The following is a 129,191-nucleotide window of genomic DNA, read 5'->3' on the forward strand; positions in this document are numbered from 1 at the left end:
TTTTTATGTACTACTCTTGATAGTTGACTTCAAATTCTCCTAATCATCCACTTCGTATTGTTACCATCTCAATGGCATATTTTTCTAGCAACTCCTTTGTTTGTTAGCTTGTTCTGCTTTAAAGCGTTGCCATGTTTTTCAGAAGTCCAAAATCAAATCTTTTTCATTGGACATATGTAAGTTTGGCCATTGGTTATTTCTTTATGTGTTTGGTAGTGTAAATTCAGTACATAGTTTTGGAGTTCTTATTGATTGTGAAACCTCTGTTGAAAAGAGCGACATATGACACCTTTGACGAAACTGTCATTCATTTTGCACTTGTTCCCTATTTGCCCACATGAGCACATTGAACTTTCTGAAATGTTTTAGATCAATATGCCCTTCATCTGTTTGGTCCTATACAAGGAAGAAATGTCTAGATAATCTCTACTCGGCCCATCACTCGGTCTTGGGCGCTAATGTCCTCTGAATTATGCCGATCATTTCAAATTACCCAGGCTTATAATGTGATTGATTGACCAGAATGGAGAGCGTGGTTTCTTTGCCTCTTGGTTTGCACATTCAGAGGCTGAAGGTGATGACCCTTTTGGAGAATCAAGGCGAATAGCTTGCAAAAGGTGTGGCAACTTTCATCTCTGGGTGCATACCAAGAAATCAAAATCCCAAGCAAGATGGTGCCAGGTTTTTTATATTTCCTCCGGACATTTCCTTTATTAATCATCATTTGTTTACCAAAGTTAGTATTCAGCTGATTACTGTAGTTCCAGAATTGGTCCTTCCAAATGGGAAGATGATGCTTATTTTAAAATTTTGGGCATTTTGCTTTGAAAGACTGCAAAGATTTTCATCAAGCAAAAGATGGAGATGGATGGGTTGAGCAATCTTCACAACCCTTCCTTTTTGGATTATTGCAGAAGGTATGTGCAATAGTAAGAATGTTGTTTGTGAACAAGCACAATTGAAAATTCACTTGTATCATGTGATATATATAGAAATGATCTGGCTTTCTCACTTAACGTTATATTCTGCAGGTTGATGCTCCCACTGCATATGTTTGCGCAGATAGCAAGATATATGATGCCACTGACTGGTATATTTGTCAGGTAAATTAATTTCGTTTTGGTATCTGATACTGTTACTGTTTTCCCAACGTATCGAACATACTCATATTGCGGTTATTTGACAAGGAAATATAAAACAATGGTTCAACAAAAGTGTACTTGGCTCCAACAGACAAGGGAATAGTTTAGGAAAATATAGTGATTTGGGAGATGACTCAAGTGTTTCAGGTGTCTGTTGATTGTAGTTGGTTGCCATTTAACAAATCAATGGAATGACTTCAAGTAAAGTGGAGTGGCATGGTAGAATTGGTGTGTATAATTTAGCAGGCATCTACATCTTCTTGCCCTCATTCACTAATCCCTTGGTGTTGTGGCTGAGTTTTACTATCAACTTGCAGTGCTGTGCTTGTGTTAAACTGTTTGATATTGTTTCTTCAAATGCTATTTTTTTTTTCATGAGATCATTTGAATTCCACTAAAAGTTTGTCCAAACGCTTGCCATGCCCCATATCTGTGTTCTTTATGGCAAAATATGCAATTGGAAAAAATGCAATATTGGAGAAGGTTTGGGGAAAGATAATCTAGGATGGGTAGCTTTCCATTTGGCGGTCAAGCGATTTTACTTTTAACCCGAAATGCTTGCTAGTATTGTATGTCCTCACTCAAAGGGACTGGGATTGAACGTGTACGATGTTGAATTTGGTGCAGGGAATGAGATGTCCAGCCAACAGTCACAAGCCAAGTTTTCATGTAAACACCAGTATAACCTCCAAACACAATACCAGAAAGGGATCCAGTTCAGGACAAAGAAGCGGTCGGATGCCAACACCTAATATGGAGGAAACCATGACAGAAGAAGAATTATTTGAATGGTTACAGAAGGCAGTGCAAGCAGGCGAGTTTGACAACTACAGTTCTGGCACCTCTAATGAGAGCCCATCAGCCAAGGCCGGAAATGGTCCAAAGAGTGGCGGAGGTGGCAGTAGCAGTGGCAACAAAAGGAAGAAAAAGGGGAAGAAGCAATGGTGAAAGTTATATATTCTTACATCCTCACCCCCCTCAAGTCTTGGAAGCATTTTGTAAAGGGCTTATATGCTTCAACTTGAAGAGAGGTTGTGATCTTTGCTTATTTGAATGAAGGCCTGAGGAAAAAGGGTTGAAGTTCGTTGAGTTGTATGCTAGCATGGGTGAAAATGGTTTTAAGCCTGCATCACAATTTGTATATTGCTGCGATGTTTTGGTAATCAGATGCGGGGAACCCACATCAAACAAATAGAATGCCAGCAAGAATGGCAGTGACACTCAACGCCTCTGTGTAGCCTCTTTCAGATCACCGTGCAGTTGGCTGCTTATCTTACTGATGTTAAAAGGCTTGATGAGCTTGCTTCAAAACCTTCTGCAATTGTGAAAAGGTTTAGGATCTGTATCATCGAGAAAACATGTGAGTTTATAGAGAGAAGGGATCAGAACTCAAAGACTTCATGTCTTCATCCCTCACTTTTTTTTCTTAAAAAAAGAATTACTCAGGCCCATCCCATGTACATACTCAAGATGGGAAGATGAATAAAGGGATAAAAGAAGAAAACCAGAAAAAACGAAAATGTTTAAATTGAAATTACTATATTAACATATTATTAATTACCGAAATTGTTAACCTCAGAAGGAGAAAAAAGAAAGGGAAATGCTTTGAATGTGCTGGGATTATGTTGATTCTTTTGCGTTAAGCTACGCTAACTATCTTTGATTTGATTTTTTTTTCTATTCTTCTTTTCCTTGCGAGAATGCATTGAATTACTGTGATCTTGAAAATGAAAATTCATATGATACTTTAATTGCAAGGAAGATCGTGTTTGTTTTTATATTTTTAAAAAATAAAATATTTATTTTTTATATTTTAAATTAATATTTTTAAATTATTTTATTATATTAATATTAAAAATAAAATTTAAAAAATAAACAAATTACTTTAATATATTTTAATTTTTTTTAAAAAAATAATAACTACTGTATTTCCAAACCTGTACTTGCAATTTATTTATTTGTGATTTCTCAAGTTCTTTGTCCTGGATTATGTTTGTATCCTCCAAATTACAAGTATAACCTTCGAAATCTTCGAAAATCACCGAAACACCTTCCTAAGTATATGTAATAATTTCCTTGAAAGGATTACCTTTCTCCTTCGCCTCAGCCATGGAGACGCTTTTACACAGAACGGCAACTTTTCCAACACCAAAACATAGAGTGTTTTCCCACAGTATCCAAAATAAAAGCTTGTTTATTGCAAGTGGTTGTCACTCTTTTTCTGCAAGGCCATTATTTCTTTCACTGGGACTGAGAAAATCGGTGATAGTTGAAGCCAAAAAGAGCAACAAAAACAATAATAACAAGAAGAATAAACAAGACACTCATAGCTTTGTAGCCAAACCAGATGAAGCCATTGGGCCTTTCCCTGAAGCTATTTTGCTTAAAGAGGTCATTTTCATGCCCCCCCCCCCATTTCTTTATTTGCTTATTTTCTCTTTAATTTGTTGCTTATTTTTTTTTGTAAAGTCATGATTGGTTTTTGTGGGATTTGGCTGTTCTTGTGTTTTAGTTTGTTTGATGTTTTGAAATGTTATTGTTCTCAGTTTTTTTTTTTTAAAAAAAAACGGATGAGATGCATAAGTTGTTAGTTTTGGGTAGATTTTTGGCTTTGGTTTTGAGATGTGGGTATTTATATTTGAATTGCAGAAGAAAGCGCAGGAGGATGGTAGAGTTCTGCCTGAGTTTGCTGATGCTGAAGAAGGTTACTGAATGCAACTCTAATTTCATTTCATGTATTTTGCTTGCTTGTTTTCTTACCTCTTTGTTTAGAGAGAAAGATAGTTTGATTTGTGTAGATTGAAGTGAAATGGTTGCTTGTTAATTTGCAGAGAAGCTCTTTGAATTTTTGAACCTTGAGCTGCAGAGTGAATTGAAAGTGGAGCGATGTAAGTTTACTGCGTTCGGATTGCTTCTTATTCTTCTTTGTTCTTTGTTTGAGGGAAAAAAGAGAGAAGGAAATGATTTCTGATTGTAGTGATTTTTCAATTCCCTTGTTTAACTTTCACGTTACCCTTTAGCTTTTGCACTTCTTTGGGTTAACTAGTTGTGATTCACCTTTGTTGTTGAATCGGACATGTATGCTAATATTTTGATTGAATTGCCTCTGTTGTCTGTGCAGTGCGCCATTATGAAGTGGTTTATCTAATCCATGAGAAGCATGATGAAGAGGTTGGCAGTTTGAATGAGAAAGTTCAAGGTCATCCTCTGTCTTTCTCAACCCTTTGTTGCCTTCGGTGAATCATTTTAATATAATTTCTTTTTTGCTATATCGATCCATACATTTTGAATTCCAATTTGCATACATCTTGGTTTCTCTTTGTTTTTGTTGATAATGGAATCTTTCATGGACCTCTTTCACATAAGAGAACATGAAATTGTCACTTTTGATTCCTATGGCAACAATTCATGAAAAACTAAGGCCTGGAGGACCTTATGGCTTACCATCTTTAGTCAGTGAGCTGCCTAGTTGTGAAACTTGATGCTATACAAGGTCTCAGTGGCCCACCCTCTTTTCTTTGGCATGCTCAAATTCTCTGAACTTTCCAAAGAAGCGTGTTGGAGGATAGAGTTTGTGGCTCGTGGGTCCTCTGACTACCTGGATTCCTGAACTCCAAAGAGTACTGATTGATTTGTACTTAGCAAGAGACCATTCTGTTTTTGTGAGCCATGGTAGGACAATCATTCTACAGATAATGTAATTGCAAGGAAATCTTTTCTAGACACCTTTTTTCCACACTATATATAGCATGCCAAGACACTTGTGATAAAGGGTAAGTACTCATTGATCAATGATGTAGCCTGTAATTGGCTCAGGATTCTTTGGACTTCTCTGAAGTAGACTTAAGAGGAACCTCCCTTGGGATTTTCCATTATCACGAGTATTTTGCTCATCCATTCAAGCAACCATCGATTCTTGAATCACTGCCGTCCACTCCTATTAGCTCTCGTGTTTCCCTGACTTTTCTTTGACCTATTCTTTTATGTAGTTTGTTATACATTTCATATTTAAAGGATCCAATGCTGCATCTGTTGCCGTCTTAAATGAATTTCATTCTGTATTTCCAATATTCTGCGATTTGCACGCCAAGCTCTTCTTCTTAATGGAACACACGTTCACATGCATATTGCTTGACTTTGCTAAAGCTCCTCATCTTCTGCAGTGGATTTAACTGGCAATCTTCTATTGAGGTTTCCCATAAAAGTTGCTCTGCTGATTCTTATACCTTGTAACCACTTGTTGCAGATTTTGTGAGGGAGAAGAAAGGCAGGATATGGAGATTCAATGATTGGGGCATGCGAAGGTTAGCATACAAAATACAGAAAGCCAAAAATGCTCACTACATCTTGATGAACTTTGAGTTGGAAGCCAGATGGATCAATGACTTTAAGAACATGTTAGACAAAGATGAAAGAGTCATCCGGCACCTCGTGATAAAGAGGGATGAAGCAATCACAGAGGATTGTCCACCTCCACCTGAGTTCCACACTTTGCAAGGAGGTATGGATAACAACGATGAAGAGGATGGATTAGATTATGACGACAATGACGAAGCATATGATGAGGATTTGGAGGTTGAGGCGGAGGCAGTCTATGGTGATGGTGATGAAGCGGAAGGTAGTGTTAGTGTTATTTCTTTGCACGGGTACAAAGAAGATGACGATGGAAATAATGAGGTTAGACATAGTAAATTCGCTAGTGCAAGTAACACAAGGAAAAAAGCGGATACCTGAGAAAGGTGGCGGCTAGTTTATTTTACCTTTGATTTTCAGGTTATGAAACATTTAGAACAGTTTAACGTGCTTTTTACTCTATGATTTTAGTGAGCCAATTAAGCGAAAGCAATCCATTTCTTAATGAATGTATGGATCCACTTTATTGCTTTGCATAATCAAATCATGATGATCTATGATGGTGCCACTCTGACTCGTGTATATTCTTTTTATCACCTAATTGCATGCAATCTTCTCCGAAGTTGCTCTCGATATCAATGGCATTGCCGCTCATTTAGTCTTGCAGATCAAGATAGGTTATATCTCGAGTGCAATCATAAGTTTTGAGTAATATGAAATCTGACATGCAGAATGTTTTAATTTCCCCTCAACATTTCAAGTTTGCTGGGCTAAAAGTACCGAAGCTACCTTGTCCTTGGATTGTTCTAAACAATCCACGCAAAAGCATGCCTCGGCATACACTTCGAGCGAGCTAAAGCTATGGTTAGAAAGAGAAACGTACGAGTGCTTCCCTTTTATGAATTTCTTGATCTTGTTCATTAATCATTTGACCATGTACAGAATTTTTTTCATTTTGCAAGGAAGGTTCATAAGGTTATGGGCTTCTTGATAGATGGGCCTTCCTTCTACTCCCGCTTAAACACAATCCATGTCACGGCGGGCTTCTTCCTTTAATTTCCATCTCGGGCCCCAAATCTTAAGTATGACAGCCCCTTACAAGGTAAGAGGTTAGCCGTATTTATTTTCAGCCGTCAAACCCCCGACAATACACGGGTGAACATCAAATTTCTTCTTTATTTTAACGATTAAGGGTATTTTGGACAGTTTCCACGTGGATACTAAGATTCTTTTAATTAGGGCTTAGTCAAATTATTAGTACTTGGATCATTTTATTCCCTTGATTTTTCATATTCGGTCTCTTTAGTGTTTTGTATTTTTATGTTTCATTTCTCAAATTTTATTCTCATCATGTTTTGGTTCTTGAATTCTTAGAAATGAGAGAGAAAGTCTTTAAAAAAGGGAGAGGGGACAAAAACTGTAATATTAAAATAGAATGTGATTACACTGTTTGTTCATTAAACCGTGAAAGACTTTTTTTGGAAAAGAATTATCTTGATCCCTGAATTTTATAATATTTTATACTTGATATCTTTAGTATATAATTTTACTTTTTAATTAGTTCTCAAATTTTATTTTCATCACGTCTCTCAATCACTGTGCTCTAAAAAATAAGAGAGAAAGAAGTCAGAAAAAAAATTAAAATATATAGAAATTGTAAAAAAATTAAAGCTTTTATTGTTATATTTGCAATAACTTTATTAATGATTAACACAACCATAATATGAAAGAAACTATATAAAAAAAAATTACACTTGATTATTTAATGAGAAAAAAATAGATATATTTTTTATGAATTAATTATTCTTTTATTTTCACACGCCATATAAAATTATAAAGTTAAATTCTCAATCAAAACAATGTTAAAATGTGAAATTAAAAAAAAATCAATTAAAAAAACATAATAAATAACTCTAGTCAACCCGGGTTAATCTGCTAAACTTGTGAGCCGAGTCATGAGACTGAAACAACCTCATAAAAAGCAACTCAAAAAAATCATGAAATCTAATTTTCAATCAACTTAATGTTGAAGGATAAAATTAAAAAATAAATCAATTAGAAAAAGGAAAAAAAAACTCGAGTCAACCGAGTTAACTAGTCGAACCCGCGATCCGGGTCGTGAGACCAGGATAAACTCATAAAAAATAAATTGAAAAAAACATTTTTAAATTCAATATGATGAAATTAAATTTGAAAAATCAATTTTAAAAAAAAAAGGACATGAGTTAAGTAGGATTGTTCCTATTGCACAGCTCAAGGCTCAATCAAGGTTCTTCTTAGACTGGGAAAAATACACACACACACATGCATGGAATAGAGCTTGAAAGTCCTGTTATAATGGCCACCTTGGTAAGGTGCTCATCAAAGTACCGGGGATCTTCCATGCTAGCCATGTGGTTTTCAAACAAGCCGAATTCAATTTCCTCTAGCTGCAAGAACTTCAACTCAAATTTGACAAGCTTTTCCAAAAAAAAAAAACCCAGCAAGCTCTTAAGCATTAGATGGCGATAAGTAATTATTCCTCAATTAAAAAAATAATCAATTTAAGACTTCTTTTTTCATATGGCGATTCAATATGGCAACATATTCAGATATATTATATATAAGTACTATAATGGAGAACTAATAGGTTTATTAAAGCAACTTCACTGTTAAAGTATCAAGATATACTCAAGCACACGATAATGGCGAGTTTAACGACTTTTGCCTGCAAATGGCAAAGAGCATTAACTTTAATTCGTCAATAAAAGAAAAGGAAAACAAATTGATGGTTTCATACCAATTGCATTTGCAAGTCTTAAGAAAGAGATCTGAAACATTTGAGCTTAATTAGAAAGAAATGAATTGTACAGCACACATAGACAAGAGAATATAAGAGCAAGCCCATCAGTTGCGTCGCTAGCTAGCGAAGAAAAATTAACTGAACGAAACAAGAACCATGATGCTATCTACTTCCACCACCATATATAGCTACTGTTCTTGCTTCTCTGATCCTCCTCCTAGCTCCAACTTATTATTCTCCACGCATCATAGAGAAATCTAGAGACTCTCCAATCCCACAATCAACTTCTTGAATTTCCTTCTTTTTCTATATGAATATTATTTGGGTCAAGGATTAGACAAGTTTTCTCCAAATTTAACCATGGGAGGACCAACACCCTTAGGTGCTAAGGGATTCCCAAGGCCATTGCTGGATTTGAGTCCAAAATCATTTGAAAAAACCGTGAAAGCTGCTTTTGGGAGAATACTTCGTTGGACTGTATGTAAAATACTTTTGTGCAGTACTTCCAAAAGCCAAATATCGAATAACCCATGAAGGTACATCTTAATTTCAGACTTGTTCTTATTATGTATGTAAGCATGTTTGTATGTCACAGTTGCAGACTGCATGGGCATAATTACATAATGCCTTAGGCGACGCTGTAACCTTTTGCAGAAAGCATCAGATTCGAAAGCACAATACTACAAAAGAAGTACTAGAACAATCATGCGTGGCCTTGGTGGTTTAAGTTAAACCAAAATCAGAAGTTCTTCAATCCAGGACTGTCAGGTGACATTCCTCAATTCCGAGATACCAAACGTGAAGAAAAGGTTATATATCCTATAGTTGGATAATAAACCAAAACAAAGCGCAACCCATTGGAGATCCAAGCTTGAAAACAGCTTCTTTTACCCACAATCCAATTACAGATCCTCCACATAATAAGGCTAATTAAATGCATGCATGTTATAATTAAATATGTTTGGATACTACGTACTCTCCTACAGTAATTCTATGTACAAGGTGGTTTGGCACTTGGCAGTCTTAATTAACCTCGTCTTGCATCGCAATATCTTCTTGAATTATTATATATTCTTCATCGCAATCTCTTGTTAAATTCCAACCGGGATGATGATGACAAGTGACAAGTTTTTTGTAGAGAGAGATCTTTCCACCAACCCCGTATAAGTAGACACCTCGCCATGCAAAGTCAACAGTATGTTGAGCTCCAAAAACGCTATCCCTCTCCTGATCTTCCTCTTTAAGTTGCCATCAAATCCCACGTGTCATGCAATTTTTTGACTGTGTAGATTAGTTTGCCATCTAGCATTACACTTGTACAAAGTCTAAGCCTGTATATGTATGTATATAATAAGACCATGACTTGCATCACTAGCAAAGAAAATCAAGCTAAAAAAAATTAAAAATGGCTGAGCTATTTACTTCTACCACCATAGCCACTATTATTGCTTCTCTAATCCTCCTCCTAGTTCCAATTTCTTGTTCTTCTCCATTCATTACAGATGGATCGAGAGACTCTCCGATTCCACAATCAGATATTGATCTACTTGAATTTCCTTTAAATTTAGAGTACCTTGAGGCTGAGTTCTTTTTGTATGGATCGATGGGTCAAGGACTGGATAATTTTGCTCCAAATTTAACCATGGGAGGGCCGAAACCCTTGGGTGCTAAGAAGGCTAATCTTGACCCTTACACTAGAGATGTCATCAAGCAGTTTGCATGGCAAGAAGTGGGACACTTGAGGTTCGATATCTTTTCACATCTTCGGCATGGTATTTGATCCAAGTCCAATCACTCGAGTCTCTTCTATTTGAGACGTCTAATGTGACTGTATTCTCATGATGCAGAGCAATCAAGGATACTGTGCAGGGATTTCCAAGGCCATTGCTGGATTTGAGCACAAAATCATTTGCAAAAACCATGGATGCCGCTTTTGGGAAACGATTGTCTCCACCTTTTGATCCTTATGCCTCTTCACTTCACTATCTTATCGCATCCTATGTCATCCCTTATGTCGGACTGACAGGATATGTTGGAGCAAACCCAAAACTCCAGGCTGCTGCTTCCAAGAGGGTGATGATACTGCCCTGAGTCCATAACTCAATAGATTCACTCTCTCAAACACCCCACCATAATGTTTTTAGGTTAATAATTGTTAAAGTTTACATGTTTTTGTTTGTGCATGTTCAGCTTGTCGCAGGCCTTTTGGCTGTGGAGTCTGGCCAAGATGCAGTCATCCGAGGATTGTTATATGAGTATGCCTTGATCAGGTTGCACCCATATGGGATAACTGTGGCAGAATTCACAAATCGCATTTCAGATCTGAGGAACAAGCTAGGGCAAGAAGGTATAAAAGATGAAGGCCTTGTAGTTCCCAAAAAGTTTGGTGCTGAGGGGCAAATTAGAGGCAATGTCCTTGCGGGAGATGAGTACTCCATTGGATATGCAAGGACTCCGGAGGAAATACTAAGAGTTGTGTATGGTAGCGGTAATGAAAGTACTCCTGGAGGTTTCTACCCTAAGGGGGCTGATGGTCGAATTGCTAAATCCCATCTGCAACATTCCTAAAGCTTACTAGCTGGCATAAATGCGAGTGGTTTTATATTTTAAGCTGTATTTCAATCAATGTCCGGACCTCAAGTTCTTGCTATCACCACTATAAAATTAGCTTTCGTTGAAAATTTATGTGGATATTCTTCTTTGCTTTCTGTGCGTGGCTTTGCAATATCACAACAACAACAACAAAAAAAGGGGAAAGATAAAAATGAATCCGTTTCTCGTTTTATGCAAAAGCAAACAACATTATGACCTCACAAGGAACAAAAAGATGTATAAACTATTATGATGATGATGATGTCAACTATATTTAAGTGCAATTTCTCTGCGCCACCTAATGAATAACCACTGAATGCGATCAGAGACGGAGTGCAAAATACGAAGCAAAATTACATTAGGCAATGACCTATTAGTCCATGGATATGGATTTTACTAACCAGCACGCAAGATATCTCAAGTTCTATTATATGAGCAGCCCTCGATTATTGGCCTTGATGCCGCCACTATGTCCAGTGTGGTGTGGACTAAATTAAGTTTTATATCCTTTGGTAAAAATGATTGTAACCTATTGCAGCAAGCATCAGATATGTAACAAAGCTATAGCAGAACAAGTACTAACGAGTTCTTGATTGGTTATCTGACAGTACCTGCTCTCAGAAAAATGCAAGCAGTTGTCCTCTTTGCCTACTCCAGAGTGCAAGTGCAAAAGGTTGTCAACAGTTCATACAATATTCAAGTAACATTCAACGCAGCAGATAAACCCAGCCATCATGGGAATGCCATCTTTATTGTTAATTTCAAAGGAGTATCCCAGTTAAGTTATTTGAACCATAAGGTTGAAGGATAAGCACATCCTAAGATGCTCTACCACGGCCATGGGTGTGCAGCTGTGAGCCCAGCATCTTATGTTCTCTTAGCACATATATCCCACCAAGGAATTCACAAAATTTATCATCATCATCAACAACAACAGCAACAAAAAATTGTCAAAAAGGTGCTCGTACCGCCAGAGATAACAATGCCACAGCCGTCTTGATTGATATACTACGTTTGCTCACGTCTCTTATAGTTTCTCCATCCATCCTTAAACCAGTTTTTGGCTTGCTGACTCAAAGAAGCGTACCTATTTCCATCTCACCATTCATCAAAGGCTTACATTAAGATTTCGTGAATGCTATCATTTTATCAAAATTATTCGATGATAACAGCCACAACTCCAAGAGCCCAGATATAATAACCAATGCCCATCTGAAAATGCCACTCATTCCGGGGGGGGGGGGGGGGGGGGTTAATCAATCCCACAACGCTTGAACTTGAAAAATGAACCTTGTACAAAATACAAACCAAGAAGAACTGGATGGCTCTAGCGGGAGATGGGATACATGAAAGATGGAGGCCGTACAGTTCCAGAAAGTTGGTGTTCAGGGATGATTAGGAGGGAGGAGATGTGACTTGTATGTAGCAGTGGCAACGAAAAAGCGTTCTGGTGGTTTCTCAAAGTGAGGATCTGTAATGAGATATCTGAAGATTGCTAACTAGTTACTGAAATAATAGTGAGTGGTTTAGTGTTTTCAATGTTTGGACTTCATGATCTTGCAATAAAATTAATACTTACACGATGAGAAGATATTTGGTTTTCTGCTTTCCTTCAGTGTGTGTGCATGTGCCTTCGCAATAACATCTTTGAGAGAAGAAATTTTTTTGTGAAAAAAATAGTAGCATCATTGTCTCTTCAGGACCATAATAAACATACGAGTAGATGTGATAGTGTTGTCACTATAAGTGTGATTTTTCTCTCCACCTAGTGAATAACCCATGAAGGTGACAATACAGAGAGCAAACTATGCAAAATTACATAAAGCAAAGGATGTCGATTCATAGATATGGCACCATATTGATCGACTTTCAATCAATTTGAAAATCCAACTTATTAACCAGAATCCACGGGATCTCAATTCTAATATATGAAGAAGCCTTGATTATTGACCTTGATGCTTCAACTGCATCTGAAGTATGGTTCAAGTTCAACACCTGCATTGACATGAATGATCATCCATCAGGTGTTGCAATCTATGGCAACAAGCATCAGTTTAATAACGATTATATTGCCAAACAAGTAGTACAGAATCTTTCATGAGTGCAATGACGAGTAAGGGAGCCCAACAAGGAGACCCACACATATTCAGTCAACGTGAGCACCCATTGCATTTCATTGATTGCTGGACGGCATATTTATCTGTTTATTTGAACTTTCCAGGAACATTCAAACTCAAGGAACTTGTCCATTAGCCAGAATATCATCCACATTCCACAATGTTAATTGGCCCCCAATAACCCAATTTGTTAAACAAGCCACTGACTAATGCATTCCACGTGGCATGATTGGGGCATATGCCTTCGTTCATCATCTTATCAAGACAGAAAATGGCTTCATGTACTCCAATCCAATTGCAGAACCCCCCAAAAGACTAGTGCATGTAAATATGTTTGGATACCCCTCTCCTCTGTTAATCTATCTACAAGCTGGACGGCAGTCTTTACCTCGCCTTGCTCACAGTATGCATAAATTACCGTGTTATATGTGATGGCATCAGGCTTGGTTCCCCCAACCAGCATTTTCCCAACAAGCTGCGAAGCATCTTTTAGCATTCCAGCATGACAAAATCCAGACAAAATGGTATTATAAGTCACTAAATTCAACTCGATCTCCATTTCTTCTATCTCTCCAACTATCCGAAGAGCTTCTTGTATTCTGTTTGCATTGAAAAGACCATCCAAAAGTTCATTATATTTTGTGACATTAGGTGAACACCCATATTTCCCCATTTGATCGAGCACTTTCATTGCCCACTCCACCTTTCCACTGCAACATAAACCTTTGATAAATGTATTGGATGTAATTGTATTTGGAGGACAATTTTCATTCGCCATATTCTCTATAAGATGATGAGCATGATTGAACATTAAATTCCTGCAGAGCACATCCACCATACAACAACATTAGGAAGGCAACCGTTGAAGGAATTTGAATTGGCTATTGACTTGAAGTAATCTAAAGCTAATAGAATACTGGTTCTTTCTTTAACTTGTTTAAAACATCAGATTCCTTGAGAAAGTTTTTATCTTTTTGTTCATTGTGAAGTGGACCTTTTTGTATATAGTACGAAAGGGATCGAAGGTTTTTGCTTTTTTAACAATAAAGAACATCCTGCTTTCATATACATAGTAGAAACTTGTCTTAAAAAGAAGTTAACAAATCAAGAAGACAAGTCAGATTATCGATTAAAATCAAGAAAATCTCAAAAACCCATTAAAAAACCTGGACGAGAAAAGCATACCCGGACGAGGGAGCGGTTGTTATTAGCCAGAGCAGCATTTGCTGCTCTGCTTGTATCAAGTGATTCTTAAATTGCTGAAAGCGGCGTCGTTTAGTGAAATAAAACTGAAGAGGGACTGGAAGTTCAACCTTTATAGTATTGGGAAATATTTGAAAATATGGAATGTTTGAAGGATGTAAGTGAATATTGACAAAGCGAAATACACTCGGCTTTGCTGATTTTAAAGAAACAACAAATCGAAGACAAAAAAGAAGAGTTTACTGAAGTAACAGTGCGAGGCCAGGTTTGAACTCTCTCTCTTTTTATTATTTGAGTTTGTTTTATATATATTTCGATTCGCAGATCTATCAATAATGATAAACTCTTTATTCATGTTTGCTTAGTTTTAAATTCGTTCTGTTTTCAGCGAATTCTTCGGTTTCGATTTTCAACAAAGTTTAATGCTGTTACTTTGGTTTTATAAACAATCCAATTCGTATTTCTTTTTTTCTTTTTTTATGTACAAAGTTCTTTTTTTAATTAAACTCGAGGGATCTCTTGATTATCTGAGGACCCTTTTTCCTTTTTAGTGAAGAATTCAGAATGTGTAATTAATGCTAATTCCAAAATCATGTGAGGTTCTTCTCATTATGGTTGCTTTTCTGTTTTCAGATTTATCAGATTAGCTAAAGGTAGAAGCGATGGCGGGGCATAACGAGTCTGAGAAAAAGTCAAGCGATGCCTTGGATGATTTGCAAACATTCAGAGCTGAAAATTTGCAAAGTAACATGAAAGTTATATATTACAGGTTTGTTTCAATAAATTAAGATTTATGGAGCCATTATCAAGAATTTTATGCTAAAGTTTTGTGTGTGAACATGCTCCTAAAGGTTTCAGCTCAAGTTAGAAATTAGGTTTATGATTATTTGGGAGAATTCTGGCCATGTGTATGATTTGCGGTTGGTGTATTATATATGAATTACAGCAAAACCAGTTTATTCTGGTTCAAAGAACCAAGTAGAAAGTAGAGTTGATGTTTCCTAAAGAAAAATGCTTAATCGTAATAAAGTCATTAAGGAACATGATGGCATAACAACAGTTCAATAAGAATGAGGAAGGTGTGTTTCAGGATTAATTTGGGCAAGGTTTAACCGGTTATTTGGGACCCTGGTGAGATTTAGAGATTGAGAAATAGCTGAAAGTTGAAATCTTCGTGGGAAAATCACAGAGCAGTATGCAATTTATTACAAGATATAAACTGTAGTTTGGAGTCTGTTGTGTGTTTATGACAGCATCTAAGCCTTATCTTTTTCCTGTACAGCCGAACATTTTTGTCTATCATTGGTGGGGTAGTTGCTGGAATCTTGGGATTCACTGGCTTGACTGGATTCGTCTTTTATTTTCTTGTGATGGCTATCACTTCAGTTGCGCTCATAGCTAAGGCAAAGTTTTCCATCCATACATACTTTGACTCCTGGAACCGAGTTGTATTTGATGGCTTTTTGGGTGGGCTTATGGTATGTTTCTCTGGTATTTATCAATACATTTTTCTTTCCTATCATTTCTGATTTCACTTTACCCAAGATTCTACTCCTTCGTAGCATTCCTTTTCTCTTGCTTGCAACTAGTACACTTTGAGAAGTAGATTTCTGCTTTTCTTTGTTTACCCTCATTCATGTATGAGATAAGAGGTGGATTGACAGTGTTTTTATGTTTTATGCAGTCGTTCGTGTTGTTCTGGACGTATCCTTTGCATTTTTTAAGATATCTTTCAGTTAATATACTTGAAAACTATAATTGCAATAGTAAGTTGTGTTAGTCATCCTATCAAATCAAGGATTATATGATTTTTCCTCAACATAAGCATTATCAGGGGCTTTTCGTTTCCCCTGGGCTAATTGATTAAGGACCTGTTTCTCCTTGTTGTTGTGTTGTTATGCTGCTTTGGCTGCTGTGTTGTCATACTTAACTGTTTGGCTACGCTGCAAAACAAAACATATCAAAGTAATTGTTATGGAACTGCCATGGTGTTATGTGAATAAACTTGTGCTCTTTGAATTCTAATAACTATAAAGACTTTAAATTATTTCAAGACTTTCAGTAGCTAAATTAGCTAATAAAAATTTAAATTATATTTTGATATTAAACAGTTCTATTAAACTGGTGTAATTTTTTTTGTGCTTGTAAAACCTAAAGCTCCATTGAAAAACTTGTGCACAAATTTCATGTCATGAATAGTATATAACAAGGTAGAGTGTTCAAAATTATTTATATGTGCATAAAAAATAAATACAAGTTACTTTGGATGATCATTATAATATTTATATATGTGGATGCATTATCGAGAATGTGAAAGAATGGTGTTGAAAACATTGCAATCAATGTGAAGGTAAATATGCACTATTGGTAATTTTGTGATCCTGAAAAAAAATTTGAAGTTATTTTTTTCTTTTTCAAAAACAAATAAATTGCATTTTATCTTAAAAGCATGCCCCCATCTGTCTTATAAATGGAGTCACCTCACTCTCCATAAAGTTAAATTCCTTACTGAACACGTAGATGGTACTCGGGGGGTTAAGTAGGCTCCAGACTTGCTTTGGTTGATGATATTGGACTGTATGTGGGTTGCATGCGGGCGGAGGAATATATATATATATATATTCTTTTTCTTAAATAACTGGTCAAATTCTTCTATTTGTTGATTTCAGTGGCAGAACTAGGGTGCTTCTAGACAGTATACCAGAAAGCATCTGGTTTCAAAGAATCAGGCATAAAAAGATTTGCTTTATCTGCTTTTTACTATGGTGCTTTTCTTGACATGAGTAGATTTGCTTATGACATCGTACATATATTCTGATGAAGAGACAAGGTAGCTGCTCTGTCTTGAACGGAAAAGAAGCTCTGCTGCTGCTGCGCATTTACAACACCTTTGAGTTCGAATATGGCTTTAATGCGTTGTATCCATTACAAACAATCACAAATATTATTTGTTTGGTGTTGTCTTTGTTTCAATTGTGTTTTGGTTCAACAAAACCCTTAGTTTAGGCTTTGACTACACTTGGGAAACCTTTGCTCATTCAATTTTGTATGAATACTGCTCTATCTTTGCTGGTTGGATCCAATGACAACAATCTTCTATCTTAGTATGCATTTTAAGCTCGCAGTGTGACTCTTTTTTATTCTTATGAGAAAATTCGCTGGGAAGTGTGCTTTGCTTTTCGTGGATGGGAAATGCCGTAATAATAGATCTCGAGGCTATGTTTACATGAAAATCAAACAATTCGTGAGGTAACTGGGGTCCTAAGCTCAATCCGTGCGGATAGTGAGAACCTGCAATATATAAAAGAATTCTGCAGAAGGTTCGTTCGTCTCATTTGACAATCTTTCACTTCGACGGGCACCCCATGCTGACTAGAGCTGAATAAAGCTTTCAGAAATAGAAGAGGCAAAACCGAGGAGAAGAATATTTACGGCGTGTTTGGCAGTTTTATTTTGTTCAGAAATATATTAAAATTACTTTTTTTTATTTTTACCATCAACATTTTAAACAATTCAAAAGTATTAAAAATATAATATTTTGAAAAACAGTAAAATACGTTTAACTCACCATAAGGGACTAGTATAAAACAAAAACAAGTTTGATGAAAACAAAAATAAACAATGTTAGTGGAACAAGTTTAAAATAAACACATCTCCTCTATCCCAAACATTTCCATCTCTTTTGTCACAAGAAAATAATCAATCATTTTCATCTCTTCTATCACGAGAAACTAATAATCAAACGCTATCTTAGAGCTTAGTTAGTAAAACACATCCAGTTGTTTCGAGCAACCTTAAAATGAGCATCAAGATCCATTAAACCATAGTGTCTTGCTGATATCTAGCTCAAAAATATCATAATCCCACATGCTAATGTAGTGAGATGTCATTCATCCAGCTAAATTGGCAAGCGTTAAGCCAATAAAAGTTCAGTGCAATATGCTTTAGACACTAATCAATACAATGTCAAACTCATGGAAGCGTAGGGAATTGCTTTGATCGGTGAATTTTACATTGCTGCAGTAATTGCTTTACTATTGCTGTGAAAAAATTAATCAAAACATGACAAAAATAACACCTCTGTTGAAGGTCATGTCTTTCACGACCTTCCTATACAATAAAGTAACGAGACCTAAGACCACTGATATTGATCCTTCCATCGTTTCTCCCGGTGACAAATTGAAATGAATCCGTTTCATCGTTCATTTTCTTTCAGAGGCAAAATCTAGTTGTGGAACTATATTCTTCCCGTATGCTCATGGAAAACAGATAGCAATCTTGCAGTTTCCTCTCAAATCTGTAAATTCAAAGAGTATCAGCCACTTGTACATTCAGATGACAAGCTGCACAATAAATTATCATTGTTCTATAGCTGCAATAATATTCAAGTAGTATTCCATGGGAGGCACACAAGCAGCAGCCAATGGATGTGTATTTCCACCATTTTACCACCCAATGGACATCAAAAACTCTCATTATCTTTTGCTGGAAGTGCTCTTCAGTGCTGGAAAGCACAAGAATAGTATTTACTTGTGTCAAAGCAACTCGATACTCGTCAAGAATTTATAAAAGTAACACTTACCAGCATCTGAGGGGCCTTTAAGAATACAAATGACAGTGAATATAGAACAATTGAAACTGCAACTGCTGTGATTATGTTGTTTGTCAGGCGCTTATCGTCTTTACTGGGTACAAATGCTGTTTTCAACGTATTTGTCAGATCAAAGAGCCTGTAAGAAACCTACAAGCAAAAAATTTGACAGTTCTTGAGTGCTTGAATTATACCAATTATCTTTTGAGATTTTAAAATAGTAAGATCGATGCTTACCGCGACATATATGGAGGTAGTAAGCATAAAGTTCAACATTGGGTAGTCTGGAATTAGAGAAAGTAACAATTTTGGTTGGCCATCTGGAATTCCTGATCTGCAAGTTTATAAAAACCAATATGAGGAAACCAGTGTGAGCATCCACAAAATCACCAGCAAAACAATATCATACCTTAACCAGATATGGATCTGAGAAATGTAGGTCTCCAGTGTGATTTTCCCCAGCCATCTAGTAAACAAAGTAATAAAATCACTAAAAGTTCTACAACAATAGATCCAGACTCACAGGAAAAGGAGTTCCCTAAGGTTTCCTCCTATCAGTGCCTCCAGCAAATGATTTAACTTCAATTTAAGGAAGGAGGAGAAAATCAGCAAATACATGAATCAACTTATAGGTCACTTACGCGAAAAGGGTCAAGCTGTAGCAGCGGAAGTGCTGGGTGACATTTCTCAAACAAATGTACACACTGATCAACCAGAAAACAATAATAATAATAAGCAAAATTTCTGAAAAGTTATTACAGGCACATTTAAGGGGGCAATGCGTACGTTATGGGAATCCACGAGGTATAAGGATGGTATTTGTTGTAAGTAACCTTGTCCAGCTTGTATATGTACTCGTACCACATATATCCCACCTAGAAAATTCACAAAATCTGTTATTGACATCATCACCACAGCCATCATAACCAACAGCAACAACAGTCAACAAGGCTGTAATACCGCCAGAGATATTGTTGCAACAGCTGTTTTAATTGATATTCTGCGCTTCGCTTCTGTCTCCTCTAGTTTCTCCATCCATCCTTCCACCTAAAATAACAAACACTAATTATTTGGCCACCGACTCAAAGACTCCCAAATCCATTTCCACCAAAACATTAAAGAACCACAAGCACATACAAAAGTTCCTTGAATGATGTGGTGTCTTCCGAACTTACCATTGGATGATAGTAGGCATATATCATTCCAACTATCCAGATATAACGATCAAGGCCAGAACGGAAATGCCACTCGTGCAAGCGGGGCAAATCTGGTTTCGCAGGATCAGTATAACCTGCAGTACTTTGAGGCATTAGGATCCCCAACCCCCGCCCAATGCTTTAACAATAGAAATGAACATTTGGCAAGATACCAACCAAAAAGGAAAGTAAATGGGCTCCAAACCACTTCAAATACTCCAGGAATTTCCCACATCAGAATGACTACAAGGAAGCAAGCAATAATTTTTGCAGCCATGACTGATCCAATCTCATTGTACTTGTTGAAAATACCAAGTGCCGCATAAACCATAAGAGTGAAAAGAGTGTGCATTGGGCAAATATAGTATAGCATATAACTATTGTTCAGTACAACACAGCAGACTAGCACCAGGAAATTAAGCCGCCACATCATCTGCTCAGAAAAAAGACAAAGGAAACTTAGAACTGGAAGAACATTAATATGCAGAGAGCTAGGGTGAACTATGTTTAAACTTTAGGGTGAAAAGATACCTGTGCAAACCTAGCAAGGCTGAAATCTTTGCGAACATAATAATACGAGAAGTTGCCGAATCCAGTCATCCACACATATGAAGCAATAAAAACACGGATTGCATTGTAAAATTCAGTCGCAGCAAAGTAATGGTACATTAAAAATAATACCTGCAAGACACCAGAAAAATGGGTAAGACCATACATTATGGCATGCACAGAAAGCACATATGAATAAACCCAGCCAACATATAAAAGAAACATCTCAGAACTTCAACATACATTGGTGTTAAAAAAACACATGACATGTAAAAGAAGGAAAGATGATCTCTAAATGGTTGAAGAATGCTTCAACAGATGACTTTGCCAATACTGTTCAACAATTTAAGTCAGGCATAGGATGTCAAAGTCAAATAACCACGAATATTTACAGAGTATCGGTTGCCAAATCTTGTACACATTAAGAAAACTCAATGAACAGTTTGAAAACGTATAGTCATGCTGTCTGAAAGAATGCCAAACCTGCATCCAGCCTTTCCACTCCTCAGTTTGATGCCTATTCAAATAAAGTATAGGTTTCCCAGAGAATGGTGACTTGTCATGATGTATCTTGAAAGAAGTTATTGCCGAAACTATGATGAGGAGGAAGTAGAGAAACAAGAAAAGATCTCGATTGTAACTCTGCAGAGACAGATATTAGCAAAGTTAAAACATAATCACTGGCAGTAAAATAAAAATAACAAATTTTACAAATTTTAATCCTGATAAGCACATAACCCATCTACAAGGTGAGTCAGCTGTTGAATGTTTTTATGTTGCAACAATGATTTTTTGTAAATGATAGCATAGTGTTGCTATTGGTGACCACATGCTTTGCTGAAAACTTACAAACCCCGAAATAAAGATTGCATGACACAAAGGAGTGGCACCTTCTTAGATGAGCCAAGAATATCAGTGCGGTCGCATATGTAAAAATACACCATAAAGAAACCAAATTCCGATCTGCAAAGAAGAAAGAACTTGTATTTAAAATTGCTAAGATACGAGAAACTAAATGTTTCTCCTTAATCTAGATCCAACAAACAAATTACTTACATGGCTCTAAGCGTCAAGCGATTATCAATCAAGAACTGCTCTTCCATTGTAAAGAACCTGAATATAGTAAAAAAAAAAACACGAGCAGTAAATAAATTTAAGCATGAAAAACGAAAGAAAAAAAAAGTTTAACAGCAACTGAGAACTTTCAAAAAGGCAATACCTGAAAATAGGAAATGTGGAAGTTGAACTCCTAGCTTTGGGAGAAGCAGACTGAACTCCTCCCTCTAGTAAAACAGCTCTATCATCTTCTTTAACCGCTTCGTTCCCCAATTCAACCAATCCAACATCAGAATGCCTACTAGCAAACCAACATCCCAAATTAAGAAAAAAATTAACTTAACTTGAATTAAACTTTCGTGGCAGCAACCGTTAACTTACGCTTTGGCTAAGGTGTTGTTTTTTTTGTACTCCAAATACTCGGTGTAGATCCAAGCAGCAAATACAGGTACGATTCCAAGCAAGAAAGAAAACTGCACCAAAATTTAACAAACATCGTTCCTAGTAATTATACAATCAAAATTAACTGCTAAATCAAGCATCGCACCAAGATCCAAAGCAAAATGAGCTCAGAGAACCACTCACCTGGCCGGGAGTAACAGGAGATAACATCTGCATTTTTTGGATTCTGGGTTAAGTAAGTTCAATTCAAGCACGACTGAGTTTAGCAAAATGAAGGATATGCATGTTAATGCGATGCCAGATCTGGTAGTTTACGTATTAAACGGAACCCTAAATTTGCTCCAAAATCTAGCTCTGTCTCTCCCTCTGTGTTGTTGTAATATGTGATTTGCTGCAGATGATTTGTTGGTGTGAAAATGGGAGAGACGGTAAAAGGAAGCGTGTAGAGACTGGAGAGACGAAGCAACAGCGGTTAGTTGAGAGAGATGTGTTTTTTATGAAACCGCCATGTAGGCTACCTTCTTATTTTTAACTTGTGAACACCTTTTCCGATTTACTGAGATTTTTAAAAATATTTTTTATTTAAAAATATATTAAAATAATATTTTATATTTTTTAAATTTTATTTTTAATATTAATATGTTAAAATAATTTATAACCATTATTTAAAATAAAAAATTATTTTTTTATAAAAGACAGGTTAAATCACAGCCGATACAAGCACTTCTTTGTGGTCTGATCTTGATCCAAGGGTGTGGATTTTTTAGGGATAAATGTGAAGAATGCTGTGTTGTTTATTAGCTGATAATAATATATATGAGTAATTAATATGTTGATTAGATTTGCAGGCTTACTGGCATTGACGCGTCAACCCAGTGCTCTTTTGGTCCACCAATTCCTTCCTCTTCCTCTTTCCCCGTCAACATTGCAAACATTTCTTATACTAATATCTTTCCTCTTTTTTTAATTGAATTTTATTTTAGGGGTAAACTATTATTTGAACTTGAATACTATTTTAAGAGCTTATGGTTCGAGTTGTGCAAGGACAAACTAAACTTGTGAATGGACAGACCAAATCCAGATGGGCTTCTTATGTACTCTAATATGTGTTTGATATTATAGTGTAATATATTTAAAATATATATTTTTAACATTAAAACCATAAAAAAACATCAATTTAATATTTTTTTAATAAAATATACTTTCAAAACCGACAAATAAACAAAACTACAGCACTCCTCAGCACTAAATATTGAACTGTGAAAAATAGTTTGAAAATCTTAAACGATTAGAATATCGGAATACTGAAGTGAACTGGACAGTGAAGTTTCGAGAATAAAAAATAATGGTTAACAGCCCAGATATTGACTAACTGGAATAATATGCTGGCATTGGATGGCAAAAACTGGATTGGTATGCAAATTCAAACTCTTTTTCTTTGCTGGAATACCTAATTCGACTCTAGCAAACCATGTACTGTCACTTCCCTTTTTTGGATACTGCCCCATTTACTGTCGTTTATCCTGCAATTATCTTGATTAATATTTTGTGCCCAGTAAAATGGGTGGGTGGTGCCAATTTTAGTTATTTCTTCTGAAAAAGAAAATCTTATGCGTTAAACCATACCATTGAATTTCAAACTTTGGATTAAAAATCTTCAGAAATATTTTTTTGTCGGAATTAGCGTTGCTGAAATTTACTTCGGCATGGACTCGAGTCACTGACCTGCGACCCTCGGTGTGTGCTAACATATGGTGTAGCAGATCGGATCGGTCACTAGCAAAATTGAATGTTCTGTCGGCGGATTTGGAAAGCGTGTGGGTGTCGGTGACATTGTCGTTTCAAGTTTTTTAAAAAATAAAAATAAATAAAGATTGGGTTGACTCGAGTTTACTTCACAATCCACAGCCAAGGTTTTAAGCCTAATCAGCCCAAACCAAATCTCGTAGCTATGCTCGTGGGCCCGTGGCAGAGATTTAGCTCAGCCTTTCAAGTTTAGGCTCTTCCTCCTTTTGCTTCCCGTTATGCAGTGAGCTCTTTGAAACAAGTTATTGGATTGTTGTTCAGATAAATGTACTTTAATTTCTTGGTTTTTTTAGGGTTTTGGGACTGTAATAGTTGTTGCGGTTTAAAATATTTTTTATTTAAAAATATATTAAGATGATTTTTTTTATTTTTTAAAAATTATTTTTGATATCAGCGCATAAAACAATCTAAAAACACTAAAAAATATTAATTTTTAGCAAAAAAAAAATATTCAATTTTTTTTGGAAACGGGGTTGGACCGTAAAAAAATTTAAACTCTATAGTCAACATCAGTAGAAATTTAATAATTTCTATCCATTAACAATATAAAAATGCGTGATCAGGCCGTTTTAAAAATAATTTAATTTTGATTAACATATAAAATAATTCAAATGGATAGAGAAAAATAAAAGCGAGTTCCTTGAAGAAAATAGAGAAACAAATATAATATCAGAGAGAGACAAAGTGCGGAATGAACTTAATGGGCTGGTCTGTTGACATGGCATATAAATTCATTTTATTTTTTATATTTAGAGAATCCTCGAGTCTATATGTAGAAGGCAGTTAAACGAAAATTTCCTTGTAAAAAAAAAGTTACAGTCACCAGCACAAACCTTGCTGCACCATTACTACCCAGGCTCGTTATCCCTCGCACCAGATTCATGCACAGGTAAGGTGATTTTAATTTCTTGTTTAATTATTACAAGTTATGGTATTTATTTTGCTGATCAAGTCAGCATAAAATGCAAAAATTGTTCCTTCAACTTGAAATTGGAAAGATTAATGACGTTGATCGGAGGCACGTGATGGTGTTTTGCTGCCGGTATACAAGCCATGTGGATTGGAGCTGTTGCTGGGTAGTTTGGCAAAAAGGTCGTTGGTACTTTGTGCTTTCTTGGTATCGCGCTTCTTTTTATTTTTAAAAATGTTTTTTATTTGAAAAAATATATATTTAGTTTTTTAAGTGATTTTTAATGATTTTAATCTACTAATCTACAAAAATATAAAATATAAAAAATCTATTATTTTAATATATTTTTAATTAAAAAACATTTAAAAAAAACACTATCAAAATACTAAAGACGTAACAATCCCAATCCTTAACCATGAAGACCAATGCAACAGTTTCCAGCCAGTCAAAGCTCTCAAATGAAAAATTATTATATTAACTATCAACCAGGTTAATTCTTCAGGAAATATTCAGAGTTCAGAGTTCAGACAGCTTGAAATAATGGACCTGGCTTTCAGTATTCCAAGACAATTAAGGCTTTTTTTTTTCAAAATATTTTTAAAAAAATATTATTTTTTTATTTTTTTTGTTTGAAATTAATATTTTTTGTATTTTCAAAATTTTTTGGTGTGCAGATGTTAAAAAAAAAATTTAAAAATAAAAAAATTTTATTTTAATGTATTTTTAAATAAAATATATTTTAAAAAACAACTGTTATTACATTCTCAAATATGCTCATAAAATTAAACAGTATGAAAAGATAACACATAAATAATTCATCCCCACATCAGCAATTACTTTTAAGTTCAGAAAATTAACATTTCTAGACTTTGGATAGTAAGTTATGCATTTTATTAATTATTAAAATATAATTAAAATAACTCATTCCTCAGCAATTTATAAGTATGACCTGGTTAAAATATATTTTAAAAATTAATAATTAAAATATAATTAATACAAGAATTATATTTTTAGATCTAGATAAATCAAGTAAAAACTTGATTGAGTTAATTTCTAAAATCGTCATGAATAAATAGATGGAGATTATTTGGAAGATAAATTGATATTTTACTAATTTATAGAGTTTTTTAGATTTACTTATAGATGATAAGTTATGGCTTTTTATTAAGAGATATTTGTTGTATGCTAGACAGAAAAATTATAAAAACACAAAACAACAGAAAAATCACTAAAACACAAAACATGAGCTGACACTCTAGGCATAGCGATCCTTATTTTCTAAATGGGGATTTAGGAGTTTTCTCACATGTGGTTTGCGTGGATTATCGCTGGAAGCCGAATAATTTAACGACTTGTAATTTGAGACAACCCAATTTTAAAGAATTATTCAAATAAAAAAATCAAATATCCGTATAATAAATCCCTAAACAATTCTAAATCTGTCAAAAAAAAAAAAACTTAAAAACCAAATAATTTTGTTTGCGTGGGATATGATATTTAAAAATTCAACTCTTAACTTGGTAATCTCTTCTAGCACTGTTCTACTTTCACCATCATTTCCGTAGCCCTGGGAATCTTAAAGTGGTAATTTCTTGAATTTGCTCACTGTATCTCTCTGGTTGTAATCGAATAGTATTTTTTTCCCCTTTTTTTCCCCTTTCAAAGTAAAGACCACTGGTTCAAACTTCAAACCGGAAAAAAGAGAAGGAAAAAGGAATAAAGTAAAATGTTAAAATCAGGACAAGAGAGTGAAACGGAATCAGGGCAATTACTAATCAGACCCGGATGGATCCTTCACCGTGAAAAAGATTCGTATAATTTTTTAGCCTAAATAAGATGAAATGACATATCTCAGATTGATTTAACATTGACACTACACACACACATATATAATCTTAAAAAATCCACATTGAACACATGTATATAGTAGGGGATGGTGATATCAAAATAATCTAAAAATTTTAAATAAAAAAATAATTTAATTTTTAAACAAACACCAACCGCATCCTAAGAATGGATTACCATCTCACATTAATCTTTCAACATTCATGGCCTCTTTTCAACATGCTAAAATAAATATCCCACCAATAATTCATCAATATCCCACCCCCGACCTGGCACTACTTGCAGGAAAATTCCAACACCCACTTGCAATAAAAGGTAGGAAATCCCCGGTACGCGTCCCGTGTGGTATCCATCAGTTTTCAGGTGCCCGGAATTCGGATTCTCTATGCCATCATCGTCTATTTTTCGGTGGCCGGAATTTGTTTTCTCATATTTCACAACAAGGTTGGGTCTAGAGAGCTTCAGGTGGTTGGATTTTTCTATTGATGATGTGTGGTGGACCTTTGTTACGGTGCTGGAGTCCGTGGCTTTAGCTGCTATGCTTTGCTACTTCTTTGTATTCTGTGGCTGTACTCTTTGATGAAGATCAACTGACCATCTCTGAATTCTTTTCTTGTACATATACATGACTGGTAAGTTAGCGAGGAACTTGGAAAAATTTTAGTGTTTAATTATAGAGTTGCTGCACACTGTATTCTTACCCTTATCTTCACATAGTTGCTAGTTAATTTGTTACAGTGGGCTAAAATTAGTTCCTTTTTGCGTATTCTTTTCTGGTCTGATGGTCATATGGCGTGTCGTGTTGATGCAGTTTGATTATCTTTCCGCACATCAACTGATCGCCATATTTAATTTTTAATTTTTAATTTTTTTCATACAATAACAGACAACCCCCCTCAGTAAGATTCAAGACGCGCTTAGTCCCAAGCAAGGCGCAGGCGCTTTTTAACGTCAGGGCGAGGCAAAACTAATACAAGGAGACTGTTCAGAAAAAGTTGCTCCTCGTAGCGTGGTCATGATCAATTAAAAAACCCCAAAACAACAGAATCCTTTTAAAACATGGACAACTTACATTTGATAGCTCTGCATCCATAAACCCTATCCCCCCCTTTCCATCTCCCTCTGTCAACCTCATTCGCTTCAAATGGAGGACGAAAGGTCTCTCTCGCTTCTCAAGGTTGGTTTATATAATGTATTTTCAACAGAATATTAGTTGATTTGCTGCTATTTTGTTTAAATTTCATAAACTTTTGATTTGGATTTATATATATATATATATACATATATACTCGTATATTTATTTTCTTTAAAAATGCCTGTAGTTAATGGTTAATGAAGGATTATTCCCATCTCCAGAAGAAGACGAGAAGAGGAAGATTATTGTCGAAAAGCTCAAAACAGTACTCATCATTCACATTCGCAAAATAATCAATGTTTTCTTTTAGAAAATCTCTGATGAATGTGCCCTATAACTGTTGCAGATTGTGGTAGCGTGGGCTAAGAAGGTGGCGTGGCAGCGGTGTTTACCAAAACAACAAATTGCAGCTACATCTGCTACTATATTGACTTATGGATCCTATGGGCTTGGAGTAAGTCTTTGTTGTGAAATGAAATGCCGATTACTGATAGCACATTTTGAAATTTCTTCGCTGTGGCCGAGTATTTTAAATGATCTTAATTTTTCTAAATTAAGAGCTCTCTGATCATATCCACCTCAATTTGCTTGTAATGCACCAATTCACTATCACATGTTTGTGTCAATTTTCAATTTCTTTTTTTTGTTTTTTAATGAAGCACAACATTCTACTATAGACCTTAGGCATGTAAATTTGGTTTGAATGCACCATTCCTATTAATGTGTCCTTGCTAATTTTGATCGCATACTTTGTCTTTGTAAAACGTGGTTTGTGAATTTTATCTGCCTGGTTCGTTCAGTTTCATGATCCAGAGTCTGATATTGATGCTTTATGTGTTGGTCCTTTCTTCGCCACTATAGCTGTAAGTTTTCTCTGTTTGTGCTCATCTAGTTTAACCATGTGGATTGGAATAAGTATTGTCTCGATTTTTGTATTATTCATTACTCGTGCAGGAGGACTTTTTTATTGTTTTGCACAACATACTTAAGAGCAGGCCTGAAATATCAGAAATCCATTGTGTGAAGGATTCAAAGGTTCCTTTGATGCGGTTTACATTTGATGGGATTTCAGTTGATCTTCCATATGCTCAGCTTAAAGTCTTAAATGTTCCTGAAGTAAGTATGCATACCTTGGACTTGAACAGATTTTATGTGGATGAAACATTCTTCTAAACATGATGCTTGCAGTGTTCTTTCCTTGTCAGGATTGAGTAGATGATTGAAGTGCTTTTTATTACTCTTTTTTTTTCATTCTTAGAAATTGCTTTCATTGTATCTAGTAAGGTGGTCAATAGATGCGCTGTGTGCTGCTCCAGTTTTATCAATCGTGGTTCTTTTCCCCTGTTGATAACAAGGATATTTGACATTTCGACTTGCTGAACCGCAGAATGTGGACATACTCAATCTATCCCTTTTGACTAATATTGATGAGACCAGTTGGAAGAGTTTGTCTGGAGTACGTGCTAATCAACGGATACTGCTGCTTGTTCCAAACCTGATGGTAGATGTTCCTCGTTTTTTCTTTCCCATTCACACAAGGATCTCAACTCTTGATTCATTCAGCATGACTACAGTTCATGTATCAGCTTTAACACATCAGTTCCCACAGTAGCTGGTACTTGTCTTTCTGGACAATGTCCCATATTTATTCAAAAGATGCATGTGTACACCTCAATATTGTTACAGCCACTGCATCACTATTCACAAGAGATTTATGCCATGATCTATCCATGGTTTATGAAATTTGAGTGTCTTGCAAAATTTTTTTTCTTTACGTGATGGTAATTTCTTGCACTAATGCATTGGTCCTAGATTTTTCCCCTGGGAACAAGCTAGGCCAATACATGGAGCTCCTGTGGACTATAATTTTCTATCTGTGCAACACATGCTATTGCCACTATAATTATGTGCTTAGATGGTTTGCTTGCAATAGATTTGAAGATTTTTCAGATTGCAGTAATTTGTAATAGCAGTTTTTTGACGAGTATCAGATTTTTGAAATGATGTTTCAGAATTTCCAATCCATGCTGCGATGTCTTAAACTGTGGGCAAAACGGCGAGGAGTGTATGGTAATGTAAGTGCAACGTGCATGTTAGTTATATCAGTTTCATGCTTTGCTTCTATCTGAGATGGGCTTTATCAGAATAACCTTTCCCCCAAAAAATATGGATCCAATTAAATATGCATTGTTTGCAGCTAAATGGGTTTCTGGGAGGAGTGCATTTAGCAGTTCTAGCAGCCTTTGTTTGTCAAAATCAGCCAAACGCCAGTGTAATTGCTTTAATTTCAAACTTCTTTAGTACATATGCGATGTGGCCTTGGCCTACACCTGTTATGCTGCAAGATGGAATGTCATCAAATGTCGAAGATGTGATTGAGACTCGATTCTACATGCCTATTCGTTTGCCATGTAGTCCATACGAGTATTGCCATTCCAATGTCACTAAAAGCACATTCACCAAGATCAGAGCAGAGTTTCTCAGAGGGCATTCTATGACTAGGGTATGTTTATTATTTAATTGAGACTGGAATACCTGTCTTGACTATCTACCTACACTGTGATTTGCTTGTGGCTTCTTTAGCACTTTTTTCTTTGGTTGGAGGGGCTGTTTCGGAGCTAGTTCCTTAATCAGATGGGGATGCTGTTCTATATATTGATTCTGTTCTAGTTAGCTATAGAGATCTTAATCGAAGAGGATTTTTTACAAAAGACTGTAGACCTGTTTTCTTACAATACAGGATCTTCTAAAGTTAAAGCTGGACTCTGATGTGGGGAGAATTTTTGAGCCTTTCCCATACTCAACGAACTATACACGATTTGTCAAAATCTACCTTTCAGCTCCTGATCAAGATGAGCTAGGAGACTGGGTGGGCTGGGTGAAGTCACACTTCCGCTGTCTACTTCTTAAGGTAACTGGCTCATGTGCGCTCCTTCATTTTGGTAATCAACCGGGCATTTATTCACATAAGAACTAGTTGTGTGAAGATGTTGCCTGAATCACTAAATAAAGATGAAAACAAGAACTAGCAATGCTAGTTTGTGTCTATGTCTTGGTAAACGGCCTCATTAGCCTCAGTTTCATTGCCTTCATAGTTTTGGAGAATCTTCCCTTCCGGGGTCATACAATGCAAGGTATACCAACCCCAACCAGATAGATTTTAACTTCAGTGTATTGCTTTTGTGGGCACTCTCAAAGTAATCGATCTAATAGTACTCATGAATTTATTTTTACTTATTGTTTTTTTTAATCTCGTGATTTGGTCTCTCCTTCCTTACAACACTTTCTGAGGTTTTATTTGCTTCAGCTGGAAGCCGTGCAGGGCTTTTGTGACCCCAACCCCATGGAATATGTTGATATGGATGCATCTGAACCAAATGTTGTTTTCTACTGGGGCCTAAATCGCAGTAGAAGCAATTTCGTGTATATAGAACCTGTTGAGGAGGATTTCTCGAGGAGTATATATTGTGGCTATTATGGCATTCGTGGAAAGATGGAATTATCTATCGTGCAAGCATCTGAACTACCAAAGAATGCTCGGTTTGACAGTGGAAACGGCAAGAAAATGAAAGCATGCTGGAAGATGCTTGACTACAATCAAAGGAGGACCCCAGCATATTCGCAACATCTGCCAAGCTACTTTGTTGGGTATGTGGAAAGCAATGGAGACACCGAGTACCCAAGTACTGGGGGCTAAAGTTTACTGTTATGCTCTCTTACTCTCTGTTCTGGTACTGATCTTGTTTTGCATCCTACCTTGAGAAATTTGTGTGCGATTAGAATTTAGGGTTAAGGGCTTATGGATTGAACAACTTAGTCTGTGATAGCATATTAGCTTTAAAACAACATAAATAGGATGGATTCTAAAGATATAAAAAAGGGAGTTTGCAATAGACGGGACTTGTGTAAATTACGTCGATCAATGCTTTCCTTCTAATATTTTTTCTTTCTTTTACATTTGTTGAGTTGACAATTGAACCCGTTAGGAAACGAAGTTGGGCATGTTAGAATGCAATCAACACGAACTTGATGAACCACCTTTTGAGTTTCGAACTAAAGCAACCGTTCTCCTTTGGAGTTATGATGTAAAGCAATTGTAAGTTCTTGTGCCACAAATTTTCTTTTGGATAAATCTTGTGCAACAAACTTTGAAATAGATACCCCTTTAGCATTGGACAAGAGAGGCTGCAAATCTGCCACAATGCCAAGAAAGAGCCCAATTCGTGTGAGGTGGTTTTCATTATCGATTAGCGCGAGGCAGGCGTTGACTAATGCGAGCAGAATCTCCATGATCAAGGCCATAGGAAGATGAGGATTTTGGCATTTCGAACTTCTTTTCCCAAGTACAAGAGGTAGATATTGAACGAAGAAGATCAGCTTCTCGTTCACAAGAATATGCTTCAGAAGCGAGAGCCCACAAATAATAGGCACGAGGGGTCTGGCCCATGGCAACACCTTAGGCTTTGCCCCACTTTGCTTTCTATTACTAAATAACATATTTTATAAACTATAACATTTATTTATTAACGATTATTATTGTTATTATTCTTGGTTAAACATTAACATAATGAGGTGCTGGCTGTTGTTCATAAGCATGAGAAAAATCTCATTGTTTTTTTTTTTTATTTTAAAAAAGGAACATAACGAGGATTATAATAAGCATTGTTATGATAAACGTGGATTATAATAAACAAAACGAGATTTTTTAAAAAATCTCATTGTTCATAAGCATGACTATTATTATTTCTTTTTTAAAAAAGGAGCCATGGCTAGTAGATTTAGGATTCAGCTTCTTCACTTTTCCTCCTCCATGGCCAGTACTCAGTAGGTTTGCTTTGGACGGGCTATTGTGGTTCAACCACTGTTAGAAAGTGTATAGTTTTTTTATTAATGGATAAAAAATATCTATTAAAATTAATATCGTTTTTATATTAATCTAAGGTTAAGTATGACCTTCCAATTTTTATATTTAAAACCCCTAACAATTCCTGTAAGTCAGGAAGTGAGAATTTCAAAATTTGTTTTACTTTGGAAAAAGCCCATTCTCTTAAAATCAAATTCAACTCGTAGCATCTTAAGAAAATTAAATTCATAATAAAACAATTAATTCTTTTGGTATGATTTTAGCGAACCATATTGGCAGACCTGGATTTTAATGAACCATTATTGAGTAATTTCGTGAGTAAAAACATCACCGTTAATTTCAAATTTGTTTCGAGTTGATTAATAAAAGATTTACCTCAATTCTTGACACATCATGATTTTTATTGAAAATTTATGGAGCCATGTAGTTGTAGGGGTGAATAAAACCAGTTTCTCACCTTAAACTTCGGAATAAAAAGGTCGAAGTTATGAATATAGATGGGGCAGGATTGTCGAGAATTTTGAAAGGATGAAATTTCTATTTGACTTCCATTAAATTACTAAGATATTCTCTTATATATTATAGGCACATTGACTTATGGGAGGAATTCTCTCTTCAAATTTATATAGTCATGAAACTTAAGATGTTTATAACATCATCTTCTCGCCTTAAATTTAGAATTGGATTTGATATGTTTGATCGATCTAGATACATACAATATAAGATGAACTTGGTTGAATAAGAAAATGATGGAAATTATAAATAATTTTAAAATAAGTCAAGAATTTGGATCTTGGATGAAGAACTGACACTACTCACATGCAAACACAACAAGATTTGAGGTGATCGGATTGAGAGTTGGCTTGCTTATTTACAAATAACTAAACAATTAAAATCAAACCATCCAAGAAGCAGGTGCACTTGATTGATTGATGAATATTGCTGCTGTTATCCAAAAAAAAAAAATATTATGTGAACTGTCTAACAATCTTTGAATTTGATGATCTGCAGCGTGTTGCTAGTCTAATAGCGGTGAGCTCGTTGCAAATGTAAAGAAATCACAACTTCAAATCCTCAATTTAAAGTATATTTAAGCTTAAAAAAATATCCCATTACATGAGAAAATCAAAATAAGCCCTCGTTTTTGTAGCGCGACATGTTCGTAGTGAGGAGGTCAAGCAACCTCTACTGAAAGGTGTGATTTTTATCACAACCAGCATGGGTTGATCTTCTTTTATGATGATGAACAGTGTTTACCCCGCAAAATAAGTTCTTTTAAAAAATTAACGATCCTTCTACGCTTAAGTTAAATGAAGAAGACGAGGAGACCGATATGAATAGGAAACCAATATACAATCTCTTTATATGACGCTTAAAGAGATTTAACTTGAGCATGAAGACGATAGACACCTGAAATGTCTATCTTGTTTTCCATGTCGCTAAGCTTAAGTTGAAGTTTTTAGCGGAATTAAGAAGTCCATGGAAAGTTACGCTTAAAATCTTGAACCTGAAAGCAAAGAAAATATGGTTTTTATCTCTGCCAACCTCGGACACATATTTACAAGGTAAACTGAGCCACGAACAAGGCAGAAAAATGGCATCGAAAAGGAGGGCACTTGGTAAAATCAATGTGGTCTGCTGTGGGCTGCGGGCTGCTTTCTTGTCAGCCCCCCACCGTGGAAAATCCCTTGTGGCCGAAGAGGAGGAGGAAAACAGGTGGGGCCGTGGAGGTCCAGGCCCAAGGGATCAAAATTATCATCAACTGTAAGCAAAATCTTAATTTGATCCCCACCAAAAAAGAGTTTTACATTCTCATCTCATATCTTCTTAAAAAGATTTGCTAAGCACGATTCGGCAGGTCCCTTTAAAGCAGTTGGGGTTTGATAATCAAGAAGTTAACATTAAGATTTAATAGTAAATCCATCTTCACAGCTCATATCGGTATCATAGAATTAAGATTGAGGGATCACTTTTCACTTTATTCTTTTTTATGTGGATATAGATGTAAATGTAAACGTAGATGTTGCTGAGACTCAGAAAAGATAGACCACGAACAGCAGCAGCAGCAGTGCTCGTTAGGGGACAGACCGACAGATAATAAGATGGGCTTGATCCACAGTAACCGGATCCATGGAGAGTAAATCACGAGCTGAGGTGATTTTGTCGACATTGGAGCTTGAGTTGAGATCAAACCCAAGACAGTAGTCTTCGCTTTTGACATGGGTCCAAACTTGTCAGCATCATGAAAGGGTTTGCCGTTTTTAATGTATATCTCGAGAGCTTCATTTCAAACCAGTGCTATCAACGCCAGGCTTTAGATCATTCCAGAAGTTCACGAGCCAGTCTGTGAGATGCTTTTCCTAGCAAGAAAAGAGACAATTAATGTCCGATAAAAGAAATAGAAAGCACTGGAGGCCACAAACTGCACACCACGTGTCACTCAAAACATGGTCATGCCTCATAATGTCAACCAGACTGACGTTTGAATAATACCCATTTTTTTAATCTCCAACCATTTCGAGAGTACTTCCTTTACTTTTTTATCATCATTTTCTTGGTTTTTTTGTTTCAACTGGAGGACAGATTCTTTTACGATAAGGTTTCAATTACCAATCACATCTTAGTTGATTTTTTTTTTATTTCTTTTATGCTTACGTTGAAATTGTATTTTTTTTTAAAATATTTATTTTTGTTTAATATTATTTTTTATAATTTTTGTATTGATTTGTTGTTATGATATTAAAAATAATTTTTTAAAAATAAAAATTTAATATATTTTTAAATAAAAAATACTTTAAAAAATAATATTTACCGAATTTAAAGATACTCGTAACCCATCTTTACCGACTTTAATCATAACCAATCTTTACCGACTTTAAAGTGCTTTACCGACTATAATCATAACCAATCTTTACCGACTTTAAACATGCGATGATAATGGAGAAAAATAAAATCACTGTGACGAATTTACATCTGAAAAGTTTGAGCAGAAACTCATAACCAATTCTTAACGATTTTAAATATAAATAATCATTTCAGAATCCATGACTTGAGGTTCCGAATTAAATATGAGTATTTTATGTAATGATTAACGAGATCACGAGTTCAGTTAACAACTAACATCAGAGAATAATGTGAACGCAACTCCATCTGACACTGGTAAAGAGTGACGACAGAGACAATCCACAGATTGAGACATTATTAAATATTTGGCAGGCAATGGTTCAAGATCAAGGAGACCCACACTTGAGTTCATTTCAGAACACAATAAGCAAGCAAACAGAATCTATCATATAACAGCATCACCAAACCAATCTAATTCCCTACCCTTCGCTGCCCCTCTTCCTTTTTAGTTCTGCAAAAAATGAGAACTTCAGTCTCTTCACTGTCCATTCTCCTTTACATCCTCCTCCTCTCAGCTCCTTTACCACTAACCCAATGTGGTGATCTAGTAGGCCAGATATGCAAGAAGACACCCTTCTACGACCTTTGTGTCTTGTCCTTACAACCAAACTCAGGGACTGATGTTAAAACTCTAGCCTCTAAAATGGCTAATCTCGTCCTGTCCAATGTGACCGATACCCTGAATTTCATCCAAGGCTTAGTTAAACAGGAAACTGGGACATCATTAGAGAGGCCACTGGCTGATTGTGCAGAGTTGTACATACCAGTTGTCAAGTACAATCTTCCTCAAGCCATTGATGCTTTGATTAGAGGAAGGTATGGATTTGCCGATTATGTTTTTTCTGATGTTTCCAAACAAGCTGATGCTTGTGAAAAAAACTTCTCGGGCGAGGATGAATCACCATTGACTGATAGGAATAAACTTATCAGCAATCTTTGTGATGTCGCGGTAGCCATTATCAATATATTGCAGAAGGGTTTCTGATTATGTTCTCTGTCTTCTTATTTTGGTTACTAGTTAGTGTCTGTTTTCGTATGTAGCAGTTCACTTCATTGCTGGACTAAATTAGTGAGAGTCCTTCAGGTCTGTATCTAAGTTTTTGTACTTGAAGCAGCAGTTCAGTTTGAACCAGTGAATTATTGGCATCTTTAATCTTTTATTATTATTTTCTTCTGCCATATAAGCTTTTTTTTTTTGTCTGTTCTATTTTGGACTTGGATGCCCCGTGTTAAAGAGGGTTTTGCCGAGTTAACTCCGGGTTGTTTTTTTTCACCGCTCCAAGAAATAAACCCAACCCCAATTGACCAAAGCTTCTGGAAAGGTTACGAATATTTGAACTTCCAAGTAGTTAAGCAAGTTAGCTACAAAAGTTAGTTCACAGGACAGATTCAGAGACTATCAGCGGTGATGTTATAGGATCTCGAAGAGCAGCATCGAGTTGCAGGGGAGCTCATTGTGATTCTGATGGACCGAGTTCAAGTGATAATTTTGTTTGTCTGTGGAGGCATAACATAAGCCCAGGTTTCTGTTAAAGCCACAGCCAACTTAAGAGCTGAACTTGCTGCTATACAATTGAAAAAACTATAGCAGTTTGTGATTGATGTTTCCTGCCACTCTTATGGGCGGGATAATTAGTTTGGCCCAAAAGGAATTGTACAGGCCACAAATTCAATATGACAATAAATGAGACAATTATGGGCATAATAAAACGAATCTACAGGCCCAAACCAGAGAAGGGGAAAGAACAAAAGAAAATCCACGGATTGAAATTTTTTATATTCATCTTCTAATTATTATTATTCATTGAATAGTAAATTTATATATTTATATATTATTTATTACTTATTACCTCTCAGATAAGTTAGCTGTAATTAAAAAAACCACCTATTCAATCAATATTCATTGGATTAAATTTCCATCCCTAAGCAAATTTCAAGAAATGAAAAAGTTCATTCACGGTCTCTCAATTTATTTTTTTTCTTTATCAAATTAAATCCTCTGTCTTCGATTTGCAGAAGACAAGAGCCTCCGTCCTCTTAACTGCATGCACGTGGCAGCTATCTAATAAATGGATTGGACAGAATAGAATTAGAAGGATTCATTTGAATAAATGTTGAGGCTTGTAACATTGTCCAAAAGTAAACACTAAACAGCGAGGGTGCGAGGAGAGCATCGAAAAGAGAGCGAGGAAGAAGAGAGAGAGGAAGTCCTCACCTCGGTGGCAGGCTGATGAGGACCTCATCTTAGAGTGTTTTTAGTATCATCTTAGCTGTCGTGGTTGTGGTTTGAAAAAAATTATTTTATAAAAAATATTTTTGATAAAGATTGATTTGGTATTTATATATGTTTGGTTAAAACTATGATTGAAATTGAGGTTAAATAAAAAATAATTTAATGTGTTTGGTTAAATATGCTTTTTAAATTAAGATTACAAAATAACTAAGAAAAATATATATTAATATTGATGGTTTTTAATTTAAATATTGTAGATTTAATTACCATTATTACATCATTAAATAAATAATGTTTTATATCAAATAATTTTTATTATTCCATTAACTTATCTACAATTTTATCATATATGAAATTCATTTGATAAGGACTATAGGTTCTATGGTTTTTTAAACGTGCAATAAAATCAGGTAAAATATCATCAGAAACAAAATTAGAATTGCGATCAAATTCCACAAATGCTACGTCATCATGCGATGTTCTTTTAATTTATGTAGTGTTATTAAATAATATTAAACATTAGTTTTTTGAGTAAAACATAATTTTAAAAAAATTAAATTTTTTTTACCGAGTGGGACGCGGTTCAATAAATTCTGCTCACGTGAAGTGCAAAAAAAATTCACCTGGCACTGTTCACGTGAAGAGTGCCAGGTGAATGCTTCTCGCATTGCAGGTGAATTATAATTCACCTGGCATGGCACTGTTATGAACACTGCCCAGCTCCCAGCTGCTTGTGCAAAACCCCGGTTTGATGGAAAAATTATGGGGCCCACCAAATAAAAAACCGCTTTTTTTATGTTACTAAACGCTTAGTTTACGCGATTTGTTTTAAAAGCTAAAGCTACCGGATAAACAGATACCCTTTTAGAAGGAACGTATACATTCAAAACTAAATAAAAATAAGGAGCCAACAACTACTTCTCGCCATGGTTAATATGAGAAATTGCTAGCAAGGTTTAATCTTTCAATTTATTTATAAACTGGTCTAATAAATACATAATATAAGGACAAATTCATACACCATCATGAAGGATGTATTCTTTTTGCACACGCGCGCGCGCCCATGATGTTTATTCTCTTCGCCCAGTACTTGATTTTCTGTTTTACATGAAGATGCGCACTCTATTCACACCCATGATGTAATGAAATTATTATGAAAGAAAAAGAAGAAGAAGAACCAAACGGCTTTTGGGGTTTTAAATACCAAAATGTGCTCATGTGGCTGTCTATCTTCCTGTGTTCTTGTTCCTTTTGCTGTTTTCCCAGCAACTTCTTCTACATTACCTCGCAACAAGAATAAAAAGAACTCAAAAGGCATCACTGAAGATGCATGGTGTGATTTGTAGCAATCCACAAGTTAAGACAAAACGTGATGGTGGTCGTTTTAAACCCATACGCTTTGCAGATATTGACTGCAGATCGAAAGCAAGCTAGCACACGAGTCTGCTTATAGAAGACCAAGTCAAAAAAACTTTAGTTTTGTTTTTAATCGAAGACTAAGTCAAAAACCTCAGAAATCTTCACATCTCCAAATGATTTTGAAGGAAGAGGACCGTAGTCAGAAACCAACTGTGGTTTCACAAATTTGGCTTCCTTTGTAAAATGTTTTACTCTTTGTTTCTTTTCTTTCAGTGCGTTACTTCTCAGACTCTAAAGGCAACTTCTTTCATGATAAAATTAGGCTAGGGCATGTGATGCCAGCGTTTTCTCCTTCGCCAATTATATAAAGTGAAGTGTAAACTCAACCTCAACCTGAACTAGTACAGACATTTTCTGCCCTTGCTTCATTGAGAAACACTTGTGCAATTATATTCACAGTAACAAGCACATGTCATGAAACTCGATTTCGTAACAGAAAGAGAAGCCTAACTCCCTATTAAAAATCACCTAATCACCACACCACGGCACCGAGTCTAGTTATTTGCATTCCGGCAGAGATGAAACATCCAATCTCTTTATCGTCCGTTTTACTTCTCCGTTGCCTCCTCCTTTTGTTTCTTGCACCACTAATCCAATGTGGTGATTTGATAAACAAAACTTGCGAAGACACCTGATTACAATCTGTGTGTCTCATCTCTACAATCAAATCCTAAAATTTGGATGCAGATGTTCAAGGTCTAGCCGACATAATGGCAAAAATCACTTAGTAAAATGCAACTGACACGCTAAGTTACATTCGTAAACTAGTCAACCAAACCGAAGATCCCAAGCTGGAACAATCCTTAGCTTACTGTGCTGAAGTGTACATACCAGTTGTGCAGTACATTCTTCCCCAGGCTATCAATGCCTTGAATAAGGGTTGGCTATGGATTTGCCAAGTATGGGATGTTGGATGCTGCCGATGAAGTTGATTCGTGCACAGGGTCGAAGAAATCACCACTAGCTGGTAGGAAACAACTCGTGCTGAACCTATGTGGTGTAACTGTGGCCATCATCAACATATTGCTGAAGAAATGAATATCTGATCTAAAATCTCCTTTTCATCTATATCCCTTAGAGCTGCTGCTGCTTTTGATTAACCAAATTTCTTCTTCCATAAATCATACAACATCATATCCATGTTGTCTTTTGCATGAACTAGGTATGGAGCGTAATAAATTCCTAAAATGAAATCTTCAAACACTACCTGGTGCTAGGAGATACCGACAACACCAACAGAAAAACAAAAACAAAACAAAACAAAGCAAAAAAAACTAGCAAGGCTAAGTTCTAGAATACCAGGTCTTTCCATTGCAATTTATTTAAACATAAACATATTCCATGTTATACTTTACAGATAACAGGCTACCATCAACAGTCATTTCGCCTCTCTAATACCTAAAACATAGGGATCCATATATAATGCTGCTTCATATTTAGGCACTCCTTACCCATTCCATCCCATTTTGTTCATCAAATAAAAAAAATGGTTTGTAGAACAAGATACGAGATTCATTTAAATCTAGCAAATCAATTCACAAACAAACCTGCCTTTGTTTCATTATGGAGAATTATACAGTAAGTCTGCTGTAAGGAGGGAAATTATCATAACTGGCTCAACCTAAAAGGCCACAGCACTAAACTGTTTTTCCCCAAAAATCCACCAGTAAACTTTTTCGGTAATCTAACTCATTCCAAACACTATGCATGTAAGGGATAAATTACCCGACAAACTTCGATCTTGGAGGGATACTGGTACAAAAAGTGCAAGCATATGGCTTGCATGAGAAGTGCAAGAAAGCAGTTAAATTTCTTTCAACAATACAAGCTTGATTACAGTAACTGTCTTCTTTTCCCCACTCATCGCACAGTTCTTGGATTTTTGGGAGGATCTGAACCAGCAATTGTTTCTATGAAGCTGCAATGCATCAACAAATAAACAGATTAGTTGTAGTAGACCATAACATAATATTAACACCTGATATGACCAAAGCAGAAAGTACATGTACTTAAAGTGCAAGATATAACAGGAGAAATGTGATCCATGACATACTTCGGATATCCAGACCCAGGTCCATTAGACTCGCTTGCAGATGGATTCCCAAAGTATTGAACTGAAATTAAACCATCACCAGCTGTCTCTGATGAAACAGGAGATCCCATTGAGCTTGCAGATGTAGCTCTGGATGACATTCCTGCAAAATGAATTGCATGAAACTATGAACATAAGTTAGCAAAAAGAAAGAAAATGCTTATAGAAAAATGCCAGCAGTGATTTCTGTAATGGAATGACCTCTTGTAAAAAATTATTAAGTAATATGATCAATGAGTTTCCAAAAATGAATTGCAATTTGCAATGGCACCCAGGCAAAATTATCATTTTACAAGCACGGGAAGCACAAATAAAAAGATCATAAAACAAATAATGAAACAGGAGAAAAAGGGTAGAGAGAGAGTGATAGAAAGCCTGAAACTAAATCATCTTTTCCCAGATGCCCCCAAACAATTAAGGATGTCTAAAAAATTAGAGAAAGCAGGAAAAAGAAAATAGATGGACAACACTAGAACATGATTCAATGTCGTTTTGAAAACTCTAACCCTGTTACATGTAGCCAACATTATACACACTGGGCAAGATTCAGAAAACCATTTCAGCATAAGATACAGTATATTAGAATCAAAATTCAGAAGCCCACCCACCTTTCGCAAATAAACATCTATATACAAGAAAACCACTTGGATGGGAGCTGTAACACAAATAGCAGATCTGAAAATGGACAATAGGGGAAAAATTCACACATTCCAGCTCAAAGACGTCAAATGTAACTTTTGAATGATTGGGAAATTCAAACATAAAGAAAAACTCTACAGTCCAAATCAAAGGCATGTATTAAAGCATAAGTTATCCACATAACATTTGTATCCAAACCATTGGCTTGAACCAAGTATGGGTTAAAGACTAAGGCAGTAATACTGTGAGAAGATCTTGCACAAGCATTACCTTGAAAGAGAATCACAAGGCAGAATAGAATGGTGAGCACTATGGCAAATATATTGTTATTGGATGACGGCTTCGTAGCTTTTAATTTCTTCAAGGCTTTCATCCGCTCAATCCTTGCACGTTTCAACATGGCTAGTTCAGAAATCTCCTTGATCAGCTTCTGGTCAGCAGCATCCAATGATGGACCTCGTGGAGGCCTAGGAGGCTTTTTATTGCTCGTTTTTTTATGCTTCTCCTTTACCATTTTCTTCTCTACTTGATCAACAGATATTTCACCCTCCAACTTCGCATGGTCTGCAGAACCACCACCAGAGTCTGACACGTAGCCACACAAATTTACCCTCTCTTCACCATTGGCTGTCCCATCGGCGAATGCCCCACATACATTAGCAAGCAACGGCTTTGTTGGTGTTTTTACTCCTGAACCTGCATCTTTACATGAATCTTCAACACTATTTCTCACCCCACTTTCAAGATCAACCTCAAAATCTCTATCTCTTGGAGCCATTTGATCTATTTCCAGCAACCAAAGCCAGTCTGATGTCTTCAATTTCTCACTCTAAACAATTAAAGCCCAAAATAGATTCACAAGAACAAGACCGCTAAAAGAAATTAAACCTCAAATCCAACCCATCATACAAAATTAACCTTTTTTTACATGATAAAGTACAGAGCACTGCGAGCATCGACGATAAAGATATCCAACTTCAGCAAGTAAACAACACTTTCCAGTTATAACTCGCAAATGAAGACATACAGAGTCCACAGTAATAGCAAACTAACTTGCCCTTTTCACTAAAAAAGCCTCAACCTTTGACTCCTTCCGAAACCCAGGCTGTCAATCTCAAAATTAATCACAAAAACTAACAAAACCCTGCATTTTGAATAATGGAATAAAAAGTTAGCCACACTCCATATGCTGTAATGGGCCCAAAGTTAGAGTTTGTGCTTCAATCTGCAGAGTGTACATAATTGGAAAAACAAAAGGCAAAACAAATAACATGACTTTAACATTCCTTCACAAAACAGGCAAATACAAAAACACCCATAAGAAAAGCTTAAAACTTGATAATAATCAAAGAACCAATTAAGCCTTGAAAATAAAGCAAGGCAGGCGCAAATCAAACCCACAAAGCAAAACCACAAGAAAACAATGCATTGCAAATTACAGGATCAAATACACAAATCCAAAATACCCCACTATTTTTTTTAATTAAACCCTAGAAAGAGCAGGGGAAGAAAAACGAAAAAGAAAAGGAGTGGATAAGTACCTTGTAGAGAAAGAGAGAAAACCCCAGATCCGAAGCAGACAAAGGCGGTCAAAATAGGCTATCTCTCTCTCTCTCTCTCTCTCTCAATGTTAGAAAATAAAAATAAAAGCAACTGATAGTAATATAATAAATATAAAGAAAATAGACAGAAAGGATGAGAAAGAAGCGAGACACAAGGGAAGGACACGGGGGGTTTCAGCGAGAAAAAAAAGAAGATTCTGGCCGTTACTAAACTTAAATTGTTGAATCCTAAATATTAATTAAAGAAAAAAAAAGAAAACAATTAATTATTTCCTTGTTTCTTATGAAAACCAGGTGATGTGATTGTCTTGGAAATTTCACCGACACTTGGCTGTGTTTTTCCCTTTTATTTACAATTTCAGTTTTATGCTCCACAACTTATAAATTTTGTGTGTTTTTATTGGCAATAAAATTTGCATGCATATATATATATATATATATATATATGGTATGTTAACACATTATAGTTATGATATGTTCAGGTTTAGGAAATAATAAGATAAAGTTTATAGTACATTACTTATATTAGTTCTTAATATTATTTTCATTAGTTCTTAATCATTTCAAAAAATAAAATTCACAAAATAATTTTAAATAACGATATGCTTTTTATTTGAATTGACATCGTTTGTCAAGATATTTAATTAATATTTATAAAAAGATAGGATAAAGTTTTTTTCAGAATTTTAGTAAATTCATGTATTTAGAAACTTGACACAATAATTAGTCATCACATTTACAAGAATGTTTCTAAGATATACATATCATTAACCATCGATTTTTTTTTAAATGAAATATTTTTAAAGCCATTATCTCGGTCCCGAGTCAAAGATTAAAAGTCAGCATAAAGATTTTAAGAACTATTTTTTAAATAACGATATGCTTTTTACTGTTTTGGATAATTTCAATTAAATGACAAAATGACTGCGTACCAAATTAACATTTTATAATGTCAATTGGATTGTTTTTTAAAACATTCCGACGAGTTCAAATCTTGGACCATCACATCAAGAAAAATTTATTAAATCCTTTAAAATGTCAAGATTTCTCCTGATGTAAGCTGGCATAAAAATACGTGTTTAAGATTACTCCTCTAGTGAGAAGAGGATGGTAAATTTTTTTAGTTACATCTAAAAGTTACCTCGTAGTGATTATATTTTTTATATATATACTACGCTCATGTAATAGAAATTATATATATATATATATATATATATATATATATATATATATATATATATATATTACTTATGATAGGTACTCAAGTGCTAGTGAAGCTGGGTGCTGTTTTTATTGCTGCAAAGATGTTAAATTCTTGTATTTTTAAATTATTTTAATATATTAATATCAAAAATAATTTTTAAAAAATAAAAAAATAATTAAACTGCGATCCTCGTGGCCTCACCAATTCCTGCGTGAAAGCCATCCGGATTTCAACTTCTCTTTGTCATGTAGGAATCCTGATGTCGGTAAATGGTAGTCATTTTAAAAGGAAATGAAAAGTACACCAAAATAGATGTTCAACAGAATGACTCTTGGATTCCCTGAGTATATTGAAATTGTGTATAATTTTTTTATATATATATTTTAATTGTTTTAATATGTTAATATTAAAAATATTTTTTTAATATATTTCTAAACAAAATATTTTTTTAAAATAACCATTTATACCTTTTAAACAACAGTGTCAAGATTCTGTTTCCGTGGATGCAAGTGTCATAGAACTGGTTGATATATTTTTTTTTCGTTAGGCAATTAAAGTCAAGTCATTCATTCAATAATAATATTTTGTTAATTACGTGAAGAATAGCGAATCGGTAAAAGACAGCTAGCGTAGTTCCACCGTCGCTGGATCAGAATGGGAGAGGTCGATGTAGCAAGAACGAAAGGTGTCCAATTCTCCTAATAAAAGGGGTTTTTAATCATGGAGATTAAGTCCAGATTCATTCGCTTAAAAGGATATATGTGTGGTGGGACCAAATCAACAACCCCCGCCCCGGTGAGATAAAATAATGCAATCTATACACATCATTCATAATTTGTATTTAAAAATTGAAAACGTGTGGTTGTTTTGTAGGTGGGGAGCTTTCATGGACACTCCCATCTCGATATCAATGTTTCGAGGAGATTTGTATTTTTTTTTTTTTTAAATTCTAGTATCTAGAAACCTACTAAATCTCAACTAATCCGATTGAGCTAGGTTAATCTCTTAAGAGATAAATTTTTTTTAATAATAATTTATTTTATTTACAATGCTCGAACTTAAATTTTTGTTTTAAAAAAATAAACATCAAACTACTTGAAATAAACATCAAACTACATGTTATTTTGAGGAGGGTTGCTATATAGGAGTAGACTGCACTATGTTCGGCTCTTTTTACCTGTAAGAGGAACATGATTCCCAGGTCCTACCACTCGGGGTTATTCATGCATCCATCTCTTGGGACAACTAAAAAGGATTGGCTTAGAAGAGTGCCTGGAGGGACGCCCAAGATGCTGCCAGGTTTACCACTTTCGATTGTTCTTTCCGAGGCTGGAGGATGCGATGATGATGATGATGATGCTGAAGTTAGCTGATGAAGTTAGTGAGTAATTAGCACTGTATCACGTAGTTTCAAATTTAATCCTCCATTTACGTATATGATATAGAATTGAAGATTGGAAATGCCACCACATTTCATGGCTCATGTTGAATACATCTCTTCCAGTAATTAAATCTTAAGAAGTCACTCACATCCGAACTGAGATGTTCAGATCAGGAAAAACTAGACGAGAAACTTGTTTTTCATTACCTCCTTAAATCCAAACCTAATACAAAAACATGGCCCACCCCCGACAATGGTTCGAGGCATGAACTCGTCCAGATCCTCCTTGGCCCATTACAAGATAGAGTGTGTAAGGTGGACCAATTCTACTGGTCCTACAGCCCATTAGGGCACAGCACGATTTACTTCGATTCGATACCATTCGATCAGCGGCCACCACATAGATCAGGAAAATCCCACCAGCCCCTCCCCCACAATCCCGTGAAACAAAAAAATAAACTCCCGAACTGATTTTTGGAGCATGTATGATTCATAAATTCAAATTTTACTTTCTCGCAGTTGTTAATCAGCTTTGTATGATTAAAAGTATTGGCATAACTAATCGTCCATGATTTGTAACTGTTTGTGCATTCCATCTTGGAGTATCATAATGTAAAACTTAATTTTGATACACATCAAGATATTTCTTAAAAAAGGATTATTGGTTATAAATAAATAAAATGAATTTTTAAAAATAAGCAACGAGATTTAATAAAATTTATAAATAATAAATTTGAATTAACGCAACGAATGGATTCGGTGCAATGATCCGACCATATCAAATAAGATTTCAAATGGTACGGACCGCATGGATATACCGCTTTGTTTTACCAGTTCAGAACCTTATTGACACTTTATATACGAGGTTTTATGTCTGCGGGCAGCAGGACCTATAAAATATTGTATTAGGAACATGATTATCATAAGAAAGCTTCATTTTTTGTTCGTTCGTTAGATAATCCATTTGTTTTGACATAAATAAAGCTAGAAAAAATGGACTCCTCGCTTTTATTTCTGCAAAGAAAACAAGCAGACAGGCATATGACCGGTTCTGGAAGATCTATCTTTCAATGAGGAGAAAACCTTGTTAGAACTTGAAAATAGCAGCACCACTTGAAGGCTTTGAAGCAAAAACATAGAGGCCAAGATCATTCTTGCTGATTACTCCCTTGTCAATTCTTGATTGATAGAACTTTTCCTGATGACAATACAGGGAACTTGCTGTAGTCCTACAATTAAAGAAATGGAATTTTCCGCTTAAAAGAATGTCAAAATACCTTCAAATTGAGGATGAACTGAGGGACAGTAGCCTCTTTCACCAAAGCAACCGCACAGCCACCCCATCCAGCTCCTGTAAGTCTAGCCCCCAAAGCATCATTATCCCGGCAAATCTTTACAAGTTCTTCCAACTCGGGGCAGCTAGATACATGAAACAAAAGAAGCGTACAATAAGCATAACAAACAAGGCAATGCGCCGTGCGAGGTTTATGATAGCTCAGTCCATCAGAGTCATTGTACAGACAGGTTCTTGAAAATATACTTCAAGCATTTGTACCTGCATTCATATAGAACGCTGCAGCTGTAGTGACTCTCGTTCATAAGCTCACCGAGCTTCTTTAGCTTGTCCTCGTCACTGCAAAACAAGGCATTTGGGAATTAATAATTCGAAGGTTGGATGTAGTTGCTTCCCAAACAGCTTCTCTGACTGTATTTTTCCGCAGAAGAGACTATAATACAATTGCAAAATTAACTGCTTTCCCCAAACCCCAACGCGGGAAAGGTTCAAAAGCATGTTTAATGAAAATGAAGATGATCTGAGCACGTGAATGCATAAAGTAAAAAACATAAGTTGTAGTGGACAGACCCAACGGGTGAAGAGATGTGCTGTAAAAAATCTTTCAAAGAGGCAGCGAGAGGGAGAAAATAAACAAATAAAGGTAAGTTCAATATATTCACTCCCAACGTTTAACTTGACTGATTAGCCCTCAGACATCTCAGGATATTTAAGAGTGTAATAAAAACTCCCAGAAAAACTGAATTATTGTCTGAAAAAGTATAGAATTTAATTTTCTTCACATATTCAAAAAATAACATGCCTCAATTATGTGAGAACATATGTTCATTTAATAAAACATCAGATATGATTTCACATAAAATTTCTTGGAGGAATACATAAGCATTCTCTTCCAAGCAAATGCAATAAACTCAGTGAGCACCTTAAATCTGATGACACAGCATCCTTGAAAGCATGGACTCGCTTGGCTTCAGAATAAACATGAGCAGCCCTCTGGAAAAACAATGCAAATTATGACTTGCTAAACAATTGGAATAAAAAAAAGACACTAAGCAGTGGGCTTCAAAAAAATAACAGCCGGTGATGGAGGGTTGTTGCAATGAAGGGTACAAAAAAGTAGTTGTTTGAACATTATCAGACCTAACGGATGAAGTCTAAATATTAGCTATCAAAAGATGATATAAAGATAATACATTGCAACATGGAACTGTACATCAAGACGCTATGCAGAAAATTATAGCCCATTTTCTAGAAAAAAAATCAGAAATTTCAACAATAAAAGACATGAACAAGAAGTATCCATTAATATTGCATCATAAACTCAGATACACCTACGGACTGTGAGCAATAAATGAGTGCAGAAACCATGGCAGCGAGTAGAGAATAGTACATGATGTAACTTGAAGTGCTTGGCTGCTTTTAGAACATCCAAAGAAGATGGGGAATTTTTGAAGATTGATTGAAGACTTTCCCCGGTAATTGCCTCAATTTCTTCAGTAGTATATGGTTTATCTTTCAAAAGTTCCTGTAGCAAAGATAATATTGATAATTGGTACACTAGTGGCAAAACAATTATAAGGAACTTCCAATGCAAAGCTAAAATAAATGTGCGCCAAAACAGAATCATGATCATAACAAATCATATAATTCGTTTAAGTAAAATAAATTGGTGCCGTGACAGTAGATCAATTAGCAATAGATACCTTAACAGCAATGACAGGATCAGAAGAGCCACGACTATTAGCGAATGATACACACAATCCCTCAACATCGGAAAGAGTTTTGACGTTTGATATTGCATCTTGTTGTTTCATTCCCAACTTTATGCCAAGTACGATCTGAAAAAGGTATTCCAAAATCAGCAATATGAGCATGAGAAATGCCTCCAATAGATGGGAAATTGAGAAGATACGCATTTGTAACTTGTAACGCAGTCCCTTTTTTAATTAAGGCACCAAGCAGCAGGTGGAGAGCAGAAGATTGTTTCCCTTCTCCACAGCTCTATTCATTTTCTAAAACAGTAATGACACTTCAGCATAGATTCTGATACTAAAACTGCAAGTTCACACTTCCAAGTTAGCTTGAAGGTATGTTACGTCTTTTAAGATCAGATGCAAATACCGATGAATGGCGCAATTCAAAATGGATACTCCCACTGGGCCGTAAAAATGGTCCACTTTTTTAGTTTTTCTTGTCCCAAAAAGTTGGTCCCTGCCAAAAAGTCGATGAATAATTGCATCTTAAAGGTACATCGTATCCCTTAACATGTCAAATATTACAATGCATCAAAGGGTGTGCATCTATTAAAGTCGGGGGCAAATTTGACACTCTAGAACACTTGACTGCATTTTAATTGATTTCCTACGACAATGTGCAAAACTCAAAATGCAGTACAAGAATACAAGAGTTGGAACATATTTAGGAATATGAAAGCAGATCCAGTCTGTGAAAATAGCGCTTACAGAAGCGAGTCGACATTCAACTACTCTGTTGTTGTAATTTGTAGCAGCAGTGACTGCCTTCTGAGATTCAGCCAAAGAATGTGCAATCACAAAAGTTCCACCAGCAGGAAGTTGCACGTCAGTTGCACGAATGGGGTTGAAATCAATAAGCTCTGCAAATCCAGTTTTGGCCATGACAGAGATTGCCTGCCAAGTAAAACATGATTTATTATGTTCGGTGTCCCTGAAATTCAGTTTCTCAGCTCTGTTTGGATCCTCCTCACTCTCAATTGATTTTTATGTTCTGTTCTAAAGCAATAACAGATTCAATTTTCTGACAACATAATGTGTTTCTATCCCAAACAGAGAAGCAGAATAGCAAATAAAACATTGGAAGACCTTGTACACTGGATTTGTCCATGAGTAAAAGCAACAGTTGTCTCAGAATCGGGAGGATGCATTTCGAACATTCTTTCAAGTAAATTTTTTCAACAATTTAAACAAGCTCATGAGTATGAAGTATAACCTGGTCCATTCCTCCAGATTGTGTTCCAATGTGCCTTTCACACTCACATGTTAGCTGGGCAATTTCTTTCTGTTAAAGAGGGTAACATCGATAGAATTCAGATAGAAAAAAGAAAGAAACAGGATATAACGATATATAAACATGGACAAATCCATTTTGTTAGTTTTCCATCAAGTAGATCATATGGTTAACAAGCAGATATAGAGTAGCGTAGCGAGTGAAATTCGTGCTCTCGTGAACCAGAGGCACACCAATCCTCAAGATAAAACAGCATTTACAATCCATACACACATTAAGGTCAGAATTGTTGGAATAATTTGATTTTACCTGGTACGAACTAGTTGACAAGAAAAATAACACGGAAATTTCTTACGAAACTTGTATGATAAGCAATTTGTGTTCTCATGAACCAAAGGCCTAGTCATCGTCACCACAAAGAACAACAAAATATATAGTCCATATGCACATTAAGGCCAGAATTGTTGGTCTTATTTGATTTACCAGGCATGAACTGGTTGGCAAGAAAAAAATAATACATGTAAATTCATAATAGACACGCATGCACAGCTGAAAAAGATACTGATATCCCATTACAAAAAAGAAAAAAGAAAACCCAAAGAGTCAAGGAAACATATAAACAGTGAATGAAAAGAAGCACATTGTATCCAGAGTGCTATGAGCTTGTTGGCAGATAGCAACCAGTGCATGTTCGTTCTAATGTACAGATCAGAAATACAAGCATGTTATTTTCTCTCAATAATATTATTTTACTGATGTAGTAGGATAGAAACGTATCAATCTCTTCCAAGAAAAAAGTGTAGATAACACCAGCGAAATCTAAAAAATTAACAAATTCAAAACTTTGACAGTATAGCAAGGCTTACTGGATGCCTAATACTGGAGAAGTGCTTTCTAGTTCTAGTTGTAAGATTAAATCACGCCCTTAAAACAACTTAGAGGTGGTTGAGGTATTATATTCATCATAAATTTGGTGAAAGAACTGTTTTACCTTTGGAAAGTTCACATCAAAAGCAGCCATAATAGCAATGGTAGCAGAGCAAACAAACGCAGCAGAGCTGGACAAACCAGAACCTGTATTAAAAAACTCCAGCTTAGTCTTCTCTTATAATGAGCACGCGATGTCACATCATTAGCAACAGCTAACTAAAATAAACTTCTAATTCATTCACCTGTGGGAACAGTTCCATCAACAATAACATCAAGTCCAACCGCGTCACCCATATCCACTCCTTTTGATTTCGCAAATTCATAAAAACCCTTATACCTGGAAATCCACAAAAAGATTGAAAAAAAAGGGGAAAAAACCACAAGAAGCTTCAGAACTAATCAATTAAAATAGCTGTTCTATATCATACCCACAAATGAAATAATGACCCCATTTATGATTCTTCAAGTCAATTGCCTGCAAATTATTACAGAATATAACAATCAATCCAACGGGAAAACAATGAATACATTACTATTGAAGAAGTTGGAGGTTGGTTCAGACCTGATTAGGATCAACAGGATAAGTACACTCTGTATATTTGTCATTAACATTTGCGATTCGAAGAACTTTTTGTACATGATTTTTACGGATTGCTATAACAGTATCTTGCCTTATTGCCATTGGCAACACCGAGTAGCCTTCATAATCAATATGCTCTCCAATCAAATTCACTCTCCCTGCAAAAACACGAAATTAAAAAAAAATATAATTTGCGTATTATTTTTAACAGAACCAACTAATCTTCTTAAATTGATCAAATAAACCTAACTGGATAACTTTCAGAAATTTAACTTTCTTTCTTGTCCATTCGTTTTCCAGCGAACCAAACAGATAAATACACACACACACACACACACACACACACACACACACACATCGAGTGGAAGCGTGTGATATTCTGAACTGAAGAAACCGGTTCAATTAAATGAGATACGTGTATATATATCTGTTAATCTTATCGAGTATTACAAACACCAAGTCTTTATTTGTTTTCGTCAAAGTTTTGACTTTTCCTTCATTTTCTCGGGAACCAAACAGAAGGTTGATGGGAGAGAGAGAGGGAGGGAGAGAGGGAGTTATTTTCTTAACCTGGAGAACGAGCAAAGACATCAGGAGGGTGACCAAAAACTTGAAGAAACTTGGAGTTCAAGTGATCAAAACGGAGTTTAGCTTCTTCAAGCTGAGATCCGTCTCCGTAAACAGCCTCTAGAGATGAGAAACATGGGATTGGCGTCTCCTCATGCTTCGCCATTAATTCACTGATGATTTGATTTGACTTGACTTGATTATCAGGTGTAGCTTTTCTATATAGCGATGGTGTTTTTTCCGTGCTAAAAGAAGGGGAGTCTAAATTTTAATTAAAAAGGAGATGATAATAACAATAACAATAACAATAACAATAGAAAGGGAAGATGATTCTTCGTTTTCTAATTACTTAGCTTCTTCTTATCTACTACTGCCAGTTGAATAACTTAATTAATAAAATCACCCTTAAGTACATCATCGCCTTCCTTATGGATAGGATTATCTTGACTATTTAATCTAATTATCACGAGATCTCTTACCACATTAAGACCGAGATTATTGCTAAAACATACCTAGTTTAGCTGGATCGCATTTTATCTCATAGACTGTGCATATTTAAGATTTAAGATTTATGCTTGAGTGTTAATTCAATTTAATTTTTATTAAATATTTACTTTAATAATAATAATAACAATAAAGAAGTATGCTTCATTGTGCTATTGCTAACATTTTTTTTTTTGAAAATATAAAATTGATATGAAAATAAAGAATATATAAAAATGAAATTTAATTTTAATTAGTAGATAATAAATAATCTAGTCATATAATACCTCTTTTAGCCCATTTGTTATTGCAATAACGATTGTTTTTTAAAGTGTGTTTTGTTTGAAAATGCATTGAATTTTTTTTTTATTTTATAAAATTTATTTTCCAAAAAAATAATAACTAAATTAATTTTTTTAAAAACACAAAAACAAACAATAAAAATACATGCACGAAATCATTTCTAAATCCCAGCAGACTAACAAAACTTTAAAAGGTGTTTACTTTTGATTTTTATGTGATTAAGAGTATTTGTTTTTTTCCTTTAAATTATTTTATGTTAAGAATAAATTTAAAAAATAAACAAGAAAATATTTTAAAAAATAACCCATCTCAAATACTCATTAATTTATTAAATAAAGCTAATCATGACCGCTACAAGACAAAGATTACGATGGCAGAAACTGACAGATTCAAAAGCTTTCCCAGGGAATGATGACACGAGTCATTAAACTTGATGATGCACATCTGTCTGCTAGTTGGTGGCTTTTCATCAGATTCTCTCCTTTACTACGTGGAATGAAAATCATGAAGCCATCACTTCTATGCTGCCAGCTCAGCACGATGGGAAGGAAAACACCCATTATTATTCTCATATAAATCCGAGGAATCAAGATCTCTAGACTTGTTAAATTTTAAATTTATTTTTTAAAGATTATTGATTCAAATTTTACTAATCTCATATTAGAGATTATATAATCATTAATTTTAATATATATATATATATATATATATATATTGTTTTTTCTCTCTACAAACATTTTTTTCTCTCTAAATAAAACATGGTGAAAACTAAAAAAACTCCAATGATAACAAATCAGAAGTACAGATTTCATTATATTGAAATATACTAGTGTAGAGATTATTTATGTGGTGATCGATCCCACATAAACTTGAGTATTGAAGCATACTCACAGTTTGCCATATCCTGTCCAAAACATTTCATAATTTTAATGATTAGCTTAATCCTTCTAGCTAAATATAAACAATTATTCCAGAGTGTTCATCATCCTTGTATTATTCACTGGTAGGGGAAGACTTTGATCATCATGCACATATATGGAAGTATGATAAAAGGGAAAAGGAAGAAGGGTGTAAATAAAAATGTTCAGCAATTTGTGTTTGAAAATAGCAGTAGAGTATACCAAATAAAAATGGATACCCTTTTTTATTAAAAGCCAAACTGGAAAAGATAGCGAATCTGTAAACAAAGTTGACTGCGACATCAACTGCGGCAAGAAAGGACAAACTTTCTAATTTTGCCTAAGCACCGGAATCCTCGTACTGTGTTAGTTTCTTCGACACCAGTAAGTTTTGAAGTTTCTTGAGAGCTAGTTATAGCATCAACAGCAGATGAACTAGAACTATCTGCATTCAATAATCGATCCTCCACCACACTGTCTTCCACTCTCCTTGATGTTTACCTTGTAAGTACTCGTAGATTACAACACTGCGAGGAAACTTATGATTAGAAAGTAATATAATTAGCGGTATTTTATTAATTATTTTTTTGTCCCATAAAATTTAATGAAATAAAAAAAATTATGGTGATTAGAAAGTAATAAGTGATATTCTATTAATTACAAAAAAATTGAAAATAAAACTCATTATCCATTAAAAATAATAAAAATATTTTTACCTGGTATTTTCTCCCTCATGTATCCACATCCACTTGAACATCATTAAAGCCAACCTATATAAGAAAAGTTGGTTGCCACTCCCTTTCCAAATACAGTATCAATGTTCAATCTTCAGGCCCACTTTAATTAATTACTTGCGCAATGATTCTAATTTCTAGATGAAATGACAAAAGAGCACGGGTAGTTGGGGTTATTTTATTGAAATGAAATAAAAATAACATGGACAAAAGAATCTGAGATTTTCAATGGCAAATGAAAAGAAAGAAATATTAAGAGAAAAGGGATATTGAAAACACTTTACGTTTTAATTCAAGGCCACCAAGTTTTTTTTTTAAAAAAACGATGGGTTTTGAACTGTAACGCGAAAAATAAGTATTTTACAGGAAGAGAAAGCATTTGAAGAATAAAAGGATACGATTTTTGTGCGAACTTTCAGGTGGGGAACCGGATAGTTTGATATTCATGATCTCACAACACCTAAAACAAACTGCTAAGCGTGATTCTATCCGTCGTTATCACGCCAGGATTATACCTATCTGTTTAATACATCATCTCTATAAATACCATACACTCTGCTCAGTCTTTTAACCTTCTTATCCAACAATATATCAATTACCGTAAGGGAGAGAGTTTAGATCTTGCTTAGAAAGAATGGAGGTTGATCTGTCACCAAAATTGTGCAAGAAGGTGTATGGAGGAGATGGTGGGTCTTATTATGCGTGGAGCCCAGCTGAGCTTGCCATGCTAAAAGAAGGGAACATAGGTGCAGCCAAGCTGGCCCTTGAAAAGAATGGTTTTGCTCTTCCTCGTTACTCTGATTCTGCCAAGGTTGCCTATGTTCTTCAAGGTATTAATTAATTACTCTCTTCATTTTTTAAAAGATTGATTGAAATTGGCTTTGGGTTTCTGTCTGATCTGATGCCTATTTAATCCACAAATCAATACGCAGTGAGCATATAATGGATGAGGATTTAAAAAAAAAGAAGTTATAGTGAATATGGTTTATATTAGTACTGGTTTTGGTGCAAGATTTGTGCAAAGTTTTGGAAGATCAATTGATTTTTATAAACGCTGAAAAGAAAACAACTTTTTTCTTGTTTAAAGGATATTGGGGTAATGATTCAATAAAAAGAATAAAAGAGAAGAATTTTACTGCGTGGTATGACCCTGTTTTCGTTTTGCATTTTGTAGGGAATGGGGTAGCTGGTATTGTTCTTCCTGAGAAAGAAGAGAATGTTGTTGCCCTTAAGAAGGGTGATGCTATTGCTCTTCCTTTCGGTGTCGTTACATGGTGGTATAACAAAGAGGACACTGAACTTGTAGTTCTCTTCCTGGGTGACACCTCTACAGCCCACAAAACTGGTGAATTCACCGATTTCTTTTTGACTGGCTCCAATGGCATTTTCACTGGCTTCTCTTCTGAGTTCGTGAGCCGAGCATGGGATGTGGATGATAAGGCTGTGAAGACCCTAGTTGGAAACCAGACAGCCAAAGGCATTGTCAAGCTTGATGGATCCTTTAAGATGCCTGAACCCAAAAAGGAAAGCCGTGAGGGCTTTGTATACAACTGTGAGGAAGCTCCACTAGATGTTGATATTAAGGATGGTGGAAAGGTTGTCCTTTTGAACACCAAGAACCTTCCTTTGGTTGCCGAGGTTGGGCTTGGTGCTGATCTTGTTAGACTGGATGGAAAAGCCATGTGCTCTCCTGGTTTTTCTTGTGACTCTGCTTTACAAGTGACATACATTGTCAGTGGTAGTGGCCGTGTTCAAGTTGTTGGGGTCGATGGCCGCAGGGTCTTGGAAACAACCGTCAAGGCAGGTCATTTGTTCATTGTTCCTAGGTTCTTTGTTGTTTCAAAGATTTGTGATCCAGATGGGATGTCATGGTTCTCCATCATCACCACTCCCAAGTAAGTTTTACTCAATACTCTTCAATTCCATGCACTGTCACCTAATGCTAATTGCATATTTGCCTCCTGATAGATGAATACTGTATTTTAACACTGACATAATTGATTAAAAAAGAAGAAGAAGAGAGAGCATAATTGTGTTTCTATGATAATTGCAGTCCTATATTCACTCATTTGGCTGGAAGGACTTCTGTGTGGAAGGCTCTATCTCCTCAAGTGCTAGAGGCGTCTCTCAAAGTATCTCCTGATGATGAGCAGCTTTTCCGCTCCAAGAGAATGAATGAGGAAATTTTCTTCCCACCTCCAAAATGAAGAGGATGCATAGCTTCATTCTCTCACACACTGTCGTGGCAATAAGAGTTTTGAAGAGTCCTTATGAATAATATATCCCTTTCATTATCTCCTCCGTCGGTGGATCTTGGCAATTGTTGTCTTTAATTTTAGACATTGACATAAACGGCTGTTAGACTTCTCTCGTGTTCTTATCATTTTGTGCTCTGGGGTTTTTTTTCCATCGATTATACTTCTTGCTAGCCCATATGTAACCCCTAAAAACAAAAAGTTCTGTAGCGAGTTATGAATCTAACAACCAAAAATAGCGTGGTTTTTTATCAGCCTCTGTTTTTTCTTTTCTCACGTTGCCTTCTAGAAATGAAAATTTCCAAACCTGGCATGTGTAGCTAGCCATTGCTGCATCCGAAAGGACTACAATGTAACTAGCTCATGAAGCAGGAGTCATACCTTAGGTTATGTTTTCTCTTCTTGGCATGTCACTTCAGTTTCAGTACCCGAATTAAGAAAAATCCAAGGCTTCTTCTTTTCTTTTCTGGCGTGTTCGTCCATCAAAATTATATAAGATGGAGGAAGAATTTTGTTAAAGAATCACCCAATAAAAATATATACAATAGCTATGATCTTATGTATTAGATCGAACTTACGTCATCTGAATCATAATATAAAATGAAAGGCATTAATTTATAGCGTGAATTTAATTTCTAAAATTAAAACAATAAAACAAATACTAAATTAGCCACTAAGTCTGCAATATTATAGCATGCCGATGAAGAAATCACTATGTATATCTTATTTTGTAGAATACTATTTAATTTAATATTTTTTAAATAAAAAAATTACTTTCTTTTCTCTTTGGACCGGTCAACTATGCAAATTCAAGTATAGTTTCAAAATGAATTTTCCCAAAATCAATGATCGTGAAATTATAAGGCACGGTATTAGTTCATTGATCCTTTCAATAAGTTTCCTCGTTCCTTTTTCTCTTTAAGTTCACATGTTAACAAATTCCTATCTTTTTAATTATTATTTTTTATCGTCTAAACATTTTTAATTTTTTGCGAATGAAAGGAAGAATAATGATTATACAAACAAAATTATCTTCCGAACAGACATGTCCGGTTGTTTTTTAAGAAAGAACAATCATTTGAAATATCAATCAGATCCACACTTTATGACTTAATATTTTATATGGAAATTAGTGTGAAAAGTTTGTCTCGATCATTTTCCAAGAAAGAAGAGAGAGAGGGGAGAAAGAAAAGGATTTTTTTTATAAAAAATCTCATTAAATTTCCATACAAAATGAAGTGGTAAAATGTGGATCTCATGAACAAAAATATGCTTACTTGCACAAAGGATTTTTAGTAAATAAGATCAGAACTACCTTAGCAAGGGAAATAATTCAAGGAGTTCTTTATTTAGAAAAACACATCTCGGCTTCATAGATTCAAAGGAACTGTGTTGTAGTTGATAGGATATTATAATTACAAATCTAGTGCAAATTCTTCACGTGAACCATCAGACAAGGGAAGAGGAATTCATGAATTTCTTTTGCAGTCAGATTACAAAGACTTGTACCATTAAGCTAGCGAGCAAAATCTAATGTATTCCACGGCCAATTCGTTCATAAAGGCTCGTATCGTTAAGCTTTCGAGCAAAATCTTAAGCAACAATTGCGCAAACAGATATCTTGGTGGGCAGTCCGTGTAGGTTCCTATAAATCCAAGACATCTGCACAAGCAATGTATTCATGCACTTCACGTTATATGAAAAGCGTAACAAGTTGAAATGCTACAGAATTACTAACTCCTGTATGGCAAAAGCCCATCTCCTGCATATGAAGATTAATGAGAACAAAAGGACAGACAGAAAAACCAGGGTGGTGGACAAAACTGATCACCATTTCTTAAGCCTGTTATAAACAAGTTTGCGGTCAACAATGCAAATGCCTGATTCAAAACACATGCGCATATGGGAAGTCAATTTTAGGGAAGAATACCCGTGGAGAACGTGAGACCTAGAAGTCCTATACAAAGTCTTACCATTGTGGTATCAAAACCATAGAACTAGAAAGAGAACCTGGCCACCTCTTCATCTTCATCTTCATCCTCATCTATAACATCTTCTTCAGTAAACACCTCAGAATCATCATCTTCAATGTCCTCCTCATCCTCCTCATCTTCCTCATCGACCATGTTATTATGACGGGCTTTATCCTTTAAACCAGTGCTCAAAACAACAGATTGTCCCCCTGAATTTTCCATGTCCTTCCTCAGCTTTTCCATGTTCTGTTTTTGCTGCTCTTCCTCCAAACGTTGCTTCTCTACCCGTCTCTTATCAAGATCAGCCCTGAGATCATCAAGATCCATTGGTTAGACAAATGAAAAGCGATAGCAGCATATTGGTAGTTGACAGAAAAATATTTATCATAGCTATACTTATGGAGTTAAGGGCTAAAAGGAAATACTTGTAAGTTTCCATATACTCCTCAGCACTGGCTTCAATGGCCTTGAAGAAGGCATCCATTCCAGCTCCAGAAACAGCAGAGACCCCAACTGATCTCAAATTTTTATAGAATTCATCTAGCACTAGGGAGAGGCTTTGAGAAAAAGTAGACATGTATGAATCATCTGACCTCATTGCTCCTTGAAAGGCTTCAAAATCTTCCATCCACTGGGCAAGTTATAACTCTCAGAACAAGGATATATTAAAAATAAAAAGCAAAGATCATAACCTGACATTATGTAAGAAAAATCAATAGTAGTGCTCATAAATAGAGAGCACTGATAAAAAAAATAAAAAAATCAAGAGAATGACTTAGGAAAGCAATGGTATGGAAAATTGCAAGTATAGCATTCTATTGTCAAACAACAGTCCCTTAAAAGCTAGGGGTTTGGTTGAAAACCTTGAAGCTTTCAATACGCTTCTTGTTTAGTCATGTTTCAGATCCCTTGAATACACTGTCCCCACCAATCCTTAATTCTGATATTGGTTCTACATAGTTACTGAGCTTCACTCATAACTGAACTTGAAAATATAGGAGAGTTTGGTACGATAAAAATCTTTCCTGCAAGTATTATTTCAGCTACTTGATTGATAAATTTATGAACATGTTATGGATCCCACAGGCTTAATCCCAAAATCATTTGAGCACTGGTGCAGCCTGGCTAGGCCTCCAACTCTCTCCAATAGTTTTAAAGTACTTCTTTTCCGAATAAGAATAACATCAGCGATGATGCATCAAAATAAGAAGAAAAAGAGTTATACCTCTATAGCAAATTGGTGTTGAGCCACATCAGTTTTGTTGAATACCAACACAAGAGGCAACCGCGTCTTATAGAGGATGCTGCAAGCGTAAAGCATATTGCTCATGAAAGTTACTGGGCTTGAGGAACGAGGTGTGTCAACTACATAAGCAACCACAGTTGGAAAGGTTGAAGCAAAAGCTTCGGTAATGATAGCTCCAGAAGCAGACCAAGTGAAAATCTCAATTTGACCAGGTGTATCCACAAGAACATAATCAAGCTGATCTGCTCGCTTCTCAATGACTTGAATGACCTGAAAATGTGAAATACAAAGGTGAGGATATATTGGAATTAAGAGAACAGTATGAAACTCGTGGTGAAAAAATCCACATGCAGGGAAAAAAACATTGCAAGACAGGCTGTGCTGGTCCAATACCCCTGCCCAAAATGCTATCCACTAGCTAACACATAGACTGCTGTCTATCAGGATGAAAATGATGCACCTGACCACTCAATATTCAACCGAAATTCACATCGAAGTCAATAGTTACAAGGTTTAGTGAAATAGTTAAAAAAAAATCACAGGTACTACGCGATGGGGGCGAAGAATAAGCCCGTCCGAGGAAAAAAAGCTGCAGGTAGATTTTACCTCATCAAACTTTGTTGCAAACAAGTTAAGAGAAGTCAGGATTCCACCGTTAGGTCCAAGATTAAACTGCTTCATCACTTCCTTGTACTTAACAGTGTCCCTTATATCAATATTTGCACCATAGGGGAGAGTCATCACAGCAGGGTCAAGGTTGAGCACATAACCACGAATCCTTGAAGCTTGTGTGTGGCAAACCAACCTATGAAGAAAAGTTGTTTTTCCACTACCTGTCCACATACAGTAACTGCTTTCAATCTTCAAGCCCATTTTATGAATATACTCCCATTTGCGGATGAGTTGAAAAAAGAGCAGGCAGCAGGGATTTTCAAAATGAAATAACAAATAATAACACTTGATCGAAAAAATCTTGCTGGATTACCTGCCATTCCAACAACAATGATGATAACCGGTTTTCTTTTGAATGTAGGTCCCACCTGCCCAGATGAGGATGCTTCCACATTCAAGTTATTCATTGAGTCAGCTAATTCATCCTTGTCTTCAGCAGTTCCCTTCACATCAAAATCAAACATTGAGAAATCAATATCACAAACAATTCTTCAATAAACAAAAAAACTAAACTTGTTTTATCTTTTCTCACAGCACTGCCAAAAAAATCCAAGAAAAATACCAGAAACAAAAACAGATTTTCAATTCAGGTTGTGCACAGCTGGGGAAATGGGAAAAATAAAATCCAGGTTCTGCTAACAGATTTTCACTACACAGCAGCATCATGAAAACAAAGAAGAAATGACTATCTTTCCTTGAATATGTACATGGTAATACAAACTAAGACATCAAAAAAAGGAAAAAATAAAGGAAAGGAAGAGAAAGTGTTTGGGAAGCCAATATAATATAATATACCTTAGAATCCACTTGCACTTGTGTTGATGATGAGGCTTCATCCCCAGAGTTGATATCCAATTTGTTGAGCTTAGAATCAATATCCATTTTCACTATTGAAAAATAAAAAAAAATAAACAAACTGATTAGTACTGTACAGTACAGCCCATAAACCCTAAAAACAATTCCCTCGGTCAAAATCTCAGAGTCCCCTAGAAACCCTAAAATCAGCATGCAAAGAAAAGAAGAGTAAAATAAATAAAAACCGATACAAAATTGAGCTTAACTAAACCCTAACAACATCTTCTCCGTTGAAATAAAAACACAACAGATGGGTTTTCAATATAATGTGAAGAAGAAGTATACCTGGGTTAGAGTGATGAAATTGAGTCAAGCGGGTTTTTTATTTTTCTGGGAATACGAGGGAGCTCGGAGTGTTGAGACTTGAGAGAGGGAAGGAGGACAGGCGGGCCAAGAGAAATGAGAAAATGGTTTGGCCTTTTTAGTACTACGCCGTCTAGAATGAGAAGCAGGGCGTCTAGTTTAATTGTGTAAAACTTGACCTTAACATATTTGGAAGTCCGGTTCAAAAGTAACTTTATAAAAAATTAATTTTTTTAATTTAAAATTAATTTTTTATATTTTCAAATTATTTTAATTTATTATATATGTTAAAAATAAATTTTAAAAAATAAAATAAAAATATTATTTTAAAATAAAAAACATTTTTTAAAAAACTACTGCTATATTACAAATACTCTAGTTCTAAAAACCAAAGAAAAAAGAAAAAAAAGATTTTAGAGGAAAGTGAGAGTGGACAATGGAAGAATATAGAGTTTTAAGAACAATATCAATTTTTATAATATAATTATAATTGCAATATAAAGGATTTGTAATGATAACTGTGAAGGAGCAGCTTCTAGTTGGTATTATAATTTAGGTAAAATTTGAAAAAAAAAATTATATATATTTTTTATTATTATTTTAATATGCTAATATTAAAAATAATTTTTTAAAAAATTATATATTTTTTAATATATTTTTAAATAAAAAATATTTTTAAAAAGATCTAATATCGTACTTTCAAACACCCATTAAAATTACTTTGCTAAAGCACTCGGAATTTATGTGGTGTATTGGCCTTCCTTTTGTTTTGTTTTTTTGTTTTTATTTACTCCGTGGGCATAATCTTCATACTGGGCTTTTCTTTTTCACTATGAGTGTGTTTGGTATTTGGTATTGAGGTTGTTGTTGTGGTTATGGTTTTAAAAAAATTGTTTTATAAAAAGTATTTTTAGTTGAGGTTGGTTTGAAAAAATATATGTTTGGTTAAAACTGTGGTTGAAATTGAGGTTGAACAAAAAATAGTTTAATGTGTTTGGTTAAAAAAATGCTTTTCAAATTGAGGTTATAAAATAATTAATATATATATATATATATATATATATATATATTAATATTAATGATTTTTAATTTAAATATTGTAGATTTAACTATTGTTATTACATCATGAAATAAATAATATTGATATCAAATATTTTTTATTATTCTATTAAACTATGTGCAATGTCATCACATACGAAATTTAATAACAAAAAATTTAGTTTCGATATATATATATAAACTGGTTTAAAGTTATTTTTCACTATTGTTAATGAAGAAAAATTTGACAAAAAAAATGTTTTGTAACATTTATAAAAACTTGGTTGAACAGAATAGGATTGTGGTTAAAAAAAAATGATAAAATGAGTCTAATTTCGGGCATTCTTCTTTATATATATTAATCACAAAATTACAATTTGCAATACTATATTTTTTTGACAGTGGATGAGGCCGTTTGAATTGATTTGCTGGGAGAGGAGTAATTAATTATCCAACAAGTTTTTTTTTTAGGAGTTTAAAATTTGTTGACAGTGTTGGTGGATGACAAAAGTTGAGGTTGCTGCAAGTTAGAAGCAGGTATTGCCAGCTTTTTGCTAACCACAGATTCGGCCACTATAATAATGGGTCCCACCAATTTTAACCTACGTTTTAAACATAACCAAACAGATATATATTGCGGTTTGACTGCACCTCAGTTCCTGCCGCATTACCAAACGGCCTCATATCCACACCTTTTTACTTTCTTGGCCCCTAAATGTTTTAGCTATTTTGCTTTCTTCGTTAAACTTCTCTTCTTTTTTATTTGGTCCTCGCAAGCTATGCTGGTCATGTTTTATTTATTAAAATTTGTTTGGATTCACATGTTTTTAAGTGATAAATAGTGAAGTGATAATGTAAGAAGATAAACAGTGAAACACATCAAATCACCGTTTTCTTTTCGTTTATAGTTTATAGTGCTAATAAAACTTTAATCTTGGGGTATTGTAGTTGAATCAACATGTTTTTGACAAACTGATACATGTTATATTTATATTTTATAGTTCATGGATAAAGCTTCTAATCTGAGCTACATTATTCGCATGCAATTTGTCATCTTGCTTACATATGATCCTCAGTTCAAGAAGCTAAAGATTAATTGACAGCCCTACAATTCACACGTATTTCGCCACTGTCACCAGTAAGTGGCCCTAAGGCTCCCATTTTGAGCATGGAATTCTTGAAGTCCTCAAAGAACAATAACGGGTCCTCCGCATAAGATTCTACAATCTCACGTGTGCGATCATCTTGAACCACAAGAACCTGGTCTGATGGAAGCAATCCCTCTCCTGAAAGAAGATTAACGTAGTATTGGTTGTCAAATGTAGCTGGGGTCACCAGGTCAAGATGTGCTACTGTCGTGGTGCTGTCAGCAGTTTCTGAGCACAGTTGCTGCAGCGACTGAACGAAGTCCATATTAACATCAGGGCCACCGGAGTTACTAGGGCTCTGGAACCGAGAGCTAAAAGTTGAGCACCTCGCTTTTCCCATTGTGTGCGCACCTGCCAAATTACAATTAGACTGTGATTTTCGTTCAGTAGGCAGAAGTGTCCTTTCATGCATTGGGATACAAAAATTTTACCTGAGAGGGCGACCATATCATTTTGTGTGAGTCCGACATTCTGAAAATTAGCCACTAGAGTTGCTACACTAGAATTTGGAGCAGGGATGTTGTTAGTCGCTGCTGCCTTGCTAGCAGTCAAGCTGTCCCTCCTCCCCATCTGGACTTCCCAGCCCGGTCCACCAGACTGCAAATTAAGTAGAAGTGAGATCAGCTCAAAGCATTAAAAGATAGTAGTAAGATTTTCTTATAACATGAAGAGTGGGCGAAGATATACTAGAAGAACAGAATCTCTGGCAACGATTGCGAGAATATCAGCACAAGAAACTGTTTCAGGACAAACAGATTCCAGATCAGATTTAATGGCATCAATCACTTCAAACCCTCTTAGTGAATTCAAGTTGGGTGGTGCAGTTTTTTCACCCACAAAGTTCTCAGTATCATCTAGCAGCACTGAAGCATCACATCCCTGCAAAACACATAATGTGCATCATGATCATTGCAATTACAATAGAAGCTGTGATAAATAGAAGCAATATGTATAATTCTGAAATTAAACTTGACTTGCATTAACAAAGCAATCATGGAAGTGAAGACGAAGCAGGGAAGCTGCCATTCGTGGTTCCTCGGAGATTGCACTTTGAACCCAAGATAGTATAATAGGTTCTGCCTCTGGGCAGGATTCTTGGTAAACATCAAACTGCAATAAGACACCAATATCACCCACACATGTTGTGTTCAAGGTGGTTGGTATCTTTGCCAACGCAATTACAAGCTTAATAAGCATCATAAAACAAATGGCTAAGCCCATAGCCATGTTGCACTAGTTTGTATGGATGTATGTGAAGTGGTGTTGGGGTTGATAGCTTCACTTATATAGAAGTTGCTGCTGTGAAAAAGGAGAGACGGAGCAATTTCACGTTTTGGGTGGTTAGTGGTTACTGGACGAATTTGGCAGGACTTGGAAGCGGTCAAGTGCACAGGACATGGTGAGCATGAACTAACCTAATCCCATGTGCTTCAATTTTTTTTACCGAATGCTTCAATCAGATTTGAAAATTTCCTTAGTATGCTGAGAGGAAGGGGCCCAGTAGTTTGTTAGAATCAACTGAAGCTTGAGTTGTGGGTTTTGTTTCTGTTGAGGGGCTGAATTGTTCCATTCATGAACTCATCAGACGCAGATGCTTGTTTAAATCTCTGACATACTGTCTGAAAGCCCAAGCATCTTTTTTTTTAATTTTTGGCATCAAAACTAACTAAGAACAAAAAAAAAAGGATCTCTTAGTGTTACTGAGAGGAACTATGAATTCAGGCAATTGATCCTATCTAATCTGTACAGTGAATACCCAGAAAAAAACAGAGCGCTGGTGTAGTTGAGGGAATTTCCATTATTTGTGTTGTTTAATTGGGAGGTGCGGATACAAATAGCTGCAATAATAGGTTTTATCTTCCTTGTGGTCTTGATATTAACCAAGAAGAAAAATTATGTATAGAACCACCATTCTAAGCAAAATAGCAAGATCAACCTGATAAACCATTTTCATCAAGTATATATTTAATATTATAATAGCTTTTATGATTATGATTTAAAAAAATATAGTTTTTTATAACTAAAGTAAAATTATAATGTGTTTTAATTAATCAAGCACTTTTAAAATTAAAATTAAATTAAAACATAGTTTTAATTACAATACTAAACACAGGCCTTTTATAATTAATCTCTCCCGCGTCATTGATGGGAAATGTTCGTCCTTCAAATTCGTTCTTGAGCATTCTTTGGTAGGCATACTTATGGAAGGCAATGTCGTAAATGGGATACTTCCATAATGGTCGGGGGAGATCATTTGGTTAAGTTTTATCCCTTTTTTTAAAAAAAATTTCATCGAAATAATTCTAGTTTTTTTTCCAACAGTACCTAGACTTTGAAATACAGTGTTGGCTTTTTTTCAATTTCTAAATTTTAATCCCACTTCACTCGTAATTGTTTGAAATTTCCTTTCATGATTTCCCTTCCTTTCCTTTTTTTTTAATTTTTTTATTGTGTGTTTGTGTTACATTTGTTGGTGGTTCTTCCAAGCAACTATTTCCCCCCTTCGCCCTGTTTTCAAATATCACCGGGGCCTGTCCGCTAAGGGCGACGCCCTTCGTCGTCTTTAAGAAGCAGAACAAAGATCATTAGGAACCTTGCATGCAACAAGGTCAGTTGGACTGGACACTCAAAAAGCCCATGATTTCTGTCGGAGAGGAATTTCCAAGATCGGCACTTGTCTAATGAACTGGGGTTTAGTAATCGGGCCTCTCAAAATAATCCATTTCTTGAGTACCGGGCTCTATATCAATAACAAACTAGGCTTCCTTTCTAGATGGGATGGCGTCAGCTAGGACAAAAAAAAGAGCCCATATCGCCACTCATTTGCCTGTAATTCTTCTCCTCTCTGAAATAGATTTCTGCTTTTAATAGAAATGATAATTTAATTTGAAATCTATATATATCCATAGATGATTTTTTTATAGGTAGTTATTTTATTTAATGGATAATGAATATAATATAAATATTATCAAATCGATCTAACCCTATATATATATATATACACACACACACGCACACACGCACACGTGTGTTGTGCAGTTGATTTTTCAGGTGATCATATTTCACTTGAGCTGTTGAGGATAGAAAGTTTTTGTTGTTATTAATTGTATATATTGAGTTTACAAGTTGAAATGAAGCTTATAATTAGTGGCTGCCTAGAAAGCTTGGGGCTTTAATCACATAGGACAGTTCTTACTTTCCACTCCTCTTTTCTGAGAACAATCACGATGGGTGCGATTTTCCCTTTCTTCCACTTTCTAACGATGCTTAAAGGCAAACACACTTCATCCTGTCATTAATTTAAAGAGTATTCACTGCTAGATCATGGTGGAAAAAATTATGAGAATCTTTATCATGTTCACTGTTCCATCGTTATTTTATTTATTTGTGATCTTCCTATACTCGTACCGTATCATGCTTCCGAAAGTTTTCCTAAGAATTGATAGCTAGCAAGGGTTTGACACAATTTCCAGGTGACACCCAGTTCCTCCCAGCATGCCGTCATGGCCCATGCTATATGCTACCGCTTTACAGATCACACACACACACACGATGGAACCTGAAACATGCATCCGTAGTCATGGAGATTTGTAGTATGATGTGAATGGATGCAACATTTCCAGCTATTGTACATCATGATATTAAAAAGATTGAGAAATATTTTTCTGAAAAAAAGTAGATTAAGATATGTGTGAAAGAAATTGAAGGTGTTGCTTATGAAAATCTTCAACAGATTAAGCAAGGGTTTAGTTAGGAAATAATTAAGGATGACAAGACATTTTAGACAAATAAAAATTATTCCACGTCACCTTATCCTTACTTTTACAAGTTGTCAACAATATACGCGCGCCCAGCTACTTAATTTCAAGAAATAATCCCAATTTCTGAAGCACGAGATTTGAATCTTCTCTCCACTATATAAGCAACTGAAACCATGCTTGATATATAAGCAAATTCTTGTTTCCTGAACAACGTATTAATAAGGGATACATACATTGAGCTGTGCCTGTAGGCCCTGTACGACGTATTTATTCTCACAAATAAATGAGTTTTTTTTTTTTTTTTTGGTGCTTACTCGCATGTTTGATAATTCATGTTTATATATCTGCACAGATAAATTAGGATGTGAGTACGTGTTATTTTACTACATATGCATGCTAAGCGTGTTTCCTATGTGATTTCTGAAAGCATTGGATGTTAAATAAAGCTGAGAGATAGTGTAAAAGTTGAAGTTGGCCTTTCATACAGTACTGTTTCTACTACACCCATAGATTAATTGGATACAAAAGATGGCCGATGGCCGATGGCCGCTAGTAGTAATTGTAGCCTGGCATGTAAAATGAACTCCACAGTCCTAGCAAAGACAGTGCATTATGGACTAGATCCTTCACAACTCCAAAAGCAATATTAATATGAAAGCCAAGATATCTTCAGCAATGTTTAAAGAAACCCATATATATATACATATATCCCATCCAAAATCTTTCACCGTCCTTCAATAATCAAGAAACCACACAGTCCATCCCCTAGCCGATATATGTTCACATCATCATTCGATGCCTCGAGTTTTCCATCTGTGTATATATAACTTAAAGAGGAAGAAATGGCCATAATTCATCACGATTAATTAGTGGTATCAAGTTGTTGCTACACTTTGCACTCCATGCATGTTACAAGATAATGCGATAAAATATTTATCCATAATTTTCACAAATAGTGCATCTTTAAATATTAGCCTTATTGAGCTACGCATACATGTATCAAGTCCCCAAGTTCATCCTAGATTTCTCATTCCCGGGAAAAGTCTAGGGTTTAATATACAAATTTGGTGCAAAAGAGCTCAAATTAACCAAATAGATTTGCTAAATGTGAAAAACCCTAACCCTAAATTTGCTGACAACATATATTTTCTATATAGCCTTTGCTAATATCAATGCATATGCACCAACCAAACCAAAGAAAAGAAAAGAAAAGAAGAAGAAGAAGAAGAAGAAGAAGAAAGAAGAATTAGTAAGTGCTGGAAGAATATAAAGAAATTGAATATCTAAAGAGAACAACAATGATACAAAACCCAGCATCTCCGTACTGTTATAATCTCTGGATACAAAGAATACAGCAAAAGAAGAAATTAATCTAAGAGATCAACGAGTCCCCTCCATATATATAAGCTACAAGGCTAATCATTTTCCATTATCAATAAGGTTCTATATCATGTAAACGGTGCAGAGGGATCTTCTAAAAATAAATACAAAACTCCATAAGTAAGTTAGAATTCAATTACATACCGATATCCAATACAAAACCCATCTACTCCTCTTTAGCCTCCTTTCTGATCATCTGAGAGGGCACAATATCCTGAAGAAGGCCATGGTCTCTAAGCAAAGAAGGTGGGTTCCCCAACCTTCTCTCTTGAAGAGAAAAGGAAGGACTAAAACGAGTAGTACTTGAAGTAAAGTTTAAAGAAGGTGATGAGCTATACATGGAAGCATGTTTTTGCTGGTACAGAGCTGGTTGCGGAAATACAAAAGACGACGTTGCAGCACCAAAACCACTAGAATCAGCAAAGATTCCAATACTTCCTCTAATTATTGGGCTTGGATGTATGTGTTGTCCTTCATATGTTGTAACAACAATAGATGGATCATCTGATGATCTCTCCACTCTCTTCTTCACACCACAGCCTGCACTAGTGCAACGATAATAACTCCTGCAAGAAAAGCAATATTATCATCATCATCACCCAACAAAAGGTGATGCATATTTATTACTTCTTGCTACCTAAGTTACAAGATTTTGTGTATCATCGTATCAGAAGAGCAAGAAGGGATTTTAATTAATTATACCTTGGATAGGGACTGTTTTTCACAGCTTTCTGGCCGTACTTCCTCCACCTGTACCCATCATCTAGGTGATCAACTTCACTCTTTGTCATGAAAGCAAATCTCGGCTCTCTTAGCCTTTTTTGGCTCCTCTTTTTTGGTTTTAACCTAAACCCAGAACACATTATTACACTCTCAGAGCTTTCAGAGGGGGAAAAAAAGCCAAAGAAAGAAAGTAAACGAAAACAAAACGAAAAAAAAGAAAAGAATCACAACAAACCACAAAGCCCCGCATCAAATTCCACAAAACAGTAAACGTAAAGAAAAACCCGTCTTTTTAATTCATTTTCCTTTCAGTAGATCACTCATCACTCTTTACTTTCATGTTCCAATAAAACCAGAAACTCACGGTAACAAACGAGACAAAAGGAGACAAAAACAATACCAATATTATATTATAGTGCAAAAGGAAAAGAAAAGGAAAAAAATTACTGTTTCTTGTTCTTATCTTGATCCTGCTCTTCCTCTTGATCTCCAGCTTTAACTTGTTGGAAAGCATCCTCTCCTGCTTCATTCGAAGAGGAAGAGATAGAAGCTGATGAATTCGGAGTTGCTGGGTTATTCAACACCTCCGATGTTTCCGGTACAGTTGATGCCGGTGAAGGGACAAAAGACTGTTGCTGCTGCGGAGACCCGACAACCGGATTCTGATTAAACCATTCAAATAAAGAAGCAGAAGCGCCAAAATCTTGGTTGATATCAAGCAAGTCCATAAATCCTAAAGACCCCGCCTTTTGATCACCACCAGTAGTAATATCACATGGTATCATGTCAAAGATGCTACTTGTTGGTGGTGGTGGTGGTGTTGATAGAGAAAATACATTAGGCATGTGATCAATATCACTTGTTGGTGGTGGTGTAATGAATGTAGAATTTGCCATATTGAAATTCTCTGTCTTTAATGCTGTTCTTGTTAACTCTTTCTTCTCTTCTCTCTTCTCCACAGAATTTATGCGCACAATACTGATATTATGATTCTGCTTCATTTCATTCATCACCAAAAATAAAAAAATGATTTTGAGAGCGTGAAACAGCTTGAAAGTGTGAATGGACTTTCAACTTCTTCTTGTGTCTAACAGCTTACATTATTGAGGTTTCCCATTGTTGAGGTGACCGGCATCTGCCGGTTAGGTTGTGTACGGAAGTTGTGGTCTAGGGACGGCGTTTGGCATTAATTGCAGCTGGACCGCAACTGGGGTCCTCATTTTCATACGCGGATAATTTGACTGGTTTCACCGGTTGCGGGTAGACAGGCTTCTTAGGTACACGTGGGTTTTGAAATGGAGATGGAGCAAAAGTTTAACATAGCCCGTGTGCATGTGATCTCTCTCTGCCTTCGGTTTTTTATTTTCTCTCGCCGGCGCCTCTCTAATTCCTTTTATAACTTTTAGATGATAATTTTAATTTTGCTGTTTTTCAATGAAAATGACATATGAGGTTATTTTTGGAGGTTTTTGAATGTATGATTGTTTTTTAAATTGTTTTTTATTTGAAAATTTATTAAAATAATATTATTTTATTTTTTAAAATTTATTTTCAATATTAATATACTAATTAAAATGATTCAAAAATATATAAAATTAATTAATTTAAAACAAAAAAAATTAAAATTTGAAGAAATAATACATCAATGTACCAAACACCAAATAGCGCTTTAATATTTTTGAATAGGAGTTCATTTTTTTTCATGGTATGCTCAATTAAAAAAAAATATTTTAACAAGCCATTTTATATTTTATATAGAATGAGACGAGAGAGGGGAAATTTAAAGAAAAAAATAGTTGAAATTCTCCTTTTATTTTATAGCTTTCTTTTATATATAAATTTTAGCATCACATATAGCTATCCTATTAAAGAGCTATTTTGATTATTTTTTTTAGCTCTTCATATAGCTTTTTCATTGGAGATATCTAAATGATACCTCTTTGCAAGTTAATCTAATGATATGTAGACTTGGCAAAATACTCCATTTCTTTTTATCAAAATACCGTTGTTTAAAGAGTTTTCTTTTAAAAAAATCAGAACTTAGAATGACTCTATTTAGCTGACTTAATTGATTACCTGAATTTTAAATTAAATCAATACTCAAATTAAATTTTATAAATATATTTTAAATTTTTTAAAAGTTTAATTAACAAATTTCAATATTGCTAACATAATATAAAAATCTATCTTCCAATATCGTTTAACATTGCCAGATAAAAGATATTCCGTCAAAATATTTAACTGTAATTGAAAATTTAAAGGGATGTTAAAGAACTATTTCAATTTAAAAATTTAGGCTATCATATAAGATCTCAAATGAAAACTCTTTGAACTTGAAACTTATATAAGTTTACATTACCTTGTACTTAATTAATTTTTATCAAATAAATATTGATGGTGATATTCAAACTCGTGATCACTTAGTTATTAAAACTTTGATATCATGTTAAAGAATTATTTTAATCTAAAAATTTAAGATCTTAGAATATAATTTATATATATTATTCTTTACAGGATTTAATAAGTTTGATTTAGATAGGACAATTTTCGTTATATTCCAACTAATTCAAATTCTTATCCTGTTGATGTGATGATATGAAGGATTTGTTTCGAGCACGATCAATTCCGAAAACCTCAATTTCGAATCCTTGAAAAGACTCCATATTCCTCACCCTCGACATGCACATCATTTCTAATTTTGCTTTTGGCGACAATGATTTAGGAAGTTCAGGAATTTAATCCATCCATCCATCCATCCATTTGTATAATCTTTGGCAGCATTTATGCAAAATATTCTTGATATATTACGTACCGAAACTGGAGCAGTAAGTTAAACACACCTAGAGCCTTGGATAAAAGGTGCATCCTGATGATTTTTATTCCTTTTTAATTCCAAATGTCAAGATTTTTATTCAGATTTTGAGTGTTCAAACCGAATTAATTTATTCTTAGTCGGATTTAATTAGATTTTGTATATATTGAATTAAATTTTAAAAAAATAAATAGCAAATTCTATTAATTTATATATTAACATATGCAAACAAATATCAAACTTGCTTATTCATTAAGAAAAGTCTTTAAGAATAACACTGTTAGAATAATGTATAATTGAGTTGATCAGCTGACGATCCGCTTAACTCATGATTCTTTTCTTTTTACTGGTGGTTTTATATTTTTCATAACAATTAATCTGAGAAATATAATCAAATTGGAACCAGTTATCGATCTATTGTTTCTATGATAATGTTTTTCAATCCTTTTAGTTTGAGTCACTCTATGACCCCATTGAAAGATATTTCTAGCCACGCCTCTAGAGAATGGAGAATTACAGCGACTGCAAGCGAGACATTCTTGTGGAGTGAAAATTCAATTAAGGGTAAGCTGCTGCCTCCAGGGAAAGTAAAAAAAAAACTATCCACACATCAAAAAGAGCTTCGTTAAAAGAAGCAAAATAACCGCGTCGTGAGCGTGTTAGAGAAGGTTCTTGACACGTTTGGCCCGACATGAAGTGCGCGATGATGACACAATCTCCACGTCGCCAAACTCGTCCCCGCACCGCATCTCTCTTTTCCGACGAGCTAACACCGTCAATCAATGAACCACGATCCGCACCGTTTTAATCAATGCTCGCAACTTTTTCGTTGCGTTCTTTATAATTCAATTAACTAATTGGCGGACCATCTCTAAATTAATTATTAATTAGTTGACACAACTTATAGCCGAAAAAGTATTCCCGGTGACACAGGGATTGATTTCATGTAATTAAATTCTGCTTCTGGTCTGTTGTTGTACCACTGACTAACTACTAGTTAGTTCCTCCTTGCAATGAAGTTAACTTGTTTCCTTGCCGAGAATAATTAGTTAATAAAATTCACTTCAATAGCCACTTGTTGGATCAAAATCATCGAACTAGTAAATATCTTCTTCTCGGAAGCCCTTTTTATGTTCCGTGTGCTAATGGTCACTGGGTATTCGAGGATTTACATGCATGGATCCTGTTACTTGTACCAAAATAATGATGCATGAACACAGTAAATCACAGCAATACCGTTAATCTGGTCTAGTGAATCAAATTCATATAATATTTTTTTTATTCAAGTATTTTCTCTTGCTATTTTCTTTAGTTTTTTATTTATCACTGAATCACGATTTGAGAGATTATTTAATTAATAGTGTATTTCCCAATCATATAAAAGGAGAAAAATTGTAATTCACCATGCACGGAATAAAACACTTCCATATATATATATATATATATATATATATATATATATATCCCAATCAAACGTATATTGAATTTGTTAGCTCAACTATACAAGTCCAGATGAATGGTGTAATTAAAGGCAGCCAGGAGCCAATGAGGACAATTTTACCCATCCTTGTATATCGACTCGAATGCATAGTAAAATTTTAGATGCAATTGGATTTGAGTAAAACTCAAAGATAAAATGTGTTAGATATAAATATTGGTATACTCAATCTAAACTAAAAGTTTTTTAAAAATTATATGTATACATATCAAACTAATTATATATTAAATAATTATAAATTATACCTAATTTATATATACTTAGAATCTAATCAAATCAGATTTGATTCAAAAATCTATACATCGTTGTATTAGATTTAAATAGTTATTTTGGGATAATACAAAATCCAACCATCCATTATTACCCCTTAGCCCAAGATATCCTAATTAATCATGAATAATCATTCATTCATTTATTTTTTTAGTTTAACGTGGGTGTCCGGGTTAGCTTGCGCACACCTCGACTAATAATACTTCTATAGATGGCATGATCGGTGTATATTCAAACTTGTTTCGCATTCATATATAGGAGGTCAACTCAGATTATGTGAATATTAAATTATTTGTAATCATAATTAATGTTGAATGTTGAATTTATTATCACTTTAAATTTATAATTACACACATATTTTATAATTTTACTACTTCTTCAAGTAATTTTATATATTCCATCTCTTAAGGATTGTTTTTTTTATTTGTTACTGTTCTTTAAGAGCTATATTTATATATATTGAAATATCAAAATATTAAAAAAAACACATATTTTTACATTATTGGATATTAAAATTTTGTCAGCAAAAGCTAGCAACTGAAGAAAAAAAATTGTTATAAAAAGCATGATAGCACTCCTCGCTTCCTTGATCATTATTGTTTGTTTTTATATTTAGATATGTTTTAAGAATATTTTTAACTTGAAGAAACATAAATTAATATTTTTTAAAAACACTTCATCTTAAATCCGTTTAAGTTCAACAGAGTTCCTGGTTAAACTGTTTTTTTTTTTTAGGGGGGTGGGGGGAGCATCAGTCATAAATCTTCTTGATGTGTGATTGCTAGTACAAAGGCTGTGAGGTCATTTCAAGGCACAACCTGGATTATTAGGATAAAACTTCCAAGAACTTCTTTTTGTCAATTCCATCAAACATCAAGAGAAAAATCCAAAGCTAAGACATTTTGTTATCTGGGATACTGTTGATCGATATTCAAAATAAAACGACTGTAGCGACATAAGAAATTATTGTATCCTCTGGGTGATATCAAGTCTGCCACGATACGCGGCCCCTGGTCTCTTGGTCCCCATCTTCCAGAGCTCGATGTGTGACATGCAAGCCAATCCTGGAGACATATACGTTTAATTCTCTTCTTGTCGATGCAGGAAAAATCATGATGTCAGGGATCTAATATCACAGGGCCAGCTTTTCTTAATCAGCTTTTCTGTCGAAGCACATGCCACTAACGCGGTTTTAGAATATTCGATGAAGTTTGCTTCCAAAACACGCCCTCCAGAGCATTGCTCCTTTATATCTTCTCTTGCAATCAAATGTTTCAGGGCTGGTGATCAGCCGTGTTTGAAGCTGCTTCAATACGATACCTTTTCCTGTCTAATTTGTTTAATTCACTGCATCGTCGACGTTAAGCTAGCACCCCCAAGAAAAGATAGAATAAATAGATAATATAAAACTATTTCTTAGAATCTTATCAGTTATGATCTAAAATTCTTAGAGCTCCATTTATTTTTGTAATATGTTTTGTATTCTGTCTTGAAATTAAGTACTTTGATTGAGTGATTAACATAATCTACAATTTTGCATCGTACATATTAAAAACTCTCTCTTAGAGTTTTTCTGGTTAATAATTTAATTATAAAATTTTTAAACCACGACTATAAAAGTTATTATAATATTAAACATGATTATAAATTTAATTTTTTATTGCGTCTACTCTCTTTAATTAAAATAATCTTAATGCAAAATAGTGGATGTTTGTTTGAATCTCATTTAAGGAGGCTTGTAGGCATTTTATATGATAATACAATACTATTCTTAAAGTCTCACATCTATATCTAATAATTTAAACTTTTAAATTAAAATAATTTTTGATATAATATGAGCGTAGAAAAGTCTATTTGACTAAAAAATTATGAGTTTAAATTTTATCTTTTTCATTATTATCTTTAATTAAAATGATTTAAGTGGAAGATATTAATGACTTTATGCAAGTTTTATATTCTAAGAACTTTCATGTAATTTTTTTTTTTGATGTGTTATAGAATAATACATAAATATTTTTGAAACATCACACTTTACCTTTACCTTGGCAATCATAGTTCGAGTAACTACAATGATGTATTTTTTCATTGATATTAGAATCTTTGTATGGTATCCTATTTTTTTTTACCAAATCAAGAAAATGGATTTTGTTTTGAGATGCACACCACGCACTAAAAGAATCACCTCGATGTAAAATAGAAAAAAAGAAAAAGAAAAATGGAAAAGAGATCCAGGAGATACGTCAATATTGGACTAAGGTTTTTTAACTATTACTTTCCCTACGCAAGCACTTATTAAACTACCATTATAATTTAAAATTTTAAATACTTAGGTGAGGCATGATAAATTAAAATTGAAACTTACATATTCTCACTATTAACTTGTTTTAGTTTTATAAATTTAATCAGAGAGAATAATGACGATATATAGAAGTTAAAATCTTAACCCAAAACTTTAATATTATTTTAAAAAATTATTTTAAAAAAAAATTAAAGTATCAAATGAAACTCAAGAAATAATTTTATTTTATTACCTTGTAATAACATAATCAACAAGTTTAAATTTGTTGACTCTCCTTTACTATTTAATATTTAACTTCTACTAAAAGAAAAAACGAAAACAGGGACACGTGTTTCATTAATGGAATTGGTAAATGTACACCTCGAATATTGCAAGCTCTTGTATAAGTAACATTTTTATACGCCAAGTTGAGTCGATGTTGCTTCGAGGTTAAGTATGGGATCCATAAAATAGACAAAACTACATAGAGTAATTCGACAAAGATTTCCTATTCCTTTCACACTTTATTCCGAGAACTCTGTTTACACCTCGAGCCGCAACAAAATCAAAATCACACATAACATAGCTCCTTGATATAATCGAACATCGAGTCATATTAATGTTTGACCATGTTTCCTAAAGTCTAACGGTGTAATTCACTTAAGGTAGGTATGTCTTTTATTCAGAAATCTAACACGCCGGTCAAGAGCTCTCGGGGAGTGGTTGTATTTATAATTTTTTAAAAGTGTTTTTATTTAGAAATATATTAAATTAATTTTTTATTAATAGTTTGGATGTACTAATTAATATTAAAAATTAAAAAAATTATCTTGATATATTTTAAATTAAAAAAAAGCATACACCATATAATTAATCAAATATACATACCAAAGTCAAAAGGTAAAACATTTGAATATTTGTTTATTCAAATAATATGAAAAAAAACAGAAGTGAAAGTGAAAACAAGTGGATGATGTGCATGTGTATTCAAAGCTTAAGCTTTAGATGCATTTATTTTATAGGATGTGAGGATGGTCGACCTTATAGAGAATTATATTTTTCTCTTATTGTTTTTGGAAATAATCAACTCTCTCTCTCTCTCTCTCTCCCCACATTTTTTTTTGGTAATAATTCTCTATTTGCATGGTCTTTATTATTAAGATATTATAAGGAACAGCTCATGAACTATCAATTGCAGTACATGCCAAAGAAGTTTGTCTGATTTGTGTGATTTTTTTTTGTATTTATAAAGAATTTGTGTGATCTTAATTATATAAGCAATATCTACATTAAAAAGAAAAATTATATATGCATATGTTAAACATACTTGAACCCTAAACCATCTACAATTTAACGATACTAGCTAGGAATAGGATGCAGGGGAAGCGAACCTAGTATGTATAATGGCTTGATCGTGCAGAATATGATGTTAGGATCATATAAAATGAAACTGTGAAACCGCCCATTCTTAGTTGCACAGAGAGGATCCAAAGGGTCTCTTTATATTCTTAAACCTTATCTCATCAGGGTTTTTAAATTTACAAATTAATTCCGGATCCAAAACCGCTATTAAATCAAGCGAAAATTAGTGGTAAAGTACCACTCATCAGTTATAAATAATCCTCAATATGTAATCCCAGACCAACTTAATTATCCTGGCATAAATCTTATGAGAAATATTTTATGATTCTGTTTCTAGATTAATGCTTACATCATCGATTAATGGCAGCTGTAAACTAATTAAACTTTGATAAACTTCCAATACTTTATTCTGTGTGTATATATATATTACAGTAAGATTATGGAGAACAGCCATTTATTCCGTACCTCAATATTTTTATTAATTGCTGAAGCAAGATCCTAGAAGTTTCCTCTTGTTTATGGAAATTAAATATCAAATTGCTTTAGACTTGACCTTATATTATTGTAGTTCTCTCTCTGTCCCCCCCTCGCCCTAGATTGACTGTAGTCTTGATAGTCGACCTAAAGCAAATATTACACTAACTTGATGATATCCTCAAGCTTTCGGAGTTTAGACCTGGTCAATTACTTATGTTCGCCATTGATGTTAATGCTGACATGTTTACTTGAACACCTAGTTATAAGCTTTCTTTCAGCTATAAATTATGTCCAAATTAGCTTCGCTTTCCCAAACTCCTTTTTTTTCTTTGACATTTACAATGACGTATAAATAGCATAACAAATTAGTACTCCGCAATATTTCCTTCCCTTCTTGAAGTACAACATATCATTAATCTTGATTATTAATGTATATGAATTACATGTATATGAATTACAGTATCATTTTTTATTGTTAAAGAATAATATAAATATAAATCATATTTTAAGACCTCACCTAACAGCTTAAATTTTTAGATTGAGATTGTTCTTTGATATAGTATCAGAATCTTGATGATCAAACGGTCACGAGTTCAAATCTCATCATCCTCATTTATTTGATAAAAATTAAGCATAAGGTAAAGTGGGCATGTGCAAGTTTAAAAAGGTTTTCACTTGAGGGGGTGTGTTAGAAAATAATATAAATCATATCCTGAGACCTCACCTAACAGTTTAAGCTTTTAAGTTAAGATGGTTCTTTGACATTGATGTATAAATTATAGCATTTGGAAGACACCCTTTTCAAATATTGTATAAAATCTTCATAATATTGTGGATGACGTGGAAATATTGATACGTTTCCAGATCAAATCCTCAGTTGATCAAATAAGGCAACATTAACGATCCTGTCAATCCATCTAAACCGTGCAAAAATATCCAAGAAATCAATCTGATCCAAAACTGTATACAATCATAAGAAGAAGAAAAAAAACTTGCAAGGACAGAATGTATTTGTAGATCTCCCATCTATCAAGAAGGAGTGGTTTTGGACTCTGATGCTTTAGAACGGCCAACAGGCTAAATTAGGCAAAACACACACACACACACACACACACAAAAATAAACTCACTAAATATAATAATCCGAACAAATAAGAACCAAAATCAACCAGTTGACCCATTCGTTTCATTCTAGACAAATCTTGATAAAAATACCTAGCGATGATTGCGGCCATTGCAAGTTACTCTGATCTCCTTGAAAGATATATATATTTTTTAGACCCAAAATTAACTTTTCCATTCTCTTTAGACCAAGCGACTGCATTTAACTCGTCAAGCTATTCTATTGGCCTCACATGATGATAAGTCAAAGTCAACATTTCTCGTTATTATTATTATAATAATCAAGTGGTTTATCATACGGGCAACCGCTAAACGCGTGGAAAACACTAGATGACAAAATGGCTTTAATTACAAGGCAGTAAAGACAAGTCAGTCTCCTTTTGCGTGCACGACTCCATAAATAAATAGGTTCATTTCCCCTCCTTTCTTTTTATGCCCATGATTCCATGGAAGTAACGTGTATGTGTTCTCCTCACCATTGATCTTGAAGTTTATCAGGTTGTGAAGAGTGGACGTGTTTTTTTAATATACCTTTTTGAATTTAGAGTATAAACAATCGGTGTACATATGAGATAACCAGAAACAGGCATAAGTACTCTCACAAAAGTGTTTTAACAATTTATATGTTGCTGAGTTGAGATTGATTTTGCTACCTTAATTGTAATTAGCCAGACAAGTAATTAATCCCATTAATCGTGTTACCTTGATGTTCTATAGACACCAAATGATGTCCTCATCTTTTGCATGAATCATGTATTAGTGCTAACAAGCAGCATTAATCAGTATGATTTGAATAAATCTGACCGAACGTTGTTTATTTTGTTTAAATCTGATCCCTGACTATCATGCAGATTTTCTGGCAGTGAAATCTGGATATTAGATTGGAAAGCAGCAGCAGCATCTAGCTCAATTTTTAATTTCATACAAATATATTAGATAGCACCGGTCTTGTATATATAAAAACCTCGACAGAACCGAATGTCAGTGTAAGCAGAGGAAGAGAAGGAGATGTGCCCTATTGCTGACTTTTGAAGATTGTCAAACCATTTCTACATGCAACTGGGTTTTCACTTCATTTAATTTTAAACTATGGGACCCCTTATAATTCTCAAGGTCAACTGCGTATGAACATGGACGTTTATTGGATCCACATTAAAAATCTCATCTTGACTGCCATTTGGAGGTCATATTAATCTCTCGGGTCTCATTCGAGGTTGAACCTTAGAAGAAGCTTGCAAAGCTTGGAAACTTCCGAGTTATAGTTGGCCCACGATGAAAACTATATATGCCTTGAAGGGCCAGGTACTCGAATGGAAAAACTCCATGCAAATATGTATAGAACACAAAGGCTGGATACTTTCTTCTTCGTTATTTCAATTAATGTTGAAGGGATCTTTATATCTGAACTGTGCTAGTCCCTTTTTTCGTTTGTTTCTTTGAAACGGCAAGAGAAGCGTATAGAGCATGCGTCCTTCATAAATTTAGGGAGCTTTTGCGAAGTGCAGAGACCTATATATTCCAATACATACTTCCCATCGTATAGGCCGAAGGTCTTGTGATCCAATAAGCAACCTCCTAAATGGACGCAAGTGAAATGCAAGAAACTGTCTATCCATTGGATTTGATAGCAATGGAAAGAACATGCTTGTGTCTGTGATAGGAAAATTAGGTGATGTTGGAGCATCCAAACTTCAAGTTTGCTGCCAATTTGCAGACTCAACCAAACATTTTGGACAAGGATATACCGACATATAAATGATGCTGGGTTTAACCGACACTTAAAAGTGAGATTATTGGAGGCAGCAAGACCCACATCCGTAATTTTCTATGGCCTCCTGGATTACGATGGGCTGCTCTCAGGTAGGTGGCTAGTTGCTTAAAAGAGACTTTTTCAAACACCTACTTGTAATGCAATTTGATCAAAAGTAATCAGATTACATTCAACGCTTGAAATCGACTTCTAAAAGTCCACTCAAAGTGTACCTGGATAATCCTTAATTTCTATGCGGCGCCCTAAACCCAAATGGTGTTTTGGTGCTAAGGTGGGGAACAAGACAAAAACTCGACTCCCTCATAGACACATGTTAACTTGCCACTGCTCTGAACTAGATTCTCAGTCACCGACAAGTTGAGGCTCATATGTAAAAACGTTAGCCGTTATCAGTAGCGAGGCCGCCAAACTGCCAGCCTAACGTTACAAGACTCAACCGTCATGTGAAGCAATTAAGAAATACGTCCAACATGAACACAAGTGTGATCCCACTAAGCTCGTGGACCGAAGTCTACAGAGCAGAAACCTAGTAATAATTTAAAACTAAAAAACTCAATAGTATAATTGAAAAAATCCAGATCTACAACCCTTTTGAGGTAAGATGCTGACATCATTCAGACCAAGTGACATAGGCTCCTTTACCTCCATCTCGCAAACCTTTTGCCAACGCATCTCCTTCATATTGAACTTACATGCGGTCCCCATTGTTTCCACCACGGACCCGACATTTCAAAATTTAAACCAGATATCTAACTCATTTAACAAAGAGATTTGAAACTTAACCGGACATCTTTTTGAAAAACAAAAGCTTACAAAACAGTAAACAGCCAATCAACCTAAAGGACTTTCAGTTAATACAGATGTTACAGCTCAAGCTAAGAAATTCTATCATGCATCAAAAATGATCCAGATAATATATCAAGCTTCTGCATGAGTGCGCAGTGAACCAGACCACAAAAGTGCAGATACGCAGAAAACATCAACAGGTATGCAGAGACAATACCTTCACCAGATTAAGAAACGAGGGATTAAGACAATACACCCTAGAAGATAAGCTTGCATTGCTGCCTCTGAAACTCAATTGCAGTGGAACAACTATTTCATGAGTCTTTCTCAGCAGTAACAGCTTCGCGCATTCTGCGCTTCTGGTGAACATCCCAGTTATACACGCGGGCAATAGTAACCTGTAAAATGGTAGTAATGGTAAAAAAACCGCTAACAATTTACAAACTTACGAAGCCTTTTGCAGTTTGGTATGCTGTAAAATCAAATGCCTTAACATTTGTTTCTTGGGAATACTTGCACTATTAGTAACTTTACACATTTTCTCATTGTAAATGACTTGCTCATTGTTTGCTAAACACAGCTTAACCTGCTCAAAATCATTTTAAAACATAAACTATTTTCATCAATGGCAAGTCATTTACATAAAGACTAAAAACTAGTTCATAAAAAGGATTTATTTTAATTTTATATATCATTTATCTTAATCTAAAATATTTTTGTTTCTTAAAAATAATCTTATTTTATAGGGTGCTTTCACTAAAAACAATCTACATTAGAAAATAAAAAATTGGCTAAAGCACTAGATTGGATCAATAAAAAACATTGGTGTATCAAATGAGAATATGGCAAAGATCAAAGTTCAAGTACTTGATTGATATAAAATGAAAGTTGGTGTGTACCAATAACAATTTTAGGACAAATGAAACATCATCATAATACAGAAAAATTGATGGTGGGGGGTGCAAAATTGGTGCGCACTAATAGTGCTAGCCCGGTTTGTTATGCAAATAATGTCATATGCAACATATTGGTTTAAATTCTACACATTAATCGCCACTCCAGGAAGAAAGATAAAGAAGCCTATATTTTAATTAGCAATACCTGTGTTATAGTGACTTGATCCCTTAAGAATAATAGATCGGCAACTAGAACTTCTAGACTAGCTTTAGCGTTGTCCAAATTCTTTTGTAGAAGATCATTGGCCTACACCATAAAATTCTCATTGATCTTACATTTGTATCCAATCTTAATGATTTTTTTTTATAAAAAAAGAGAGGCTTCTGAAGCATCTAAAAGAACAGGTGCAAACCTCTTCACATGAATACTCCAACATGACATTTGCTCCTAGCCATAAACAAACCGACTCGGCATCCTCAATGCGAGCCTGAGAATATATGCCTTCGGAAACTTCAAAATCAGCAATAAGAGGCTGCGTCCAAAATACAAAGCCAATGAAACATCCAATAGCATAAACTCTATAAGAGAATAGAAACCTAAAACCATTAGCTTTAAGTTCAACCAGATAACAAAATAGATTGCATAATTCAGAACTAGTCAACAGCCAACATATGCACCTGAATTAATTACAGCTTCAAGTTAGGAATAATTGTTAAGAGGATATGATATGATTGAAATATATTAAAAAATACAGTATTTCAAGTCCTATTGATGGCATATCTTTCAGATGCTAACTAAGAAAGTCAGCACTTTTTTCATATATAGCATATATGTATATTGTTACTGCTATCGATGTAAGGTCACAGAATTATCATCCAAGGTTCTGCCTTTTGAAACAACAGTAACTTTCTGAAGGCTGCTCCTGCAAAAAGTTCCAAGGTGATTTCTACATCATTGGGTATAGCTAACCAACTAGCTGGATTGCGGTATTATAATGCCATATATATCCGAATTGTGGGAGAATGCCAATCAAAATATAGCAGGTTGTTCTTAGCAAATCTATTGATAGATACTAAATAGCAGCTCACTAGTTCAATCCTTTTTAAGTCACGTCGCCCACTAGCACGCAAGTGTTGGGTTCTTAAAAGATGGGGGGATGTAATTAGCAAAGACCATCCATGGACAACCAATGGACCACTGATTGTAAGGAATAGGGATATTATTAGAGAAGTAGATTCTCATCAACCAGAAGCTAGGACTCTGGAGTACGTAAAGCCAGGATTGCCACAATATCTAATCCAGGAAGACTGAAGAAACCAACATGAAAAATATATGGTATTCATTAAGGTAGTCTAAAAAAGTGACTCTAGTTTGGACATGCTAAGTGGGCAAGAATGTTGTAAGATCAAGTCAAGATTGTAAGCTTAGAATTAATTCTCATGAGCAACTCAACTAGTGAAAATTTCTTCTGCAAGTATGATCATGTATGCAACTCACCTGCCAACATACACTTACAGTGCAGCATCTAATATACAAATTAAACATTTTTGAAATCTACTGCCTTAGTCTTGGCCCAGGGATTTTTACAATCATGGTTTGAACTATGTGAGGAGGCATGAGATGGGAGACTATACATAATTAGCCTGGCTGATGGATTGAGCACAGACCTGATATGACTATAATGATTGTAAGAATCCCTGGGCCAAGACTAAGGAAGCTAAGGGTAGGATGGTTGACATGGACTCTAGAGCTGAATCTTAGCAAATCCAATAAAAAACTATGGTGATGTAAAAGATAATGTCAGAAAAGAGGAAGCCGTTCTCTAATAGCAAGCTGTCAACAAACACGAAGCTCGCTTTTTTAAGGCCAATGATAGCGAGACTCCAGCGTGCTTGCCCTAAAGTAGAGGTGAGCCCTTCAGCAGAGGAGTTACATGATAGTGGGCTTTATTCATTTTCATCAATTAAAGATGGGTATGAAGAACTCAACACGTTTAAGAGTTCCAAAATGCCATCATTTATCAAATAACAAGAAATGCGATGAACATGGAGGCATGTGTTTAGTGAATTGCAACTAGTGCAAAGGCATAAACCACATCTGATTTCTCCTCCTTATGATGGTCATGTTTCACAGTTATTTTCAGCATGCAATGGTAAGCAGTAAATGGCACACTTCAACCTCTTGTGTTCAACTTTATTTAAAACTAGAACAGTTATCAATTCATCAGGAAGGAGGCAGGGGAGGGAGGTGGGTGAGGGATTTACTAGGATACCCCATATAACACAAACGGCATATCTATTTACTATGATATTTGTGCTGCAACAAGAGCATGACAGTATTCTTCACAAGCATATTCACCCATACAATATCAATTTTGCAACTACCCTATAAAATAATGTACTAGAGCTAGAAGGAAATCCATCAAAATAAAAACAGTGTTATTCATGAAGTCTGCTAACCCCATATTCGAACATAGCTTGGGTAAGAACAATTTCCAAAAGCAAGCTACCATAGATAATATAAAATGATCAGCACAGAAAACGAACCTCACCAGTACCCTTCTTAGCCTGTAAAGTGGCAACCACATCTAAGCACTTCTCTATATCAGGGATCTTTGCCTGACAACCAAAGCAATTACTGAATGTTACACCAGTTATTACAAACCAAAGAAATTAAACTAGTGAAGTCACATGAAAACTCGATTCCAATTCAGCACAAAGACCCAAATTAACCAAGTTAGATTCTGCTTGTGGTACAGAATATTTATCCCAGAAACGGAGTGCAGAAATCAAAAGCATCACTCAGATATTAGAATAGCTTATAGCTTAAGATTATGATATTCAACATTCAGCTGGATAATCAATAGCTGAAAAAAAGAGTGCACAAATACTCATAAAAAATGCTATAACTGAGATAGTAGTTTTGGAGTTAATTATCTCCAGCCAAAACCATACGAAGCAGAGAAAAGGTAAAACCCTTATGAGGTCAAATTCTAAAATGCAGCAATTCAGTCCTGCCATGCAAAGCTTCTTGAGAACTCAAAAAGCTAAAAACGTTTTTCCTACCAATTCAACCGATTAATAATTCATGAACTATAAGACCCATTTTAGCCGGTTACAGTCAAATTCTACCAATTTCCATAATGTTAAGATTTGGAGAGTCAAACACTTGACATAAATGCCCACAAGGTTTCCAAAGAACAGCAAGTCACGACTCCCCTGTTAATCAAACCCTGGTTTTCTACAGTTACAATTCAATTCAAACCATAGAATACAAAAGGTACCTGAAGATCCCTTTGTTGGGCAAGAAGTTTCATCTCCACCAACTTATATTGCTGTAATCTACAAAACAAACATAACCCCCAACATCAATCGCGAAAAAGATGAAGTATTTAACATTTTAAATCGATTAAAGTTGTGAAAGAAATGATAAAAGAGAATACCTTTCTTGCAGAAAAGACAGGGCAGAGTTGACATCAAGACCAGATTGATTAAGATAGGTTTCAACATCTTCTACAAACTGAGCTCCTGGTATTCCTCTTCTCTCTGTAGTTGTTTCTGTTGCTGTTGCTACTGCTGTTGATGATGATGATGCCATTCTCTTCTCCACAGCTACTGTATCTGGGAACTAGAAGCAGAGGAAGACACAGACAGAGAATGAAGGGCTTTTTCGGTTCCTCAACACTTAGAAAACGATGTCGTCTTAAGCCTAACTGCGGCTGCGTACATAATTGAGTCCCTTTACTTTTTATATTTTCTTTAGCAGACCCTTAACTATTTATTTTGGTCAATTAAACTGGTGTGGTGGTTCAGATAAAATGCGATTTCTGATCCTCAGACCATACCGTCAAAAAAAGGTGAAATCCATCGGGACTTTCTAAGTTTCAATTGGTAAAAAAGGCTGGATCAATAGACTCCAATCACATTTAAATCGATGTTAAGGGGTTGATTTGGGAATACTCAAAATAAAGGGCTTGGTTTGACCGATAGCGAGATATAATCCTAACGGGCTCCATCGTTCGCTAATTGAGGTCTTCCATCACGTGAATGTGATCTTGAGCCCATTACAGCCATTTGCCATATCTGATCTTCTCTCTCTCTTCCGCCGAGCTGCTCTTCCTATAACCGTGTTTTCTGCATTATAGTTGCCTGCCGTGTTTGAGGAGACTAGTGATATTGTTGATCAGTATGATCTCCAGTCAGACAAGAATCTGTGTGGGTGATTAGTTGAGATGCACGCGTGCATGTTCAAGTCAATGAATTCTATGGTGTTCGTTTTCACATGGATATATAGCAGGGTTTTTATTTGCAGCAGTTTCATTACATTCTCGTAGTCTGAAGAGAAGCATGAGTGATAGCATGTGAATGAAATGCGGTAATTTAGATGTTTTTAGAGTAGATAAATGTATGCAATGATCTCAAATGAGTCAAATCCCCTCTGAATGCAAATCGTCACCACAAGACCTGAAAAACTTATCTCATGAAAAAAGAGTTAGCCTGAGAGCCTCTTCATGGTTTAAGTCCAACATGATAATGATGGACTCACTGAGTTTATTGGGCTCCACCATGGGTTAATCGAGGCCTTCACGCCTAATGAAGATTCATCAGCCAGTTTTCTAGATCTCTAAATTCCTTAATCGATTTCAGCCTTTACGTGTCACAACGCTTCTCGGTGGATCTTCCACTGTAATAAACCGCTCCTCAAAACATGCTTACAAATATATTGGAATAGAACAAAAGACAAACAATCGAAGGGATCAAAGCTGGTAACTTCGGAACTGGGTTATCAAAAAAATCAAGGTTGACGGCACTTCACACCAAAATTGTTCTGGAAAAGGTAAGAAAAATGATGCTCCGGCAAAACTAAGATATACCCGTTTTAAACAGATATTCTATATTTTGTTGTCCTCCAACTCAAGCAAAAGTAAAAAATTTCAAGATTTTTGGTCCTGGTTTGGGTGTTGCTATTATGAATCTGGGCCTAATCGAAGGCTTTATAGAATTATAGTCCAAACCTATATTAAACACCGATTTTTCCCACGATGATAGTTAATCACGCAATAATTGTATCACAGGGAGCTCAATAGTGCACTGCTCAGGAGCCTCGCACCTGAGCAGAAATCTACTAATTAAGCCTGCATAGCCAGAGAGGCATGCAAGCTGTGGGAAGAGCATGCATTGCAGTATTGTGATATTGTTTAGTTACATCCAGCAGTATATGGCTATTTGACTTGCATCCGATCATTAAGCATCCATTAACCTTTGGAATATGCATTGCATTGGCGCGACTTGCCTTGTTAAAAGTAGGAGTTAATTACAAATTAGTTCCTCTAATTTATTAAAACAAATTAATTAATCTCTTTATTACGAGAAATTATTTAATAAACCCTTGACAGTTAAATGGCTAATATATATATTTATTAGTTTTGATATTATTGTTCAAATTAATACCCTTTATAATGCATATATAGATGTTAATGAACATCATTTAACTACTACTACTAATCATCTTTAATTGATCATATTCCATCCGTCAAACAATACTGCAATATTTAAAATAAAAAAAACTCGAATTAAGTATAAAAAATAATAAAAAATATCTCCTTACTTAACTGTGTTATGTAATTACAACAACGAGTTAATTTTGTAAAGAAATATGCTCTTAATACTCCCCCTAACAGGTGTCTTTGGTAAAACCTTTATAAAAATTGTAACATATGCAATCTTCACAGCAAAGTATTTTTTAAAAGCTCTGAAAGGATGTGAAGTGACACTTTACCTGATGTTTCAATATATTTTTTTATTTGAAATATCGGTTTTAATATTGTTTTCATGTCATTTCAATGTCCTAAAAAAACTCAAGAATTTACCTCAAATAGTTGAAATGAAATCATGGTTTTTCCCCCATTTTTTAAGCATTTTTAGTGCATCCATGACCATAGTCTAAACAAACCCTTAGTCTTACTGTAATAAGATTTATAAGATAATTAATGACATGACCATTTAAAAAAACATTAAAATTTGTGCTATGCTCATAAACCAACGAAGCTTGTTTCATAGGAAAATTACAGTGCTTTTGGTTTATTGAGACAGTTACGTTTCAAAATAGAATAAATTATATTTTTCGTTCCTATCCTGTATTTAAGAACTCTCCACTGCTATCCCGTTATCTTTGAAAAGTTTCAATTTCGCATTTTGATGCTAAATAAACAACAAAAGACTCAATTTTGTTCATATTTATATTTTATTTTTTCTGATTTTCCTCTCAAATCCTTGAAATGTAATACCATCCAACAAATACACTTAAAAACCTAAAAAAAAATAAAAAACAATAAGAAGTGGGCTGTTTTCTTATAATACTACATGGAAGCTAAGAAAGTAATAACCACGCTGATTCTTCACCACCATGATTATTAAATCCAATCATATTTCATGAATTGACTTGAAAACTTAATGATTGAAAACCTAATTAACCTGAGCTGGATCTAATATTAAATCAATTAAAAAATTGATCTAATTAGACTCGATCAATCTAATCGATCCAACTTCACCATACCCAAACTTGATCTGAATAATTTCTTGATAATTAAAAAAAATTAATAACATCATTTTCTTACTTTCATTGAAAAAAATGATTTGCATAGGTGATCTAGAGGTTAGCCGAGAACTTTCACCAAGTCAATCCCCAGATTATATCTAACAATAATACATTCCCCCTTAAAACAAAATTGCGTTTTGATTTTCATACTGTTCATTGAATCTCACCGGTCGAAAAGAATGTTAAATGTATCGAGCGAGCATCTTCTAGTTTGGTTCCTGAGCCGACAGATTAAATGTATCAAAGATATTCGATGCCTGTTTTTTCTACACATATTGGCCCTCAAATTGGCATGTCAAAACTCCACTGAGATCGATGGAATTTAACATTATTTGTTGGCCCTCATATATTATCATCCACGCATGCCTCGGCATTTCATTATTTCTGTCTCTTCGTTTTTCTTTATCTTCGAGTGAAAATGACATGCCCTATTCCAGGACACATAAATGCATTGCACATGGAACCTGGAAATAGCACCCTACACATTATTTGTTCTCTAATTTATTACTCTCTAAAGGTTAAAAGAAATTGGGTCATTTCTCATGTGGGATTTAACAGGTTAAAAAGGTCACTTAAAAGAAATTGAGTAATTCCTAACGTCCCCATCTTAATTACTCAGGTCCCGTCCCATCGCATTTTTAACCTCTTCTCTGATATTTTTTTTCCTTGTACATGACAGCAGCTTGGCATCTCTTGGATCCAATGAAGCTATTTGGTAAAACGAGGAGCGCGACCGATAAGATTTATTGAGACTGTGATTGGAATTATTGTGTTATTTTAAATAAAATCAATTGAAGGAAATTTGATCGTTTTATTTCCCTTTCAACTATATATTTTATTGCCTTGAAGTGCCCCCCATGATGTCATTTTTCCCTACTAAGTTTCACTTACGAGAACTCAAGGTTTTTTTTTTTTTTTTAATAGGTTTTTAAACGATTGAATCATCTTTAAAGGATAGAATTCCCTTCAAAAACGTAATTCATGTTTATACTAATATAATAACAAAAGAAATTATTTTTCATATCTGAAAATGGATTTAAATCCAAAACGATATGCCAGGAAACAAAAATACCGGAATTACAATTTCAATATGACTAAAATAGTTTGAAGATAAATTACCATTAACTAAATTATTTACTCATACTATATTGGAAGTCGAATTAATTTTTTTATAAAAAAAAAATAGAAAAATATTTGGATATTATTAAAGTTTTTTCAATTAGTTTTGGTTAATTTTTAAATTAATTCAATGTTAAAAATTAAAATTACAAAAAAAAATTAAAAAAAAATCTCGAGTCAACTTTATTAACTTCTAAAGTCATAAATATTCAAATCAGTAAAATGAGATAAATATATAAAAAATAAATTAAAATAAATTATAAAACTATATTCTTAATAAATATTTAATATTAAAGTGTGAAATAAAAAATAATAATGTTACAATAAAAGAACCTTGCGGGTAAGGTAACAATAATTTCGCCAACTCAATCGGCTTTGGATGGAGCTGATCACTCGTGACAATGCATTCAAATGGAAACAATGGGAAAATGACAAAAAGATGGTAACAATTATTACCTAAACTCGTATCATGCTCTGTTACGTGTCATGTGTGTGTACAGGAAGACAACCAAGTTTTTTCATTCACTGTAATATATCATGCCTATAATTAATTTTGTTCTCAAGACAGTTTTTTTCCTTGGAATAAATAAAAGAAGACCAAAGTGCCACATCGCAAACAAACTCTTCCATCTCTGGATAGTGGAGACCATATGGCGAAGCCATCTTTTGCAACTTTTACTTTTCCACCTCTTTACCTTTTGTTTTCTTGGAGTTCAATGGACAAGGCCAGACCCCTCCATGTGCTTTAAGAATACTTTAGGCGAAGTGAGCAATTCTTTAAATTTTATGTCCTTTTCATTGCTTGGCATTCACATGGTGGCTGGTGCATGCATGCCCTTGTAAAAACGATCAAAAGACGAGAATTTTCAAGGCAGTTAAATTAAAAGGTCTCCTGTGTATTTAGTGATCGTGCATGGTATGGCGCATATATGAGACCACTAATCTTAGAATCTCTGCAATCTTTTGTCTGTGTTTCTCACCTGGGCTATCTGGGAAAGTTTGGATGGGATATACCAACAACAAGACTTCGTAGGATCTAGCATCGATAACGGTACCGTTTTCATTCTTTAATTTACATGGGTGTCTCTGTTTGATCTTTACATCTGCCCGACGCATTATTTCCAAAGATGGTAACTATCTCCTTCCGACGTTCTGAGATTGTTGTTGAATATTTCATAAGACTGTAAACGTGACTGTACGTTACCTTGCTGTAGACGAACGTGCCTTTATCAAACTTTTGAAAGGGAATATGCAACAGTACTGTGGGTAAATATTTTTTAGAGATATATGCAGATGGTTGAATAACACAGGCACTTGAATAGTTTCGAGATCACTCGAGCAGTGACGAGCAGAGATGTTGAATATGTTTTTGCGTGAGAAAATAATAGTAAGAGGAACTGGTATTATTTTCAAGAGTTAATTACTACTTAATTAGTCTAGAAATTAACCACCTCTCTTGCGAGCAACATGAAGGAAAATTTTCACGGGTCAACATGTTAACAAGTGAGAGTCAGACTATAGAAATGAACACTCTCTCCTGCGTTGGGAGGGTTTATTTACAGTGTTAAATTCTATTTTTGCAAATTGATCATTTGTATTCATAGAATTTATTTCTCGTGATCTTTATTTGGATTTAATTCCAATATTTTTATTTGTCATTTGTAATCGTTCATGGTGAAATGAACTATATATTAATGCCCTGAAACTGGGATGCTGATGTGGAGTAGCAGCAAAGTTTACAGGAATCACACCCCGCGGGCCACATGCAAGTTCACTGTAGATTCCGTGCAGCTAATTTCAACAGACATCCTTGTATTTGCATTGGATCTCGTACAGTGAGGCTATCAAGATTCTTTGTTCTTGAGGGGTACAATATAGATAACTTTGCGATTTAAATTTAAGATATTCTAATGGAAATCTTAAATCGTGAACGTTTATTGAAAGCGTCCCCAAATTATTTAACTTCTTTGTTAATTTTAAAGGATCTCGTGACTTCAATTGTTGTCGATAGACTCGATACAGAAGGCATTCATCAATTTGACTTTTCTTTCTTTCTTTCTTTTTAAATTAACACCTCGAGTTTGAAATCGTTTTTTAATTAATTAATTAATTTCAAGTTTGGGTGTGGTACCTCTCTTTGCAAGAGACGGAAAGCCATCTCTCAGCTAAAAGGTCGAATGATCTTCGATGATCCATTGAGCATTAATTCATCCTTCCCGTGTACCTTTAATTTGATTTTCAGATCAATTATTGGCGATTCGTTAGTTTGAAGATTGCGCATGATTTTTGTGCATTAATTAATTTAATATGTTATCTAGCTAGTTTGATGGATGACAGAGGCTTTTTATCTTCCCTAAGTTTATTGCTTGAATGTTTTGATTGATTAATTTAAAGGTAGCCTTCAGCTCTCAAATCAAAATCATGATAATGGCTTTCCATCTAAAGCACTCAAAAATGATGAAAACTCGCCCTCTAAACTATACAAATCAAACTAAGAAATCAATTATGAAACTTGCCCTCTAACTAAACTATACTAAACATCCTTGATGCTTGTTATGCATCACCTTTCTGGTTACAGCAATGAACAATGGTGTTAACTAGCTATTTTATTCGCGCTTCACCGTGGTCGGGTAATTTTATTTAACCAAGTGATAACAAAATCGCTCCACGCTGCACTATAGATAAAAAAAAATTGAACACAAAAAAAAATTTAGGCATCGCTAATGTGTTTTCTGAAAAAAAAAAATAGATTTGAATCATGCATGATCTCAAAATTAGTTGCATTCTTGATGGTATTTTTATCTCATATTGAGACAAAAATATATTAGATTTTCCTAGATCAACCCAGGTTGACCTACAAGGCCTGCATGGATAATCTTGCAAAAATAAATTGGTATGTTCAATCTTCAATTAATTAACTTAATGTTAAAAGATAAAATTAGTAAAAAGAAACACTCAGTTAAAAAGAAAAAAAATCAATTGAACTCGAGTCAACAAACCAAACTCATGATACAGGTCATGCACGTCATCAAATTCAATAATTTTTGTACTCCAAAGATTATTTTTCATTTAACCGTACGACAATAAATTGCATGATAATTTTATTTGTCTTACTCAACTCATATATAATTTTTTAAGCAGAATTGAGACTTTAAACAACCACTATCAAACTTCTCTCATGGCATGAAACCCGTGAACACCAATAACTACCATTTAGGTGGTTGAAAATGACGTGAAAGATAACTTTCTCTCTCATAGTTGAAATTCAGTGATCTCTCTCTTTCATCTCTCAAACCAATGATCAAAAAATAATGAAAATGAATATTTGTACCGAAATTGAATTGTAAAAAATTTGTCATAATGAGTTCATAGTAAAATATGAAAGTATGAACAATTTTTTTTTTCAAAGTCTTTTACTATAATGTTTAAAGTTTTGCTAATGTCATTGAATATATTTCCCAAAATCACTGCTTAAATAACTTGAACCATCAAATCTATGGGATTCAATAACAAAGAGTTTGTTTGTGAGTGTGTTATAAATTATTTTTCGAAGTACTTTTCACTTGAAATTTCATCAAAATAATATTTTTTTAATTTTTTATTTCTTACATCAAAACGACCAATAAGCACTAAGAAATTATTAACTTGAAACATATTTTTTTAAAAAAATGCAATCTGTTTTCTAAAAATAGTTGGACTCAGTCCTAAATAGCATAAAGTTTGTTAATTCTTATGGTGAGATTTTTTTGGAATTGATCTTGGAAGATTTTTTCTGGACAATTCGGTGATGATGAAGAGCATGTTTGGTATTGTGATAATGATTGCTTTTCAAAGTAATTTTTATTTTAAAATATTTTAAAATAATATTTTTTTATTGTTTAAAAATTATTTTTTAACATGAATACGCCAGAACAATTTAAAAATCAAAAAAATAATTTAAATTAAAAAATAAAAAAAATCAGTTTTTTTTTAAATACACTCTTAAAATATAAAAACACGTGTACTCTAAACAAATGGAAAACCAGTTTTTGCAGCTTGAAAAAATGTTTTCGTTTTTGGAAATCATGATTGTAACATGTGCTGTTGAGGAGATGCCGAGGACTCGAATGACGTGAAAGCAAATGCCTGTGTGGCAGCTTCTTCTCTTAGAAATTAGAATTGTTTAATCTTTCGAGTCAACTTGCCGCCCCCCCAATTAACTAGTGGTGGGACGGCGGTGACAGCCCATCTTTGTTTCATGGGTTTTTTTTCCATGACTTCCAGCCACCATTACTTTAATCAAGATTAATTTATATTATTTAATTATGCAAATAGAAACGTTTTAATCATTTTTCTAAGGAAAAAATGACTAGATGGCATTGTAAAAAGCACATCCTTTTGTTTCTCACGAGTTAACAGGGTTAAATCATGGTAAATGGGACGGGCCTCTGTCCAGTCAAACTGATTGACTTTTACAGTGGTTAATTCAAAAGGCACAAAGAGGGAATTTTCTCTTTTAAAAAAAAAAAAAAACTGTGGATATCCTGAAGAGAAAAGTGTGTAGCCGTGTAGGAGAGGCTTAAGGCACATGGGTGCATGTGTACCGCGGCTGTTTGTATGCCTGAACAAAATGAATGCAAAGCATGTGTTCTGAGAAAATCATCACTTTCTGAGACCTATGCAAGCAAAAATAACGTAGGGTAGGGTGTCCTATGTTAGGGGTCCTTAAAAAAAAAATTCAACCATCGTAGTCTCTGCACTCTCATTCTCTACCCCCTCAATTCCCAATCCTAGCTGATAGTGATGAAACACAAGCACCCGTGTGCCTGCCATAGAATATGATACGCGGTTGTTCTCTAGGATGTTCGGGAGAATATTAGAGATTTTTTAAAAATATATAATTTTTATTTAAAAATATATTAAAATAATATTTTTTATATTTTAAAAATTATTTTTAATATTAGTACATTAAAATGATATAAAAATATTTAAAAAATAATAATAATTTGAAGTAAAAAAAATAAATATTAAAAAAAAAACACTAAAACGGAGTCAAAGGCATTGGACGCAGGTGTCACCCTGTCATGCCTCCTCAACACTAGCCCTCTCCAGAGACAGAACCCCTTCACTTCCCTTCCCTTCCCTTGTCTTGTGTATTCCTGTACTATAATTAGAAGGGACAGGTGACCTAGAGCGCATGAGCGTCCCACAGTCAAATGTTTTTGTATCCACCACCGACGGGTGAGCATGTCGTCTCCTTTAGACAGCAAGTGTCATATTCGGAGCTCCGATTCTTTCATGCTTTGGTTATTGTGCCAACCTACTTCTTATTTCTTCTCTACTCAAACTCTTACTTGGTCTCTTGATTTTTACATATCTGATATCTTATCTCTATTGTTATGATCATTTTATTAGTTAAAATTATTTTTTATTTAAGTTGGGCAAAGAATAACAATATTTTAGGCAAAAAACTAGTTTTTTTTCTGGTAATCGCATTCAAAAATAAATATTAATCTCAGTTTAAAAAAATACACAAAAATAACAGATGAAATAATCAAAATAATGGAACTAAAGTTAAATAAAAATAAAAATTGATGTACCAAATAAAGAAACGGAGTGATAAAAATTAATAATTTGTTTTTGTATGTGAGATCTCAAGTTGCATGAGTGAGACTGCACAACTAGTTAAACTAGGATATTTTAGATTTCTAATACAATTTCATAAAAAGTTTCAGGAAAGTAACATATGTTAGGAAAATATTCGGGATACAACACGGTTTGAACACAATCGCTGTTAATAAGAGCGGTTGAACACAATCATTATTGAGAATAATAGTTGTTCCATAAAATATGTCCCTCTCAATTTAATTAATATGCATAAAAAGTCAATCCAAAACTTTATGAAGATCCAATGACAAATAAATGAGATTCAAGATCCAATAGCTATGAAAGAATGGCTCACCGGAAACACACCAGAGCTTCGTTTTTGACACATCCAGTACCGTTAGAAAGATTTTGACGAGACGAGTCTAACCACACTTTGAAAGACCACCAAATATGATCGTAATTTGTTATGGTTTTTTTAGGGTTAATTACGATCTCATTTGGTGTTCTTCCAAGGTGTAGTTAGAATCGTGTCCTCAAGATCTTTCTAACAATATCGCGTGTCAAAAACAGAGTCCCGTGTGTCTCCGATGACCCATTTTTTTTTTTCTTCTTCCTTAATTTCTCTCTTTTGCCATGTCACATTGTCTCCTCTTTCTTTTTTTATCATTGAATCTTTATAAAATATTTGGTTAAATTTTGTTGATGTCTATTAATTTGTAAAATAAAGATGTTTTGAAACATTCACTGAGAATTGCTATTTCAAAAGCTTTGGTGTAGAAAAATATATTGTGAGACGCTACTACTATTTCAAATAGTGTTTGTGTTCGAGTATCCTATTTTCAAAAATAATTCTTCAACATTTGTTAATTTTCTAAAAATCTTAGCAAACTATGCTACTTTTCAAAAAAAAAAAAAATCCGTTAAACTAGGCTATTCTTGGAAAAATAATTCTCGGAATATATATACATATTCAATGTGCTGGTTTGAAAAAACAAAAAAAACTCTCAAATTAACCTCCCAATCATACAAGTAATAACAACTGGAGTGTCCTTCTCGTTTTCAGACCATGTATGGGAGTAACATAGATGACTCGATGCAACATAGATTGCCACTCGAGGCAATCTTCAAGATCTCATTTGGTATCGTGTTTCAGTTGTGTAAAAATTAATTTTTTTGTTTTAATTTTTTTGAAGTGTTAATATAAAAAAATATATATATATTATTTTAAAAAATTTATAATTAATAAACACTTTAAAAAACATCTATACTCTCCCGAAGATAAAAGGTGGTGCCAACTTTCTTAGGCCACAGACAACCATGGTGGCCTAGGGATTTGCTCTAATCTCTTTCCATTCACAAGTGAAAAGAAAGACATGCTTTCAGATTTTTCACCGTTTGGTCGGAATACGCATAAACGGACTCCATTTGGATATGACAATTCATGTTATCCTTAATTACCCAGTAAGACACCAAGGACTGCTGTGTATTTTACACCTCAAATGCCCATACCAAATCCACAACATCCTAATAAAATCTGACCTTAGTTACTGAAGCCAGGGAGGAAAATAGAATCCCATTTGCCAACTCTTTCTTCACGCATTATCAAGGACGAATTCTAAATGCCCTAGCTAGTTCTTATAATCAATTAACATTTCTTGAGGATTCAAAACAAAGAAATTAGAACACTGTTTTTTTCCACAAAAAAAAGAAGAAGAGGAAAGACGAGTATCTAACGGAGCTAGAAGAAAAAATATATATGGGAAAAAAACAGAACACGACATCTGTCATTACAAGCCTATCAGGAGCTCATCGGCTCCAAGGAAGAGCCGGCTCCGGAGGAAGAGCGAGAAAGCAGCTCAGCTATAGCAGACATGGCTTTAACTTGCATCTCCAGAGCAGCAATGTAATCTGTAGCTTCTTCCAAGATAATAGGCAATGGTTGTTTCCGGCAACCGGGAACTAATCGGCCAAGAACACGAACTTTTCTTTGAACAGCCGGCAAACCCTTCCCCTTCAGCCTCAAAACACTCACTTTATGCTTCCTCGACGACCGGCTATTACTCGCAGTTGTAACAACAGTAGATCCTGAAGAAGACGAAGACGCAAGTCTCTGTCGCTTATGTTGCTGTTTCCGAAATTTGAGTTTGATCCGGTTTGTCAGAATGGCCCGGCTCCATCTGGTTTTACCTTTAGCAGCAAAAGCTAAAGCTCGATCAGCAACCTCTCTAACGGCTCGACCTTGACGTGGAGCTGATGAAGATGAGGGGTTGAGATTGACTTGGCTTAAGGCTTGGATAAGTTTGGATGAGTAGATTTGTTGTTGTGCTTCTGTTTTCCATTTGGCGTGGCTCTGGGAGTTTTGGTTCTGTTTTGATTGGTGCTGTTGCAAGAGGGATTTCTTCTTCTTTTTCCTTCTTGTTCGATCCGTGTTGATGTTGGCGTTCGTATTCACTGCTGCTACTGACGTTGTTGTTGTTGATGATGCCATCATCATCACCAATCCTTTCAGTGATGTGTCTTGGTGGTGATAATATAGTCTATCAAAATCCAGTTTTTCTGTCAACTCACCCCTCCTTTCTGTTTCTGATTCAAAAGGACAAAAGAAATTAGATTCATGTAGAAAAGAGGGAGAATTCCGGGATCAGATTCACGAAAATTAAGGGGGGAAATTAGACTTTATTAGCGACGGATTAATTGACAATAAGAACAGGTTTGATGCTAATAATGAAGTGCTTAGGATAAGATTGAGTTGTTAAGAAGAGTAAGATTCAAGATTGAATGCAAGCAAGAATCATGGAACTAACAGATTAAGGATAAGACCGGCTGTTACCTTCCACAGAGGGGGGGGGATCGATCTTGAGGTTTCAACAACAGCAAGGATGGAGCTATCAATGATGAAGATATCGAGTATTTACAAAAGAAGGGAGAATTTTAGTGAGGCAGAGAGAGGGAGGGGGGGCCTGTGTGTTAAAGGAGAAATAGAGAAAACGGTGGTGGAGAGGGTTATAAAGGAATAAAGAAATCAAAAGGCAGCACAGTACGCGTTTCATTTAATTAAAAGTGAAAAACGCACATTGATTAATGATGCTTTTCTTCTTCAGTTTTGACGGACGGGGGGGTCCTTCTATCTTTTCGGCCTGTCTAAGGATTTTACAATATTGGCCCATTACCCCTACTTTTGGTCTATTATTGTGCATGGTCCAGCCCCTACACCACCCTGACCCTCTGTCCTCTAACCTGCCTCCTTGTTTCCCAGGACAAAGTCGTGGGGAAGCAAAATAGTGTGCTGCTGCTGCTGCTTTACATTCTTCTCGGATGACGAAATTGCCCTTCTCGTATTGTGAAATTGTACAATATTTAACGAACTTTATGGTACCCACATCATATTTCCAATCTTGGCTCCTTTTTCTTGTCCTTTTTTATTTTTGTCACACCAATGCCAATTCATGGCAGTGCCCTCCATGTGCCGCAATACATGGGAGTGCTGCCAAAATTTAGTGTGGTGTCCGTTGGGTTATTGGAGTGGCTATTTTTTAAAATATTTTTTATTTAAAAATATATTAAAATAATATTTTTTAAAAGTTATTTTAATATTAACACATTAAAATAATTTAAAAATATAAAAATTTAATTTTTTTTAAAAATATTTTCATGAAATACTATTTGAAACATAAGTTTTCTTCCAATAGTATACATGGTGAAAGATATTTAGTATATAAAAGAGAAATCTTTTTAAGATTTTACATGATTTTAGCTAAAATCAAAGCTTCGCGGGTCAAATTAATTAGGACAAAAGGTGGTAGGGTGAGGATAATATAATTCTACATTAAATTAAAATCAATAACAAACGCCCGAGGACAGTTTTATATTCTAAGAATACATTGCGGTCACAAGATTTTAATTTATTTCTTCCAATTTCGAAATATCATTGAAAGAAGAAGGAGGATTTCTATAATGAGAACCCCGTTCACCACCAATAAAATGGAGTTATGAAGTTGACTAGTTGACAATTTCAAACCCAGATATTGGATGTTGGGAACGGTTGCAGAATACAGAGAAGCAGAGGACCTGTAGTAAAATAGCATGGGCTGATAATGTTCCAATGAATGATTGGGAGTATGTTGGCTTCCACTAATTTGACTAGAGCATGGGTCCCTTGTAAAAAAATATTGGTTTTCATTCCGTGCAATGATTAATGGAGGTGATGATCCAGAAAAGGAAGTCGTAAACAATGAAAAAAATGCATGTGCAATGTGGGTTGTTCCTCTGGCACTTTGCTCTTTCTCCCCTTTGTTTTGTATTTGTTGGAGGAGGTTTGGAATTTTGCTCCTTGGTGAGGTGTGGGACAGTTATGCTCCACATTTCCAGCACCCACCTCCCCCGCTTTTTCTGCAGAAAAGATTTTTATTTGAAGGGATCCATGATGGGTTCTTATGTATTCTATCACAGCAATTGCTTTCCTTTCTTTTCACACTCTCTGGGTTTATGCACAGGCTCGTCCAAAGAGTCGTAGAACTGGACAGACCTTCATATGATTTCCAGTTTCGGCATTGCTGCCCTGCAATAATAGAGTGCTTGATGATTCCCCGACCTTGCATCATGTATCAGTGATGAAAATAACAGGCACATGTCAAGCCAAGTGGTGGGCTTTCATGTCATAAGCCACTCGCTCCCAAGAACCACCAGCAGATTTAGCTTGTCTTCACAGTAGAAATGATCAGGTTAATCTCCCATCCAAAAACGGGTTGGTTTTGAGCCGGAGTAGCAAGAATTGCCACGGCGAGCTTGGCATAAAGAAAACAATGTCTGGATCCTTGTATCATCATGGATTGTTTAATTTATCCCAGAATGCTAATCATGAAACTAATCCTCGTTCTCACCAAAAATCATGGTACCATGTGTCTGTCTGTCGACCCCCCTTGAGCACATATGCAGTGGGAAACGAAAACCTTGAAAATACGTTCCTGAGAATTTAAAATATTATTATGCATCATGGCGTGCCAGAGAGACTGCCTCCTTCGTATGAGACACAATAAAACATCAAGCACCAAAAAGGATATAGCAATAAACAGCACCATAAAAGCAAGGTAATTATTGCTTGTGGAATTCCCATTAATTACCAGATCAGATGCATGTAGTTGATGATGGTGAAAGATCACCGTTTCGAACTAAAAGGATCACATAAATTCAGAAGGTTTGCTAACAGAGAATCGCTCACCTGTGTGTGCTGTAAATTTGTGATCCGATGCATCCCTGACGTGCTTGACAGTTGACATTTTGCTGGGCAAAAGTATCAAGATCTTGATGTATTTTCAATATCAAATCACATTCAAATACATTGCCCGACATGCTTTGGTGATGGAATCCAAAATCTATCTGAATTGGTTTCTTGTTCATTCACGCATGCATAGATACATAATAATAATAATAATGTGTTTTGTTGCGAATAAAATATAGGTTATCTTTTGCTGGTAGCTATCTTGAAACGACGGGGCAAAAGCAGAGATGATAATAAAAGGGTTTTCAACGAAACTGGCATATATTCTGAGATTAGGTGACCAAATGTACCATTTTCGCGTGAGAGTTTAGCTCTCAACAGCCCAATTCAAGGAGCCTAAGAAGCACCGTCAATAATTTCACTGCGATAGGAGAAAATAATTAAGATGTTTAAAAATATATATATATTCCTAAAATCTGGCTCGGGACCATCTATTGTTTAACGCTACAGTCCGAGAGACCAGAACCATTTTCACAGGACCACGAATATGCCCTTGCTCGATGACTGGACAGGATACCAGCAGGAGATGCCAGTGGATGGATGGAGGGGACACGTCGAATGATTATCACAAAGGCTCGCTCCAATAACTTGAATTTTCTTTTTGATTATACTTAACCATTTCTTTAAGTACAATTTGCTCTATAAAAATATATAATTTATTCCTATTCCACAAACTTTTTAAGTAGCAAAGGTGGTGGATTACACCAATTTCTTTGCCTTTAAGTACAGCTAGCTAAAAGAAGCTTCACCATCATCTATAAACTAATAAAACTTTCATTGATTGCCACCAAATCATCGCCACTCACGCCCTTGCCCGACCCTCAAGAGTGGCCCTCTTCTTCATCTCTTGGATCCTGAAACAACAGGACGCCTGGCATGACACCGCCACTGAAAATAAAATAAAGAGCTCACCGCCCGAAATCAAGTGAAGGCACGGCCATTTGTGAAAGTCCAGTTGTAACCACTGGTCCACTGGGTCTCCAGCTCCTCCAATTAACTTACGATCAAATTGTCAAATTAGATGCCTCGTTGTCTCCTCGTGAAGACTGAAAAGAAAAGGACTAATTGTCCAATTAATTTATATGATCTAATTGTCAAATTATTTATGAGGTGTCTTTATCTAAGATTCTTTCGAACCACTCTCGTTAAAGATGTGATGAGCGTCAGGATTGTAGACGTGAATGAAAATAGTGATAGTTACAAAAAAAAATCTTCTGAAGTTTGATCATGTTTTTATTTTTTTTCTTTAGTTTGAGAAATTATATTTTATATCTTGAATTTTATACACTAACATTTTATATTTTTTAAAATAATAAAAATTATTTAATTATTTACAGGACCTGTTATTATTGTTCGTTTAATATTTAAAAAGCCTTGTAATACTAGTATTATATCTTTATCATCAAAAAAATAAATGACTTAGTAATCAATATTCCATCCCTTTTAGGCTTTTTATCAAACACTTCACTTGCATAATGCAAACCATATTCTATCTACAGTTACGAGTGTAAGGGGCAAACCACCACATTATCCGACTATAGTTCTTGCAAGCTCAAGAATTTCAGGACGAACACAAGAGTTTGATCTCCTCTTTTTTTTCTGAAACAAATCCCAAGCCTTCACAATTTTAAAATAGAGGGATGGAAGTGAAACTCTTAAAACCAAAAAACCTTAAAAGTTAAAACCTCTCGTATCTTTGTCAACCTTCGTTCTCTCGAAGTTTTTGTCTGCCTAAAAGACACGACCATGCCAATGATCGAGTCCTCACAATCACAAGAATGGAAGTCAGGATTTCCAATACACACTGTATCTGAAGCACCACTCTTACTCTCAAAATGAACCTCGTAATCCCTTGTTGGTCTACTTATCTTCAACTTAATCCTTGAATCACTGACACATCTCTTTTACCTCTCCTGCCTTTTCTCCTCCTCTTCTAAACCCACCACCCTGTCTTTCTCTCACAAAATTTGTCTCCACTTCAACATTCGCTGACTCTCCTCTCCCCCTCTCTGCTGCTTCCTCTATTGCCTTGGCCCTCGAGATCTACACTTTTCTTCTCATTTGTTCCTTAAATGCCCTTTTGTTGAGGGCTTGAGGGGTAAGAACTCGAGGGTCCAGCGAGAACTTTGGGAGATTGATGTGGGATTCAATTATCAGTTTAAGATTCATATTTCCAGGTTTGACGAGAGAGATTGTGAATTTTGAGATGGAAACACCGAGTCAAAATAGAGAGTGTTGAGTGTGGATAGGATTCGTTTCTTTATTTTTTGATTTTTTTTAAAGTTTTTGTTTGAACATAATATAAGTGTAATTTTTAAAAATACAACAAAAAAAATAAAAAATCGATCAAATCTTATGAGTTTTTTTTAGTAATTATCCTATGAAAATATGATATAAAATATAAAAATACATATAATGGTTCAATCATTATTTTAAAACGGTACTTGTTCGTAAATTTCACTGATCCATGTATATTTTTTATATTTACTTATCATATTTTTTTTTATAAAACATCTTGTACTTTTTTTATAAAAATAACTTGATTATTTACTCGCACTATGTTATGGGTAAAATTAAATTTTTTTAACCGTAAAAATATCAAAGTTTTGCTAACATGTTTTTAGTAAAATAATAATAATCATGAACTTAAATTATAATGTATATTGGATGAAATATTTTTTTAAATATTGATATGATAATGTATTGAAATATATTTTTTTCAACTATTAAGGTAATGATATATTTAATTGACTCATGTTAACTTGTCAAATCTATAACTTGGGTCATAAGATCGTGATAACTTTATAAAAAGCAAGTCAAAAAAAATTACGAAACTCAATTTCTAATCAACTTAATGTTGAATTATGAAAATATTAGAAAACAAATTAAAAAATAATGAAGTCCAGTTCTCAATCAACTCAATGTTGAATGATGAAATAAAAAATAAACAAAATAAACAACTCAAGTTAATTTGGGCTAATATGTAAAACTCGTGACTCGGGTAATAAGATCGGTATAACTTTATAAAAAACAAAAAAATTAACAAAGCTTCATTTCCAACAGATCCGATGTTAAAGGTTGAAATCGAGAAAAAAAAAACTAAATCTACGAGATTATGATATCTCCACTTAAAGCAAAATTTTTTAAAAATAAAGATCAATCATCAAACAATATAATATTAAAGAATAACATTAAAAAAAAATTATAAAAAGATTGAGTTGTTTGAAGGTGAAATTAAAAAAAATCAATTAAAAAAGGACCCAAACTCGGCTCGATTTGCCACACTCATGACCCATATCACGAGATTAATATAATTCCATAAAAAACAAATCAAAAAAATTTACAAAATCTAATTAAAAAGATATTGAATGAAAAAAGGACATAAAAAAATAAATAAAGTCAACCTGTGTTAACTTGCTAAATTTATGATCTGATCATGAGATCGAGAAAACTCTATAAAAAATACATTGAAAAAACTATGAATCTCAATATTTAACCAACCTAATATTGAGGGATAAAAAAAACCAATTAAAAAAAACAACAAAAAAATAATCCGAGTCATCTCAAATTAACTTATTTAACCCGTGATCCATATCATGAGACGTTGATAAATTCTTCAAAAATAAATAAAAAACATTCCAACAAATCTAATATTAAATGTTAAAATTTATAAAAATAAATTAAATATATTAGACGGGTATACAATCATAAGGAAAAAAATAAAAAAAATTATAAAGCAAAATTTTTAAAATGATATATTATTGGAGGATAAAATAAAAAACAAAAAAAACACAATATAATTCAGTTTTGTAAGGGTAACTCCTGTAATTTTGCCACATCCTTTAATATTTAATAAATTAATTATTATGCTAAGAAGCAGAAAATAATTCAAATTAAGCTTTGAAAACTGGTGATGGTGTTGTCTTGGTGCAATTCAATGCGACCACAGTGAACCAAATTACAATTGTGTCCCTACCTTTCATTATGTGATATTATAATATAATCTTCAGACTTGCGAGGGTTGACCGATCTACTCCATGCTGTTCTCTTGATCCGGAGTCATTCAACTAGCAGTAAGATTTCCTCGCGACAAGTTACATCGCAAGACTTTCCTTAGACGGCATGCTGATTAGCTATTTGAACATACTTTCTTATTTTGTCTTACTTGAACTCACAGAGGCCCCTCCATTTATTTCTTCCTCGTTCCCTTCCAACGAGAAAACTTTACGAGTGGCCAAAGATCATGCATATATCAACAGTGATTACTGACACATCCAATGGTTGCTATCATTCCTCGGACTGTCCGCATAGCTGGTAACCTCAAAAGTAAATTTGTTTGTTCTGTGTTCCTATGACAATTGCCGATGTCAAGATCGTTGCCGCCTCCTACGAAGTAAAATCTACAAGGCTTTAAAGATGAATCCCTCCACCGCTGACTAATATCATTATCAACCCTTGGTTGGAAACCACGTTCTTCCGAAGTGGGTAGTCTGATTGGAAGCTGACTAGATGACAAAAGCGTATTCACTCGACAAAATCAGCTGGTAGATTAAACAGGATAGCTGGAAATTGTTCCACACGATGATGGGACATGCGCTAAGAGGAGTCCTAAATATTAGCGAGGTCTAATTATACGATTTTTAGGCATTTAAATGCTTCCAAATTTAGGGGTATACTTAATATAGAATTTGATTGTAACTATTTTTTTAGGGTGGTTTCGGCAAAAGAATTGATCTTATCCTTTGGCATTAGGAATGGATCATTCATGGACACCAAGCAACATCAGTCATGCCAACTACTGGCTCGGCTGGGCTTCCTCAAATTATTACTAGATGGAAAAAAAAACCCATGTGGCTGTCAAGCTCAGGGCGGTGAGACGAGATGGCAAACCAGGAAAAAGTGGAAACAGGAATCTCACATTAGAATTGTGTTTCTAAATTGATATATCGGCATCAGGACGGAAGAGGGCAGTACCTAATGACGTTGATTTTCAACATCATCGAGCTACGGGCTATCTATCAAGTAGGCCCAAGCAAATCAAAATAACATCGACAATGGCTTACTATTTATGTGGAGTAGATGAACAGAGCACCTGTATCATAAGAACAAAAGTCATGCACCTATCATTTTAAGGAATTGATGAGGTAGAAGTAGAACCACGACAGGAGAGCGTGCCAGCATACCATCTAAAAGGAAGTGATATAATGAGTTTTTAAATTCATTTCAAGGGAGGTGCTCAGAAAAACAGACCAAAATGAACTCCTATGTTACGGAGCGGAAGTGTTGAATCAAAGGGCTATGAATACTTTCACTTGCCGAAGCAACTGCAGAGGATGATAAGTAGCAGGAGCAGAAGAAAATGAGAGACAAGGGGCTTGGCATTGGTAGCCATGTTATTTTGATTACATCTCTCCAAACGAAGTTCTGGCAGTAGTAGTGTCAAGGAGATTTTGTATTAAAAGAAACGCTCTCCTGGAAAAATAAATGCAGTGAGTGCTCCAGAAATTTACAAGCGATAACTTTGAATCCGAGAAAGAACTTATTCCATCATATTCTGAATCGAAGACATTCACAGTGATACGACCATTCAAAACAAGACTGTATACCAATTAGCTTGATCCTCTACTCTGTAACAAACAATTGTAAGGTCAATCAAAGAATTTCAATGGCATATCATAAATGAACAGAACTAAACCCGCCAAACAAAATTCATACACTTTCCTCTAAATAGTTTAAGTAGGCGGCGGTCCACCACCGGAGCTACCCAATCCCAGATCAAACAAGAGGAACCCAGACACCGCAAAGCTCCAAATCAAAAAACACAAACATACGACACGCCCTTTCATAGAAACAAAACAATTTGTCAAGTCTTTCTCTCCTGTTAGAGTGTAAAATTCATCTATGACAACCTTAATTAATGCATCCAGAAGCTTCTTTGATTGAACATCTGCTTTCGAAACCTCAATTCGAGCTTGTTTGAGAAGATTCACCACAATATCTGCCTCCAGTCCCTCCACTTGACCGATCTTCGAGTTGCATTGCTTGTTAACACCATAACAATCCGTAGAAATACTGCCCAAATCATCAGTGATGGTGATGGTGTTTGAATTTGGGGTAATATCTGGGAGAGAGGATATTTCTGTTGAAGCTGAAACAACTGGATTTAAAGCTAACACGGAGATCTGAAACCAGGGAAACAAATTTATCCAAATAAACCAAACATGAAACATAAAAAACATAGCTAATTAAAAAGAAAAAAAAAACAAGAAGAAGCACAAGTGCTTAAATATCACTCGTATCAAACACATAAAATATCATAAAAAGATTTGCGAATCACTTCACAACCGCCATTTTTTCTTACCCCCCCAAAAAAATCAAACTGAAAATGAAATGTTAAATGACATTTATATGGATTATCTAAAAGAAAATCAATGGAAATTAGAAAAATATTACTTCACGACTATGATTATGCATGAGGGAAAAGCTGACGCAAAAAGAAATGCACAATTAGAATGATGCCAGACAAGCAACGGAAAAAACAGAAACACGCTCGTGGTTTGGGAAAATATACACATGGACACACACCTATAATTAGAAAGGAGGAACACAATTTAAAAACACGCAAATTAGGGGGAATAAAAATCCTTCCAAGATGAGGATCATATTCACGAAAGAGGCAAAAAAATAAAAATAAAAATCAAGGCACGAAATTGAAACAAAAACAACATGAACAAAAACCTACATAATCAAAACTTATCAATCTAAAATTATGTAAAGGCACATGAATATAGAGAAGAAGAGCTTAAATTAAGAATAAAAACAACACCAAAAAAGAAGAAGAAGAGAATACACGATTTGAATGAAACGAGGAGAAATTTACTGATGCTGTTTGGCTACAATGATTAGCATCAGAGATCTCCGAAACCGGAGATAAATCACTCGATTCCTTGATGATTTCCGGAGAAACACCTTGAGTAGCCGAGATAAACGCACCGTCCAAGCTTTTCTTGGCATTCTACACAAGTGACACGACTGGTAAGAGATTATCAAAAGGAGATTTGAATTTGAAAACGAAAAATACAGAGAGAGAAGTTAGGGTTTGGAGTTAAATTAATTGAAGAACCTTCAGAGGCTTCTTCAACAGAGAATCCTTGCATATGCGATCAGAAGAAGTTCGAGAGTAGTGTTCTTTTTTTGATGGTGTTTGATAAGCTTTCATTCTGAGCGTTTTGTTTTTGGCGCGAGGACTATTGAGTTTTGATTTTCTTGCTTGCTTTCCTTTGCCGAATTATGAAAAAGGAGATGGAGGAGAACGGGGGGTGTTATCATATATATATTCCTAATTCCTATAGTGGATGGAGGTTAATGATTGAGCGCTTAACAGCTTAAATTATGGTTGATGATGGCTTCTGTTTTGGGGGGGCTAGTAACGGCTATAAACATGATTGAGGATGGAGGTCTGTACTCTGTAGAGAGTTTTATGGGCCGGTCCTGGTCTTGGCTTAAATAATATACCAGGGCCCAAATTACACGCCACGTAAGAAGACGTTTGAGGCTTGATTTTCTTTCTTCTTGTTAATGGAAGCCAAGCCTCAGGGGGCAGACGTTCCGGATCAGGCGCCTAATAGAATATCCTAATAATGTGTTTGGTATTACGGTAGCTGTTGTGGTTGTAGTTTAAAAAAAATTATTTTATAAAAAGTATTTTTAATTGAGGTTGGTTTGAAAAAATAGGTGTTTGGTTAAAACTGTGGTTGAAATTAAGGTTGAAAAAAAGTAATTTAATGTGTTTGGTTAAGAATGCTTTTGAAATTGATGTTATAAAATAATTTAAAAATATATATTAATATTGATGGTTTTAAATTTAAATATTGTAAAATTAATTATTCCTATTACATCATGAAATAAATAATACTTTATATAAAATATTTTTTATTATTCTATTAAATAATTTATAATTCCATTACATACAAAATTCATTCGATAAGAACTATAGTTTTTATACGTGTAATAAAATTAGATAAAATATTATCAGGTATAAAATTGATATTATAGTGCGAGTAAATTTAATTCACTTTACACTAATTTTTTAGAAAAAAATATTGTTAACATCATAGTGCAAATGAATTTAATTTAATCTAAACTAGTTTTTTTTTTTAAATATTAAAAAAATTAACACACTTGAAAAAAAAAATTGTTCACGTGAACAGTGCGTGTGAATTGCACTGTTCACATGAACAATATATTTATATATATTGTTCATGCTAATTGCACTGTTCAGTACAGTGCAATTAGCATGCACAGTAAACACAAAGCAGCAAAATGCTGCTTCTTCTTTTCTGCGTCACAGACGCAAAAAACATGTGGGGTCCATACACAGTAAACTGTGTATTTTTTGTTACCAAACGGTTGCAGACTGCGTTTTAATTAAAACGCAGCCGCAGTCGCGTAAACAAACGGATTCTAAGTAATGGTTGGTCGTTATTATCAGTTATGAACATGACTGCTATGGATGTTGAAGAATCAATGGAATTTGTGTGGGGGGAGAGATTATTTTGACGTGCAAGGAGTGAAGAAGTAGTAGTACTTATTTTACCGTGTTTTTTTTGTTGGTGATATGCTAAACTTAATCAAAGTTATCAATTTCATTTCGATAGGTGTTTTGTTTTTTCAATTGGAATGGAATGTTTCAATTTCGGAGTGTTTCGGTGTATCGTTTCGGGGTTGTACTGTTCTCATATAAATTCAACAAACATAATTCAAATTCAAGATAAATTAATTATAAATTATGCAATACAAACACAATGCCAAACAAATATAATTTTAATATTTAAAATATTTCTAAATAGTCAAGATTAAATAGATCTTTAACTTAAAATAATTCAACTTAAACAAAATATCAAAATATTATGAAAGTAAAATGTTTTAATACAAATATTTTAAATATAAAGTTAGGTCAATGTTATCAAGGCTAATGAAATCTAAAACATCCCTTGTTTTGCTCAAATTTCTACAAAGTATAAACATGAAAAAAATAACATGAACATAAACCATATATATTAGTGATAAATCTAATTTTAAAAAATTAATATCATTGTTAATGAAAATTGTAATAATAATTTTTAATTTTATTATTAATATCATTGTTATTGAAAATAGTAATGAAAAAGAGTTTTTTTTATAATTGGGTGATTTAATTAATTAAATTGAACAAGGTTCAATTTGATTCAATAGTTTTTCAAGAGCGGAATGAAACATGTGGAATGAAAACGGAATGTTCCGGGCGGAATTTAGCCGAAAGATCCAGAACGGACGGAGATTTAAAATGAGATGAAATTTGTTTCGTTTTGCTCTGTTTTTTGAATTGGTATGAAATGTTTCGGCTATTCCCGGCGAAACGGAACGAAATTAACAACCTTGATTTTAATGCCTATCCTTGAAAATTCGGGTAGTTTTTTTCTCCCTTACTTTCTTCCCCCCTCTATTGTTGCCCCATTGACATCCAAAATTACTCGTTTGGATTACTTTTTCTGATTCTCTTTCACCAGATATGTATTCGGCAAAGACAGGTTACCGAGTAGCCTTGGAAGTAGTAAATCCGAATTGGGGTGCAATTGTGAAGGGTACTTGGAGGAGACCAGGTAACTCAAAATCCCTCCAAAAATAAAGTATTTCATGTTAAAAGTAAATTGATTTTTTTTTTTTTGAAAAATAGAGGAATTGATCTCAATTGATAGATCCATCCATTGAATTAAATGGATTGGTTAACTAATTAAATCGACCAGTAAAATATATTTATTGTTTGACCAGTTGAGTTAAATGAATCGATCGACCGATTAAAAAATAATTTACTGATGTTAAGTTAGTAAAATATATTTATTATTTAGATTGAATGTAAAAATTATAAATAAACTTGTAATAATAAGTATAAATAAAAATATAAAAAAATAACATAGGAGAGAAAATATTCAATCAAAATATCTTGCTCTCAAATTTTCTTTTTATTATTTTGCTAGTAGGTGTATTATATAGCTATCCATTAACACGTACCACAAGTATTAATATTCTTCCAACATTTCATTTGGAGGGCTTGTCATGATAGTCTACCTACTCGTGCCAGACTATTACAGAGAGGGTTGGAGATTGAAGATAGTAGGTGTATACTTTGTGGTCTTGAGGAGGAAACCGTTGATCATATATTACTTCAATGCCCGTTCATTCAAGGTTGCTGGTGAACTCCAGCCTACCATAACGGTGATGCAAGGACTCAGGAACTGGATGTTTATGCAGCTGCATGCAGGCACCTGATGGGGAGTTGGTCACCAAGATAACCACAGTAGCATGGAGGCACCGCAAAGATAGACTATGGAACTCCATCAGCATGTCTAGCAGTAGAGTAACAAGGTTAGGGCTTGACTTCCTTGATCAATAGAAGGCAGCTAGCACATTCCTCATCCGTCACTGTCGCATGGCACGGGAGCAGAATTACCTCAGGTATGGAACAAGCTGGTGGATGGTTTCCTTGAGTGCAATCTGAAGCAGCCAATTTGAAACCAAAGAAATGGTACTGGGGTAGGCTTTATTCTCATTAGGAGCCATTTGGCGCAGGTGTTGTGGTGTGGGTGATGGCAGATCAGAGGTACTTTCGAACCTCTTATGGCTGATGAGGCCTCGGCACTAAAAAGTGTCCAAAAAATCATTCCACTTAACCTACAGCATGTGATTATAGTAAGAACTATGAGGTTTTGTTCCGTTTCTCTTCAATTAATCATTCCTTAACAACATAAAACGAAAAAAATCATAATTAGGATAGATGGTGACGTGGTTGGTCTGATATAACTTAGAATTGATGTTTCCGCTTAAATCTATGCATTGCGCAAACTAATTCATCAATCATCATCTATCTTCATTCATAATTTTAACATTAAATTGACATTTCATATTTTACATTTCATATTTCTGATGGTAACGCGTCAACACTTAACTAACCGCTTACGTATCCAAAAATGCAACTGCTTGTATAGTTTTTGTTTCCGATTTTCTTTAAGTATTTTCATAGTCAAAATAATTACTGCATTAACACACAATATTATTAGTTCAAGATTCATTTGAGCAGTTTTTGATCTGTGACTGCAGTTTACGTTCTGTGGTTAAGATATATATCCGACAAGTTGAATGAATAACTGAAAATCTGTTAGCAGACTTGTAACAACAATCGGGGGATCAAACTGGTGGTAAAATATACAAGGGGGAAATAGAGACGGATATTCTCATATCAGTTATTATACCACCTGGAGTTAAATAATCTACATTCTTAGCTCACGGATTAATATAAAAAAAGGACTACGTACGTTATAGTGTTTTACCATGCAATGGTGCCATAGGATTGAGCCGGGAAATGATATAATTATTGAATTTAACCATACCCACCCACCCGCCCCCCCACACACACTCATATATATATATAGTCAAGCAAATTGCAAATTTAAGTGTAATTGGTGACCAACAATTATTGGAGGTAAGAAGACTTTTTAACAATCTTTCGCATTTTATCATCGACACTGTTGAACCCTAAAATGGCAGCATATACAATCCATGATTAATTATGACAATCTTTGAACGTATACAATGAGCATGCCTTAATTATCAATCTTAATCATAATTACTTCTTTGGTGGCTACTGCCTCGTCCAATGGTGGTACGACATTGTGATACAACCACTACATTCTTGCTTTTTTAGTGCTCGCACAGTTAATTTGATCTCTCATCGGTCTCACAATCCAATTGTAATCGTTAAACAGTGATGAAAAACCTGCTTACATATAGCAACCCTAATTAGACCCATGTTTCTACATAGCTCAGACAAAGCAAATTATATGTGTGTAATTTCTATCCTATCTAGCTTCAGTTCCTTCATCTTGCTTTCTATATATAGATAGTTTGTTTTTGAAAGAAAAAAAGAAGAAGAAAGGATCTTAACTAATAATTTAGCATATTAATTACTGCTGCTTTACAGGATACTGCAGACAAATATCTGATCATGATGAAGATCTTGTTAGCTCTTCTCCTTGCTTTCCTGTTGATGTTAGCATCTCTGCAAGCTGATGCAGAAGTGCTCAGTACCACCATGGAACCTAAGGTGGCCAGCCGTCATCTATTGAGTGAACCATCATCTCTTGGTCGGAAGGGTAACGCTGGGGAAAATGACGCCAAGACGCCTACTTCAAACAAGGGAAACAGTAACACAGAAACTAAAACTGCCAGCGACGACGACGACGACGACGATGAAACAAACCAAGGCTTGGGTGGCTATGGAGGTGGATCATCTACTAAGACACACCACCATTACACAAATGGTACTAGACCACCCAAAAACTAATCAAGCTTGATAATTAAGCTCGTGAGGCTTACATATGTAAGTATATATGGTGTGGCTTGATTTGCTTATAATGTTAATAAAGTAGAAACAAACATGTTACTAGCCACGAAAACAAGTGTGTACTGTGGCACATGTATTGTTTCATGTGAAGTAGTTGTCATTTCCTACGTGAAGGTATTGATCAGCGTGATGCAAATCTAGCTTTAGGCCAAAATATATTATTACTTTGCCTGAAATAAAAAGGCCATGGCTAGCCAGCTACTGATTAGCGCCATGTTAATTATGTTTTAGTTATACATATGCTAGCTAGATGAATATCATACGATATAGCTTACCTTGCTACGTATACTAAACGATATTTTATATATTTTTTTTATAATAATCAAGGGAATTAATTTGACTGATCATATACACTTGTTAAGATTTCATATAGAGAAAACCGTGACACGGTTTGGTAATTAAGCTCTCCCTTCTGATCATCAAATTTTAAGACTGATTTTATTAAGTCAAGAAAAGAACGTGTTAAGATTTTATTGAGATGGTGTATCTCACATGTAGTTCAGCAAATGGCATGCATATCGTAGCATGGTTTTTGTGCAACCAAGCATCACTTCTCATTTTAGATTACCAATAATATTTCTTAGCAGATTAATTGGTCTGACTTTAGCACACCATCAAATTCTTCACAGACTTAACTGTTAGAATAGGTGTTCAATATATATATATATATATATATATATCTTCACGAGATTTGGATATGATGGTAAGTAGATTTGTTTCTCATGCTATAGTTTTGGATTTAAATTAAAAAAAAACAATGAAAGAAAGAAAGAAACCACAAAAACAAACTCCTAGCCAATGAGTTCGTACCAACTTGAATACAATAATTGATTAAAAAGGAATTCAATAATGATCATTACCATTCGGTAATACGGCTGAAATTGCGTTTTTTAAAATTTAATTTTTTTTTATTTAAATTTTTTTATTTAAAATTTTAAATTATTTTGATATATTGACATTAAAAATAATTAAAAAAAACAATACTATTTTAATGTATTTTCAAGCAAAAAACACTTTGAAAAGCAATCCTAACACACTCTGTTAAAGAATAACATAAATCATATTTTGAGACCCCACCTAATAGTTTAAACTACTAAGTTGAGATGATTCTTTGATATGATATTAGAGCCTTGATGATTAAACGGTCATAATTTGAATTTTATTATCCCTATTTATTTGATAAAAATTAAGCACAAGGTAGTATGAACTTGTGCAAGTTTCAAGTTTCGAGAGCTTTCATTTAAAGAAGTATATTAAAAAATAATATAAATCATATCTTAAAATCGTAACTAATAACTTAAATTATTAGATTGAAATGGTTATTTGATACACTCCGAAGCACCTCCTTTCCTCGGTATGATAGCTGCTGGTTGAAGTTATAAACCTGTTTAATAATAAGTGCAATCTGCAAAATATGCACTTATCCCTCAAGTTTTCTTAGCCCTACTGCTCCAAACCTTGCCTTAGTCTCGATCAAATATGCATTTGCCTGATGTGGAACTGCATATAGTTGCTCGAAAAACATGCCGTGCGACTCTTCATGAATATGAAAAGTTCGATGACTAAAAGAATACATTAATATATAATCACCGCCTAGCGAAGAAAAAAAGGTAAGAAATGCATCACCATGTCCCATGTTTGTTTCCTGTCATTAGTGAACAAACTATGCCTTGATATTGAATTAGAAATTAAGCAGATTAGCTTGTACAAATCCACTACTAGAAGGATGCAATTCTACTCAGCTTACACATACGAGTACCATCAGTTATAAGAGATCATCAGCTCTTCCATGAGGGAATGTCAGTAGTAAAAATGTTTCGGTATTGATGTAAACCGTTAAAGACAGCATGTATATGGAATTGTGACTAAACGTCATCTGATCTTCAAATTAAGTGGCAAGCAGCAAGCAAGTTAATGGGAGATTAGGAAATTGAAAGGTATGAAAAGGACATTTAAAGAAAGGTCAAGTCTTCCTGGGATGTTTTGCGGCCATATGCAGTTAGTGGTACTGTGACTTTGACGTCCTTGTACTGGTTTGAAATTGACATTGGAGTAATTTTCATGAAGACTTGGGTCGTATAGGCTCCTTCCTTTTTCTTTTCTTTTTCTTGTAGAAGAGAAGCACTGAGGCTACAAGCTAGCCGCTGGTGAGAAATATTACCAATGAAACAGCAGCAAAAACAAAATGCATATACCAGAAGATCAGGAAACAGCTTAATGAGCAAGAGATCCTCCGTAGACAACTCCACCAAGCTTCAGTTAATAGCCAAAAACCAGAGAAGCAAGACTTGAGGTGTATCGATATCGACCAGACACAAATCAACTTTTTTGGGTCCATTATACGTGTAGATATTGTGTAATTATAAAATTCCAGGAATTAACTCATTAGTCTAAAGTCTGAACCATTGAATCCGCAACCTAATTGATTAATATAAAGTAAAGAAACAGAAGGTCAACCGTTAGTGATCAATATATGATAGAACAAACCAACTTTGGGAAGAACTTCAAATCAATATCAACTATGAAAAGCTAATACTGTAAAGGAAACAGTTGTTTGGAGACTTGATCAAGGATGAATGAATGAATGGATTCTCCACTTAAGGAATGGATAGAATCGCCTGCAAGCCAAGAAACTATTAGAGGATGATGAAACCTAGAAAAGAAGACTTTGCTAAGAACAGTATTTATCGATAGCTAGGGTATACACACGCCATTTGGCAGCAAATTATTTACGAGGCACCTTCCGGCCTTCGTGGTGAATTGGTGATGTTGCGCTGTTAGAATTACCACATTTGGGAATACTTTCACTGGGAATGAATGGGCAGTGTGTAATTGGGGCCTTAGGGGCCTGGCCCATGGGCCCTCTTACTACTGAATTTCCAAAGAATCCTTCTAGCTAGGGTGCAACTCTCCATTGCATTGTTTTGGTGTACTTTTTTTGCTCTTCCTTTCTATATATGACGAATTCATTACTTTCTTGAATTGTACTTAGGCCATGTAGGAGTATAAATTCAACGTCCACATGTTACCACTACCAATGAACACACGCTGCAAGAATCGAATATGACTCTTTTTGGCTGCATAACAGGTGTCGTGCAACAATACCATATGGGGTATAGTTTATATTCAGAATATCTGCCACTTTTGGACAGCAAGCTGCCATTCTTGGAGGAATAATTGGACTTAACGTATGATGTATGAAACTAGAAAAATCCTTGAACATAGATCTTGCCGTTTCTTACAGGTCACGGGCGGCACCGTTCGGGCACTAGATGCGTGATGAGACGCTGTCATTTGTTGGACTCGTAGCGTGCTAAAGTCAAGTAGCAGGAGAGGAAGATATCGTATATGTTAACCTCTTAATTTTTTGATTGATCGTTGTCTCTTCCTTTCCAATTTCATGGTTCCAGTCGAAGGAAGAAAAGGTCATCATATGAGAATACATTCGTTTGTATGCAAGTGATTTATCTGGGATCCAAAAACAAAGGATTAATCTCTGCATATAAAAGATTGTCGGAAATACTATCATGATGCTTATAACAAAAAAAGATGTCTCGGACTTTCAGCACGAAGTTAAAACTTAATTGTGTTGAGATATAAAGTATCCTCTCTCTTTCTAATTAGATACGAGTTTATATCATGGATTTATTGGCAAAGCTAGTACTTGTGATATTTGATTAATTTTCTAGTTTTGACAATTTAATTCATTTATTTTTGGCAAGGTGACTTATAGAATATGATGCTTTTAAACAATTAAAAAGAACAACCTAGTAGGTGGTTCAGTAGTAAAAGTTTGGAATTAAGGGGTTTGCTCCCCTATTATCTTAGGTTCGAGCTCTGTGGTTGTTAATATGATGGCCACTGGAGACTTATATGATCATTAACTTCAGAACTTGTGGGATCAGTCGAGGTGCGCACAAGCTGACTTGGACACCCACGTTAATTAAAATAAAAAAAACTCTCCTAAGTTTTGTTTTAGGAGGTTATTTGCAAACGACCATGTCCAGTGTCCGGTTCCTTTCTCTCTTTACTCTATAATCTATAATCACGCTAGAATTAGACGGCTGAAATGCAAAATTTCAGTTTTTGCGTTTTTACCTATTAAGATTTTGCGTCATGCATGCGATGAACTCTATCTATTTGACTTCTCCTTTAACCTTAGTAGTATATTTGACCATATGCTAATTAACTTGAAGGGTTTTTTAGGTCACAATGCTAACCTGATATTGAATGTTCATTTGGACTTCATATGTAGTCTTGGCAGCTGTGTTCAATTAAGTTGCTTGCTCAAGGACAAACCAACTAATTAGCTGTTGGTGATTAATTGTAGCCATGCATTCGCTTAGCTGGTATTAAGATTAAATGGTTGGGTAAGAATAAGAAATAATTAAAAGCAAATGATTTTTGTCCATCTCCCCCAAGTTGGACAGAGCAAAACATGCTAGATTTGATGGGAGGAGACCGGAGAGGCAAGGAAATAAAATTCCAAGTGGATCGCAAAAACCAAGAAGAAGAAGATAATTGGAATCGGGCAAGAAGCCTCCTTCTCTCGGCAGCCAATAGGCCAAGTTGAAGGATTAGTTGCAAGTAGAAGGGGCGACCGTGACTGAATCCATTTCAAGATTCGACAAGCATCCACCACATAAACTGGTCGCATACAAATGCACTGTGCATATCTTCCTCGTTTTTTTTTTAATTAATGAGGATGCCTAGTTTAATTTACGTATTTTTTAACTAATTTTACTGATTTTAAAATTAATAATTATATAAATTTTTAATAATTCTGAAATGACTCATATTACCATATTCTTTTTACTTATTTTAATGTTTGTCACTCAATTTATGAGATTGAAGATTGAGGTTTAGGCTGGAATTAAAATGTCTAGATTTTAGAGAATTCGATGTGAAAAAAGCTGTCTATTAAACGGGAATTTGAAGCCAAATTGAAAGATCTAACAAGATCTTGGCTTTATCCTAGCTCATTGGTTTATTAGTGTTTGTTTTTGCTTGGTCATGACAAATTTCTTGGTCGATCTCTTTAGAGCCTGAGAATCAACTTCGAGACCACGGATCTTTCAAATTGGAAGAATACTTCAAAAACAAGTACATGTGGATCTCCACAATTGAATTCCAAGTTTTACAGATGTAACCCAATACATAAAGAGAAACACAGGTGGAAATGTAGTGACAATATTGCCCCTCCATCCATCCACCATCAACCCCATTCCTCTTCTATAAAAAGCCGCCAACACACAGACAAAACCCATTTACATCAACTCGTTACCGCTCCTTATTATCTAGAGGGCCCCCTTAACAAGCCCATCTTCTCCCCTAACAAGAGGAGTCCTATCTCTGGTTTGTGCGTGGATCTGAGGCCATCACAACCGTCCACTACACGACCACCCAATGGCTTTAGATTCACGCACAAACTCGCGATCTGTCTCCTCTACTACACCGAATAGATCCGTTTTGGCGCCAATTCCTATTCCACCTTTTTCTATCTTCCCTCTCGAATTTAATACTCTATTAACATTTCTATCTATCTCTCCGTAACAGATTTTGGAAGTCAAAAGAGGGGGGGGGGAAAAATCAAAGAGATTCAGACCAGATCAGATGGCTACGGAGGAATCAGCGAGCGTGATGGATGATTATGAGACGTTGATTTCGACGACCGATGTTGAGCTCTTGAAAAGAGCGTGGCGTAACGAGAAAGCTGCTCCGGAGATTCTTCAATTTGAATCTTCTTTAGTTCAAAGAATCAAAGAGCAAATCGAATTAGCGGTAATTTTTCTTTTTGAAATCGGAAACCCTAACTTTTTATTTGTTTCCTGAGAAAAATCAAAATCGAAGTAGAGAAATTATTTCTTTTGCTGTCTATTCATTTATATTTTTTATTTTTAAGTAATTCTTCCTAGAGAAGCTTGCTTTAGCGCAGATTTTCGACTGATTATTTAATTTACGTTTTTTTATTTATTATTTAGCTTAATTGTAAATCCAATTCTACGAAGCTAAGAAATAAGAAGCTTAAATTGGATTGCTGTTGTTTTATTTTTTGTTTTGCATTGCGATTTCGCTACATGAATTAGTCAAATGGAAATAAAGATTATGTCGCGATTTGATTCATAAATTATTTAAATGGAACAAAATGGACTTGGCGTGTGATTTGTAGGAACAAAATGTGGAAATATCCGAAGCAAATAATATAGATCCACTCACTGTGTCGCTTTACCAAATGGACTTGGATAGGACTCAATTTTTGCTGAGATCATATCTTCGGGTTCGTCTTCAGAAGGTAGTCAATTCTTGTGTTTTGTTATGGTGTTGTTTGGAGATTATGTTGAATTTGATTTGCTTGTTGGGCCTGGAATGCAGATTGAGAAGTACTTGTTCTATGTTTTGAAAACTGATGAGTATCTAAACCGGCTTTCTAAGCAGGAGCAAATGTTTGCAAGAAGGTGAAGGGTTTAAGTGATTGTCTTGTTTGTGATAAAGATATGTGGTTTGGGGTTAATTGGATTGTTAATTTGTGATGTTTGTTGTGTGATTACAGGTGCACGGATGATTTGGGAAGCCATCTTGATGAGACTGTTTTGGCGAAGTTGCCTGATAATTACCAGTCCATATTAAAGCAATCTATAACCAGTGAAGAGGATGATATGGGTACTCGTTCTTCTCTAAGTCGCTTTCATTCCTACTCTTTTTTTTTTAAGTGTTTAAACATTATTTCTATTTACTATGTATGAATGGATGTGTGGATCCAGTGCTATTTACTCTTCAGTCTCATGTTGTGAGTCAATTGCATATTGGACCATAACATGATAATATTTTTATAATTTGTTTTGAAGCTTGTGAGGTTGCTATGCATGGTAACCTTTTGATTCTCGAGTTGGCATTTTCAAATCATTATCTGAGATGCTCAAGTTGTTGTTTTCTTCGAATATGCAAATGGAATGTAGGAATGGTTTATATTTTCCATTAAGCATGTTGTAGAAATCCCAATATTCTTGTCAAGAGAGTATTTATCTACTTTCCAAAAAACTTGTTTTTCTGTAATTTTCACAATCTGAGTGATGAGAGAAGGATTTCCAGCATAGCAGGCCTTTCTATTGTTGGATGCATCCAACTACTGCTCTCATGATTTATTGATGTGACTTTGAAACGACAATGTGAATGCAAATGTAGCTAGTGCCTGAAATGAGCTTGTGAAACCGAACCTAGGTTGTCATGCACTTGTCATCCAACTATAATATTCTCATTCAGAGAATATTTTTGGATTTGTAGACAAACCTGTTTTACTTGCAACTTCCGGAAACTGTGATTGAGAGGGATTTGACCTTACTCGAGCCTTTTTATTGTTAGATGTGCCCAAGAACTGCTATCCAATCATAGGCTACCCAATGGTTAAATGAGCTTGTTAGTAGCTCGCTGCTGCACTCTGTAGTCTCTGTTCCATGAAATTGCTGGAGCACTGGATGATCCTCGCACATGTATGCCTCCATGACTGAAAGGCATGCATCTACAGATCTTAGGAATGAGGAAAAGTGATGTTCCTCATTAAGCTTGTTTTATCCTAGATTTCATGTGTAATCTTATTCTAGAAGTGTTTTTCTTGCTTATCTGCTAGTCAATTTATTCTGTTTCCTGGTCTTTGGATTTCATTACCTCCCTCTTTAATTTCTTGTAAAACAATGCTTTCACTGTATTTATAGCATCATATGCTCATTAACAACATCACTGGCTTTATGCATATCATTTTCCTCCCTTGCTTCCGCTTAGCCTCTCCTCTCGTTATTTTCTTTAGTCATCTAATTTGTAGATTTCCTGTCCAACATAGGACAATTGATCTAACTTCCCGATAGGGGTGTCTGTTACCAGGTTCAAGAAGTGTCCCAGTTAATCTTTCCTCAGTTTTGTCCATTTTTTAACTTTCATGTACTTGAGTACACGCACCTAGACAGTAACTAAAATGAGGTTTTCATTGTTCTAATCTGTACGTCAATAGTGCCAGTGCCCCGACTTGACACATTCGTTATCTGCAAAGCCAAGCAATATCTTTCTGGCCTTGACTTTGAGCCTGAGTACAGGTAATTAATGACAGTTATTATTGGCCTTTACAAGGCAACCCTTCTTTATCGGTTGGGTTGTATTTGATTTCTTATAAGAAAGAAAATGAATTATCTGTTTGCTTACTGATAAGATCTATATACTGTGGCAGCATGGAAATCACAGAGATGGAGCGCGACTTACTTACCTTTGTATGTTACAAGTTCATAAAGAAGCCTCTAGAGAATGGGAAGATAGATTTGGTCTAAATAATCCCGGCTTCTGGGTTAACAATGCATTGGTAGAGCAGCGAGCCAGAAGTTAACAATGCTACTCCGAGTTGCAACTTGGCTTAGTACTCTAGTTGTCAGAGCAGTAGGATGTAGTAATTGATTGCATGTCTTATGATATTCTCCTGAAAGCGATGCCAAATGCCTTGTATTATTGATGGGGTCTAATGTGTCATCTCCATTGATGGGCTCTAATGTGATGCTAAATGCCTTGTATTATTGATGGGGTCTGATGCGTCATCTCCATTGATGGGCTCTAATGTCTCATCTCTTGTATTATTATACACATTAATATCTGCTATCTATGGTTTGAATTTCCAAATCATTCACAGAACAGTTTTAAGTTTTCTGCTGTGTCCTCCGCGGATAAATTTTGTGACAGAATGTCCTAGCCTTCTGCTTCAAATGGAGACGTCTTGGGTGTTTGGAACGGTTTGTTTTTGGATTTTTTTTAAGAGTATTTTAAACACCCGCCTTGAAAAATGAGAGATGCCGGTAGAGCACAAGTTTCATTGGCCTTTCGACCTCATATGCCGTGCTTTGAAAACCCCGCTCCTTGAAAAACAAAAGCAAAACAAAGAAACTCGAGCATTGTGCAACGGTTCTTGAGAACAGATTGTTTGTCAGTGTGAGCGGCAACAGAAATCGACTTGGTGAGTCTTTCACGTTACAAATTTTGTGCTGTAGCTCCGCAAATACTCTGCAAGCAGCAGAATTGTATTAATCTGTGCTTTTCTCGCAATAGTTTTCCTATTGCCCAACGGCTTGTCTGTTGCATGATTTCCTCTGAACTTCCTTTTGGGTGTTTTCAAAGATCTGTTTTTTAAAGTCATTTTTATTTAGAAATTTATTACAATAATAATCTTTATTTTTTAAAATTTATTTTTAACATAAATGATTCAAAAACATTAAAAAAAATTAATTTGAAAAAAAAAAACCCAATACTAAACGGCCTGTTATTTCTGAAGTTGCCACTGTGAAGAGAATGTAAGAAGCTAAACGTGAATACATCACTGCAAAAGGACCAGCACATTTGGGCACCACAGAAATCAGAGGAAGTTGTAATAGGCACACAGCATGAGACAGAAAACAAGACATTTAAGAGAAGCATCAGCATCACAAACAAAGCTGGCAATGCATCCTAATTGGCATCACTTTACACCAAAAAATCATAATTTGCTACATAACAATTTCATGTGGCAGAACATAAACATCAAAATTAATGAGCATCTTCTTTCAAAAAAGCAGGACAAAATCGAAGGTTAAAATTACAAAAGTACTATGCAGCAGAAGAATTATCAAGAGCCAAAATCTTAAGGAAATCATCATAAGTGACGCCATCTTTATCACCGCCGCCAGAATAACAAGCCGATTTTATCATAGCTTTAATATCATCATCAGAAGCATCAAACCCTGCCCATTGCATATAACTCTTCAGATCATCGACACTCAGTTTTCCATCCCCGTCTTTATCCATGACCTTAAATACATCCTCCATAACCCCAGAACTAGACCTTGTTGACGATGAAGATTTCTTCTTTTCACTAGCACCATCCAAAACACGTTCAAATTCATCATACTCAACAAACCCATCTTTGTTAAAATCCGCAACAGACATCATTGAGCCTATAAAATCATCATCGGCACCATTACTTGAAAACCCTGCATAAAACATGCGAAGATCATCTTTGCTTATCTTCCCGTCATGGTCTGCATCAAGAACATCAAATGCTGGCCTGAAATCTGATCTTGCACCACCCCGTTTGGTCCCTGCAGCTAGACTTGTCCCATATGGGCACATTTCGGGGAAGAGAGATCAGGCTTGGGATTCTTTCTAGGAAGCTGTAGATGAAAATAAGGCAGGCAAAACAACAGGAGAACTTGTCAAGTTTGTTGTCTTAAATAGAGAGAGAGGGTTGGTGTGTCAAACCAAACAAAAAATTTACGGGGCATGTGACTTGATTCACAAGAACTTGGAAGTCTAAACTTTGTACACGTGGATTGATTTTATTCGTGAGGTACGTGTGCAGTGACGTGTCGTCTTCTGTGGAAGGAAGGAAGGATCTCCCTTTTGAACCTTTGATGCGAGGCTGGTCGTTCGTTGGCTGTTTGGTATTCTTTTGTTTGGCTGGTAGGTCAAGCTTGCTCTGTCATGGGTCAAGATCGAATTATGGCATGTAGACTCTGCCATTACTACCCACTTGATAAGTCTTCTCTTGGAAGTTTCGAGGCCGATGTTACTGCTATTCGAGTTGTTACTACTGGCTGGATTCTTTATTTGATTTGTATTCGGCTGTGGGGTTTTTGAGTGGCGTATAACTTTTTAGATTCTTGAAAGGCAAGTGGCGGACTTATTCTCTGAAATTAATTATTCTATTTGTTTTCCTTGATCGTCATAGATTTGAGCATTGTTATCACAGAAGAACAAAGTTTTCGGCCTTCTATGGATGCCAGTCCGATACCATTATGCGTGAGCAAATACAGACTCATCACGTTTCAATAAAATATTGTCTTTACATGGAGATTTTGAGAGAAGTGCTGCTGCTGCTGCTGCTGCTATCAAGATTTAGGTGGTGTCTGGTATTGGCGCACGAAAATGTCTAAAAGTTTGTTTGGCAAAGTTGTCTCGTATGTCTTACCTTGTGCTATGCTTCGGTTGTTGTTTTACGTTGTCTTGCACTTAATTGTGCTGTGTTATGGTGTGAAGCAAAACAATTAAAATGTTTGATAATAAGAATTTCATTTTTTATTGTAGATGCAATGTTGATTTAATATAATTTTTATAGTTGTATTTGTTTTGATTTAGAAGTCCTGTAAGATTTAAATTATCTGCTACTCTCTCCGCTGAAAAAAATGGAGAACTTCATGGTGCTTAGCTTTTCATATAAACACTTGATCACCTCGATTTTTAAAAAAAAATTGAACCTTTTTTCTATTTATTTCTTAAATTATACCTTTCAATTTTTTTCTTTTATTTTTTTCTTCAATGTTTTATTAATTTTGATTGCTAATCATAATTTATTTTGGTTTTTTATGAGGCTATAGCCTATAGAAATCTTAGATAAATATCCTTATACTTTATTGATATTTAATTTTGACAAGCATCTATTTATGTTGTCATATCATTTAAAAGATATTTAAAAATTAAAAATAAACCTGGTGAGGTCCGTGACTTGGATTGTAAGTTTTACGAGTCAAGACACAAAGCGTTTTGCGAGTTAAGATGTTAAACCAAGATTAATTCAATAAATCGTCGTCTTGATATAAAAAAAATATATCATTAAATTTTTTTCAAAGTCAAACCATGTTTTAATCGGTCGTTCAAGATGTTTTTAACCCTGCCAAGCCAAATGAGTCATGTAAAATCAACTTCCATGCATTTTAATTTTAAACACATGTTAATCAAGGAGTTAGCTCAGAAAGGTTTTAAAGTTTAACCATTAGGTCTGCAATGTCATATAATTTTTTTAATTAAAATCTCATCTTTTAATTTTTTTCTCTTAATTGAATCCTTTTTGTCATTTTTTATAGGTATAATTCTTCAATATTAGGTTGATTTTGAATTGATCTTTATAATTTATTTCGATTTGCTTTCTATGAGGTTATAACAATCTTAAATAGATGTCATGGTATTTGGTTGGTGCTCAATTCTAGAAGCATTTATTTTTGTTAATATGTCATTAAGTAAAAAATAGTTTAAAAAAAAATCCAGTGGAGTTTGTGATCTAAGTCATGTGTATGGTTTGTAAAACCATGAAGCTCAAGTATATTTAATATATTATTATCTTGATATTTTTAAAAAATATCATCTTAAAAAAAAATCAAACAACGTTTTTTACTGGTTGTCTCACTTGTCTTTGAATTCCTCAAGTTAACAGGGTCACATAAAGGCAACTTTCGCGAGGTTAATTCTAAACTAAAGCTAGGTAAAGAATAAAACCAAGGAAAATCAAAGTTGACCAGTTGAGTCTGGTTTAATACCAGTATTAAATAATTTATTAGAGCTTGAATATTTTTTTTCTATGTTTGAAAAAGTTTTGACCCTGGCCAAAAAAAACTAATTATATGTCATACAATGAATAATATCTAACAATATAAAAATATGAATCAATAAAAATTAAAAGGTGTGGGGTAATTATTGTCCACCAACATGTATTGTAGATTACAGTAGTAAATCCACAATATTTTATTTATTTATTTATTTTTATTTACCTTTGTCTACTTCATCTTTTAATATCAGGGTGGTTGAAAAACAACATTTGTATTTTATTTCTTTTCATTTTACCTTTTTACGTGGTTTAATGTGGTTTGCAAAACTGTCAAGATAATCCAAGTTACTCTGATCTACAAGTTTTTGGCGTGTCTTCTCTATCTCTCTTTGTTTTTTCTAATTGAATTTGACTTTGTTATTATCTATTTTTTTCTCATGTAGTTAAAAAAAATAGTTTTAGAAGAAACCTATTTTATTAAACTTTATAAAGTTCATAGAGCTGTTTATATGTTTGGCTAGTTAACCTGATTCACAGGTTTGATGAATTTAACTTTTTATTATTATTATTTTATCCATATATGCTGGTTTTATTGGGAATTTAGTTTCATAATTTATTTCGTTTCACTTTTTTATGAGGTTATCGTGGTCTCAAATAAATATCTCGGTATTGGGTTGATGTTTGATTTTGTGATTTTCTATTTCTGGTATCGTATATTTAAATTAACAAAAAAGTTTGAAAAAATAATCTTAGTGGAGTTCATAATCCGGTTCATGAATTTGACATGCCAACCTGGACGTGATTCACGGGTTTAATGGGTTTACCCACCAGCCATATATGTTTTTTTTTTGTCCTTTGATTGTTTTAATTGATTTTTTTTAATCTTCGTTATCCTTCAATATTAGATTAGTTACTAGATAAATTGCATGATTTACTTTTGTTCGCTTTACACGAGGTTATTGCGGTCTCGGATAAATGTTTATTTTAGGGTCGGTGCTTAATTTTACGAGTATCTATTTTTATCATATAATTAAATAATTTTTTTATATAAAAAATGCTTATCAAATTCAATGAAGTCCATTACTCGGATCGCGGGAGAACCAAAGTCAATTCAATTTGTCATTGTCTTGATATTTTTAAAAAATATCATCTTAAAGTTTTTTTAAAAGCTATCTTATTTTTTTAACTATTATTTATGTTACCCTTGGATCCATGAAACTGGTCAATTTAAATCGAATCAACTCCCACACAGTTTAATTAAAATCTGATAGGGGTGATGAAGACCGTAACCTCCATTTGTATTAAACATACAAAGGATAAGAAAATGTGTCACCCATACAATTTTTTTATGTATAGTTTTAAAGCCAAAATCAAGAATAAATTTAGAATAAGCAGGTTTGATATTTATATATATATTTTTTAAAAATAAAATGATATTGTTTTGAATAAAAAAAAGTTATATAAAAAAATAATAGGTTGAATGTCAGGTTTAGCCGATTCGGATTTCTTAACTACGATTTAAAACTCATTAATTTTTAAGTTTTAAAAATATTTTTGAAAATAAATTTATATTTTAAATTAATTTTTTATATTTTTAGATCGTTTTGATGTAATGACATTAAAATATAATTTTTTTAAAAATATTATTTTAATATATTTTTAAATAAAAAATATTTTATGTTAACGAACATTCTATTATATCATTATTGATGTTGCTCATCGTGACGTCCACGCGTATTAAAGCTACAAGGGACGAGACAAATGTGTCACGCGTGCAATTCTTTGATGGTTTCAGTTTCTGCCATAAGCGTCTCTGCCCTTTTTTTAGTTTACTTTTCCTTTTTTTGTTTTCTACGGTATAAGATATAATTATTAAATCCAACTTAACTAACGACCTCAATAATTCAGGATTTAAAATTTGATTGACTCGTTTTTTTAATTAAATCAAACTGAGTAAAATATTATTCTAGTAAAATATTAATCTAATAAAACTCATTTAATTTAATTTTTAATAACGAGACCCTTTCACAGGCCTGCGATTTATTCCTTCCCATCGCAGCATACTTACACCCGATAGTTCATCCCTCCGAGTCATGACATCATAGCGGCTGCTGCACGCTGCAACTACAGTAACTACTTGTTAGTCGGTGGCCTTCCTTTTTAGAATATCTACAACTCTATATGTTTTTTAAATTGACAGCAGAATTCGGAAGGTAGTTTTATTTTATTTTATATATATATATATATAGGAAAGTTTACCGGAGAACAAGATATTTTATCTAATAGCTTTAAATTTCTAGACTGAAATAATTATTTGTATTATGATTTTAATAACTACTTGATCACATGTTTGAATTTTATCATTTTCTAATTAAAATTAATTACTAACATAGATTATATATTAATATTTTATTAAATAATTTTAAGATTTATGGATTGAGATGATTTATTTATTTATTTTAACAAAATTAA

The 129,191-nt window shown here is 34.6% G+C and overlaps 20 protein-coding genes across 36 annotated transcripts in view; 9 read left to right on the plus strand and 11 right to left on the minus strand.

Moving 5' to 3' along the window:
* Nucleotides 1–2,789, plus strand: part of LOC18101472 (uncharacterized) — a 4,999-nt gene extending 2,210 nt beyond the window's left edge. Inside the window, 4 exon segments of the mRNA XM_052455101.1 lie at nt 523–681; nt 831–917; nt 1,032–1,103; nt 1,770–2,789. Coding sequence (XP_052311061.1) covers nt 523–681; nt 831–917; nt 1,032–1,103; nt 1,770–2,090 — 639 coding nt within the window. The 3' untranslated portion in view covers nt 2,091–2,789.
* A 424-nt stretch (nt 2,790–3,213) lies between these two features.
* LOC7471092 (protein REGULATOR OF FATTY ACID COMPOSITION 3, chloroplastic) lies at nt 3,214–6,063 on the plus strand. The gene is made up of 5 exons (XM_002311336.4): nt 3,214–3,533; nt 3,792–3,846; nt 3,974–4,030; nt 4,264–4,341; nt 5,389–6,063. The coding sequence occupies exons 1-5, from the start codon at nt 3,252–3,254 to the stop codon at nt 5,874–5,876; spliced, it is 960 nt and encodes a 319-aa protein (XP_002311372.1). The 5' UTR covers nt 3,214–3,251; the 3' UTR covers nt 5,877–6,063.
* A 3,573-nt stretch (nt 6,064–9,636) lies between these two features.
* On the plus strand, nt 9,637–10,962 carry LOC7471094 (desiccation-related protein PCC13-62). Its single transcript, XM_002311338.3, has 3 exons — nt 9,637–10,020; nt 10,125–10,350; nt 10,468–10,962. Exons 1-3 carry the CDS (start codon nt 9,683–9,685, stop codon nt 10,843–10,845), a joined length of 942 nt encoding a protein of 313 aa, XP_002311374.1. The 5' UTR covers nt 9,637–9,682; the 3' UTR covers nt 10,846–10,962.
* Nucleotides 10,963–12,796: 1,834 nt separating this feature from the next.
* Nucleotides 12,797–14,300, minus strand: LOC7471095 (pentatricopeptide repeat-containing protein At3g48810-like). 2 transcript variants are annotated; one of them, XR_008060010.1, is made up of 3 exons: nt 14,172–14,300; nt 13,010–13,804; nt 12,797–12,864 (listed from the first exon to the last, which is right to left on the minus strand). XR_008060010.1 is itself a non-coding variant. In XM_024606263.2 (2 exons), the coding sequence occupies exons 1-2, from the start codon at nt 14,207–14,209 to the stop codon at nt 13,264–13,266; spliced, it is 579 nt and encodes a 192-aa protein (XP_024462031.1). In that variant the 5' UTR covers nt 14,210–14,300; the 3' UTR covers nt 12,797–13,263. The 2 variants fall into 2 exon arrangements, 1 of the variants encoding a protein (XP_024462031.1); XM_024606263.2 differs by having other exon boundaries at nt 12,797–13,804.
* An 11-nt stretch (nt 14,301–14,311) lies between these two features.
* On the plus strand, nt 14,312–17,300 carry LOC7485884 (uncharacterized). Of its 3 annotated transcripts, none has more exons than XM_002311339.4 (5): nt 14,312–14,454; nt 14,823–14,958; nt 15,472–15,667; nt 15,874–15,893; nt 16,977–17,300. In XM_002311339.4, the coding sequence occupies exons 2-5, from the start codon at nt 14,852–14,854 to the stop codon at nt 17,005–17,007; spliced, it is 354 nt and encodes a 117-aa protein (XP_002311375.1). In that variant the 5' UTR covers nt 14,312–14,454; nt 14,823–14,851; the 3' UTR covers nt 17,008–17,300. The 3 variants fall into 3 exon arrangements, with proteins under 3 accessions (XP_002311375.1, XP_024462032.1, XP_024462033.1); XM_024606264.2 differs by lacking the exon at nt 16,977–17,300 and adding an exon at nt 16,859–16,896 and having other exon boundaries at nt 15,874–15,955; XM_024606265.2 differs by lacking the exon at nt 15,874–15,893 and having other exon boundaries at nt 16,859–17,300.
* Nucleotides 17,301–18,042: 742 nt separating this feature from the next.
* On the minus strand, nt 18,043–22,485 carry LOC7471096 (protein REDUCED WALL ACETYLATION 2). Of its 2 annotated transcripts, none has more exons than XM_024607852.2 (16): nt 22,167–22,485; nt 21,963–22,054; nt 21,745–21,879; nt 21,582–21,638; nt 21,416–21,488; nt 21,009–21,167; nt 20,508–20,657; nt 20,154–20,409; nt 19,956–20,071; nt 19,741–19,827; nt 19,567–19,655; nt 19,422–19,484; nt 19,190–19,246; nt 19,018–19,114; nt 18,772–18,930; nt 18,043–18,486 (listed from the first exon to the last, which is right to left on the minus strand). In XM_024607852.2, the coding sequence occupies exons 1-16, from the start codon at nt 22,197–22,199 to the stop codon at nt 18,481–18,483; spliced, it is 1,629 nt and encodes a 542-aa protein (XP_024463620.1). In that variant the 5' UTR covers nt 22,200–22,485; the 3' UTR covers nt 18,043–18,480. The 2 variants fall into 2 exon arrangements, with proteins under 2 accessions (XP_024463620.1, XP_024463619.1); XM_024607851.2 differs by having other exon boundaries at nt 21,745–21,882.
* Nucleotides 22,486–26,710: 4,225 nt separating this feature from the next.
* On the plus strand, nt 26,711–31,572 carry LOC7485885 (nuclear poly(A) polymerase 3). 6 transcript variants are annotated; one of them, XM_024607506.2, is made up of 11 exons: nt 26,712–27,176; nt 27,431–27,721; nt 27,867–27,944; nt 28,026–28,133; nt 28,480–28,542; nt 28,634–28,795; nt 29,067–29,180; nt 29,692–29,754; nt 29,877–30,182; nt 30,399–30,590; nt 30,987–31,572. In XM_024607506.2, the coding sequence occupies exons 2-11, from the start codon at nt 27,689–27,691 to the stop codon at nt 31,374–31,376; spliced, it is 1,509 nt and encodes a 502-aa protein (XP_024463274.2). In that variant the 5' UTR covers nt 26,712–27,176; nt 27,431–27,688; the 3' UTR covers nt 31,377–31,572. The 6 variants fall into 6 exon arrangements, with proteins under 6 accessions (XP_024463275.2, XP_024463277.2, XP_024463274.2 ...); XM_002311340.4 differs by having other exon boundaries at nt 26,715–27,176; nt 30,420–30,590; XM_024607507.2 differs by lacking the exon at nt 28,480–28,542 and having other exon boundaries at nt 26,711–27,176.
* A 4,091-nt stretch (nt 31,573–35,663) lies between these two features.
* Nucleotides 35,664–36,607, plus strand: LOC7471097 (uncharacterized). The gene has a single exon (XM_002311341.4). The coding sequence runs from the start codon at nt 35,908–35,910 to the stop codon at nt 36,430–36,432; it is 525 nt and encodes a 174-aa protein (XP_002311377.3). The 5' UTR covers nt 35,664–35,907; the 3' UTR covers nt 36,433–36,607.
* A 4,026-nt stretch (nt 36,608–40,633) lies between these two features.
* LOC7471098 (uncharacterized) lies at nt 40,634–43,570 on the minus strand. Of its 3 annotated transcripts, none has more exons than XM_002312278.4 (4): nt 43,372–43,533; nt 42,101–42,974; nt 41,153–41,294; nt 40,634–41,017 (listed from the first exon to the last, which is right to left on the minus strand). In XM_002312278.4, exons 2-4 carry the CDS (start codon nt 42,606–42,608, stop codon nt 40,960–40,962), a joined length of 708 nt encoding a protein of 235 aa, XP_002312314.1. In that variant the 5' UTR covers nt 42,609–42,974; nt 43,372–43,533; the 3' UTR covers nt 40,634–40,959. The 3 variants fall into 3 exon arrangements, with proteins under 3 accessions (XP_002312314.1, XP_052311349.1, XP_052311350.1); XM_052455389.1 differs by having other exon boundaries at nt 42,101–43,055; nt 43,372–43,456; XM_052455390.1 differs by lacking the exon at nt 40,634–41,017 and having other exon boundaries at nt 41,154–41,316; nt 43,372–43,570.
* Nucleotides 43,571–46,894: 3,324 nt separating this feature from the next.
* LOC7485886 (galactokinase) lies at nt 46,895–52,794 on the minus strand. The gene is made up of 13 exons (XM_002312279.4): nt 52,337–52,794; nt 51,749–51,924; nt 51,615–51,661; nt 51,429–51,523; nt 51,248–51,330; nt 50,239–50,307; nt 49,734–49,919; nt 48,975–49,109; nt 48,662–48,796; nt 48,194–48,264; nt 47,533–47,610; nt 47,255–47,396; nt 46,895–47,175 (listed from the first exon to the last, which is right to left on the minus strand). The coding sequence occupies exons 1-13, from the start codon at nt 52,497–52,499 to the stop codon at nt 47,065–47,067; spliced, it is 1,491 nt and encodes a 496-aa protein (XP_002312315.2). The 5' UTR covers nt 52,500–52,794; the 3' UTR covers nt 46,895–47,064.
* A 2,257-nt stretch (nt 52,795–55,051) lies between these two features.
* LOC7485887 (glutelin type-D 1) lies at nt 55,052–57,261 on the plus strand. The gene is made up of 3 exons (XM_002311342.4): nt 55,052–55,582; nt 55,927–56,647; nt 56,806–57,261. Exons 1-3 carry the CDS (start codon nt 55,387–55,389, stop codon nt 56,957–56,959), a joined length of 1,071 nt encoding a protein of 356 aa, XP_002311378.1. The 5' UTR covers nt 55,052–55,386; the 3' UTR covers nt 56,960–57,261.
* A 1,075-nt stretch (nt 57,262–58,336) lies between these two features.
* On the minus strand, nt 58,337–62,216 carry LOC7471099 (GPN-loop GTPase QQT2). The gene is made up of 8 exons (XM_024607793.2): nt 62,039–62,216; nt 61,694–61,785; nt 61,212–61,341; nt 60,833–61,059; nt 60,206–60,496; nt 59,406–59,611; nt 58,981–59,287; nt 58,337–58,669 (listed from the first exon to the last, which is right to left on the minus strand). Exons 2-7 carry the CDS (start codon nt 61,778–61,780, stop codon nt 59,005–59,007), a joined length of 1,224 nt encoding a protein of 407 aa, XP_024463561.1. The 5' UTR covers nt 61,781–61,785; nt 62,039–62,216; the 3' UTR covers nt 58,337–58,669; nt 58,981–59,004.
* Nucleotides 62,217–64,055: 1,839 nt separating this feature from the next.
* LOC7485888 (peroxidase 40) lies at nt 64,056–65,509 on the minus strand. The gene is made up of 4 exons (XM_024606044.2): nt 65,221–65,509; nt 64,930–65,121; nt 64,674–64,839; nt 64,056–64,593 (listed from the first exon to the last, which is right to left on the minus strand). Exons 1-4 carry the CDS (start codon nt 65,467–65,469, stop codon nt 64,187–64,189), a joined length of 1,014 nt encoding a protein of 337 aa, XP_024461812.1. The 5' UTR covers nt 65,470–65,509; the 3' UTR covers nt 64,056–64,186.
* Nucleotides 65,510–69,257: 3,748 nt separating this feature from the next.
* On the minus strand, nt 69,258–71,193 carry LOC7485889 (probable WRKY transcription factor 48). 2 transcript variants are annotated; one of them, XM_024606501.2, is made up of 4 exons: nt 70,554–71,193; nt 70,086–70,229; nt 69,722–69,949; nt 69,258–69,597 (listed from the first exon to the last, which is right to left on the minus strand). In XM_024606501.2, exons 1-4 carry the CDS (start codon nt 71,114–71,116, stop codon nt 69,576–69,578), a joined length of 957 nt encoding a protein of 318 aa, XP_024462269.1. In that variant the 5' UTR covers nt 71,117–71,193; the 3' UTR covers nt 69,258–69,575. The 2 variants fall into 2 exon arrangements, with proteins under 2 accessions (XP_024462269.1, XP_002312318.2); XM_002312282.4 differs by having other exon boundaries at nt 69,258–69,949; nt 70,554–71,192.
* Nucleotides 71,194–82,465: 11,272 nt separating this feature from the next.
* Nucleotides 82,466–87,073, minus strand: LOC7485890 (prefoldin subunit 3). Its single transcript, XM_002312283.4, has 6 exons — nt 86,821–87,073; nt 86,662–86,719; nt 85,925–85,996; nt 83,791–83,910; nt 83,583–83,684; nt 82,466–82,879 (listed from the first exon to the last, which is right to left on the minus strand). The coding sequence occupies exons 1-6, from the start codon at nt 86,973–86,975 to the stop codon at nt 82,796–82,798; spliced, it is 591 nt and encodes a 196-aa protein (XP_002312319.1). The 5' UTR covers nt 86,976–87,073; the 3' UTR covers nt 82,466–82,795.
* An 11,239-nt stretch (nt 87,074–98,312) lies between these two features.
* On the minus strand, nt 98,313–99,756 carry LOC7485891 (transcription factor bHLH148). Of its 2 annotated transcripts, none has more exons than XM_002312284.4 (2): nt 99,511–99,756; nt 98,313–99,263 (listed from the first exon to the last, which is right to left on the minus strand). In XM_002312284.4, exon 2 carries the CDS (start codon nt 99,172–99,174, stop codon nt 98,479–98,481), a length of 696 nt encoding a protein of 231 aa, XP_002312320.1. In that variant the 5' UTR covers nt 99,175–99,263; nt 99,511–99,756; the 3' UTR covers nt 98,313–98,478. The 2 variants fall into 2 exon arrangements, with proteins under 2 accessions (XP_002312320.1, XP_024461857.1); XM_024606089.2 differs by having other exon boundaries at nt 98,313–99,257; nt 99,511–99,726.
* A 7,842-nt stretch (nt 99,757–107,598) lies between these two features.
* Nucleotides 107,599–109,347, minus strand: LOC7485892 (uncharacterized). Of its 2 annotated transcripts, none has more exons than XM_002312285.3 (3): nt 109,082–109,347; nt 108,839–108,973; nt 107,599–108,140 (listed from the first exon to the last, which is right to left on the minus strand). In XM_002312285.3, the coding sequence occupies exons 1-3, from the start codon at nt 109,175–109,177 to the stop codon at nt 107,691–107,693; spliced, it is 681 nt and encodes a 226-aa protein (XP_002312321.1). In that variant the 5' UTR covers nt 109,178–109,347; the 3' UTR covers nt 107,599–107,690. The 2 variants fall into 2 exon arrangements, with proteins under 2 accessions (XP_002312321.1, XP_024462688.1); XM_024606920.2 differs by having other exon boundaries at nt 108,809–108,973.
* A 4,312-nt stretch (nt 109,348–113,659) lies between these two features.
* LOC7485893 (uncharacterized) lies at nt 113,660–114,620 on the plus strand. 2 transcript variants are annotated; one of them, XR_002983298.2, is made up of 2 exons: nt 113,660–113,836; nt 113,975–114,620. XR_002983298.2 is itself a non-coding variant. In XM_052454905.1 (2 exons), the coding sequence occupies exons 1-2, from the start codon at nt 113,802–113,804 to the stop codon at nt 114,335–114,337; spliced, it is 402 nt and encodes a 133-aa protein (XP_052310865.1). In that variant the 5' UTR covers nt 113,701–113,801; the 3' UTR covers nt 114,338–114,620. The 2 variants fall into 2 exon arrangements, 1 of the variants encoding a protein (XP_052310865.1); XM_052454905.1 differs by having other exon boundaries at nt 113,701–113,840.
* Nucleotides 114,621–119,667: 5,047 nt separating this feature from the next.
* On the plus strand, nt 119,668–123,064 carry LOC7471100 (DNA replication complex GINS protein SLD5). Of its 2 annotated transcripts, XM_002311344.4 has the most exons (6): nt 119,670–120,178; nt 120,567–120,689; nt 120,770–120,852; nt 120,948–121,057; nt 122,400–122,481; nt 122,613–123,064. In XM_002311344.4, exons 1-6 carry the CDS (start codon nt 120,011–120,013, stop codon nt 122,707–122,709), a joined length of 663 nt encoding a protein of 220 aa, XP_002311380.1. In that variant the 5' UTR covers nt 119,670–120,010; the 3' UTR covers nt 122,710–123,064. The 2 variants fall into 2 exon arrangements, with proteins under 2 accessions (XP_024463555.1, XP_002311380.1); XM_024607787.2 differs by lacking the exon at nt 122,400–122,481 and having other exon boundaries at nt 119,668–120,178.
* Nucleotides 123,065–123,810: 746 nt separating this feature from the next.
* On the minus strand, nt 123,811–124,624 carry LOC7471101 (calcium-binding protein CP1). Its single transcript, XM_002312286.4, has one exon. It carries the CDS (start codon nt 124,529–124,531, stop codon nt 124,010–124,012), a length of 522 nt encoding a protein of 173 aa, XP_002312322.2. The 5' UTR covers nt 124,532–124,624; the 3' UTR covers nt 123,811–124,009.
* Between the last annotated feature and the right edge of the window lie 4,567 nt (nt 124,625–129,191).

Source organism: Populus trichocarpa, chromosome 8 (assembly GCF_000002775.5).
Source record: "Populus trichocarpa isolate Nisqually-1 chromosome 8, P.trichocarpa_v4.1, whole genome shotgun sequence".
Classification (NCBI taxonomy): Eukaryota; Viridiplantae; Streptophyta; class Magnoliopsida; order Malpighiales; family Salicaceae; genus Populus; species Populus trichocarpa.

What these genes read in the sequence shown, in the direction of transcription:
- LOC7471095 (XM_024606263.2), bottom strand. Translation starts at nt 14,209, where the DNA reads ATGCTGCTCTGGCTAATAACAACCGCTCCCTCGTCCGG. An exon ending in ACAACCGCTCCCTCGTCCGG is followed by an intron (nt 13,805 to 14,171) that starts GTATGCTTTTCT and finishes TGTGCTCTGCAG; the next exon opens with GAATTTAATGTTCAATCATG.
- LOC7485889 (XM_002312282.4), bottom strand. Translation starts at nt 71,116, where the DNA reads ATGAATGAAATGAAGCAGAATCATAATATCAGTATTGTGCGCATAAAT. An exon ending in CAAGATAAGAACAAGAAACA is followed by an intron (nt 70,230 to 70,553) that starts GTAATTTTTTTC and finishes TTCTGGGTTTAG; the next exon opens with GTTAAAACCAAAAAAGAGGA. An exon ending in AAAAACAGTCCCTATCCAAG is followed by an intron (nt 69,950 to 70,085) that starts GTATAATTAATT and finishes CTTTTCTTGCAG; the next exon opens with GAGTTATTATCGTTGCACTA.
- LOC7485887 (XM_002311342.4), top strand. Translation starts at nt 55,387, where the DNA reads ATGGAGGTTGATCTGTCACCAAAATTGTGCAAGAAGGTGTATGGAGGA. An exon ending in GGTTGCCTATGTTCTTCAAG is followed by an intron (nt 55,583 to 55,926) that starts GTATTAATTAAT and finishes TGCATTTTGTAG; the next exon opens with GGAATGGGGTAGCTGGTATT. An exon ending in TCCATCATCACCACTCCCAA is followed by an intron (nt 56,648 to 56,805) that starts GTAAGTTTTACT and finishes TGATAATTGCAG; the next exon opens with TCCTATATTCACTCATTTGG.
- LOC7471096 (XM_024607851.2), bottom strand. Translation starts at nt 22,199, where the DNA reads ATGCAGATGTTATCTCCTGTTACTCCCGGCCAG. An exon ending in AGTGGAAAGGCTGGATGCAG is followed by an intron (nt 20,658 to 21,008) that starts GTTTGGCATTCT and finishes GGTGTCTTGCAG; the next exon opens with GTATTATTTTTAATGTACCA. An exon ending in ATGCCTACTATCATCCAATG is followed by an intron (nt 19,828 to 19,955) that starts GTAAGTTCGGAA and finishes TTGTTATTTTAG; the next exon opens with GTGGAAGGATGGATGGAGAA.
- LOC7485893 (XM_052454905.1), top strand. Translation starts at nt 113,802, where the DNA reads ATGTTTCTACATAGCTCAGACAAAGCAAATTATATGTGT. An exon ending in ACAAAGCAAATTATATGTGT is followed by an intron (nt 113,841 to 113,974) that starts GTAATTTCTATC and finishes GCTGCTTTACAG; the next exon opens with GATACTGCAGACAAATATCT.
- LOC7485892 (XM_024606920.2), bottom strand. Translation starts at nt 109,177, where the DNA reads ATGAAAGCTTATCAAACACCATCAAAAAAAGAACACTACTCTCGAACT. An exon ending in TGTTGAAGAAGCCTCTGAAG is followed by an intron (nt 108,974 to 109,081) that starts GTTCTTCAATTA and finishes TCACTTGTGTAG; the next exon opens with AATGCCAAGAAAAGCTTGGA. An exon ending in CCTCGTTTCATTCAAATCGT is followed by an intron (nt 108,141 to 108,808) that starts GTATTCTCTTCT and finishes CCCTGGTTTCAG; the next exon opens with ATCTCCGTGTTAGCTTTAAA.
- LOC7485888 (XM_024606044.2), bottom strand. Translation starts at nt 65,469, where the DNA reads ATGGCTATGGGCTTAGCCATTTGTTTTATGATGCTTATTAAGCTTGTA. An exon ending in CCAGAGATTCTGTTCTTCTA is followed by an intron (nt 64,840 to 64,929) that starts GTATATCTTCGC and finishes CTTAATTTGCAG; the next exon opens with TCTGGTGGACCGGGCTGGGA. An exon ending in TGATATGGTCGCCCTCTCAG is followed by an intron (nt 64,594 to 64,673) that starts GTAAAATTTTTG and finishes GTAATTTGGCAG; the next exon opens with GTGCGCACACAATGGGAAAA.
- LOC7485886 (XM_002312279.4), bottom strand. Translation starts at nt 52,499, where the DNA reads ATGGCGAAGCATGAGGAGACGCCAATCCCATGTTTCTCATCTCTAGAG. An exon ending in TGTCTTTGCTCGTTCTCCAG is followed by an intron (nt 51,925 to 52,336) that starts GTTAAGAAAATA and finishes GTGTTTTTGCAG; the next exon opens with GGAGAGTGAATTTGATTGGA. An exon ending in ATCCTGTTGATCCTAATCAG is followed by an intron (nt 51,662 to 51,748) that starts GTCTGAACCAAC and finishes AATAATTTGCAG; the next exon opens with GCAATTGACTTGAAGAATCA.
- LOC7471099 (XM_024607793.2), bottom strand. Translation starts at nt 61,780, where the DNA reads ATGGATATTGATTCTAAGCTCAACAAATTGGATATCAACTCTGGGGAT. An exon ending in CATTGTTGTTGGAATGGCAG is followed by an intron (nt 61,060 to 61,211) that starts GTAATCCAGCAA and finishes GTATGTGGACAG; the next exon opens with GTAGTGGAAAAACAACTTTT. An exon ending in AACACCAATTTGCTATAGAG is followed by an intron (nt 59,612 to 60,205) that starts GTATAACTCTTT and finishes TAACTTGCCCAG; the next exon opens with TGGATGGAAGATTTTGAAGC.
- LOC7471097 (XM_002311341.4), top strand. Translation starts at nt 35,908, where the DNA reads ATGAGAACTTCAGTCTCTTCACTGTCCATTCTCCTTTACATCCTCCTC.
- LOC7471100 (XM_002311344.4), top strand. Translation starts at nt 120,011, where the DNA reads ATGGCTACGGAGGAATCAGCGAGCGTGATGGATGATTATGAGACGTTG. An exon ending in TTCGGGTTCGTCTTCAGAAG is followed by an intron (nt 120,690 to 120,769) that starts GTAGTCAATTCT and finishes CCTGGAATGCAG; the next exon opens with ATTGAGAAGTACTTGTTCTA. An exon ending in GAGCAAATGTTTGCAAGAAG is followed by an intron (nt 120,853 to 120,947) that starts GTGAAGGGTTTA and finishes GTGTGATTACAG; the next exon opens with GTGCACGGATGATTTGGGAA.
- LOC7485891 (XM_002312284.4), bottom strand. Translation starts at nt 99,174, where the DNA reads ATGATGATGGCATCATCAACAACAACAACGTCAGTAGCAGCAGTGAAT.
- LOC7471098 (XM_002312278.4), bottom strand. Translation starts at nt 42,608, where the DNA reads ATGGCTCCAAGAGATAGAGATTTTGAGGTTGATCTTGAAAGTGGGGTG. An exon ending in CCTTGTGATTCTCTTTCAAG is followed by an intron (nt 41,295 to 42,100) that starts GTAATGCTTGTG and finishes TTCATTTTGCAG; the next exon opens with GAATGTCATCCAGAGCTACA. An exon ending in CCTGGGTCTGGATATCCGAA is followed by an intron (nt 41,018 to 41,152) that starts GTATGTCATGGA and finishes GATGCATTGCAG; the next exon opens with CTTCATAGAAACAATTGCTG.
- LOC7471101 (XM_002312286.4), bottom strand. Translation starts at nt 124,531, where the DNA reads ATGTGCCCATATGGGACAAGTCTAGCTGCAGGGACCAAACGGGGTGGT.
- LOC7471094 (XM_002311338.3), top strand. Translation starts at nt 9,683, where the DNA reads ATGGCTGAGCTATTTACTTCTACCACCATAGCCACTATTATTGCTTCT. An exon ending in CAAGAAGTGGGACACTTGAG is followed by an intron (nt 10,021 to 10,124) that starts GTTCGATATCTT and finishes CTCATGATGCAG; the next exon opens with AGCAATCAAGGATACTGTGC. An exon ending in AGGCTGCTGCTTCCAAGAGG is followed by an intron (nt 10,351 to 10,467) that starts GTGATGATACTG and finishes GTGCATGTTCAG; the next exon opens with CTTGTCGCAGGCCTTTTGGC.
- LOC7485884 (XM_024606264.2), top strand. Translation starts at nt 14,852, where the DNA reads ATGGCGGGGCATAACGAGTCTGAGAAAAAGTCAAGCGATGCCTTGGAT. An exon ending in GCTTTTTGGGTGGGCTTATG is followed by an intron (nt 15,668 to 15,873) that starts GTATGTTTCTCT and finishes TGTTTTATGCAG; the next exon opens with TCGTTCGTGTTGTTCTGGAC. An exon ending in TGAAAACTATAATTGCAATA is followed by an intron (nt 15,956 to 16,858) that starts GTAAGTTGTGTT and finishes TGTTGATTTCAG; the next exon opens with TGGCAGAACTAGGGTGCTTC.
- LOC7485890 (XM_002312283.4), bottom strand. Translation starts at nt 86,975, where the DNA reads ATGGCATCATCATCATCAACAGCAGTAGCAACAGCAACAGAAACAACT. An exon ending in CTAAGAAGGGTACTGGTGAG is followed by an intron (nt 83,911 to 85,924) that starts GTTCGTTTTCTG and finishes TTTTGGACGCAG; the next exon opens with CCTCTTATTGCTGATTTTGA. An exon ending in ATCAAGTCACTATAACACAG is followed by an intron (nt 82,880 to 83,582) that starts GTATTGCTAATT and finishes ACCATTTTACAG; the next exon opens with GTTACTATTGCCCGCGTGTA.
- LOC7485885 (XM_024607506.2), top strand. Translation starts at nt 27,689, where the DNA reads ATGGAGGACGAAAGGTCTCTCTCGCTTCTCAAG. An exon ending in GGCGAGGAGTGTATGGTAAT is followed by an intron (nt 29,755 to 29,876) that starts GTAAGTGCAACG and finishes CATTGTTTGCAG; the next exon opens with CTAAATGGGTTTCTGGGAGG. An exon ending in TCCGCTGTCTACTTCTTAAG is followed by an intron (nt 30,591 to 30,986) that starts GTAACTGGCTCA and finishes TATTTGCTTCAG; the next exon opens with CTGGAAGCCGTGCAGGGCTT.
- LOC7471092 (XM_002311336.4), top strand. Translation starts at nt 3,252, where the DNA reads ATGGAGACGCTTTTACACAGAACGGCAACTTTTCCAACACCAAAACAT. An exon ending in AAGCTATTTTGCTTAAAGAG is followed by an intron (nt 3,534 to 3,791) that starts GTCATTTTCATG and finishes TTTGAATTGCAG; the next exon opens with AAGAAAGCGCAGGAGGATGG. An exon ending in TGAATTGAAAGTGGAGCGAT is followed by an intron (nt 4,031 to 4,263) that starts GTAAGTTTACTG and finishes TTGTCTGTGCAG; the next exon opens with TGCGCCATTATGAAGTGGTT.